The following is a 144,179-nucleotide window of genomic DNA, read 5'->3' on the forward strand; positions in this document are numbered from 1 at the left end:
TCTCAAGAGTGCCAAGAAGTATAACCCAGAAGGGAGATACTGTCCTTTCCATGAATGACTCACGGAGGAGAAAAATGTTGAGAGGCAATTGAGGGATATAAATATACCAGCAGTCCTTATCGGTCCTATTTTATCCTTATTGCAAGAGAAATAGCAGGTCCCTCACACAAAAATGGGGGAGACAGTCCTAATTCAGTGATTCAATGCAGCAGTTACAGACCCCCAGTTTGTCTTCCAAGTCCTTCAATCCTTTCTCAAAGGTAGATGTCTTGTTTCCAAGTCATGAAAGAGGAGGAGGAGGAGGAGAAAGTCCTTCTTCCGTGTCTCCAGCAGTAGAGAAGAGCCAGGGGAGGCTCTGTGATAGGACTGGAGGCTTCATATTATGCATTCTCTTCTCTGCTTAATATAACAGCAGCCATGCAAGCCATAGCCTCACTAAAATGACCATAACTCAAACCTTAGCAATGCACAGTGTTCTCACAAATGATCTCATTTAAGATGTTATAAGTGGTATTATGAAAGCTATGATTTCACATACTATAAGTGATGTAATATAAACAGGTAGAAAAGATGATCCGTGTGGACTTTACAAGGATGCACTCATGTAATAGCACTCCATGATGCGAATAAACACCTTCAATAATCACAAGTTTAAGTACTCAGTTCATTATGGTTTATTGACGACATAATCCATAATTATAATGTTATTCCAATTGCATTGGTTCCAATGTTTCATTTTCGTTAAGTCATAAGGTTTCAAAATCCATTTGAGTCAACACAGTAGAGATATGAAATATCCCGATGCATTTCGGGTCAAGCCCTTCCTCAGGGGGTTCTCCCTGTAATAGATCAAAAAAGTATATCTGCTTTTGGTCCAAGGACTAGAATGCCGTTCTAAATATTCCTAAATATACAATGTAAATTAATATTTCCATCAAAAGAGTTATCGTTAGTGAACCTGTGGAACAGACAATCACCTGTATGTTGTAAATAAAGTTACGAGGTTGTTGAAGGAAAAAAGAAAGCATGCGTAGTGCAACCAAAAGCAAATATACTTTTTTGATTTATTACAGGGAGAAACCCCCTGAGGAAGGGCTTGACCAATACAATTGGAATAACATTAGAATTGTGGATTATGTCGTCAATAAACCATAATGAACTGAGTACTTAAACTTGTGATTATTGAAGGCGTTTATTCGCATCAAGGAGTGCTATTACATGAGTGCATCATTGTAAAGTCCACACGGATCATCTTTTCTTACGTTCCAACACCCCAAGTATTGGAACGTATAAACACGAATACACTTTGGAGTAACTATTTATTTTAACGGAGTGCGACCGTTCATCAAACTTCCTTCATCGGATATAAACAGGTAGAAGCATTGCATTGTAAAGGTGTGGATTATAGTTATTGTAGTTTGGCTAGTGAGTTAATAACACTGTGTTTGGAGGCGCACAAGTTATACTAATTTGAAGGTAGCGCATAAATGATACATTTAAGCTACAACTATAAGTGCGCTTTTTCGTTTGTAATGATGTTCAGCAATGAGGGCGCACATATAGCTATCTCAAGAAAGTGAGAGGGGCCCTTTCAAACCAAAGGAGTAGGGCACCAAGTAGACTAAAGTCATAAATAGATCCCCTTTGGGTAACTACATACACACTCCATACAAGCTCAAAGGAGAATTTTCTATCACCAAAGCATAAACAACTTGTAGCCTGCAAATTATCAAAGAAACTAAAAGAATGGACATAACAAATTTATTATTCATAGATTAAAAAACACATAAATGTTATATAAAATAATGAATTCAGCAGTTACTAAAAACAGTTATCAATATGGCTGTCTCCAAAAACATTTTGTTTCACAAGCCTCAACAATTCATAAATACACTTCTTAAAAACATTTATTGCACAAAGACCTAAAAACATATACTATGGGAGAACAAGCAAAAACATTACTTCTAATCATTAAAGCACAACACCAGTCTAGCACAGATCACTTTTTACACATAGAAACAACTCATTCTCTTATCCTTTGTTTTAGTGTAACTGTTGTCCTCAAGGATCTAGAGTGGGATTTATCATCAGTGCATCAACGCTTTTTGGTGGGTACTATAATTCGACCACCAACTTCATCAGGACAAAACAATATCGCCCCAAGTGCAAATCCTAGTCAGTTTTACATTAAAAAACAGAAAACATCACAATTAGCAGATCAGTACTGGAGGAAGGAGCTGAGAGCGATTTTGCCCTTCATTCTCCAGTAGGGGCCTTAAGGTAATGAAAGGCGATCACAATTGGTTTTTGAATATAGGATGAATAATGACCAAAACTTTGGCACCATTGAAAAATAGTAAGGGTTGTTCTTTTTCCTTTCTTTACACATATATTGTACCGTTTTCTATACTCCAATTGTGAGGGGTTCATTTGTGAGGTCATAGAAGGTATGTCTCGAAGCACTGTCTCGAATAAAATCAAGAAGAGTATTAAAAAACACTGGCGGATCCTTAACAGTTGTGATGACAAAATTGCCCTGCCTCTGTTCGCCTTTAAAAGATCAGGCAACCTGAGAGACAGATTGGTACATACACGCCCTCAGGCAGGCCTTGCAAGGCCAGTGGGGACACTTTGGGATTTACCGCCAGTTACTGGACATCACCCTTGCGGGGCGTGCTCTGTTTTCCCACAAACTACTCACACTACAACTATTGACATAGGTTCCAACAGGCCTTGGATTCAAACGCAGTTCACCAATTGCAACAGCAGCAACCTCATTTATCTGCGCACATGCCCATGCCAAACTCGATACGTAGGGATGACAACTCGAAAAGTGAGGGCACGCATGCTTGAACATAAGAGCACGTTTAGGTGCAAAAAACTTACAACTAGACTCACTAGACATTTCGCAGAGGCCAATCATGCTGCAGAAGACTTTTACTGGACAGTACTAGAGAAACCTACTATACCTCTGCACTCGAGTGATATCTCCAGATACTTGTTCATTAAAGAACAAAAATGGGCACACAAGCTCCAGAGTGACAGTCATGGTCTAAATGATGACATACCCTGGACCAATTTGTAGACATTCGGCTCACAATAAGAATAAGGGGACCTATGAACATCACCATATAGGGTTCCACATAGATCGAACTAGCAGTGGCCTGGAGATATGATAATACAATCCAGCTGACTGTTTGTATATTAGAGTGTCATGATATAATATAATGAACATGATTTATAGACCACTCTATTGATATACTACTAATTAAGTCTCCTACTACTAGCACAATGACCTTTTTACAGTAGATATGGACTATTAAAACATCTATATTAGTGTATGGGTAGACGCTCCCCCTCAGAGATTCATCCTGTCCCTTCTACATTTATATCTTACAGGGTCACTGGTCTCAGAGGCACAACTTACATCAGATGCATGCACAGCTGAACAATTCAGCTTTCTGACATTTGGATTTATGACTCTACGAATTGAACCACGATCTACTTTGCAACCACAACTTTAAATAAAACACCGTTGTGTCTGACACACTGTGATGCCTATGGAACTACATTTCCTGCGTAGTTTCTTAAAGACAAATTTGGCAGGAACCGTTGAGAGTTCTAAGTGGCCATAGTCTGGCCCTATCCTAGTGGCTGTACCATAATTTAGTACACAGTACACTTTAAAATGAATACCTAACATCGCTCTGGTTGTTTCACGTCTTTCTGCATACTTCGACATCGACGGAACTACATTTCCCATGTTCAATGACATCATTCTGTAGTTCTAAGTAGATAACGACGTGATGGGTGCCCGAATGACTCGAGGGTTTTAGGTTGACAATAGGGCACAGTATATCATAGATATGATTTTGCATTTGCCCACTTAATGCCACAGTGTCATGTATGTAGTGATTCACATATATATATAGACTTTCTACACATTAGACACATGCTGACATCGATGCAACTACATTTCCCATAGAGGATGACATCACTTTGTAGTTACTTACAGACGCTACGTGAACGTAGCGGCGAGTGACCTTCATGGGCGTGCCGTAGCTTGTTGATGGGCTTCAGCTGAGCTAGATGATACTTTTTAAGCGCCCGCACCGCTTCCGTCGCTGCCTCACATCCAGCTCGTTTAGCCTTGGGGCAACGACGGACTGGTAAGCGCTCCAGCTCTGGCCTAAATTAACTTCTAAATGCATGCGGATTTCGGGGTATGCCGACACGTGTCAGGTCGAGTGTAGATCTTACAAAAACGTGCTCCATGGGCTCGTTATAGTATTGCAGCCAGAGTTAGACTATTGAGACTTGAGCTTGGCCGCTATCTCTGACACCTAGTTTTTTTTTTTTTTTGGGTAAAGTTGGGCGAATTGAATTGTTTGAAGGGGAGGAGTCTCGAATGACAGAGAACAGTGATGCAAATTTACTCTGGATTCTTAGCCAGTACCACATCACGTTACACGAGAAGACCTCTCTCGAACTAAAAATACTTCAAAGTATTTTTAATAATGTCTCTTAAAATAACAAAAAAATTATAAAATATCCAAAATCATAACAAACAGTATAAAAGTGAAAAAAGAAGTATAAATGTTGTTTTCGTTGTGATTTTTGTTACCCTCGATATAGAGCGGGGCCTCCTACACACGAGCACGGCGCCTGGGTAGGTGAGGTACAATCCCAGATTACGTGGGGTAAGCAATATTTACATGCTTTATCATTAATGCAAAGTATGACTCTTGCCTTAATTAACAGCACGTTTTTGATTGATGTGGATGGTTGTACATGGTGCATTTTGCTTTCTTTTCTAGGTGATGACTACACCCTGTGATCTAGAGGATTTAGATTACTGAAGGTTGTATTTATCTTAACTTTTTTCAACCTTACATATGGTAGTCATGTTTCACACTTAGTAATGTGCCTTTTGCAGTAGCATGTGTCTGTGCAACATAGGTCCTGACGAAAGCCGTAGGTAGGAAAACCCTGCTGGCTGAAACATGTTGACCTTTACATAAGCAGTTACTTGCCAGCACTGCTTTAACCTTGTTACACCCCTTTTAATAAAGGTGTGTAGATTGCCTGGAATATTGAGAATTATCCCTTCTACATAACCTTTTTTTAGCTTTCACTAATTCTTCTTTTTCTTGCACTGCATTGCACTCCATAGGATTTTTTTCCTTGTTTCTTATTTTTCACACCTGGTGTGTTGCTGGTTATAATTTACTAGCCAGCTTGAGCAATAGAGCTTCAATCTTGCGAGACAATCCCCATGATCAAGGGATATATCTCTGTCAAAAGTTGGATCACCAAATGATATTAATGATCATGAGAGCTACCTTTCTCTCACTATTTGCTCTTTCCACCGAGTACGATTGATGGTAATCCATGCTCTGCTCGTGGTTAGTTTTGTTTAAGTGCACCTGGGCTCCTTTCCGCTCTTCACTTTTGTGCTGTTTTGTCACTAGACCCCCAGTTTCCGTTTTTGTGTTCAGGTCATAGAAGGTAACCCGCTCTTCTACGTTGTGTGGGTGTGGAACTAGAGTATATTGATATAAGTTCACGCTTGGGCTATTTAGCCTTATATTTTGGGTTGGAGGGTGGAAGAAAAGATATATCCCTGGCCTTTAATTAAGGTATAACCCCTTTTTGAATTTCTTTTGGAAGATCTTTAAAAGACTTCTAGTTTGATGCCACAGTGGTTACTGGGTACTACAAGTTTGAGTGGATGCAAGAATGATTGGGTTCATTGCCGTATGTTTAATTATTTTACCCCCAGGGCATTAATAATGTTTCTAGCCATACGAACATTGTGTCTATTGTTTTTTTAATTGTAATGTTTTCTGTTTTTTAATGTAGTACAGACCAGGATTGGCACTTGGGGATATGTTGTTTTGTCGTGATGAAGGTGGTGGTCGAATTATAGTACCCACCGAAACGCGTTGTTGCACTGATGATAAAGCCCCCCTAGATCCTTGAGGACAACTGTTACACTAAAACAAAGGATCAGAGAATTATTTGTTTCAATGTGTAAAAAGTGATCTGTGCTAGACTGGTGTGCTACTTTAATGATTAGAAATAATGTTCTTGCTTGTTCTCCCATAGTATATGTTTTTAGGTCTTTGTGCAATCAATGTTTTTAAGAAGTGCATTTATGAATTGTTGAGGCATGTGAAACAAATTCTTTTTGGAACAACCATATTGATAACTGTTTTTTGTAACTGCTGAATTCGTTATTTTATATAACATTTATGTTTTTTTTTTAATCTATGAATAATACATTTGTTAGGTCCAATTGACCCATTCTTTTAGTTTCTTTGATAATTTGTAGGCTACACGTTGTTTATGCTTTGGTGATAGAAAATTATCTTTTGAGCATTATGGAGTGTGCATGTAGTTACACAAAGGGGATCTGTTTATGACTTTAGTCTACTTGGTGCCCTACTCCTTTGGTTTGAAAGGGCCCCTCTCTCATTCTTGAGATAACTATAAGTGCGCCCTCAATGCTGATCATCATTACAAACGAGAAAAAAAATTCAGGCTGCTCTGGAAACTATTCCAAAGCAGCCCGAGCTTGGGATTAAAAAACAGGAAACCCAGACGACAGACGCACTGGAAGGGGATGCGGGTATCAGCCATTTGCACCAAAAGGGCCATGCAACTATCACTATATAATATGTGAGAAACATGCAAAGTACAACATGGCCACTAAGCAGCAAAGAAAATATTTTTTATGTGTTTCTAACTCCGTTGATATGGCTATCAGCCTGGTGATTATTTAATGGACTGCATAGTGTTATGACATGCAGTTTTTCCTATGAAACTATGGGTATTATAGTTTGGTTCTACTTCAATCTCAACTAATGGTTTAAGATGGATTACATGACTGCTCTTGTATAAAATCAGAGAAGAGAATACAAAATATTTGCCTTAGTGACCTCACTAGAGTTGAAAATTTTTGTTCACAGCTGTTGTATAATTTTTTACTACAGTTCATTGCCAGTTTTACGGAAAAACATGGACACTCCCATAAACAGTGGGGTGGACAAGACAGTCCTTCTACTGTGACTCCAGGGAGCAGGGGATGCTTCTGCAGTCCTGCTTCTATTTTTTACCCATAAAATGGCTGACCCCATCACAGAGAAGGGTCTGGAGTAACGAAGGGGGCTTGGTCAGTATAATCAGTTGTCTTCTAACCGGATGAGGCTTCCCCTGCAATAGAGAAGGACCACAGTGAGCCCATAGGTGAGAGACAGGCGTGCTGCAGGCCAGCAGGACCGAAGGATAATGTCATAGAGGTACTGAAATACACCTTTTCTCAATGGTAGTCCTGAATAGATTCTGCCAGACCACACAGTGAGATCGTTGTCAGCTGAGGGGGCATGCCAGAAAGAAGCTGGGGGAACCTTTGTTGATGGTTGAAGAACTTCACCTCAAGAACCCAGCACTGTCCGAGGCCTAACACACTGATAAACCTACAGGTGAAACCTGGCAACAACACAGGTATCTTTACATCTATAGATGACTCTGATAGCTTTTTTCATGCTTCCCATTGATGGTAGGGATGTTTCTGGATGGATGAGCAACATCAAGTGCGACATTTTTATGGATTATAATTTCTTGTCACAGAGCTCATTGTGGAGCATCCAATTTGGCACCTATCTTTTAATTGCATATATGCTTTGCAGTACCAGTTTCTGAGCGTTAAATAAAGATATAGGAGAAATACATTTTCAGATGATTCATGGTTGTCACTTGGATTTTGAAAATTGAAAAAATTTGACAAGTTGCAAAGTTTTCCATGGCACATCTCAACGGGTTGAAAAAAAAACTTTGATACTTTGCACACCCTTAGTATCAATTCCTGTAACAGGAGAAGCAAAGTCACACGTGTCAGTTGAAGCATATAAACATCACTTTTAAATGGCAGCCCTTTCAGCTCAAATAATACACAGTCCTGAATTCAAAATGCAAATTTGAGTATTGCCACTTCTGGTGTTTTCCTGTGCTATTGTGCCAAATCCCTGATTTACTGAGAAAATTTGAAGCAACAGTCTGTGTATGTTTGTGGTGTCTGCGTTATGGGTCTTTTAGGTCAGTCGTACTGATATCAGTCTCCGCCACTGAATAAAAGGGCTCCTTGCATAGCCTCAGGGCTAGCAGGACAACTATGTGCTATAATGCTAGCACTTTCAGACACACAAATCACCAAAGCCGAAAAAATCATCCTATACAGAAGCAATTGAAGATATGATACTGGAAGACCTGAGCTATCACAACTTGAAAGAATTGGGAATTATATAACAAATGGTAAAATATTGTGTGCCAAAGACGAGTTTCAACAAAGAGACCAGATATTTGACCAACTCTGTGATGCAATATCTTTTGGGAGAAGAGTTTGTGACTATTACATCAACTAACAGCTGCATCCGTCTAACCATAATCAATTTGCTTGGGTTGGCTCTTCATCTAACCTGTCTACGGCCGTAGATAGAATATTCATTCCAGCACTTAATTTGTTCTGGTGGTGGCAAGTGCTGGGCTCCTGGACTCACTTTTGGGGACCAGGACTTATTTTTCATCATTAGACTTAGACCCAAGACAAGAGAAAGATGAGCAGAAAAGCGAGAAAGAAGGAGGACAAAGTGTGAAAGCAGTGATGAAAAAGAACATGCAAGAATGAGATAAAGGTTTAGGAAGTGTAGCTGGAAGAAAGAGACATGAAGTGGGATCAAGATTAGGCAGTTTCGCAGTTCCACAACCTAGGTATTCGGCAGCACCGTCAGTTGCGATGGGTTCTACTCCTCAGAAAACTTTGGAGCCTGACTCTTATTTATTTTACAAATTAAGCATGTACTGATATTTAAATAGTACCAATCAAGTTTTCAAAAAAGGGTGCATTGCACATTAAATTGGCTAGGTTTCAGGAGCCTATTGAATATTTTGAACAGGAAGTTGAGATTGACAAAATGTTGAATTGCACTTCACATATTAGAATTGCATTACATTTCACAGATATTTTTAGGAACAAGGTGATTAACTGATTTGTCCATATTCGCACAAGTTTATGTCAAGTATCTAAAGGCCTGATTTAGCACAAACGTGATGGATATCCCGCACTTCTTTTTTTAAGATAAAGCAGCTTCATTGAGAAAAATATTAACATGACAGAAACAATACACAGGAACTTGTAAAGACTGTGGGAATAAAATCAAGATAAAATTCATAAAGAATTGAAGCCGTTAAATAGTTTTGAAATATAATAGGGAAAAGGAGGGAAGGTAAGGAGGGGGAATGCATAAATGAAGACCAAGTTAACAGCAGCTAAGAGAATTAGTTGAAAAGAAAAAAATAGCAATATAAGATAATATAATAAACTGAACAAGGAATAGCAAACTTAGTACCCAGAGCAAAGAAATAGAAAAATCATGGTGGTTTAAAATTTTCAGACAAAGTACAAAGACGAAGAAAAAGGAAGTCAAAGGTAACCAATATAAAACTCTATCAGAAGACGGAGAATAAAAAGAGGAAAAGGCAGTATCTAGTCTATGGTAATGACAAACATTATTCCACCAGGCTTTATAAGAAATATGTAATGAACATTTCCAATTGAAAGCGATTTAGTGAAAGGCAACAGCTAGCATGCGATCTAACAGCCTTAAGTTACTATGTGACGAGTGAATATCCTCAGAAAGACTACCCAAAAAGAGTATTAGGGGAGTTAGTGGGCAACTTAAATGAAACATTAAAGATAACTGAGACCAGATCGTTTTCCAAAAAGAGGCTGTAGGGGAATAGTGACACAGCATATGCATAAGATCACCAAATTAGTGGTCACTGGACCAACATTTAGGAGAGGGGTAAGGGGTAAGATATAGTCTATGATAGAGAAAGAATAAAGACTAGGAAATAGAAGCTGTTCTGGAGGTTTTGGTAAGTTTATCCCAAATCTTATTCCAAAATGGAAGAATCTAGGTACATCCCAAATCCAATTCCCACTGCATTTTCAGCCTAGTTTTGGATCTGACATACGATAAAGAGTGAAGATTTCTATATAAAGGTGAAGCATTAGGAACAGAGTAAGAATTGAACAAAGAGGGGACTGTGAAGAGGAAGAAGGGGAAGCACTTGGTAATGAATGAAGAACAACAACAAGAATATTTATGAGACGGAAATATTTAGTTAAAAAGGAACGAGGGCACTTAAATAAGTGTTGAAATTATGAAAAGGAAAGAGGATCATTATCAGAGAATACATCTTTGACCCAAATAATACCTCTTTCTCTCCAGGCGTTCTATTTGTTGTACCATTCAGAGTTATTTTTTGGAATGTTAACCCCTTCAGTGCCCGCCCCTTTCCCCGCCCAGTGCCGGCCGTTGCATTAGCGGGCGGGGTCTATGACGAGCTGGACTCGTCATGGGCACAGCGCCACCGCGGCCCATGACGAGTCCAGCTCGTCATGGGCACTGAAGGGGTTAAAGGAGTAATTAACCCTTCAATGAGGCAGAGAATTGTGTCTCATTAAATACACTCCTCAGTAAATAATCTCCTGACCTCGTTCTGCTCCATTTATGAGGTTGGGTGGGTTCTGTTTTTGTCTCTCCTGCCTTAAATAAAAAAAATGGTGGTGTTCTTCTTTGCCACAAGAATATAAAATTGTTAACTGTTTCTGAAGAATTTCATTCTGAAGGCAAATGGCTTTTTCTTAAGTTCATTTTTAATGATACCCCCTTAATTATATGTAATATTTATGGTCCTACCAAGGTTGATAATTCCTTTTGGCCTAACATTTCTCAAAAATGTGTGGAACATGCTGATGCCTTTCTTATTTTGGCAGTGACTGTAATGAAGTAATGGACCCCTTAGTGATCGTCAATCCCCAGTTAAGTATATTCCCCAAAAATACACAAACAATTCCATTCCTTTGTATCTCAACGTCTTTTGGTGGACTCATGGAGAATCTGCAATGATTCTATTAAAGAATGTTCTTTTTATCCCCTCCTCATGGCTCCCTATCCAGATTGGATCATATTTTTGTCTCTATATTGCTCTCCCAAAATCTCATCGGTTCTTCTATTGAACCAATTATGATTTCTGATCATGCCCCTGTCATTATAGATTTTGATTTACTCCCGATGCATTCCAAGTCTAATAGATAGAGGTTCAATAACTCCCCTTATGTGACCCTACAAATATTTGGGAATTCATGCAGACCCTATCATTTCTCCACAATTACTTTGGGATACTTTAAAAGCTTCTGCTCCAGGAAGTATTATTGATTTCATATCTTGGAAAAAGAAATCTCTTCTTAGACAAAATCAATTCCTTTTACTTGATATTAAACATTGAACATCAATATTACTCTTCATCTACTCCACCTAATTTGCAAGAGCTTATTCGTGCAAAACTACAGTTTAATAAGATATCCACAGAGAAAGCCTCCTCAATTTTACTTCGTAGAAGTGCTCGTTATTACGGTGGCCTTAATAAAATTGGTAACATTTTGGCTAATTATTTGCAGATCCGTAAGCAGGGTCACATGTTAGAATAAATAATGATATAGGGCTTCCTATCTTCAAAGATTCTGATATTCTTGCGGCATTTGCTAAATATTATCAATCTCTTTACACGCCTGAATCTCCACCCTTGCCTTCTCAGATAGAGACTTATTTACAAAATTCCAGGAATTCCCTTAGCAAACAAAGTTTTGGCAAATTACAAGCTTTACGCATTGAACCATTCCTTCCTTCAAAGATTAGTATGGAGCAGTCAGGTTTTATTAAAGGTAGATTTACCTCTGATAATTCTAGATTCTTTTTTTATGTTTTAAACAAGGCATCTTCTCTTTCATATCCTCTGGCATCAATCTCTATTGATGCAGAGAAAGCATTTAATCGTATTGACTCGTCCTTCTTGCTCAAATCCCTAGCCTGGCATGGGTTAGGTCCCGATTTTATGTCATTCGTTTCCTTACTTTATCAATCCCCCCTGGCATCAGCAGTGTCAATGAGAAGATTTCTAGTTACTTTCTGTTAGGTTGTGGTGTTCGTCAGGGTTGTCCTTTATCCCCTCTTCTATTTATACTTGCTTTGGAACCTTTCCTGTCCCATATCAGAAATAACACTTAAATCAATGGATTTTAATATGGAGCTGATCATTTGTAAATTTCAGCTTATGCTGACGACATACTTCTTTTCATTTCCACTCCTGAGCAGTCTGTTCCGGCTCTTCTTCAGGAAATCGCTACCCTTTCCTCGGTTTCCGAATACAGGATTAATTCTGGCAAAACTGAATTCATGTCTCTTACTACGTTTACTTTTAGTCATTCTTTCATTGCCATAGGGTTCCATTGGAATACCTCCAAAATTAAGTATTTGGTCATCTGGTTCGCCCCTTCCATTAATGATTCAGTTTCGGCGAATGTCAATGATTGTCAATATTCCTGCTACATTCGTTAACCCCTTTGCTGCGGCGCGAATTCCGCCGCAGCGCTGGGGGGGGTTTGGGGGGGTTGACGACGCCGCTGTGCTCATGACGGAACCACGCATGCGAAGAACACAATAATCATAAAAGAATAAGCATGAGACTGTAAATTAAACACAGACATCTCAACAAGGAAGCAGAAGTCTCTATGGAGCCTGAAGAATGAAGACTAAGAAATTCTTGCAGGTCTGCTGGAGCATTGAAGGAGGACGTTTTATTCTGAAATGTCACTTTGAATAGACAATAATGGAATAGACCACAGTAGGCACCGAAAGAGCATAATTGAGGACGAAGATAGAGGAACTCCTTCCCCCTGGCAGCTGTAGCTCTTGAGACATTCTGTGAGATGAAAATGTTACTTCCCTAAAGTTGCCTTTTAGATTTTGCTGCACTAAGGACTTTCAGTAGATCAGTAAATTCCAGAAAAAAAGATGACACCTTTGGGCTTGGATGACGACAAAAATGAAAGAGAGCGTGGACCTAGGCCATGAGCTCTCTGAATATCTGAATATTCAAGCACATGGAGGAAGGTAGGCCCATCCGCTGAGGTAAAAAAAGTAAAAAAGAAATAGGATCCATTCACTCCAATCCTTCCTGAAGGCCATAGAGGCACAGGTTATTTCTACTTTTTCTGTTTTCTAAATCTACAGAGTGAGCTTTCTATGGCACCACATCTTTGTCCAAAGCTGCAGTTTCTCAAAGAATCATCTTGCACATCACTGACACGTTGTTCACGGTCGTGACTCTGGTTTCCATTTGAGACCATTTGTTATCAAAGTTCTGAATGCGCATATTGGTATCTTCCATGAATGGACGGAGCGCACGGAGGGTCCATATTTTGCTGTTAATCAAGGAGGGGGTAACAGGTAACATAGAAGAGCAGGGATATCAAACAGGTCTGTATCGTGCAGTGGTATATAGGATTAATTGGCCAGGTAACAGGACTGGGCATAATAGGGATTAAGCGTTATCGAAGAAAGTCAAAGGCGCAGCATCTGCAACGTCAGGTCGGTGTGCTGCTGTGTACGTCCGAGCTTGGCAGTATAATTCAAGGGGTTCCCCAAATATCTTTAGGCCCAGAGTGCAGCGGCATTAGCTCCCAAAAGGCAGCAAGTTGTTCCTGACAGTACGCTGCATCTTTGAACCCCATCTCACTGCAGCCCTGCACTTGACAAGTAGTAGAAGGAGCACTGTTAATTTACACACTTCAGGAGGCACGTCTTTAACATAGTCCAACAGCACAACTATGGGAGTGCGCTCGAGGGCATGTCGAGTAAGATCCTTAATTATAGCAAATACCATGGCCCAGTTATCCGATACACCCAGGCAATCCCAGGCAAGATGTAGAAATCCGGTGCTGGGTTTGAAGCAGCATCTACAGCTGGCATGTGCAATCAAGCCCATTCTGAATAGCCATTCGGGAGTGCGGTAAAGACGGTGGATGTATTTGAAATTGACAAGGCGAAGTCTATAGTTGGGGGAGTGCACACAGGCTTGGGCGCAGGCTTGAGCGCAGCAATAGCGCCACTGTTCCTCTGTGAGGGGGGGTCGATAAGTCTGTATCCCATGTGCACCTGCTAAGCGAAATTCTTCTTGGCGCGGAGTTCTGCATCCTTGCATATAGGCGCGTTATTAACTCTGGGGAAGATGGAGTAGTGAGAGTTGCTTCAACCACTTGAAACGTAGTCCTGGCGCCTGGAAATATAGCATGTATCAAGCGGGTCGCAGTATGTAATTTGTGAATATGTCTAGTAGGTCAACATCATCACCTTGTACCCCCTGTTGTAGCGAAATGAAAGTGCCATTAGGGTAGAGTGAGTGAACCCATGTTTGTCAGGTGTAGTTTGCGCTTTCTAGAGCGGGTTGCAGGGTCCTGGGTGTTTTGGATGGATGGATGTCCTATAAGTGGCACAGTGGAGGAGAAGAGATGCCCAGCGCAGGCCCTGCATCTGAGCTTGTTTCATTCCCACACCGTGCATGCCACAGTGTTGACACATTTCCATCAGAAGAGGAGAAGGCACAGCATGATCGAACTCCGGGGCCGTGTGGGCAATGAATTGCATAGGAAAAAGCCAGCGGTGGGCCAACTGTACCTGGGCACTCAAATAATATAATATTGCTACGAATAGATGCTAGTCTGGAGGCATTGCAATCTGTAAAAAACAGGAGTTTAAGTTTTCCGATCTCCTCCTCCAGGCAGGCAAGGTTGCAGCAAAGTGCACGGAGTACGCCCGTCTGCTTTGCAATGCACGCACCTCTAATGATAACTTTGAATGCCTCTCACATAGAACACTGCAATGTCTCAGAGTTGTCATTATGTTCAAAATATTCCACTACTGATGTCCTGATATCTTCCTGGAGTACCTGATCCCACAGTGCACTGGCGGGAACACTCCAAGTCCATGCACCTGGGGGACTTTTGAAACCCCCCTGTTCAGGATAGAACGTCCTGAAATGCCAACCAGTAGTCTGTGCGAGACCACAATGCATGGGCTGTCGTTAACCATGTGCCATTGTCGCCCGTGTGACAACAGCGCCAGAGATCTGTTTGATCAAAGTCTTCCATGATCAGATGGAGCTGGGCATCTGGAATTGCTAAATCTGTCCATCTAGGGGCTAAGTAGCACATTATAGTCCCCTCCCCAGAGTCTCACCAGGCCTTCATGTTTTGGTCAATTGGCAGAAAACTGGGGATCATAGGTACTGGGCTGTATATGGAAAGAAGTTTGACTGGGTGGTCATGTAGGATATGGGAAAGGAGAACAAATCTACCTTGCGTATCATCATGGAAGTCCCTTTCTGATAGGCATCACAACTTTATGAACGTAGCTAGAATAATAAGCTACATGTCATTCCCCAACCCATCCCGCCTGAAGTCATGCTTGTATTCCCTCTGTGACATGCAGCTCCTGCAGGAAGCAGATTAGCCCACAGATGTTACACGTTACAGCTTTAGTTGCCTGCATGAGTGGTTCGGATGAGGGCAGTTGAGCAACTATCTCCTCCATATTGCTGTGCGCAGTGTCTACAAAAAGTCCTGTCTCAGTGACACTAGGAAAGGATAGTGTGAAAACATATAGCAGCCAAGTGGTTGCAATCAACAACATGAGTAAACAAAACCTCCCACCACCCACTTTTGTTCCCCAAATGAATCAATACCCCAGTCCCTCCTTCCCACAAATCCCCTACAGCATTGTAATAATACGTCACTGGGACTCATCTTATGAGGGAGAGCTAGGGGTCCGGCTCATTACCCAACCAGAAAATAGCTGAGTGACCGGACACAGTGTAGGAACGAGCATGGGCCCACTAAAGTATTATAGGCTAGATCAATATGTTGCCTGTGCTATCAGCAAGCAGTGGGCAACAGCCACAGCAAGGTAAGCAAAAGGAGTTTAGTTTGCAGCAGGTATCTACCATACGGCCGATTGAAGCCCTACAAAAGGCTACCCCTGGGTGTCACATGGCTCAATGTTTAATCATATGGATCATGTGAGTGCAGGTTAGTGCAGAGAGTGTGATGGTCTTAAATATCTCAAAGTGTCATAATTACTATGATCGTAGGGTGGAGTTAGCTAGTTTCACTGAGATCTGCAGCATCATGTTTTGTATCTCTCGAAGGTGATCCTCCTGTTCTAATTAGAATGTTTTTGACATATTTGGCAGCCTTATTCAGATCAGTGTATAGGAGAATTTTCCCTTAGAGTGTCATCCCAGCTAGGCAGCATACAGGAGCGAGTATTTGGCATCAGTGCATTGGAGGGTGCGCTTGATCGGTACAAAGTCTCTACTTGCAGCCTGCACTGACACAGTGCAGCCCAGGAACTTGGAAATCTCGATCCCTTTGTAGTGGAGTGGTCTTCGTTCCCTCGCCAGCCGTATAGCCCTGTCTCGATCGCGATAATTCAATAATCGAGTGATGATGGGGTGAGCTGATGTTCCAGTTGGCGGTGTGGGACCGAGCGATCAGAGGGCCCTCTGGACCGCGGGCAAATCAGAGAGGTCAGGTCCAAACAGCATGCGTAGCATGCCCTCCACGTAGTCTTTCATTTTGCCCATATCTATTGACTCCTCAACTCCAATAATGTGCAGATTATTGCACCTGGATCAGGCTTCCAAATCCTTATTTTTATTTCAAATTACTTCCAGTAATTTTTCCATGATCAGGAGCTTCTCCATTGCTGCGGAAGGCTCATCTTTGATGTCAGCTGTGCGACATTCCAGTTAATCGATGCAGTTGTCGTGCTCGTCAATCCTTTCCTTGAGCCAATCAAACCTATCTGCAAGCAGGTCAGTTTTGATGTCGATGGCAGTTGTCGGAAAAAAATCCTTTAAGCAGTGCAAATCATTTAATCACCACATCTGCAACAAAAGGGAGTACAAAAAGGTTTATTGTACATGCCGGACTAATTCAGCTGGGAGAGTGATGTGCTATGAGCGAAGCACAAGTCAGTCTCAACTAACATACACTTCAAGTCTACTTCTTATAATACTAATTTTGGCCTAGATCCATATTTAATACAATCTTCACAATAGAAAAAGCTTCCTGCTTTTCCATTATGTCCCACCCAGATTATATACATTTATTTAAAGAACAGCTCTTTCCTGTGGTTTGAGACTTCTCATGCTAAACTAACAGACTACAATGGAAAACATTCTTGCTGCTCTGAATTTCCTGTTAAATATCCTAGGCAGGAAACCAAACCGCATTGAGACCTTTTTTTGAAAGCAGGCTGTAGGTTGTTTTCAGATACAATTGTGCAACTTTAACATGCACGTTTAAACAGCATTATACCCTTTTTCTGTCTTTACATAATATTTCACAGTGTGTGGGCACGTGACAGATAAAACTGAATAATTAGGTCCTAAATCTAAATTAGGGGTTTGATTCCTTTCATTCCCCTCTCTAGTCGATTCTTCGACTACTTCTTCACTAACCCTGTGCATTTCTTCCAATTCTATATTTTACATCTCTTTATTTCTCCTTATAGGGAACATACCTGCCACTTTAGCTGTAACCCTCTTGCAACATGCTAAGATAACCTGAAATACTAGGCACATCAATAGCAACAGAACTATTATAGGCAACAAGGCCTTAGACAACCCTGACATCCAGGACGGCACCCAATCAAACCAGCCAGTGAACCACTCATCTGGAGCACCCCCCTCTTTCTTCATCTGTGCATGCAAATTATGCAAAGTCAGTATGCCCTGAGTTAGATTTCCTTCATCTTCATCATTCGTCGGTATGAAAGTACAGCATATTTTTTTTTTACATACTCCTCATTCGATGCTGTCATTAAGTCCAAAACATATCTGTTTTCCATCACCAGAAATCTGATTGAACGCAGCTCTTCTTTAATTGCATTAAAGCCATCTTCAGTAGCATTTATGGCTTTCATCAGCTCCCAGCGGGTGATCTGAACCCAGCGAGCAGTTGCTTTTGCTTGAAACATAGGTATCAGACTTCCAAAAAATGTTTGAGCGTCATTGAACAACCTAGACTCTTTGGGCACATCCTGTCACACTGAAGTTCCAAAGTACTCAGCCATCTTTTTTCTACTGTGATGATGCAGCAAAGTTGATGCTTTACTCATGGAATGCAACTGCAAATTTTGTATTTCTTTTGCTGGTATTACCATAGATGGAGTATGCAAAGTCACCAGAGAGCAGATTCCGCTCCAGTCGGGAGGTAATTGAGTGTATATTCGAGCTCCACACTGCCAGTAAAAATCCATAAGGCTGGAGGTACCGCCCTGCATATCGGCATTGTAAATAGTTGAAATGCAATTGAGATTCCATCCCACTTTAACAATCCCATTTCCCTGAAAGAAAAGAGAAAATCTCATTAGTTTCACAGCCAGTTTAGGATGACGTTTAGTTACAGTCCATGTATATCTCTGTATGTTTTCATCCCATACTTGCTGACATGATGCTTTTATATCATCAAATCTCAAATGATTTTTTGTTTCTGTGCCATTCCATAAAGATATGGCCCTACATGAAAACCTAGCTTCAGTAAACCATTTATTATTGGCAAATACTGGTGCTTCAATACTTAACACTGGCCTGGCTGCGCAATCTGGGGGCAGTGGTTTGGCAGAATAATTATTACAGGTGGATGGTGGATTAGATCTCCCTAGAATACCTCGTTCCAATACGGCTTCTTTCCAATTTGCATAACTATATTTCTGCCCTGCTCCTTTCATTCTGGATATCTCTTTCATTATCTCTGTTTTATCTGTAAAAATTTGCAAAATTTCAGGGGTTGTATCAAATCTGGTTGTATTAACTAACTCTGGCTGTCATAGGACTAACATGCATTGGCTGTAACTGTGCTTTTATCTTACACAAGAAAAGATGCAATAAACACTTTGTCATATTAACAGGCACTTCTTTAGGATACACTAACAGTGGTGTTTCTATGGCATGGGGAATAAGAGAACATACATAACAACTATCATTTTGTGTATTGGTACCTATATCATATATGCTATTTTACCACAAATTATTAAGTAGAGAATCATGAGGAGGATGTAGATCTGTTTCATTAAAAACAGCTCTACGAAAGCGTAATACTTCTTCCCTATGGGTGGGATCTTTTGCATCTACATCAGTGGTTCCCAAACTTTTCACTCCTGAGGACCCCCATTGAGTCACTACTAGATTCCGGGGACCCCCAACCAATTTGTATGATTTAAATCTCAAACATTAAAACTGTAATTCGAAGAAAAAAGAAACCACACGTGTGCACATCAAACAAAGACTGACTTGAATTACTAAAGATTTTAGATTTTTATATTAAAAATATTTGCAAAAATTGAAAAATCCTAATGGGAAGGTTGGTGCTGTGTCTTGCGACTAACTTTTCATTGTTTGGTTTTATTTCGCCGCCCGAGGCTCCTGCTACTGCCAAGGCTGGACTGGAAACCTAAAGCTGCTCTGGCAAATGTTGTCCGACCAGTCCCCGTACAGTGCACAAGTGCAGCGTGTGAGCCTGACCACTACAAAGGGGGCTTTGGGGAGCTCTCCCCCAAGAAAATTTGGGGGAAAACTGTGCATTTTACAACACATTTGTCATTATATATTAAATTGTATTAGCTTTTAAAGCATAGTAAACAATGACCTTACTATGCACCAGGATACAATAATCTTTTGTCAATCTTCAATGATTAACAATCTTCAATGATTTCCTCACTACTACCCTCCAACAGTGCCTCTCATCTCTCCATAGCTCCACTGTCACATGTATTTAAATTTATTTTATAGCACCTGTCATACCACTGTAGGGTGTAATAGCACTTTATATCACACACAAAGAGAGACCATGAATCATATGTGTGTAAATCAGTGAAAAGAAAATGTTACATAAGGCAAAGGGGACCACAAGGTGTAGGATTCACATGTCATCCATACTGGTAGGTATTTTTTAAGAGTGCTTGGTCTGGAGAAGCAGAAACGCAGGATTCAGAATATAACACAGGGATTAGCATTGACTTTAATAATAAGGATTTATTTCTACCCAAACAAACCTTTTTAGCAGCATCAGGATAATGAAAACTGGGAAAAAGAATAACTTACTAACTTGTACTGTGCAGTTTGCATGCAGCTCTTTGATGGCAGTTCATAGCTCACTGTGCTAGACTATGATTGGAACTTGTGAACTGCACAATAACAAAAGAATCTCTGTGGCAAAAGCAGTAACCCACTCAGCTATGCACAAAACAAAATGCTGTTTTAAAAAAAATGCATGGTAGACATTCTTTGTAGCAGGCATATTAACCACCAACACTTCCTAAGATGAGTCAAGGCTGCCACTGGACAAAACCTCCATCTCTCTACAGCAGGTCCATTAATCACCGGAGTTATCTTGACACTTTTATTGCTACCCAAAAACTGCTGATTATTCAAGGAACTTTGCAGTGCTTTTAAAACTGCTGCCTGGGGACCCCCTAGGAATGTGTCACGGACCCCTGGGGGTCTGCAGACCCCAGTTTGGGAACCACTGATCTACATAACACATAATACAATCGCAAATTATCAGAGTAATTATCATAACCACTGAACTCATCATTATACTATGAAAAATATCATTTAGCTGTCTATTCATTGTGTAATTTGTTCTTGGACCATTGCCTCCTCCGCTCCTTGTGGGAGTGAGGCCAAAAATAGAATAATGTCCGTTACGTGCACCCAATTTCCCTTCCCCTTACACTTTTACTGCTGTTGGCGTGCTCTGTGTTACTTGGTAGGGGCCTAGAAACTTGGGATCCTTCCATGTTCTCACAAAGTTGCGCATGAAGACCCAGGAAACGATGCTGATGGCTGTAGACAAGGGCAGGGGTGGTGCAGTACTGTTGGCCTGTTGCAGCTGAACCTGTTTAGAATAAATCTGTACAGCTTTTGTTAAGGCAGACATGTATGCATAAATTTCTTGCCAAACACTTTCTGATGCAGACTTGGTATCAGAACGAATCATTTGATTTTGTTTGAAAGAAAAATTAGAATGCCTACCTCTTACGACTTGGTGAGAGGTCAAATGATGATCTTTTGAAGGGGCATTTCTCAATGCATACAGAGCAAGGGGAAAGCAGTAAAGCCAATTCTTTTTCAGTGTCTCATACATTTTTGACAATTTGCTTTTCAATAAGCCATTCATCCTCTCAACAATTCCATTACTCTCTGGGTGGTAAACTGAGGTAAACCGGTGTTCCACTCCTAATAGTGTAGTAATTTCCTGAAATACTGTGTTAGCAAAGTGTTTTCCATTATCGCTGCGTATCACCGACGGAACCCCCCACCTAGGTATGACCTCTCTCACCAGGAATTTGGCTGCCTGGTCAGCATCACACCTGGAGCAGGGTCCTGCTTCAATCCATCGCGAAAATGGACACACCTCTACTAACAAATACCTATATCCATTAAATTTTTTTATCATATCTACAAAATCTATGTGTAACTATATGAAAGGACCTATTAGTCTTGGAATGGAGGATGAAGGCATTTTTGGTGACCTCTTATTAGAGTACTGATATACTTATGAACACATATGACATGAAGCTAGAAATACATCAACTAATGGTCCTAGATTAGGGATAAACCAGCTTTTATTTAATTCATCCATCATTACTCTTTTAGAATTGTGTGTTGGTAAATGAAGTTGTCGAAGGGCTGTTATAAGTAATGACTGAGGCATTATAACTTTACCTGAAGTTGCTGATCTCTAAAGAAGATCTGGAAATCCAGTCACTCCCCCCTTGATTTCCCGAGATCTTTCTCATGTTGTGGCGCTGCATTTTGAATGTCTAATAATGCCTCTGTAAAAATATTCTCATAGTGTTGTATCTCAACCTCATCATCTGCATCTAACGTGTGCATACTGCATGTTTTCATTGCATATAAACTAGCTTCCTTTGCTGCTGTATCAGCAGCTTCATTTCCCTTAGACACCAAATCAGTTCCCTTTGTATGTGCCTGGCACTTAACCACTGCTACTTGACATGGTATTTGTAATGCAGCAATAAGGTCAGCTAAAAGATGTTGGTGCGATTCTGGTGTCCCATCAGATTTAATAAATCCTCGCCTTTCCCATCTCTTCAGCCCTGAGTGAAATGTAGAAGCTACATATGCTGAATCAGTGTATATTGTTACTGGCCGACCCTGACAAGCCTGTAGGGCCGTTATCAATGCTTTTAATTCAGCCACTTGGGATGAGTCTAGGGATGGCAAGGGTAAGAGGTGCAATGTGTGTATAATAAGTAGGTGTACCAATAGCCTCAACAACAGCTGCACCTGTATGTCTTTTACTTGTCTCCTGGTCTATCCATGAGGAACCATCAATAAACAATTGTCGGCCATCAGACAAGGGGTCCTTATGTGCCAGGTGATCGTCCTCCTCCAATGTTGCACTACAGTCATGATCAGTGGGCTCTAGTGGGTGCACTAAAAAAGTTGCAGGATTGACTGAGTGTACTCGCTCAAAGAAGATAGAAGGGTTTGACAGTATTACTTCATAACTTGTTGCTCTTTGAGCGGTCAGTGTACTTTTACTTTTCTGCAGCACAGCAAATGGAGAGTGCTCAGCATACAATGTTACCGGGCATCCTGCTGTAATAGTACTACTCTTGCATTAAGGGGGCGAAAATCCTGAACCATCCTCCAAGTATTACCTGTAGATTTTTTCACAGGATAAATTGCTGTATTACAAGGCGATGGACAGGAATACAGGACTCCCTGATCCTTCAGTCTTTGTATTGTCCCTCTAATACCTTCTTTTGCTTCTTTAGACAGTGGATACTGTTTTACACATGGCAATTGTGCACCTGGCTTCAACTTTATCTTAAATGGTTCTGCAGATAGTATCAGTCCTACCTTATCTGGAGCTGATGTCCAGAGACAAGGTGGGACTGCTGCAAGTGCTTCAATATCATTGGAGGGGGATGGCACAGCTGGTAACGTGGTCTGTGCACGGTAAACGCATACTAACAAGGGTGCAGTGTGTGTATAAACTATCTCAGTCCTGGTGGGATCGTCTGAAAAGAGTTCTGAATCAGAAATGTCCTGCGGTCTTAGACCAGGAATAAGAAAAATCAGGACCTTCCAAACTCCTCCATCATTATCTGATACCACCAGAGCACCCCACCTTCTGGATATTTCCATGCACTCAAGATAAAGGGTATTCACCTGTCCTAGTTCATCACCACCAGCTTGTCTCTTGAAAATTAATCTTGTTGGTAATTCCATCCATCTCCCTAAAAGTATTTCCTCTGTCTTCAGAACCGTAAGTATTGCATCTGCTAGCAGTTTATAATGCACTGGCTCTGCCCTTCCAACCACATTTTCCTCTGGTATTCTTAGTAAATGTATCCCACATTTCGCTTGCCCTGGTATTTCACATTATAGAGAAACTGGTCCCAGCACACAAACAAATCATTCAAAATAAAGCATTGGAAAACATTTGACCAAATAACTGAAAGAAGTTCAAATGTCATTTAATCACATTGAACTAACGTCAATATTTTGCTTAATTTCATAGTTCAGGCAAGAATTTTTAACGAATAATAAAAGTGCCCAGAAAAAGAAGAGGGGGGGGAGAGGGGGTGGTGATTGAGTGTGGGATTTGAAGGGAAGTGAAAACAATGATAAATCCACTAGAACACAATCAAATTGATCGGCATAATTAGATCACTGCCGCGTATTATATACAGATCAAATCGTAAATTACAATATCAACAGTTCTGAGGAATGCCATATATACAAAAGATCACAGTGCATCATGTACTAGTGATAATATTGGCAATGTTGTTATGTCGACGTTTCGACCCCTGGTTTGTTGTAGGTGCTCAGTATGACCTTACGGGGCGGGGTCTTCATCAGGACTGGGGTGCGTGTGGAGAGGGGGTGGGCACCTAAAGAAAACAAAATAGAACGAGTATAAGGCTAATCAGTCTCTAGACGCGGGGGGGAGAACAAATAAATTATGATCGTCCAAGAAATTACCATGTCTGTCAAAAGACAGGACTCTAAGACGCCACAGGTTCGTCAAAGGAAGAGGGGTGTTGCTGCCTGCTCAATGGTACGGGCGGAGAGAGTGATGGCCACCTTAAAGAAAATTGGGGTAAATTAGTGGACAAAAAGGAATAATTTCCAAAAAGGTCGCTCCAAAGGTAAGCGAGTAACTTACTCTACCGCAGAGAAAGCTTCTCTGTCATGTTAGGTCCTAAAGCTGTCGAAGATCAGCACTAAAGGAGCCGTAATCAATGTTACTCATGACGGGATGAAGGTTCGGGGTAGAATCACCGCTACTTCACCTTCGGGGAATGAATCTGGAAAGGAGAGAGGAGAATAGGGAATCGGTAATGAGGACCCTGCAAAAGTGTTGTTAAAAGACGCATAGGTGAGTCAGGTAAAAACTCACATAATTCTCGATTGCGTTACAACTAAGGGAAACTGAATCTTAAAAATTTGCCAAAAGACAAGTAACGCCTCGGTGCCGGTATCAGGCTGGCTCTTCCAAGGGCCGAACCTGCAGGGAATCACAGTCATAGTGCATAGGGGAGCACTTGCTGCGAGACAAGACTGACCAATTGAACGGGATGCGGACAATAGTCTCATGGACATAGTTGTTTGGGGGCCCTGTGGGCATAACATGTAGAGCTTCAAAGAAACGCTTACCCAAGGTCTCTACTCCCGCTTCTCAAGTGGAGAAAGAAGCGCGTGGACTACCCGTAATTTAATACCGGGAGACGCGAGGTCAACACGTGATCTCCGTTACCGTGCTGGCGCTAGATGCCGGTTGAGTGGAGTGATAGAAGAAAGACTATGGTAATATGGTTTGGGAGAGGATTCAGTATGGAAGCAACAATAGTATCCATACCTGGTATTTATAATTGGCAATACATGTTGATAAATGAACTGTCAAATGTGGGGAGGCAATGACCAGCCTGTACATGTAAAAAACAATGAGAGCGAATATCATTGGATGTTCACACTATGATGCTAACCAAACGTGTCAATACCTAGTGTTTCTATTTGACTATGTATGTTAACGGGTGGACTGTCACATGTTGACGGCCAAAGTCCAGCGTATACATATAGAAAAAGAAATTATTTTTGAAGGCGAGTAATCAAATGTTACAAAATATTATTGGGTGATCACATTTTGACACTAAACATATCAAATCGATTCATTGAGAAGACGAATCATGATGCTACATTGTCCAGCGTATACATATAGAAAACATTGAAAGCGAGTAATTAAATGCTACAAAATAACATTGGATAGTCACATTTTAACGCTAAACATATCAAATCAAATCATTAGGAAAACGAATTATGATGCTACATTAATGGGACTACGTAAGTTGCTGTCATTACATATAGTCAGATTGCATGGTTCCACAATAGAACACAGTTATACAATTATATTGGACCAAGAATACAATACCGTTCCACACATATGTTAGAAGAAAAAAACATAATTGAGCAAAATGGCATGAAATCAAGACATATATGTGTAGACCATTAGAATGTAACAAAACTCGACATTGAAAGTCAGTGGACATTGGTGTATATCAATGATTACAGAAAGATTAAGGGCTCCAACAATAAGGTTGCAAAAGATTGGATCAAGAAGGAAAATAAAGGGGGGGGAATGCATCCTACATCAGAGGAAGTGCGTGCAGGTTAGGTTCGAAGGACCGCTAAATTGTGCGTTGCTACCATCGAATTCGTTGAGTCCATTAGCTACAGTGTCCATACGTATATCATCCATTTGGATTCTCTCACATTTAGAATGGCCGACAGATTACCACCTCTGGGTCCCACCTTGACCTTTTCCAGTACCAGCCATTTAAGGTCGTCAGGCTTATGATTTTTTAGAACGCAATGTTCAACCAGGGGGGCCCCAACTACAATGCACCGGATTCTGCTGTGGTGTTGCAGAATTCTGGACTTGACTTTCTGTTGTGTTTGTCCGATGTAGAGTAACCCACAGGGGCAGACAATACCGTAGATCACATTCATTGAGTTACAGTTGGTAAATGAATTGAGAGTAATCGAGTGTTCTTTATAGGAGAACATTTTTGTCGTATCAGTTGTTTCGCAGGCCTTACAATGTCCACACTTGAAATGTCCAATCACTGGTGGAAGATTCCAAAGTTCTTGGATAGTGGGTGTTGTTGCCATTTCCAAGAAGGAGTGGACTACATAATCCTTCACGCTCCTGGCTTTCCTGAAGGAGTGCGTTGGTGGATTGGGTTGGTCGATATCATCAGCTACCAAGTTCCAATGCTGATTTATCACTTTCTTGATTGCATTGCTTCTTGTAGAGAAGGTGGTAACACAGATCATCCTCTGTAATGCCACGTCTTGTTTGACCTTGGGTGTTAAAAGGGTTTCTCGGGGGGTTGAACCATGCCCTCTTACGTGCTTTCTTGACCAATCTCCTCGGGTATCCCCTTGTTAGCACTCTGTTGCTGAGATCCTCAGATTCGGCCACGTAGTCATCTCTTTTTGTGCAGTTTCTGCGGATCCTCAAAAATTGGCCAAAAGGTAAATTGTCCTTTAGGCCACGTGGATGATGGCTGTTGTATCTAAGTAAAGAGTTGCGCCCAGCCAGTTTGCGATACAAAGTTGTGTGTAATTTGTTGTCCTCGCTGTAGATCTTGATGTCGAGGAAAGCAAGTTCTTTATCATCAGAGTGTATGGTAAACTGGATGTTATGATTGCATTGGTTGAGCCATTCCTGGAAAACTGCCAAATCCGTGGAGTCGCCATTCCAAATCAGAAGTATATCATCGATATACCGTTTCCATAGGTTGATCTTGCCAGGAAATGGATTGTTGTTAAAAATAAACAACCGTTCAAAATGGTCCATATAGATGATTGCTAGATCCGGAGCGAAGGCTGCTCCCATGGCTACACCTTTGGTTTGAACGTAGTAATCTCCTTGGAAGAAAAAGAAATTCTTCTTCATAGCAATCGTCAAAAGTGAAATGATAAATTCTGTTGGTACTCTCATTGGTGATGGTCGTGGATTGAGGACTTCACTCATGACTATCAAGGCAGGCTCCTGGGGAATGCTGGTATATAAGGACACGATGTCACAGGTCACAAGTAGCTGCCCACTGGGGTCAAAGGGTAATTGGTCAACCAGATTGATCGTTTGCATTGTATCCCTTAGATAAGCTTCAGTATTTTCCGCCAGTGGTTTCAGAAAGAAATCCACATACTTGCATAATGGTTCCAGTAGGGAGGCGCACCCTGAAACAATGGGACGTCCAGGTGGTTTCTGGACGTCCCATTGTTTTAGGGTGCGGCTCCCTACTGGAACCATTATGCAAGTATGTGGATTACTTTCTGAAACCACTGACGGAAAATACTGAAGCTTATCTAAGGGATACGATGCAAACGATCAATCTGGTTGACCAATTACCCTTTGACCCCAGTGGGCAGCTACTTGTGACCTGTGACATCGTGTCCCTATATACCAGCATTCCCCAGGAGCCTGCCTTGATAGTCATGAGTGAAGTCCTCAATGCACGACCATCACCAATGAGAGTACCAACAGAATTTATCATTTCACTTTTGACGATTGCTATGAAGAAGAATTTCTTTTTCTTCCAAGGAGATTACTACGTTCAAACCAAAGGTGTAGCCATGGGAGCAGCCTTCGCTCCGGATCTAGCAATCATCTACATGGACCATTTTGAACGGTTGTTTATTTTTAACAACAATCCATTTCCTGGCAAGATCAACCTATGGAAACGGTATATCGATGATATACTTCTGATTTGGAATGGCGACTCCACGGATTTGGCAGTTTTCCATGAATGGCTCAACCAATGCAATCATAACATCCAGTTTACCATACACTCTGATGATAAAGAACTTGCTTTCCTCGACATCAAGATCTACAGCGAGGACAACAAATTACACACAACTTTGTATCGCAAACCGGCTGAGCGCAACTCTTTACTTAGATACAACAGCCATCATCCACGTGGCCTAAGGGACAATTTACCTTTTGGCCAATTTTTGAGGATCCGCAGAAACTGCACAAAAAGAGATGACTACGTGGCCGAATCTGAGGATCTCAGCAACAGATTGCTAACAAGGGGATACCCGAGGAGATTGGTCAAGAAAGCACGTAAGAGGGCATGGTTCAACCCCCGAGAAACCCTTTTAACACCCAAGGTCAAACAAGACGTGGCATTACAGAGGATGATCTGTGTTACCACCTTCTCTACAAGAAGCAATGCAATCAAGAAAGTGATAAATCAGCATTGGAACTTGGTAGCTGATGATATCGACCAACCCAATTCACCAATGCACTCCTTCAGGAAAGCCAGGAGTGTGAAGGATTATGTAGTCCACTCCTTCTTGGAAATGGCAACAACACCCACTATCCAAGAACTTTGGAATCTTCCACCAGTGATTGGACATTTCAAGTGTGGACATTGTAAGGCCTGCGAAACAACTGATACGACAAAAATTTTCTCCTATAAAGAACACTCGATTACTCTCAATTCATTTACCAACTGCAACTCAATGAATGTGATCTACGGTATTGTCTGCCCCTGTGGGTTACTCTACATCGGACAAACACAACAGAAAGTCAAGTCCAGAATTCTGCAACACCACAGCAGAATCCGGTGCATTGTAGTTGGGGCCCCCCTGGTTGAACATTGCGTTCTAAAAAATCATAAGCCTGACGACCTTAAATGGCTGGTACTGGAAAAGGTCAAGGTGGGACCCAGAGGTGGTAATCTGTCGGCCATTCTAAATGTGAGAGAATCCAAATGGATGATACGTATGGACACTGTAGCTAATGGACTCAACGAATTTGATGGTAGCAACGCACAATTAGCGGTCCTTCGAACCTAACCTGCACGCACTTCCTCTGATGTAGGATGCATTCCCCCCCCCCCTTTATTTTGCTTCTTGATCCAATCTTTTGCAACCTTATTGTTGGAGCCCTTAATCTTTCTGTAATCATTGATATACACCAATGTCCACTGACTTTCAATGTCGAGTTTTAATACATTCTAATGGTCTACACATATATGTCTTGATTTCATGCCATTTTGCTCAATTATGTTTTTTTCTTCTAACATATGTGTGGAACGGTATTGTATTCTTGGTCCAATATAATTGTATAATTGTGTTCTATTGTGGACCCATGCAATCTGACTATATGTAATGACAGCAACTTACGTAGTCCCATTAATGTAGCATCATAATTCGTTTTCCTAATGATTTGAGTTGATATGTTTAGCGTTAAAATGTGACTATCCAATGTTATTTTGTAGCATTTAATTACTCGCTTTCAATGTTTTCTATATGTATACGCTGGACAATGTAGCATCATGATTCGTCTTCTCAATGAATCGATTTGATATGTTTAGTGTCAAAATGTGATCACCCAATGATATTTTGTAACATTTGATTACTCGCCTTCAAAAAAAAATTCTTTTTCTATATGTATACGCTGGACTTTGGCCGTCAACATGTGACAGTCCACCCGTTAACATACATAGTCAAATAGAAAAACTAGGTATTGACACGTTTGGTTAGCATCATAGTGTGAACATCCAATGATATTCGCTCTCATTGTTTTTTTACATGTACAGGCTGGTCATTGCCTCCCCACATTTGACAGTTCATTTATCAACATGTATTGCCAATTATAAATACCAGGTATGGATACTATTGTTGCTTCCATACTGAATCCTCTCCCAAACCATATTACCATAGTCTTTCTTCTATCACTTCACTCAACCGGCATCTAGCGCCAGCACGGTAACGGAGATCACGTGTTGACCTCGCGTCTCCCGGTATTAAATTACGGGTAGTCCGCGCGCTTCTTTCTCCACTTGAGAAGCGGGAGTAGAGACCTTGGGTAAGCGATTCTTTGAAGCTCTACATGTTATGCCCACAGGGCCCCCAAACATCTATGTCCATGAGACTATTGTCCGCATCCCGTTCAATTGGTCAGTCTTGTCTCGCAGCAAGTGCTCCCCTATGCACTATGACTGTGATTCCCTGCAGGTTCCGCCCTTGGAAGAGCCAGCCTGATACCGGCACCGCGGCGTTACTTGTCTTTTGGCACATTTTTAAGATTCAGTTTCCCTTAGTTGTAACGCAATCGAGTATTATGTGAGTTTTTACCTGACTCACCTATGCGTCTTTTAACAACACTTTTGCAGGGTCCTCATTACCGATTCCATATTCTCCTCTCACCATTTCCAGATTCATTCCCCGAAGGTGAAGTAGCGGTGATTCTACCCCGAGCCTTCATCCCGTCATGAGTAACATTGATTACGGCTCCTTTAGTGCTGATCTTCGACAGCTTTAGGACCTAACACGACAGAGAAGCTTTCTCTGCGGTAGAGTAAGTTACTCGCTTACCTTTGGAGCGACCTTTTTGGAAAATATTCCTTTTTGTCCACTAATTTACCCCAATTTTCTTTAAGGTGGCCATCACTCTCTCCGCCCGTACCATTGAGGAGGCACCAACACCCCTCTTCCTTTGACGAACCTGTGGCGTCTTAGAGTCCTATCTTTTGACAGACATGGTAATTTCTTGGACGATCATAATTTATTTGTTCTCCCCCCACGTCTAGAGACTGATTAGCCTTATACTCGTTCTATTTTGTTTTCTTTAGGTGCCCACCCCCTCTCCACACGCACCCCAGTCCTGATGAAGACCCCGCCCCGTAAGGTCATACTGAGCACCTACAACAAACCAGGGGTCGAAACGTCGACATAACAACATTGCCAATATTATCACTAGTACATGATGCACTGTGATCTTTTGTATATATGGCATTCCTCAGAACTGTTGATACTGTAATTTACGATTTGATCTGTATATAATACGCGGCAGTGATCTAATTATGCCGATCAATTTGATTGTGTTCTAGTGGATTTATCATTGTTTTCACTTCCCTTCAAATCCCACACTCAATCACCACCCCCTCTCCCCCCCCTCTTCTTTTTCTGGGCACTTTTATTATTTGTTAAAAATTGTTGCCTGAACTATGAAATTAAGCAAAATATTGACGTTAGTTCAATGTGATTAAATGACATTTGAACTTCTTTCAGTTATTTGGTCAAATGTTTTCCAATGCTTTATTTTGAATGATTTGTTTGTGTGCTGGGACCAGTTTCTCTATACTGTTCTATACCCAGGTCCCAGTGATTTTGGGTTTTCCCTTTCTTTAACTACTGGTATTTCACATGTCATGGACCCATCAGAGGAAAATCTTATTGTCATGTTTAATTTAGACATGATATCCCTTCCTAATAAATTTGCTGGTGAATTTGAAGAATAAAGGAAACGCTCTTGGGTTCGCACTCCTGCCACCTCTATGGGCACATGTGTTGTGTATGGAATGCGCTGTACTTCACCAGAGAAGCCCAGCGTATCCATGGTGGCATAGGACAATGGAACATTTCCTTCCGAGAGGCAAGATTTTGTTGTCCCTGTATCAACCAAAAAAGCATACCTCCTTCCCATTATAATAATTTCTACCATTGGTTCTTCCTCTGGGTCTATAGTCCTAGTTACCACAGTACTATTGGGATTCCCTGGTTCGTCCCATCAGGCTGTATAATAAAAGGGGTTTCCGCCTTGAACAATCACTCTCCCTTGTCCTTTACTCCCTGTGCTCACCAGTGCAGTAGTCTGCACCTGATTCTGGCCTCCTGATTGCACAACAGGTGCTGGTGCCCCTTGAATAGGTATGTTTGCAGATTGCTGTTGTGGCATATAAACCGGTGGTAGTGGAGTTATTTGTTGTTGAGGATAGGGGGCATACTGATATGGACCATATTGAGGCATGAGCCCTGACGTGTTCACATTTTGTCTTCCCCTTCCTCTCCCTTTTCCTATCACTCCCTGCGCTTCATCACTCTTCTTAAAGCGACATTCATCAATAAAATGTCCAATATTACCACAGTAATGGCATTTAAAATGTCTTCTTCCTTGCATCTGTCTCCCCTCTCTTTGACCCCTTCCTTGCTCTCTGTTTGCAACAGGAACCTGCACAGTCATTTCTTTTCCTGTCTTTTCCTTCTCATTTTTTTGTATTTTTGTGTCACCATTTTAGCTTGGGCTCTGTCACTTTGGTCTTTATTCCTCCTTTCCTTTTCTTCCTTTTTTCTACAAAAATGTATAATATGTGCTTGTATTTCTGCCCAGGGTTTTATATCTAAAGCAACAACCTGATCTAAATCGTCTTGTATATCTCCTGGTAGCCCCTGTTTTAAAACATTGTAGAAAAATCTACAACTACCTCCCATGTCTACAGGTCCTACATCTGCTTCCCACTTTTTCTTCATCATTGTTATGTAGTATGCACAGGACTGTCCTGGAGACATAGTTTGTGTCATCAATGCCCCACAATCTGGTTGGTCTGGGTACCTATTCCTTAATTCAGTCCACACTCTAGAGCGCACAACTCCAAAAGCAGACCCATCATGTTTTCCTTTAGTAATAGTTACTCCTTGTATCCCTGCACTTCCCATTATACTATCCACCTCATCCCCTACTATGGAGCTCAAAAGGCTCTTTACATCCCCAAGAGCTAAAGGTATCCCAGCTGTTGCATTTTCAAATGCTTTTATCCATTTCCCTGCTCCTTCATGTAATGGAGGCAGGCCTGTTTTTAGATTTTCTTTATCCATGTGTTGCCTAGGAACATAGACAGGCTGTGCTCCCTGTGTCTTATACACCAGTGGCATCTGCATTACAGCGGTATTCCTGTCACCATGTCCCTCATAAGGTGTGTCAGACCTTAAAGCATATTTCTTCCACACACACAGACTTTGTTGCATGTAATCATAATCCCACTCTGGATCCCCATAACCTTGAAAAATACTTAAATCAGCCATATTTATCAATTCAGGGTCAAAGGATCCTGCTCTTGGCCAAACTTTCATCTGTGGCACCATGCCTGCTGTCCATCCTGCAAGGTTATTAGTAAATGGGACAACATTATACCAACTATTTTTTCCCTTTGCTACTATTTCATTGGGTGTCAAGTCACTGTTTTCTTTCCTTTCTTTTCTCTGTATAAAACTTGTCATTCCCTGCATATTTCCTACATGAAGGGATCTTACTTCAGCTGGAGGGGAACTTTGTCCTAACTCTATCATACCCTCTGCGCGAAATGGCCGTTCAGACCTTGTTGTACTACTGGGAAACACCTGCTCTCCTTTTAATTGTTCTCTAAAAGCACTTTGTTCCTCTAATCTTCTTCTATTTATTTCAGCATTTCTGTTCTCAGCCTCTAGCCACAATTCCATGCGTTCCCGGTCAAGAACCCTTCTAGTTTCACTCTCCACTGAGTTTATTTCTTCCTCATCTTTCTCATCCTCTCCTGTCCCATTCTTGATTTCTAGATCATATCCTTTGTCCCTTACAACTGGCTTTGCATCTGGTTTAAATGATATGGAATTACATATATTTGAACAGTCATCCGCAATAAGGCTTAATCTCTTAATTGTTTTCTGTATTCCCTTTACAGTGATGGTCATGGCACGATAACCCTTATCCTCTTCCTGATATATTTTTGATCGTACCCCTAAATTAAACTTCACCTGTGGGGTGCTAGTATAATATCCATTTCCCCACTTGAGTTTTGAGGAATCTTGCTAGCCCATTCTAATATATCTTTTGACTTTTGTTCCAGCAATTTTCCATTGTTGTCTTGTCTTAATTTTACTGAAATGTCTCCTATTAAGGACACTATTCCCTCATATACCTTTTCAGGTTTAAGACGGTCTTTATTAATTGTTGCATTTTTTAAAAATGTTTTTAAACTTCGGAAATCTATAATATCCTGATTTGTGATGACATTATTGTGATTACTGTGTTTTACTGGATAAATTTATTTTCTTAAACATGTGGTTCTATTTGTACTTTTATGGTTGTTTTGTTTTAATAACCGAATAAAGTTACAATTGAATTGAATTGTTTGAGCAAAATCAACCTCCCCCATTTTTAATAAGTCATCAACCTTTGGTGTAATTTATATTTATAGCCTAAAGCTGGAATATCAGTGTCCACTGAGTCTATTGAGGTAGTGGATTCCTTATCTTCCGCTGACAGTGATGGATACATACCCTGACGGCATAAGGGTCCTTTAATTATCTCAGAATATGTTGGGGGTGGTGCTGTGGCTTCTACATGGGAATCCTGACTGAATATCTTCCACATGTCCAATGATGCTAATCTTTTTGCTCTCTTAGCTCCTTTATATGCTCCTAAGAAATATGATATTACATGGGCTATCACTGTATTATCAAAAGAGCCATCTGGTGGCCATGGAACCAGGGAAGTCTTTGTGCCTTCTGCCCATTCCTGATAATGTCTTTTTATTCTGTCAGAGTCTCCTGGAAATGTGGGAATCATATGGCCGAAAGGAGTGCCTTTGTCTCCCTGCCTCCCCTTGGAAGATTTCTTAAAGAAAGGCATGACCTCATAATTGTCCTTTAATCTACTAAAAAACTTTTACTATTCTTAAAGGCTCCTGTCCTAATGTACTTCACACTAAAAAACAGTTGGTACCTCTGATAATGCAAGAGAACTTGTAACCTATTACACATGATATAACAATCACAAATCTACATTATATTTATATATACATATATATTTAAAAAAACAACTCACATCACATATAAATACAAAATGTCAACTTTTCCTCTTTCTCTGACTTTTTCCTAATTCAAACTGTCAGGATAAACCGCTTAGACAATTCCGATTTCTCTAATAATTTCCAAAGGGAAAGAAAAACAGTCTGCCAAGTTTAACTAAATAAACCTCTATTTCTCTGACAATTCCTAAACAAAAAGTCTGTCAGGATCAACAAAACACATTTAATTCTCTCTCGGACGATTCCTAAACAAAGGTCTGCCAGGATTAACTAAATACACATCTCCGTTTGTTACAGTTGTGGCTCAATACACAAGGATTCGACGATCGCCCTTTTTTCCTACCTTATCTGGCCGCTGCAGACGTCCCCCAGACCGGTACCCCTGTCGTCCAAAAAACAGATCTTTCGTATCAACGGGCATCTGTCATCCTCCTCAAATTGTGCATGACTAAATTAGTTGTCCAAAGGGGCCCCGAAGGGGAACCTCCCCAGCGGCAGGCAGGAGCAAAGGGGATCTCCTGGCTGGCTCGCCACAATGTCGGGAAAAAATCCTTTAAGCAGTGCAAATCATTTAATCACCACATCTGCAACAAAAGGGAGTACAAAAAGGTTTATTGTACATACCAGGCTAATTCAGCTGGGAGAGTGATGTGCTATGAGCGAAGCACAAGTCAGTCTCAACTAACATACACTTCAAGTCTACTTCTTATAATACTAATTTTGGCCTAGATCCATATTTAATACAATGTTCACAATAGAAAAGCTTCCTGCTTTTCCGTTATGTCCCACCCAGATTACATACAGTTATTTAAAGAACAGCTCTTTCCTGTGGTTTGTGAATTCTCATGCCAAACTAAGAGACTACAATGGAAAACATTCTTGCAGCTCTGAATTTCCTGTTAAATATCCTAATAAACGTAATGGGGCAACCCAGAGTCCCTCAGAACCTGGGTATACGTATTCAAGAAAGAGAGAAATGGTTCTGTCGGGGGGTCAATTACTTGTAGTACATAGCCAATGCTTATGGGTATCAAAATCAATGATTTTTCAAAGAACAAAGTATAACACACAATAGAGAAATTGAGTCAATCAAAGATTTTAAAAATAAATAAATTGATGAACAAAAATTAGTCGAAGGCTGTCGCAATTTACACTTTCAATTGTAAAAGTGAACTGGGTGACTGTGGTGAACAGTGGCATGGGATAAGTGGTGATAGAATACTGTATACAACATCAATTGTAAACAATGTGACGAGAAGGGGAAAAAACAATTTCATAAAAAGTCCTTATTGTTTTACACATATGCTTAATAATCCAATGATGAATGGGACTGTATTCTTAAGCTTTGTGTGGACATAGGTAGTACGCCGATGTTTCGACCCTGTGTATCGCGCAAAAGTGTATGCGTCAAAGCGGGTCTTCCTCGAGGAAGGAGGGGGAGAGAAGTGGCAGCCTAGAAATGAATTTAGGGAGCGCAGTCAGGTGTGTGTTATAAAGCAAAGGAAAGAGTCACTAAACGACCAAAAGATAATGAATCTTACCCAGAAGAGGATTTAAACTTAACACTGCAATATGGGATTCTTGGTCAGGTAAGTGTGGGAGAATAGATCACAGTGGGACTCCACCAGCCGGATTGGAGTCTGTTGGGACGAAGATTTAAATCAGTCTATGGCAAATTAGTGTCCAAAAGTGAAACAAAGCTAATATACAAGGGCTAAAAATTACCTTGTGTGGTTAAAGAATTGAACATCCAATAATCAGTTTGGAAATTAATTTTAACATCAGTCCGTTTGTTTTGAAACGAAAATGAGGACTGTATCAATTTAAAGTCTAACCAAAAGACTAGAATCAGTCAATGGCAGCTTTGTTTACTAAAGTGAAACAAAGCGAGTATGCGAGGGCTAAAACATACCTTGTGTGGTTAATGATTTAAATATCCAACAATCAGTTTGGGAATTCATTTAACATCAGTCCGATTTTTCTGAAACGAAAATGAGGACTGTATAAGTCTAAAGTCATAACTTGGCAAGGAAGCGCGAAGCGCGCTCCGCTATGGTGTTCTGATTAATGCTCACCGTGATCTGAAGATTAACACGACGTTCCGTCCGTCAGTTTAGGCAGAAATGAGAGTCGGGTCGCGAAGACGCTGTAAATAGTCTAAACAGTGCGTGGTTAACGTGAACTTATGCTCGTGTTACCTTGGCAACCGCATGAAGCGTCATGCGGGGGAAGACGTGTATGCGCTCGGGCTGGAGCCCAGCTGCTGATCAGAGAATTGAGATCAATTGAGACGCCTTTCAGGGGATCATGCATGGGGCGCGTAAGAGCGTGTGACTGTAATTAATACAATTGCTGTAAAACGCTAATGTGCAGTAGGCTGGATTAACTTGCATCAACGTGTAAATAACACGCGTTGGTGCATGAACCTATTGACAATTAAGATTTAGAATAATGTTTCAAGGAAACACACAATTTGGGCCAAGTATTAAACGAGAGCCGTGCGTAGGGCGCGTGAAAGCGTGTGTATGTAAAGGTGTCGTTAATACAAATGCTTTGGGACGAATTGTCAGCGTGTGTATGTAAAGGTGTCGTTAATACAAATGCTTTGGGACGAATTGTCTTGCATAAACATATAAATAACACACATCGGTGCATGAAACATTTCAAGTGATTTGGGCTAAGTATTACATGAGGAATAGCCAAACATTTCAAGGTTACTGATACTTAAAACAGTTTAACACAGCGAAAATTAATCTGTTCATTTCTAGATATTTGTAGTAATGCATTTCCTCAGTAGGCTGAAATGTCTTCCAAGGCCATATTGAAGTGGTGTGTAAGGGCATGTAAAGAACACACAATAGTGCATAAATCAAGAAATAATGTTCACAGATAACACACGAAATGTGTAACAGCTATACATTTCAATAATCTATATTGATGACGTCTTGATGGTATGGACAGGTACTGAAGAAAGATTAGTAGAATTCAAATCATGGTTGAATACGCGGACCACTGACATCCAATTCACCATGACCTACAACAACGAAAGCATCAATTTCCTAGCTATTACTCTATTAAATGAAGATGGTAAGCTGATAACTACACTACACTACACTATACAGGAATCCGACAGAGCGTAATACTACTCTTAAATATGACTCACACCATCCCAGATGCCTCAGGGACAATTTACCTTATGGCCAATTTCTTAGACTCAGACCTAATTGCACCAGGAGATTTCACTTCTACAGAGAAACGGATGCTTTGATCAAAAAACTCTGTGATCGGGGTTACCCCAAAGGTCTCCTTAACAGATCAAGAAAGAGGGCCTGGTACCGCCCAAGAGAAACCTTGTTAGAGAGTCAGCCGCCCATGAAAGATACAGAGAAATTAGTATGTGTGACCATGTTCAACACACGCAGCCATGAAATTAAAAAGGTACTTCTAAAATACTGGAACCTGGTTGACACTGAAATTGGAATCCATGAAAAACCGCTCTTTGCCTTTAAAAGAGCTAAAAACATTAAAGACTTTGTTGTTAACTCGTACTTGGAGACTGAGAAAGTACCAGACATCAGGCAGCAACTCAATCTACCACCATTGATTGGTCATTTCAAATGTTCTAATTGTAAGGCTTGCGCGACTGCTATGATTGGCTCATCTTTCCAGCACATGGGGAAAACTTTCAATCTTAGGCAACATAGCAATTGCAATAGCAATAACGTCATCTACGCCATACGATGCCCGTGTAATGAGATATACGTTGGCCAAACCATCCAAAAGGTCAAAACAAGGATTCTACAGCATCAGAGCAGGATCTGCTGCAGGGTCCAAGATGCCCCCTTGGTTGAGCTCTTTTCCTTAAAAAACCACACAGCAGATGACCCAAAGTGGTGGGTTCTGGATAAAATAATTCTACACCCAAGAGGAGGCAGCATGGCCGCACTACTTAATCTAAGTGAATGCAGATGGATACACACTCTAGACTCTGTAAACACAGGGCTTAACGAACTAGAGGAGACACACAGGCAAATGGTTAAACTGTAGAATGCACTGTACCTCATACACCAGTACTCGTGGGTCCCACTACTGTGCCCTCCCGCCCCCCCCCCCCCTTTTTCTAGATAACCTTTAGTATGGAGCCTCACTGAGTTTTTAATTTTACACCACGTAACTACTTGGCCACTCAAGAGTTCCTCTGCCATACACTATCAATTCAAGTATTAAAACATTTGAACAGATTAATGTTCGCTGTTTTAAACTGGCCTATCCATCAAGATTATTGACATGTATAGCTGTTACACATTTCGTGTGTTTTCTGTGTAACCAACAAAGTGAGATAGTTCTTCCCTCGCACTGCGACAAGTAATGGCGTTCAGGCACCAGCAGGGCACTTCTCTAGTTGTTCCAGCTTGGTGTGAAATTCAAGTACAAAATCCAGACCTCCCCACTCCCTGAGGTGCTGCAGTGGGCACGAGCAGGTCAGCAGGAGAGCACCAGCAGTGTGAGCAGGAACAGAGCAGCCCAGATGCCGGATGCAGTGCGAACATTGTCAATCAGAGTTGTGTGTGAGCTTGTGGAATTTTGGTCTGGGGGGTCTGACCAGGCTCACAGGTGTCATGCAGTATCACGGATTCCACTCCAAAACTTGGCAGGCACAATGCTCAGAACTGCGGGCAAGTTACAGTGGGAGGCAGCCCATTGTATCATTCCATTGCCATGCAATATGTGCTCCTGTCTGCAAGAAGGGGCTGGGCCAGCGCATTTGCTGTAGTTATATGGCACTCTGGCAGCGCACACACGTCATTGTTGCATTACATAATGAAGGCCTGCCTTCCAGCTCTAGCATTCCTCTCATACAGAAACCCCGGCCATTCAGTGCATTATTCATCCCCACCACTAACCTCCCCAGGCAGCCAGATGATGAAGTGCTTCCGGGCTGGGGCAGTAGCCACCCCACTGCGGGCCTCCCCCATTTGCAGCACGGTCTCTGCGCAATCACCAGGCAGTCACAAGCAGCCATTTGCCATGTAGATCCTGGCAGGAAAGACAGTGTCGCCGCGATGTCCCAGGTGGTGTACCGCAGGTCACGGCATCCCAGCACACCCACGCAGGAGACAGCATCCGCCGTTCCCAAGTAGTCTTCCAGCAGAATTTTGGTCCCCGCCGTCATCCCCACAGGTGTTGGCAGTCCGGCTCTCCAGTTAGAGATCTAGCCCTACAGCAATCATTTTTTGCTCACTACGCTATTCCAGTTTGGACCCAGGCATATGCATGTCAGTCTTGGCCCTGTTCCCCATGGGAACAGTCCAGTCAAACTGCCAGGCCAGGTCCTCCCTGGACCGCAAACAAGCATCCTAGGAGCAGTTTCGGGGTATCACCTCTCATCATCCAGGGCAGTGTGAATCCAGTGACATGAAGAGGACGGGACACACGTCTGGGCATTCCCTTCCCATTTGGGATGGCAAATGCAGAAAGAGCAATTGATGGACAGAATGCTGAACAATGTCAAATGCCACCAGTCAGAGATCTAGGCCTATATCCATATATATTTTGCTCAGCACACCATTCCAGTTTTGACCCAGCCATATGCAACTCAGTCTAGGCCCTGCTTCCTATGGGAACAGTCTAGCGCGAACTGCCAGGCCAGGTCCTCCCTGGGCTGGAAACAAGCAACCTAGGAAAGATTTCGGCACATCACCCCTCATCAGCCAGGATAGCTTGAATCTAGTGGCATGGCAAGCATTGGTCCACATCTGGGTATACCCGTACCACTTGGGGTGACAAATGTAACAAGCATTTGCAAAGCAATAGGTCTTGCATTTGTGCGAGTTACAGATGGATTGGCTGGGGCAGCTCCTCCACTAGGGAAGAGGAGCACCGCAGTGCGAGAAGCAGGAGGATAAAATGGTAAAACTACCATATCATTTTTCTGCTTCTCGCACTGCGAGAAAGCAGAAGGATTTGGTTAGGGGCGGTTGGGCGGGTTTGGCCTATGGCAGGGGAGGAGTGGTTTGCCTAATGCAGAGGACGCTGACTGTTTGGTCGGCCCTCTGGAGCCGCTCAAACCAGTTATGCAATGCAGCCTACATGGAGAACATGGCCTCCCTGTAAGCCCCATCCTGGGCTGCGTCCCGACCAATCACGCTCCACTGGAGCGTTGTGATTGGCTTAGGGGAGGGGAGGGAAGCTGTCTGTGGCTGCTTCCTGAAGACAAGACGCGGGACCATGACTACGCAGGACCCAGCCGGCAAAAAGGTAGGTTTACATTTTTTAAAATTATTAATTAAATTAACACCCCTTCCCCCGCCCCCGCTAGAGACATGCCAGCCGCGACTGGTGGGTTAACCCCTGTCATACAGGAATTGCCCATTAAGTCTCTGTCAGGGCCTGCCCAGCAATTCACAGACAGTGACACTTCCTCCCACCTCTATGGCCTGTTGCAGCCCTGCAGGACAGTAGGTCACTGATCGTCCGTCTAAGGGGGCGCCAGGGAATCCTCAGATCTCAGTCCAATGGGACGGTGGTGGCCCCCGTCCTACTCACCCCAGAAGCATGGTGAACGCTCTAAATGTCCCTGACACTCTCCCGGCCCCACCAACTCTGCTGGGAGACAGTGTACTTACGCAGAGAGGAGTAAAATGGGGGAGAAGGTGCGGTTGATCAGCTGCTCCCATGGCACAGCTGGACCTGGCGGGCTCGATAGCTAGGCTGCAGGCAGGACCCTCCGGAAGGTTGGAATTTGCTCCAGGCTTCAATAAAAGACCAGGAAGAGTTAATTCATGAAAACCAGGGTGACCAAGGCCAGAGGGGACTAATATCAAACAGACAAGGAGGAACAGGATGAAGTGATACAGCATAAGATATACCAGGACTAGAGTGAAGCAGCCAGGTGAATGCGGAACAGGGAGATCAGGACCGAGAGGACCAGTGTCACAAGGAACATAATAAGCAGTAGCAGGAGGGCCAGGAGGCCCTGGACCAGCAAGACAAGGGTTAATAGAGTCTGAGAGCACCAATCAGGATCAGGGGACGAGGAGGACTAGGGCAAGAAGTAAGAGACCTAGGTGGACAGACCCATTAGGACCACTGCCAGAACAAGGGGAAACAAGACCCGGCATATGCAGACTGTGACCACAGAAAATAGCTGAAGGAGGACTAGGGGACTAGGAGCAGGAGGACCAGGGCAGGGAAGATCGCGACCAGGAAGGAACAGTGCGAGAAGGACCTAACTCAGAACAATCAGAAAGAAAACAAAGGACCAGGAAGTGCAGGCCCAGTGGGACTAGGATTAGAAGGACCATGAAGATCAGAATCAGGGTGACCCAACACCAGAATGACAAGGATAATATTGACCAGTGTGACCCATACCAACTAGGAACTGGGAGGATAAGGCTCATGGGGTAAGCACATTAAAAAAACTAGGCCCAGGAGAGCCACTATTGGGGGGAACAGAACAGATGGGACCAGGGTCAGAGGGCCATGAACAAGGTCGAATAATAAAACTCTTGTGCCAGGAGGAATGGATGTGACCGGAGGACAAGAGGTCTTGGAAGGGCTAGGGAAACAAAATAAAGTCCAAGGGCACCTGTAGACCAATTCCAGGATGATCAAACAAAGGAGTACTAGAACTAAGAAGACCGCAAATACATGGGCTAGGGGGACTAGGAACAGAGGAATTGGAAACTGGCAAACCAGGGAGACTAGGTGAACCATGAAAGCAAGAACAGGAGGGTGAAGGAAACAGAAATAGGGTGTAAGAGGATCAAAATGGTCAGTACTGGAAAGTTGTGAAACGGGAGGACCAAGACAAGGAGCAGTAGGGCTAGAGTATCTGGGAAGGATGATAAGAAGACCAGGACTAAGACTGGCATGAAGTAGATCCTGGAACATTAAAACTAGGAACGGCTTGGATGATAATTGGTGGGCCAGGACATATTATTTCAGAAACATGAGGACATGAAGCAGGAGGACGAGAACCAGGATTAAGAGTATTGGAGCCAGGTTCAGGAGGACTAGGAAGTTCAGGACCAGGAAGACAGTAGCCTGTGGAACAAGGATAAGCAGGAAATGGACTAGGGTACTAGTGTAAAGAAGACTAAGTAAACTAAAAAGATTAGGATCTGAAGGACCACAAACACGGCAAGGAGGGCCATGAAGTTCAGAACCTAAGGCTCCAGGGTCGGATTACCACGTGGAACAAAATATCAGGACCAGAGTGAGAAGTATCAAATGTAGCAAGGCCAGCCAGACACCGGAGCACAAGACTGGACAAGAGTGGGAAAGAGGACCAGGACCAAAACAACCAGGCTCAGTGGGATCTGGACAAGGAAAGGAAAAACAGGATCAAGAGGGCCAGGATCAGTGGGAGTAGCACCCAGAGGACCTCATGGTCAACGAACAGAGCCAGGAGGACCAGAACAACCCAAACCACAAGGACAATGACTAAGAGAGGCAGGTCTAGGAAGAGACCATGACAGAGGAGACCAGATGGGGCAAGAGGACCAGCAGGACCAGGACCTGCAGACCCAGAAGGTAAAGGGTGAAGAGCACTAGGACAAGGTCAGCAGGGCTAAAAGCCCAGAAGGGAACAGGGCCAGGACTGGGGAAACCAGGAAAAGACAGCATGGCCAGAAGACAAGGTTTATTTTAACCAGCATGACAAAATAGGAACAAGAAATATCAGAAGGACCAGAACCATGGAGGTTAGGACTAGAATGACTTAGAAAACCAGGCTCAGGAGAAATGAGCTGAAGCGAACACAAACTAGAAGGACCAGGATCAAGAGGTTTATGTCCACAGTGTACAGTATCACAAAAAGGATAAGGACTATGACAACGAAGGATGGGAGGATCAGATCTTAGAGGCCCAGGAGGATCAGACCAGGGATCTAAGCAACCAAAACCAGAGAAATAAGCTCCAAGATGACTAGCACACAGAGGGCCAAAGGGACATGGACAAAGGAGACCTGCAAGATCAGGGTAATGAGGACCAGTGCTTTGTGTATGAGGATCAGGAAGACCAAGGTAAGGAGGAAAAGGAGGCTCAGAACCAGGATGACCACAGAGAGAAAAACCAGGCCATAGGGTTTGGAGCTGAATGGCCAGGAGGATGGGGAACAGAATTTCCTGGTCCAGGAGGAGCAGATAAAAGAAGGCCATGACAAATAGGTGTAACATCTAGAGAACAAGAAACAGGAGGACCAGACTGCTCCAGAGAGGACTAGGAAGATCAGGAAAATGAGGACTCTGACCAGTAGGACCAGGAGATCAGAATACACATGGAAGATGAGGAGGGCCTGGATCAGAATTACTGAGAGGACCTGGAGCACAGCAAGGAGGACTAGACCAAGAGGACCAAGAACACAGCTACATGAGTTATGAGGGGCAAGACCTTAGGATCAAGGCCCAGAGTACCACATGAAGCAAAAAGACCAAACCCTGGGGTAGCAGGACAAGGGTGAGGAGGTCAGGGGGACCAGGACAGCCAGAGCCAGGAAGATCAAGGGAACAGGACCAAAATGACCGGCTTAGGAGAACCTAAACTTAGTACAAACTTTGGGTCCTTCAACTTTGAAGCACTTACCTGTTTTATTTGTGTTCTCGTACGAGAAGGAGAACTCCACAAGGACCAGGCAAATAGGACCAGTGAGACCACAACCAAGGGGACTAGGAAGATCAATGCATAGACCCCCATAAGAATCAAGACCTGTCCTATGAGAACGAGAAAGATCAGAGTGAGGAGGAAAAGGAGGACAAGAGCAAGGTGGACCCAGATTGTAGGAGCTAGGAGGACCAAGCAGGTGGCTAGGGCTAGGTGGAGGAACAGGATGACCAGAATGAAGGAGATCAGGACTAACAGAATATGTTAGTGCTGAATCAGGATGAAAAGGAGCAGTAGGAAATGAAGTTCTAGGTGCAGGAGTATCAAGACCAGATGGAGGAGGGCCAGGAAGACTGCGGTGATCAGGATCAGTTACACTAAGGCTATTTGGACTATGGACATGAGTGGGGAGGATATAGTGGAGAATTAGGGTCATTCTAAGTGGCACCAGGAACAAGGCTAGGCAGACCAGGAGTACTAGAACGAAAAAAACTAGGACCTGGAGTACCAAGTGCAGTATTAGTACCAGGACCTGTTGTAGGATGTGCAGGTTGATGATAAACAGGAAGACCAGGACAACCAGAGCAAGGAGGAACAAAAGCAAACTTAACAGAACCAAAATGACCAAGCCCAAAAGGACCTAATAATGAGTACATGGTATAATGTGGAAAATCAGGATAGGGATAAGGGCCTGGAGTATCAGGACAACCCAAACCAGACTCAGAAAGATGAGGACAAGAAGAGTCCATAAATAGCAGACCAGCAGCACTAGGACCAGGACAGCAGAGGGCACCAAGGCCAGGGAGACAAGAAAAGACCAATAACAAGCAAGGGTCAGGATCTGGAAGTGTGAGGAAGGAATAGAACTAGTAGTAGCAACTTCAGGAAACCAGTAAAAGAGCGACAAGAGCTAGGGGGAGCAGTGCCAGGGGAGGACCAGACCAACCTAGATAAGGAGGGCTTGGAACAGGACCAGGAGGAGAACCAAGACCGGCCTTTAAGGGCCAGGAGGAGGATGCCTGTGTGATTCTAGGAGGCCTTGTATTAAGAAAAATTACAGCATACAACTTTGTGATGTCAGTGACAGCAACTGGTGTCTGATGCTGGTACAGTGGCCTAAGGTTGAATCAAAAGGAGCGGGGCTGAAAACTTGGCAGAAGGGTCTATAGGTGGATGGGTAAAAAGGCAGTGGACTGTGAAGGATAGCAGATAGGGTTGGAGAAGCTCTGAGGGCTGAAGTCAGCAAAAATGGGCAATGGCTTATAAAGGGGAGGTCAATGGGCTGTCGAAACCAGCAAAGTGGAACTCATGATCAGAAGAAGGCACTGGTGAGCAGAGAATAGGGTCGGGATGCTGCATACCGACGGGATCAGATGGCCGGCAGAATGGGACTCTGAGTAACAAAGGGCTCATATAGCCAGCTGCATTAGCATAGAAAACCCAGGCCAGCTGTGGTTGCTCCAACACCAGATAAGTGGTCCGTGAAGCACTAAGGGCAAGTTGAAGCGTGGCGGAGGTGTGAATGCAGCGGAAGAGTTTGGAAGAACAGCAAAGAAGCCCTAAGTAAAAAGACTGGTAGTCTGCAAAAACTCTAGGCTGTCAGAAGAATGTATGGTGGGGTTTTAAGGCTAAATCAAGGATTAGAAGGGCAGTAAGAACAGCAGTCATCACACAAAAGTGGTCTGGTAGTGTCAGGTGGGCTATAGGGGCAATAGAAAAAAAATCCAAAAGCTAAACGGGACTGTGGGAGCCATAAAACGGGTGCTGTGATTATCGAGGGGCAACCAGTAAGCTCAGTGGTCTTTGATGCCTACCAAAGTGGTGAACTGACTCTTTAGAATCTGCTAAGGATGGTCGAAGGAGAAAGGGGAAAGTGAAAGAGGGCAATGTGAAGGCTGACAGAGTGCTGGAGGAAGGTCTGAGTGCCAAATGCAGCAAGGGGGATGATGGACTGTCTAACTGGTTGTGAGGGTTAGCCAAGGATGGTCTAAAATAGGTTCAGCGAATCAGTTGTGGGCTTTAGAAGGTTGTAATAGATGGCTTTGAAATGTAACAATGTAGGTAGAGGTCTTAGAATTGGTATGGAGGCTGTGCATACCTGACAAAAAGAAGATGCCTGAGGTTTTGAGAGCCAGCTGAAAGGCTGTTGTGCTGATAGAGTAGCTTATTGAAACACTTACATTGACAGAACTTATCATTAACACTGGGTGGAGTTCGCGGAGTGCCGCTACACGGAACTCAGCGGAGTGACCCAGAAACTCTGCTACTCTACGCAGAGTTCTGCGAGCGGGCGGAGTAACAGTAGCTTCAGGTGTGGTTGGGACAGAAAATAGAAAAGCTCCTAGCTTGTTAATTTAAAAGTGCACATACTGTGGAGGTGTTCATCCCACAGTGGAGGACTGACCCTGGGCGCTGCCGGTGGTGGCAGTGCTGGTTGTGCAGGTTCTGCTTCTGGTTGCCTGCCAATAGCATTTGCTGTCCGAGAGCAGTTGCAGCTCCTCTGCATAGAGCTGCAGCATTGTTTGATGCTACCAGCTAAGACACAGCGAGTTGATCTGTGCCGCTTGTGGCTGTGTGTGTTTGATTCACCCTGAACAGAAGCACTTCTGGTGTCTGTCTTGTTGTGAAGGGTGATAGTGGCCTGCATGGCACCGGTAAACTCCACTATCCTGCGGAGGCGCAGTTTTTGCCAAACTTTGCACTCCAAGCGGAGGGTGGAGTGACAAAAACTCTGTGAACTCTACCAGCGAAGCGGAGTTTATGCCAGCCTTACTTATCAGCTTTTGTAAATAGTAGCCTATGGGTTCTTATGGATGAAACATTGAACTGAACTGAGTTCTTGCAGAATAATCTGACAATCTCTGAAGGTCAGAATAGGGCTCTAAAATCTATTTTAGAGAGAAATGGATGAGCCAGATAAGCTTTTAGTACTGGCAAAAGGGGAGGGGCTGAAGGATCCTGAAAGCCAGTGTGGATCGGCAAGCGGATTCCAAGAGTTAGGGGCACTGGCTTACTGGCTGTAGACCCAGCAAGGGGTGGTGCCATTTGTGTTTTGTGACTTATTAGTCTTGACTAGATCTTTTTATGTGTTAAGGGAGAGTGCAGTCTACTGGCCTCTCTCACATAAAGTTCTACCTTTGTGTGACTCTAAGACCATTGCGTTGACATTCAATGTATGTGTTGCGTGTGTGGATGTGTGGTGGTGGCTGTGTAGCCCTTGGTTAGTTGTATGACTGTAAATGTGATGAGAGTCTGAGTGCTGAGACCTGTGGATTACATTTTGGTTGGCCCTTGTTTTAGCCGGGCACAAGATGGAGGATGGATATAACTTTCTCAGACAGTGGATGTGTACTGACTGTATTACTATGGCTGGAGGATGGAGTCCCAGACACTGAAGTTAGTGAAGTTGGAGATACATCTACTTTGATATCAAATGAGTTCCTTGTTAGTACAGGACTGCTGATTAGTTCTTACTGAGCATTGCTATTTGGCAGATGGTATTGGTGTGAAATGAGCCATCTGTTTATGTTACTAAAGGCAAGGATGTTTCTAAGAAGGCTCTCTCTTTTCGTATGCCCTGATTACTGCTTTGGGAAAGATGATGGCAGTCAGGTGCAGAGATCTTATGCTTTGTTGTATCCATGTTTTTGATACTCCTGTATGGAGCCAACACTACTTCTACCTGCTGTGAAAGCCACCAGCCAGAAAATTAAATTTCAAAGACAACCACCCCAAGCTGGTTGTGTAACATAAGACATTGGATCCACATCCCTTTTGTGGAAAATCAGTGTCAATGTGAGACGGTAAAATGATTGAATCAAAGGACACAAGAATGGAGGTAACAAAAAGTCTCTGGTTATTCTCATTGTCTTATTCCCCACAATATTTGTAATAAAGTCAACAAATAAAATATCTCTATCCGTCTCTTTTGTTCTGTGCTTTTCTCGCCACAGTCAAACAGGTGAAACGTCTTGTGCCCATGCACTATATTAATCTCCTGCTACTAGGACAAGTTACCGGGTAGCCTGGGTTGAAGGGCCAGTAGCCAATCACACCCAGAATGGGTACAATTTGGGGTGCTACAGTCCTGAGATAACCCCCAGTCAGAAAAGGAAAACAGTTTCGCACTTCCAGAGGACACCTTCGCTTGTCTAGTTCACCCAGGGGAAATATAGGAATAGCTGTAATAACTAATTGGGTAGGATGATATAGTATTTGCAAGCTATGCACAGGACTGTCATCACAATAAATGTTTTCTGATCTTGAGAGGACAATGAAATAATCAATTAAATAGCATAATTCCTATACCACCTCAACCTTACCCTCTCATGATGATTATTCTGAGAACAAATGTTCCTGTACGTTTCCCCACTAGGTTGTTTGGGAATACCACAACAACCACAGCACCAGAATTGAGATGGAAGAATCGTTTCACTGTTGGTCTAAGGGACATCTTAAGTGGCTTACTGAAACACAATATTTATCTTATTGACATGCACAAAACATACAAGATACCAAGGCTAAAACTAAACACACCTACATGTTTATATATGTTGACTCTGTGGTCTGAAACCGACTGCATGAAATCAGCTCTACAGTATTTATTAAAGAACAATAACGTGTTTAATGAGAGGATAATTAATACTCACAAGTCTGGAACATCAACTGTGTCAACAGGCCTATAATGGCAATGTATAGAGGCTGCCTTTTGAGAATCACATATTTGGAAATCAGATTACGCAGGATATATTCTTAAGTAGTAAATAATCTTTATTTCGATTTACTCAATAATCATAAAAGATAAAAGTCGTGTGTTAAAAAAAGAAAAAGAAAAAAAGGGAACACAATGGTACTTATTACAAAAGACATTTAAAACCTTTTTTAGGCACATACTGGTTCAATTCATCCAATTTAAAATATACATAGACTCATAAAATACTATTAAAACCAGGACCCCGGCTTAGCATGTGTATTATTATTACTAAGCACACAGTATTTTATTCAAAAACAGGGCACCTTTTATATAGCCTATGACTGCCGTCATCACCACCTGATCCTGTAAAAGTTGTAAAAATAAAAAGGCAGGGGGATGTTGGATGAAGCCCTTCGCTTTTAAAGGTGGTAATAAATATCTTCTAGGGAACAACTCATAGTATGTACAAAATAAGACCAGATGTATTGGGGTCTCGGGGAACGGTTGTTACAAGGGCAAATTAAAAGAGCGTGAGGATCAAGTTGGCCGGCGGGAAGCAAATCATTGTATGGATAGTACCCAAGCGAAATTTGGTAAGTAATGATCTATCCGTGGGGTGCTTAACTGTCGCGAGATAATTTTCAGGGCCACTAACAGTTTCAACAACAGGAAAGATCTAGTGGAGTCTTTCGTCACCACCCGAGCTTCCCTTTCCTCATTGGCTTTATTAAGAAATGTTTCTATTAAAGCTCTGATGAGATGTGGCTTATCAAAGATGTTCGTGCAATCGAGGGAGTGGGCAACCGATTTTATATAATTAATCCACGGTATCTTAAGCCCTTTGGTGCAATCCATGCAGTCCTCAATCACAGCCCTGTTAAACCACAAGCTCTCATTAGCCCAAACAGAGATCCATAATAATAACAGTGGAGCCAGTTTAACCCCTTTGCCACGGCAGGAATTCCGCCGCGGTGCTGGGGGGGGGGTTTGGGGGCAGCGCGGTGGCGCTGTGCTCGTGACGGAACCGCTCCGTCACGAGCCACGGTTGAGCTGTGCTCATGACGGAGTGGTTCCGTCACGTCTCCGCCTACTGCACTAATCGCCCGCACAGGCGGGGAATTAGCGCCGCGTGGGCGGAGCGGTGGCCAGCGGCCGCAGCATGACGGAACCACTCCGTCATGAGCACAGCGCAACCGTGGCTCATGACGGAGTGGTTCCGTCATGAGCGGGGAAGGGGTTAACCTCGTCCTCCATGTAGTTTAGGCCCAATTCCTCGTGATTGACAAATGAGGAGCTGTTTGGGCTCACCCCCAAGAGCTTCCTACAAAATCGTTCCTCGTCCAGCTGGATTCCTTTACACTTACGGTACCCCCAAATAGCAGCTCCATAGTCAGGACTGGGAGACACTTCATAAAAAAAATTGTACCAGGGGCAGCACAGGCTTGTTGCCTACTGACATTGAAAATCTAAATATGGCACAGTAGGCTTGGGTGAATTTAGAACAGCGGCTAGATATGCAGGGGAGCCAGTCATTCTGGTAGTCAAAAGAGATCCCCAGATAGGGGAACATGAAAACCCTAATAAGGTGTTGCCCTTTGATGACAATGGGCCTCGTATTAGCTGTCCTCCTCCCACAAGCTATATAGTACATCTTGGAAATGTTAGTGTCTAGGTCCAGGTCGTCCATGAACTTCACAAACAGATCCACCAGGAGTTTTAGCCCGTTAGCCATTTGGGCAATCAGTACGACATCATCGGCGTATAACAAGGACGGGACCCTACTTGTCTTTACCCTTGGCAGATCAACTCCAGTTGCACTCAGACATGCATATAGGCTGTTAATATATAATAAGAACAGTAGTGGGGCCAGCACGCATCCCTGCCTGACCCCTCGTGGTAGGCCTAAAGGTTCAGTGGTTTCCCCCTCAATGCCATATCTAACACAAGCATTTACGTCTGTGTGCAGGGCTCTGAGTAAAATAACCAGGTCGACAGGCAGCCCCAGCGCCCCAAGGATATCCCAGAGCTTGGACCTATTCACCCAATCGAAGGCGCTGCTAAGATCCATAAATGCAAGGAAAAGAGATCCCTGCTTTGCTACAACATACTTCCCTATGATAAGGTTGAGGTTCAAGCATTGTTCAATGGTGCCCATCCCTTCCCTGAATCCATATTAGACGGGGAAAAAGATGCCTTTAGCCCAAACTTCCACACGCTGGAGAACAATAGGCCCTTCTACCTTTACCACTGAACATAATAGGGAAATTGGTCTGTTGCAGGTAGGGTCCGACCGATTCCCCTTCTTTAAATTCAGGGATTATAGTAGCTGTTTTCCAGATAAGCAGAAAGCCAAGTTGTGTTTCAGCGTTGAGTACATTAACCAACACTGATGCCCAAACATGAGGTTCATTCTTGTAAAGGTCCATGAGGATTCCGTCTGGCCCAAGTACTTTATTGGACGGACTGCCCATGATAGCCTTGTAAACCTCGTCAAACTTAAACCTGATCTCCAAAGGGTACAAATTATCCACATCCCCCCTATTAAAAAGAAGGTCTTTATCCAACGCATAGACCTTTTGATAGTGTGTAACCCAAGTGGCTGGAGGGATGGAGGAGCCTATATCATCTTGTACAGCCACATTGAGCTGCCTACCATTAACCACCACGGAAAAAACCCTAGAGTCTCTAGAGGCACAATTTGTAACTACCTGATCCCATGAAGGTTCTGTAAGCTCCACCTTCCTCTTCGCTAGGACAAATTTATAAGCCCCCCTAGCCTCCTTAATATTGTCTTGGTTGTGAGGTAAGGTGTTTAGAACGTCTCGCAAATAGTTGCTCGCCAACCGGTATGACTTGTTGAACCAGCCCGGATTGGTGCCGTGAAACCACATGCTTGTTCACTTTGGCCTTTGAGCGCTTACGGCACTTAACCCTCAGACCCCTGTCCTTTGTGGTTAAACCAGTCAGGCCTGGGTCAGAAGTTACATCAGTACAGGAGTTACATCTGGATCTACGTCAATTCCTAGCCCAATCTCTGGGATTATGGTCGCTAAAAGTGGTTTCATGGACCACTCCTGAGCCCAGGAGAGGTCCATGATATATTCTTTATCCACTGTCCTTGAAGCTTGTTTCTCCATTAATTGGGCTTAAATGATAATGTAATTACCAACTGCGCAGTCATTTTGTTCAAACAATATTTACTCCCCAAACGTTGCTAGAAAAACATATGACAAAAATTGACTGACATTTGGCCAGATACCTAGATGCTTTTTTTTTTTTATATGTATGGTTTTTATTCATGCTGCCTTCAGATTGGAATTCAGCCAATCTATGATACTGAGTGAAGGGGTCATATGCAACTGGTTCTAATTTAAAAAGATCACTGTGGATCCAATATTGCTAGGGTTATCAGATGGCATCATGTCACTGGAATACAACTTTTCCAGTACTAGACTTTGCTTTTACAATTCCTTGTGTTCAGGTGTTTTAGCCTTATTTGTTTAATTGAACTAAACCAGAATTTGCAAATTACATAATGCACAGATTTGTTGAATGAAAACTCGGAACAGAAAAATAGGTGTTCATAACAGGGAGCCTTTTGGTAATGCTACATCTGTCCCTGGTGCATTCATGGCTTTGTGAGTAAAAGTGAGTACATAGCTCTACAAAAGGAAACAGCTTCACCTATCCCTGAAAAGGATCTAATGATTATTTGCAACCTCATCAGATACATGTAAAAGAGCAGAAGCATTGGTGGAGTAAGTGACAGCTCCATAATGGGGCTTCCTAGTCGCTTTGTCTTATTCCTTGGTACATTTGAGTGGCATTCTGTACCATGGCTGCCAAGGTAACTTGCAAAAAGTCAAATGTTCGCTTCAATGGCTATTGGGACCTTTAGACAGTGCTGTTTGGATACAAATTGCATTTGGGAGAGTTTTAGCACTAACTTGCATACGGAGACAGATGCTAATTGTGTTCACTCTTTGCATTTCTAGTGGCAAGTGTCTGTTGAAGTATGTTTTAGGATTATTCATTTCAGCTGATTAGACAGCAGCTTGGTAAATAGTAATGTTTCTCTGCTATTTGCCTAATCAGGGTTCAAATAGTAGATAGTGTCTGCTGCTTTTTAATTTTAATTAAATTTCAGTGCAATTTGTACGGCTGCTGGCCAAACAGGACATCATTTCTGCTATTTAGTCAGCAGTGGGGTAAAGTTAATTTGCTATTTACATGGCTGCTGGGGAAATTGTACATAATTGTCTGCCATTTTGCCGGTAGCCGGGTAAATAGTGAAGATTCTTGTCAATTTTCATGCCAGCTGGACACATAATAGATAATGTCTACTATTTAGCCACAAGCTGGGTCATTAGTAGTGTTTGTTTGCTATTTACATTTCAACCACAGCTGGGAAATAATGACTTTTTCTTGCTATTCGCATGGCCGCCAGCAAAATAGGACATAATGTACTCTAGTATTTATCATACCCTCTGGGTAAATAGTGCTGTTGCTCTGATATCTGCAAGGAGGCCTGCCAAATAGTAAACAATCTCTACTATTTAGCCAGATGGGCTGGTAAATAGCAGGGGCAATTCACTATGCATCTGGTGGTTGGCTAAATAGCTTCCAAACAATGTACTATTTGGTTGGCGGCCAGATAAATAGCCACTTCCCTATCATCAAGTGTTGGCTCAACAGAAGTTTAATGCAACAACTTTCAATAGGGAGTGTGGCTGTCATTTGTCGTTGTACTTTGTTATTGATTGACACACAGCAGGTACTGACACAACACTGAATTCACTTTTCTGTGCCAATAAAAAGAACTAAGAATAGAATTTAACTCCCATAATTAAATTGGGCTGTGCTATTTTATAACCGGTTTTACCATGCCTATTATTTTTTTGGTTGTCTTTACGCAGTATATAGAATATGCAGGCAAAGCCCAATTTGGAATCCGCCTCAGTCTCACAATATCTCGGGAGTCCCGCCCACTTGAGGTCACCGAGTTGAACATATTTATTCCATGCCAAAAGCCGATTAACTTCCTGTGATAACTGGCAGCTGAACTCCAGTAGCATGCACATTTTCCTCGCCTTACATAGTTTGCTTCATTTTCTGACTTGAATTTTGAATTTGCTTTCCTCCAATCTTTGACTATTGGAAGTGTGTTTTTAATTTTCCCTAAGTTGATCACCAACTCTCTCTTGAGGCCAAGAACAAGACATAACTGGCACTAGTTCGATGGAATCATTATCCCTGGCTTTGGAGATAGACTGCCAATTGTGAGATTTCCAAAACAGTCCAGTGCCTTTGAAAAGTAGGTAGGCCTATGGCAAGACTGAAGTATTACTGACTTTTACTCCACCCCTCAGGCAGATAAGCTTTTCATCCCTCTACATATTATTTTTTTACGAGTGCCCACCATTCACCTGACCCAAGGGCCCCAACTATTCAGTGCTATTGCTGATTGCTTACACTGCATTATGCACAACATTATTTGACCTATATTTAAGGTCTTGCTTAAGCAGCACGCATGCACTGTTTGCAAGGTCTGGTGTCTTGATTAAAAGGACTTTGTCCCACCTGCTGCTTACCATAGGTTGACTCCAGCATTGTTTTCTTTGCTGCCTCCTAATTGGTTCACGCATCCGAGACCTCACTTCCATTGGAGGCAGAGGAGCACTGTCCAAGTACAGTTTCCTTCCTCTTTCATTCTTTATCTGGTGTTTTTCGAGTCCTTCTTTTTTTTTTTTAGTTGTTGCTTGGCCGTCACAGTTAGTGCCTCTGCATTAATAGAGCGGAAACATGCACTGTTAACGCACAGTACGAGACACAGGGCCCGATTCACAGAACTAACTTAAGACAAAATCCTAAACTTACTACCATTTTGGTATTCACAGAAGGCACTTACTCATTTTGGTATTCACAGAAGGCACTTACTCATTTCGGTATTCACAGAAGTTAGGAGTCCTAACTTTAGGACTCCTAAATGCCTTCTGTGAATACCGAAAGTCTTAAAATTTGGATTTTTCTCAGTTTAGTAGTAGTATAGTTAGGACTCCTAACGTTAGGACTCCTAAATGCCTTCTGTGAATACCGAAAGTCTTAAAATTAGGATTTTTCTCAATTTAGTAGTAGTAAAGTGAGGACTCCTAACTTTAGGACTCCTAAATGGCTTCTGTGAATACCAAAAGCCTTAAAATTAGGATTTTTCTCAGTTTAGTAGTAGTAAAGTTGGGAGTCCTAACTTTAGGACTCCTAAACTGAGAAAAATCCTAACTTTAAGACTTTCGGTATTCACAGAAGGTATTTAGGAGTCCTAAAGTTAGGACTTCTAACTTCTGTGAATACCGAAGTGAGTAAGTGTCTTCTGTGAATACCAAAATGAGTAAGTGCCTTCTGTGAATACCAAAATGGTAGTAAGTTTGGATTTTGTCTTAAGTTAGTTCTGTGAATCGGGCCCACAGTGTTTTATTTTCGATGTGCACTTCATTTAAATTCATTGGCGATTTGTTTCTCCTCTTTCATGGACAGTATCACTTTTGCAAGATGAAAGTGGCCATAGAAGGGGGGGAGAGGAGCTGGGAAATGTGCTTTGTTTAATGTGTGGTGTTTGCGAGCAGAGGAAGGATGTTAACTCTTGAAATGAGACTCTTTTTGATGGTTTCACTGACCCCAGCACCTGTACTTCATTTCTATTACCAATGAAACTGCAGAGCAGGGGTTCAGAAGCTGACGCAAGTATAGCAAAGGGGAACGAGAAACAAGCGCTGGAAGTGCGTCATAGATTTCCAAAGGCAACACATCTGCCCTTGCTGCAATGTAGGAAAAAACGAATCTGTTACAAAGAAACATGAGTGCTTTTTATGCCTCAGCATCATGAACAGAGACAGTGGAATATGTACCTGCTTGGAGAGGGAGTGACTAATATTTTCTTTCATTTTGGTAGAGAGGTGTAACTTACTCCGACACTTTCTCTGTTACCTGCTCTGTAATGTCTTTATTTATCTGAACAGCTAATCGCCAGAAAACAAGTCCTAACCATCCTGTTTGTCCACTCATTTCTTTCTGGACGTCCAACCATGCTCTTGTAGAATGAAACACTGAGCTTACAGCCTACAAAGACATTAAAGGCATAACATTGCACAATAAACATACCACAAAAGAGATCTAAACTCTACAAGAAAGGAAACACTAAGGGGTATATTCACAAGAACGTGTGCTAAACATCACCAAAAGTGCTAACGCAACTTTACACATAGAGCCCATTGTGGGAAGATAACCCTGTGTTAACGTGGAATTCACAACACGGCGGTAGAATGCGATAGTCCACCGAAAACGCCGCTAATGTCCGCGATACAACCACTCCGACGGAGATAAAAACACACGGCAGGTGGTAATAAGCACAACAAAAGCCTGAAAAAGCAAGACAGACCAAACAGAAAACAACAGCCAACCACAATGGAGGCAACCCGAGCAGACAACCTCACCAAACACATTGGCAACAAAACATTGTACATGGCAAGCCAACTTGGACAAGATGAATGCAGCCTGAGAGTGAAGGAGGGCAATGTCAGAAAACCAGAACTCCTACAATGATGCGAAAGGCACAAACAAGCAGAAACAGGCCAACAACAAGAAGGCAGCACTGCACACCGGAGGTGGGAGTCCCGCGCCACACCAGGAGCTGGATGACATGGAGGAGATGGTCTCCACTACTTCAGTCAGGGGATGGTGGCAGGACTTTGGCACCGACAACTGCACCAAACAACAGACATAACAGCAACAGGGAGAGGAACCAGCAGGGACTGGGGGACAGGGGGAGATGGGCATAATGGCACATATGCACAACTAAGCACAGCACAACTGCAGACAAACCATGCCCAAGAGTAACAACACCAACCAGGAGCACAAGTCACAAAGCCCGGCAATGTCACACCACTGAACAAGCACAGTAGTGAAGACAACACTGCCTGAAAGGGAGAAGAGTGAGCCAAATCAGAGCTGAAGGGACATCTCACACACAATGCAACACACACACATAGGAAGCAGAGCACCACAACATCCAACACAATGTGGTACAAGCACCAACTTGTGCACAACCAAACACAGGAAACAAGTGCACCCGCCTGTGGCCGGTAAAAGGCCACATGCATCTGGCAAAGCACGAAACAGTGACATGACAATGCACACGTACAAACACACAGTCCTGATGGGGTAGCAATGCACTGATGGCAGGGAGCCAGAGAGTCCATGACACACACATTGGCTTACAAATCAAGACACAAAACAGTTGGAGACAAGTGAAAGTGCGGAAACTTTCACAACAAGTGCGAGTAAGTACAGCCAAGAGAAGTGTCACGATATGCAGACAAATGCAGCAGCATGCCTGAATGAGGAATGTAGGAAAGCGCCCATGTCCACCTCGGGGGAGTCCCTCACCAACACAAGTCAGTGCCAACCCACCTTTGATGTCCGCGCCTGGAACATGAATCCTGGCCATGTCCACTGTCGTCTCAGGACATGTGACCATATCCACAACATGCAACCATGTGTCATGACAAATGCAATGGCTCACATCCAGTTGTGGCTGCAAGATACCCTGTCACTCGTCCATGAACACGACTGCAGCTGCGTAGGCCAACATCTCCAGTGAGCGAACGTCGTCCACCACATCTGACATGTCGTCAACATAATCCATCAGCTGACCCAGACAGATGTGCTGACTCCAACGACTGGACCCAATGTGCACCAAAGCCCAATCGGGTAGTGGCTCAATGTGCTCACTGCACACGACGACTCCTGAAATCTCCCAGGTCCAGTTTCCAGCCTGAATACCAAACATCCATGCATGCCATAAGCGGTCATCCTGGTGACACTCCTGGTCATGGACCAACAGGGGGCGCACACACACGTCGAAATCCGGGTCAGCTACTGTTACGTTGGAGAGACAGACATCCATGGACCACTCAAATATGCACGAGCGACAATGCAACACAGGCTGCACGCAGGTGATGTGCGCAAGGCGGAAGCTCAGCCGGTAACTGAACGGCAGTGCCCCCAGTACATGCAGCAGACGTGCACGGTACAGCTCCATGTGACTGGAGTAGACCATGTGTCTGGGATGGTCTGCTATTGCGTCAGTGGCTCTGCTTGAAGCGGCACTGACTTGCCCTGAGACAGTCCGTGGATGAAATGGCACAGCTCGGTGCAAAGAGCAGTGTCTGTGTGCAACGGGTGCAGGCCTTGGGTGGGGTGGGAGTACGTGTGAAGGCCATATCACGCATGCCAACTACGACCAAGGACCACTGCATATGGGATGTGTACACGTTTGTCTCACGCCTAGCAGTGCGTAGTGTTGGAGTATGCAGACAAATGCAGCAGCATGTCTGAATGAGGAATGTAGGAAAGTGCCCATGTCCACCTCGGGGGCGTCCCTCACCAACACAAGTCAGTGCCAACCCACGTTGGATGTCCGCGCCTGGAACATGAATCCTGGCCAATGCAGCCACGTCCACTGTCGTCTCAGGAAATGTGACCATATCCACAACATGCAACCATGTGTCGTGACAAGTGCAATGGCTCACATCCAGTTGTGGCTGCAAGATACCCTGTCACTTGTCCATGAACACGAGTGCAGTTGCATAGGTCAACATCTCCAATGAGCGAACGTCGTCCACCACATCTGACATGTCGTCGACATAATCCATCAGCTGACCCATTCTTAGGACACCCCCGCGCCGCACGGCCACCAGCTGTAGCGTGTGCTCCCTGCCTGCCGCTGCCCTCAGCCTCGCTGAGCCTGCCTGCTGACCACGCCCCCCGCCGTCGCTCGGTGTGGGCTCCTGCGCTAACTGTGTTTACATTACTTACTTGTTGTCTTGTAGCCTCTTTAAGGCATTGTACCCCCTTTTTCTTTCAGTACCTGTGTGCCCCCCAGGACTGTGACCCCGTAGTCGCCCCTGTGCCCACCCGCCCAGCTCCCCGCCTCCCGCGAGCACGGACACGCCCCCTTTTCCTTCTGTGCCCTCCCCGCTCCCGCCTCCCAGCTGCTCCTCCCTCCCTCGCACTTGGCCATAAATGGCGACCGTGCGGCACAGGTGAGTGTGACCTATTCTTAGGACACCCCCGCGCCGCACGGCCACCAGCTGTAGCGTGTGCCCCCCGCCTGCCGCTGCCCTCAGCCTCGCTGAGCCTGCCTGCTGACCACGCCCCCCGCCGTCGCTCGATGTGGGCTCCTGCGCTAACTGTGTTTACATTACTTACTTGTTGTCTTGTAGCCTCTTTTAGGCATTGTACCCCCTTTTTCTTTCTGTACCTGTGTGCCCCCCAGGGCTGTGACCCCGTAGTCGCCCCTGTGCCCACCCGCCCCGCTCCCCGCCTCCCGCCGCCGTGAGCACGGACACGCCCCCTTTTCCTTCTGTGCCCTCCCCGCTCCCGCCTCCCAGCTGCTCCTCCCTCCCTCGCACTTCGCCATAAATGGCGACCGTGCGCACGCGCAGCGTTGACGCGCAGCGGGCGCGCCGATTGCGCGCCGAAGGTGCGCCAAAGGTAAGCCCGTCTGCACCCGTCCGCGCCTGGCCGCCGCCCAGCGCCAGGACCCCCGGCACCCGCAGACCCCAGCCCACCCGCCGGACGTACGACGCCGCCACCCTCAACGCACTCAACGCCGGCCAAATCCCAGGATGCTACCAAGCCACCCCGAGATGCACCCACGGACCCTTCTGCTGCAACGCCTGCAAGTTCACCTGCATCCGGACCAGCACTACTCCAGCACCAACCAAGACCAAGACAAGCAACAGCAGCAGCCACCTGAAATGCATCCTACTCAACACCCGCTCCGTCCACAGACACGCCATCGAGCTCTGGAACCTGCTCGACACAACCTCACCAGACGTCGCCTTCCTCACGGAAACCTGGATGAACGCCTCTTCAGCGCCCGCCATCGCCATCCCAGACGGCTACAAGATCATCCGAAGGGACCGCATCAACCAGACCGGAGGAGGCATCGCCATCATCCACAGGAACACCATCCGCATCACGACCGACACCAACGACACCCTCGCACCCGCCGAACACATGCACTTCCAGGTCCACATCAACCCCAAGACCACCCTCAGAGGCACCCTCATCTACAGACCCCCGGGACCACGCACACAATTCAGCGAAGACATAGCCGACTTCATCAGCCCGCACGCCCTCCCCTCTGCTGACTACATCTTCCTCGGGGACCTCAACTTCCACCTGGAGAACAACAACGACCGCAACACCACCACCCTGCTGGACAACCTCGCAAACCTCGGTCTCAAGCAGCTGTGACCACCCCCACCCACTACGCCGGACACACACTCGACCCAGTCTTCTCATCCAGCAAGGACATCGCCTTCAGCCACGCCACCGGACTCCACTGGACGGACCACAGCTGCGTCCACTTCAGCTTCAGAAGGACCACGATCCACCACCACCAGCAACAGGTTGCACGCAGAAGCTGGAACAAGATCCCAGCCGACCAGCTCGCGACCTCCCTGAGCACGAACCCTCCCGCCAGCACAACGAACCCAAGCCAGGCGGCCACCAACCTCGCGAAGTGGATCAGCAACTGCGCAGACGACCTCGCCCCTCTGAAGACCCCGCCTAGCAGACCCGGCAGCAAGAAAGCCCCATGGTTTACCGACGAACTCAAGAGCTCCAAGAAGAACTGCCGAGCCCTCGAGAGAACATGGCGCAGAGACCCAACACCGGACAACATGACTGCCCTCAAGCTCGCCACCCGAAAACACCACCAACTCATCCACGCCACCAAGAAAACTGCATTCAAGGAACGACTGGACAACAACGCACACAACAGCAAGGAACTCTTCAACATCGTTAAAGAGCTCTCCAACCCCAACGCCGGAAACAACGGCATCACCCCTTCGCAAGACCTCTGCAACTCCCTCGCCTCCTACTTCCACAACAAGATCGCGGACATACACAACAGCTTCGGCACTCAACCGACGCACGCCACGACCGAACCACCGCCCCCACCACCACCCTCCGCACCTGGACCCCGATCAGCACCGAAGACACCGTCCGCATGATGAACTCCATCCACTCCGGATCTCCTACCGACCCCTGCCCTCACCACGTCTTCAACAAGGCCGACGCTGTCATCACACCCCACCTGCGGGACATCATCAACACCTCCTTCGACACCGCTACCTTCCCGGAGAGCTGGAAGCACGCCGAACTCAGCGCTCTACTAAAGAAGCCATCAGCCGACCCCACCGACCTCAAGAACTACCGCCCCATCTCGCTGCTCCCGTTTCCTGCAAAAGTCATCGAGAAGACCGTCAACAAGCAGCTGGCCGCCTTCCTCGAGACGAACGGTTCCCTCGACCTCTCGCAGTCTGGCTTCCGGGCCAACCACAGCACCGAGACCGCCCTGATCGCAGCCACCGATGACATCTGAGCACTGCTTGACAACGGAGAAACAGCAGCCCTCATCCTCCTAGACCTCTCCGCGGCCTTCAACACTGTCTGCCACCGTACACTAGTGCAGCGACTCAGCAACGTCGGAATCCGGGAGAAGGCACTGGAGTGGATCAGCTCCTTCCTCACCGGAAGGACACAGAGAGTCCGCCTCCCCCCGTTCAGATCTGAAGCCACCGAAGTCATCTGCGGTGTTCCTCAAGGCTCCTCGCTCAGTCCAACCCTCTTCAACGTCTACATGAGCCCCCTCGCAGCCATCGCACGCCAACACAACCTCAACATCATCTCCTACGCCGACGACACCCAGCTGATCCTCTCCCTCACCAACGACCCGGCCACCGCCAGAGCCAACCTTCACGAAGGGATTGAAGAAGTAGCCGAATGGATGAAGAACAGCCGCCTGAAACTGAACTCGGACAAGACGGAAGTCCTCATCCTGGGATCCTCACCCTCCGCCTGGGACGACTCCTGGTGGCCCCCCGCCCTAGGCAGCGCACCCAAACCAACAGACCACGCACGCAACCTGGGCTTCATCCTGGACTCCTCCCTCTCCATGACCAGACAAGTCAACGCCGTCTCCTCGTCATGCTTCAACATCCTGCGCATGCTACGTAAGATCTTCCGGTGGATCCCCACCGAGACCAGGAAGACGGTCACCCAGGCCCTCGTCACCAGCCGTCTGGACTACGGCAACTCCCTCTACGCCGGAACCACCGCCAAACTCCAGAAAAGACTCCAGCGAATCCAGAACGCCTCAGCACGACTCATCCTGGACATCCCCCGTCGCAGCCACATCTCCGGACACCTGAGAGACCTGCACTGGCTCCCGGTCAACAAGAGAATCACCTTCTGACTCCTCACCCACGCACACAAAGCCCTACACAACCAAGGCCCAGGATACCTCAACAGCCGCCTCAACTTCTACGCTCCCAAACGCCAGCTTCGATCGACTGGCCACGCCCTCGTCCCCCGCATCCGAAGAGCCACCACAGGAGGACGGTCCTTCTCCTACCTCGCCGCCAAGACGTGGAACTCCCTCCCGACCCACCTCCGCCTGACCCAGGACCACCTCGCCTTCAGGAAGCAACTCAAGACCTGGCTGTTCGAGCAGTAGCGGACCCCCCTCCCCCAGCGCCTTGAGACCCTCTGGGTGAGTAGTGCGCTATATAAATGCATTGATTGATTGATTGATTGATTGACAGATGTGCTGACTCCAACCACTGGACCCAATGTGCACCAAAGCCCAATCGGGTAGTGGCTCAATGTGCTCACTGCACACCACGACTCCTGAAATCTCCCAGGTCCAGTTTCCAGCCTGAATACCAAACATCCATGCATGCCATAAGCAGTCATCCTGGTGACACTCCTGGTCGTGGACCAACAGGGGGCACACACACGTGTCGAAATCCTGGTCAGCTACTGTTACGTTGGAGAGGCAGACATCCATGGACCACTCGAATATGCATGAGCGACAATACAACACAGGCTGCACGTAGGTGACGTGCGCAAGGCGGAGGCTCAGCCGGTAACTGATCCGCAGCACTGCTAATGGCAGTTCCCCCAGTACATGCAGCAGACGTGCACGGTACAGCTCCATGTGACTGGAGTAGACCATGTGTCCGGGATGGTCTGCCATTGCGTCAGTGGCTCTGCTTGAAGCGGCACTGGCTTGTCCTGAGATAGTCCATGGATGAAATGGCACAGCTCGGTGCAAAGAGCAGTGTCTGCGTGCAACGGGTGCAGGCCTTGGGTGGGGTGGGAGTACGTGTGAAGGCCATATCACGCATGCCAACTACGACCAAGGACCACTGCGTATGGGATGTGTACACGTTGGTCTCACGCCTAGCAGTGCGTAGTGTGGGAGTCGCAAGCAAATGCTATCGTATCTGTCAGGGGGTGCTGGGCACATGCAAGTTCCTGCTCGGAGCTGCAGATGTGCTACCACCTGACAGTACAGACAAAGGACCTTTCATCCCTACAGTAACTTCGCCAGCTGCATGCATACAGGAGATGTACAGAGGCCGGTCGTGGGTGTGGTGGGACGTTTCGACCCTGGGAATCATGGATGACATGCCCAGCACGATGAACATGAGCGAACTCACTGTGTGTCACATTGCCACACAGCTGCTCCTCCCTGCCACGGGTACCCACACGTGTGCGCTGCACGATTGCATCATGCGCACTCCTACGGGATATCATTCTAATGCCTGTCCGCGCATGTCCTGCACCATGCCAACAACACTGCGACGCTGGCCTTCGAAGGTGCGCGCCCACTTGGGTGTAGGCCAATGGTCCGGACCGGGTGGACACAGGTGTCCAGCCCATGGCCGGCTGGGATCGCGCTGATTTTGTGACATGTGCATTGCCAGAGTTGTGAGTTGCATGGTTGTGAGGTTGAGGTGAGTGGGTGTTCATTTGGAACTTGCCAAGGGGCTGTGCATTTCCCTTGGTGCCATCCTGGGGATGCTGGTTGCAGATGGACTGTCGGAGGATGGGGGAATCGTGCACAGTGGCTGGGTATTTAGGCGAGATTGGTGGAGGTTCCACGGTGTTCAGTTGTTGCCTGCACATTGATGTGAGACGTGTGCTTTCTGTTGCGGTGATTGTGTGCTGTATCGGCAGGGGGCACAGGTATGACATGTGTGCTGTGGATTGCCCCCGACACGTGCACACATCCAGCTATGGCATATGGGCCTTACTTGGTGTCCAGCGGATCCTGCGCATTGTGTTGGACGTATAGGGACTAGGGTAACAGGCTGATGGTGCTGTCCAGGTCAGGTGTGAGGGACTTGGATGTGGCTGGCTGTGTGGTATTGGTTGGGGGGTACCAGCCAACAGACTCATGCATCCGCAAGACTGATACACATCACACCTGGCATGCATGTGCCAAGACCCCGAGCGTCCTTGCGCCCCTACATGTCCCCATACCTGTGGACCCGCCCTCCTGGTACATGCCACATTGCAACATCATGTACTGTGGCCCCGGTACGACAACACCCCAAAACAGAGACACACTTTCCGCACTTCCTGCACCGGATCAGGTCCGGGCCATGGCCTGCCCCCCCTGCAGAACCATCACACGCAGCACGTGCATGCAGCGGGGCAGGAGAAGGGCTACATGTCCAGAGTCACTGCCAACGCTGAGGTGACATGGCAACGTCTGCAGAAGACAGCACACTGTGATGTAGCAGGACTCGTGCCCATCAAGCTGACACAATGAACACACGGACACACTTGCTCAGATGGTGTGAATGGCTATGGGCATGTGCGCACAGCCACATTTATTATCAGGCACACCTGTGTTGGATGTGTGTGCACACCAGCCGGCAAGGTCTGCCTGGTGTAGTCAGAAATCGACAACAGTGTACATCGTAAAGTACATAACCATTCAACTATAAAGGCCCCATGATTTGTGCTGCACAGAGTCAGTAGCCCCTGATGACCAGCGTCCTGCACGGGCCTGCCGCCACATGCCACTGACTTGCGGTGCACTGGGGCAGGGTCACGGGTGCAGAGCAGGTTCACGGGATGACTAGGGGCCTTGTCGTGGAGTGTCTCGATGGACAGTGGAAGGTGTACCCCAGGTCAGGATGCAGGGGGCAGGCCCACACTGATACCGTCACTATGGTGGAGATGAATGGAACAGGCACATGTCGGACACCAAGTCAGGTCTAGCCAGAAGAAGAAGCAGAAAACAACCAGGCCATGGGCTCTGACGCCACCAAGGTCCAACCAGATGGTGCCCATGACTCATTGCGCACAAAGTTAGTGGCACCAGTGCAGTTCGGGGATGCTGCCTTCGATGAGGTGTGTCCAATGGTGTGGATTCCTACACATCTTACCCAAAATACAGTTCCACATGTGTGACCTACTGGACCGCAGTGTAGGCCTGAGGCAGCGGTCAGCATGGGCCATTCACCGAGTGTCTCTGGCATAGGTTGGATGGCCCCACCGGCCTGCGTAGTTCAGATTCAGTGGCACCATGGGATGAGGACGTGCGATGAACAGGGTTGATGGCACCAGGTTAGTTGTTGATAGTGTTCGGTCACGTTCGTGACTGTGACCCGGCTTTCGTCCGGACTGAGCCGCATCTTCCTCTTAATCCTCTCCGTGTGACCACTGATGTGAACTCTGCCATTCGTGATTCGCGACTAGGTGCTGGATGTGGGACCTACTGGTTTGCAGGGTAGTCCTGGTCCCTCATCCACGTGTCGCCGGCTAGCGTTGAACAGGGTTAGTGGCACCACGAGTCGCCGGCTGGCGTTGAACAGGGTTAGTGGCACCACATGTTGTCGGCTGGCATTGAACAGGGTTAGTGGCACCACGTGTCCCCGGCTGGTATTGAACAGGGTTTGTGGCACCACGTGTCACTGGCTGGCATTTTACAGGGTTAGTGGCACCACGTGTCGCAAGATGCCCACATGGAACTATGCCTCACTCATCGAAGGGAGTCTGGTGCTGTGGCCGGAGCCCCGACTTTGGGGTCACTGCCATTCAGGACTCAAGACACAGTTTCACACATGGGGACCTACTGGACAGAAGAGGATGCTGGTATAGTATGTCAATGAGGAAGGATTGATGTGGGTCAGTGTCGGGGGGCCAGCGATGGTCTGCGGAGGCTGCAGAGGTCACGGAACTGGTGCTTGTAGCTTGCACTGGCACATGGTGGACCCTCCTTGACACACGCCGGTGTCGGAAGGTGATCAGTGTGGCCGGGCTGCGCAGGGGCGGGCCTGATGGATTCGGGGTCCAGCGTGCCGGGGTATGGCAGGCGCACATGATCGCAGGCAAGTCCACTCACGAAGATAGCGTAGGCCTCGTGGCGTAATGAGAGGTGCCGTCCTGGCAGAGACATTGGGCTTTCCCAAAGAGGACCACGCCCAGGGCTACGTGCTTTTAATTCACACCCCTACGCTGGCCTGGCGTAACGCCAGGCCATCCCACTCCGTTCACGCTTACGGGGGGATGTAACAGGCAACATTTCCGTGAACTCCCCCACTGGCCGAGGTGACATGGTTGCGTCCACTGTACACTAAACTCCATACACCAGAGGTGTATGTCGCCATGGATATGGGTGTGTTCTGCATACTGTGGTCTGTCCAGCACATCTCCACCACTCTTGGCATTGTGTGCATTTCCAGTCAAGGTTCTCCTGACTCCTTCACACATTTCTGATTGCCACCTCTCCCCACATTGGTCTAGTGTGTGGCTGAGGTGCCATGACATTGATGGCTCAAGTTCACGGCTTGCCCAGTTTACCATTGTGAGTTGTTCTGTCGTGTCTGGTGGGTGGGCATGTTGTTTAGCATGTTGGTTTTGATTTTGTGACATGTGCATTGCCAGAGTTGTGAGTTGCATGGTTGGGAAGTTGAGGTGAGTGGGTGTTCATTTGGAACTTGCCAAGGGGCGGTGCATTTCCCTTGGTGCCATCCTGGGGACGCTGGTTGTAGATGGACTGTCGGAGGATGGGGGAATCGTGCACAGTGGCTGGGTATTTAGGCGAGATTGGTGGAGGTTCCACAGTGTTCGGTTGTTGCCTGCACATTGAAGTGAGACGTGTGCTTTCTGTTGCAGTGATTGTGTGCTGTATGGGCAGGGGGCACAGGTATTACATGTGTGCTGTGGATTGCCACCGACACGTGCGCTCATCCAGCTATGGCATATGGGCCTTGCTTGGTGTCCAGAGGATCCTGCGCATTGTGTTGGACGTATAGGGACTAGGGTAACAGGCTGATGGTGATGTCCAGGTCAGGTGTGAGGGACTTGGATGTGGCTGGCTGTGTGTCTCCTCCGACTGTGGCTGGTGTTGGTTGGGGGGTACCAGGGTCCAACAGGTGCAGCACAGCCAGCAGCTTTGTGTGCGGTGGCAGGTTGGTTGCCCGCTGTGTTAGTGCCGTCGGCCTGTTGAGCGTTGTTGGTCAGGATGCGTACAATGGTTGTCCTTTTGAGTCTGTTGTGGGCAATGACTTTGTCAGGTGTTGGGTCTGTGTGGCTGGTGTGTTTCCTTGGGGTCTGTTGTCTTTGTCTGCGCTACCTGTGTGGTGGACCAGCAGGGGTGTTCCGGGTGGGTGTTGGGGTCCTGGGGTGGTGGCGGTGGGTGTTGTGGCCCTCTTGGGTGTCCGGCCCGCATGACCGGTGGCTCCATGACATCTGTTGCCCTTCCGATGTGGCTGTGGGCTGTGCTCCCTTTTGTGGTGCAGGCTTTGGTCTGACTTTGCACCAGGTCAGGGAAGGTGTTATTTTCCTGCTGCTAACGCGCCTTATCGCCTGTTTTGTGTTCTTATCGCAGTTCTGGCTGGTCTTTGTGAATGTTGTGGATTGGTGTTGTTGCAGCTTTTGGCACGGGAATGCCTACTCTACATCTCATTAGCGATAGTTGCGGGGTCTGCTGTGGCGATGTTTTTTTAGGCTGCTATCGCAGGAAAACTGGTGCTGTGGGCTGTTAACACCAGCTTGTGAATTGGGCGACCGATTTATCGCAACTTTGGCTGCGATAAAGAGCCATTAACTCGGCGTTAGCTCCTTGTGAATATCCCCCTAAGTTTAAATTAGAACATTTCTTGGACTCATTAAACGTGCAACGTGGCTGCTCCTCAGGGCAAATGCTTATGCCGACGTTGGCGCTTGGGCCTTGGTTTTGGGATCACCATTCACTGATGAAATGAAATGGTATGTCGAGGAAATTAATAATAATTGGAAATGTGTCCTCTCTGTTGTTTGCGAGGGCGAAATGTCCGCACTCTATATCCGCAGACCTGAGATTACATGTTCTATTCTCATGTCCACCGTACATACTCTCGGCTCGATTACATCTTTATTAGTCAGCCCTAACAGGGGGCCCCACAGGGCGCCAAGATTTTCCCCCTATCAGTTTCAGATCACAGCCTCTTTACTATCAATCTAACTTGGAGTGGAAACGCTCCGACTACCCCCAGGTGGTATTTCCCATTGTCATTGAGATAGGGAGTCCTGTACCAAACTAAGAGAAGCTATTACTGAATTCTTCGCTACCAATGGCCTGGAGGACACATCGGAATACACCAATTGGGACACACTTAAGGCTGTTGTTAGGGGGAAATGTATCGCCCTTAATGCGGCACTGAACAGGCAACGCGCTAGTGAAAAAGAGCAATTGGAAACTGAGTTATCTACCCTTGAACGCGCCCATAAATTAAACCCTACGAGGCAAACCCTGCGCAACGTAACGGCACTCCGAGGTAAACTTCGGGCTATTTACAACAATAGGGCTGAGTTCACGCTTCTTAAACTACGACATCTATCCTATACTCAAGGTAACAAAATAGGTAAACATCTTGCTAGGCAACTAAAAGACAAGCGGGAAAGGGAATACATAGGAGGCATTAGGGGACCCGCAGGGGCAGTCACACATAGAGACGAGGAAAAAGCTGAGATCTTTGGCTCCTTCTATGCAAACCTGTATGCTGGGGAGACCCTGGACTCGGAGGCCCAACGGGACTACCTCCAGTCATTGAACATACCACAGGTATCTGCAGAATGGAATGACCTACTAACTGCCCCTATCACCGTAGACAACGTTACCACCGCCATTAAAGCCTTAAAGCCTCACGAAGCTCCAGGGCAGGATGGCTATACTGCCCTCTTTTATAAGACATTTGCCCCTGACGTTAGCCCCCATCTTGCACGTCTCTTTAACCCGATGGCGGAAGACGGCACGACCTCTGGCACTATGGCCGAAGCCGTAATCTCGGTGATACCTAAACCAGGAAAAGACCCCCAGCGATGCGCCTCATATAGACCAATTGCCCTACTTAATCTGGATGCAAAACTCTACTCCTCCATTATAGCCAGACGACTAAATGATCTTATGCCCGACCTCATCCACCCCGATCAGTCGGGGTTTATCAAAGGCCGCCAGACACATGACAATACGCGTCGAATCATACACCTGGTAGAAAAGGCCAACAGACGCCAGATCCCTGCGGTTTTAGTTGGATTGAATGCTGAGAAAGCCTTTGACAGGGTTGACTGGATGTTCTTATTCCACACACTTACAGCATTCGGATTTTCACCCAAATTTCTTAACATGATTAGGGCTAATTATCTCCTCCCCTGCTCTAAAGTGGTGGTTAACGGGGTACAATCCTCTTCCTGTGCCCACTCACGGGGCACCCGTCAGGGATGCCCCCTTGCACCTTTACTTTTTGCTTGTATAGAACCATTGGCGTTACCGATCAGGGCCAACCCAGGGATCCGGAGACTACCATTCACAGGGGAGCAACATAAAATCTCCTTGTTTGCGGACGATATGCTTATGTCGCTCTCAGAGCCTGCTACATCCCTCCCATATCTACAAACTGAACTGGAACGCTTTGAAGCGGTGGCAGGGTTTAAAATAAACTCAGACAAATCATATATACTCAATCTGACTCTCCCATCATCGGAGGTCATTAAACTTCAAGCCCTTACCCCTCTAACCTTGGGCCACTTCTTCCATTCAATATCTGGGGGTTCAACAAACGCCAAAAATAGAGGGGCTTTACGCCGCCAACTTCCCCCGATCCTTACACGCATGCAAGCAGAACTCTCGAAATGGAAACCTCTGTTTCTATCCTGGTTAGGTCGCATACATGCCATAAAAATGACACTTCTTCCTAAGCTCCTCTATCTATTTCAGGCCCTACCCATAGAGATTGAGGGAGACTTCTTTCGAAGAATAAAGACTATGATAGTACGCCTCATATGGCAAGGGGGGTGCACCCGCTTCTCCTATTCCCTACTGTGCCGCTCCCATAAGGATGGGGGGGGTTGGACTTGCTGACATTCACTTATATTACAAAGCGGCTCAGCTGAGAGCCTTGGCGGAATGGTCTAAACAGGAATCCAATAAACACTGGTTACATATGGACCGCAGCGTGACAGGGAGGACTGTTTGGGATTTGGTTTGGCGCCCCAAAAAGGACAGACCTAAGAATACGTACATTAGCACCCCCACACGCACCACCTTAAGAGCCTGGGACTCAGTTGCAGGAGACGATAGGTGGACTTCGTTCCCCTCGCCATTTACACCGCTCCATTTCAACCCAGCATACCCCCGGCCTTATATGAGGGACCCTTTGACGCCTGGAGGAGAGGAGGTTGACTAGCATTGACACATTTATTCCATAATTTTGACCCACTCACTTTTGACACCTGCAAACGGGACTATGAAGTAGGAAATACAGAAAGGTACCACTATACCCAATTGATGCATTGGGCCCTCATGCCTCAGGTAAGGGAGGCCGCCACCCGACCCCTCACAAAATTTGAAGCCTTCCTTACCAAGACCACTGCTATGAAAGGAATGATTTCCTTTACATATAGCTTCCTACTCAAAACTACGCTATCCCCGTGACCACGCTGTATGTCCATGTGGGAAAGTTTGATACAACGCCCTATCTCAGATGAGGAAATGCCGCATCTCTGGTCTGATACTACATGATTCAACCACTCCTCGGAGCTCAGGGAGGCACACTTGAAGACTATGATGGATTGGTACCTGCACCCGTCCAAGCTTAGACAGATCTTCCCCACCGCCTCTGATAGATGCTGGAGAGGGTGCGGACTACTTGGGGACTTTCAACACATATGACTGCCCAACTATCCGTCCCTTCTGGGAAGAAATCTTGGCACATATAAAAGACATGCTGGGCTATCCCATCCCCACCACCAAGGCAGGTGTCCTTTTGGGGCTCCGTGATGCCTCCCTGGAACATCAAACTTGGGCTGACAAAATGATCATGTGGCTTTGTATTGGAGCAGCTAAGATTACTCTGGCAGCCGCTTGGAAGAGGATGGAGGCGCTGGCTATCTCTCTCTGGCACTCTCGCCTCTGGCGACTGCTTAGTCTAGAGCGCATGTCTGATATTTTCAGGGATGATTACAAGAACTTTGAATTTAAATGGGGCCCCCTGGTTGCATTTCTGTCACAAGGCCTTCCTTCGGCTGTTTGCCCTTACACCATTAGAACCCTGCATCTATTCCAATTTTGATCAAATCTCTAGTGGCATAAGGCCCCTTATTTAGCAAATGCTGCTGTCACCACGGGGAGGGTGGTGGGTGGGTATAGGGTAGGGATAATTTAATTTTTTCTTTGTTTTTAAGTTGTCTATGGTTGGGGACACGCTTGTATGTAAAGTATATTCATCCTATGCAACACCTTCCAGTTGGAAGGTTCAAGGAAATCGCCACCACAGAAAGCAGAAACACCACCTATAGACTTGCCTGCTCATATTTTCGCTTAATGAACTTTGCTCCAGACTCCAATACTATCAGAAAATGTCATTTTCATTCGCGCTACCCACTGAGGAAGGAGTTTGTTTCACATTGAGCACTGCACTCTAAACAGCATTTATTCCTTGTTGAACTGTACTGATCCCCTGCGTGGGATGCTATGGGGGTACTCTCAGGATGTATGTTTAAAAACTTCAATAAAAATACCTTTGAAGAAAAATTATACAAGAACCAAGTCTTTTGGACAAGTAATACAGAGACAAGGTTCACTGTATAACAGAGTGACAAGGTGTACGACCCAAGTTGGAATGGATATCCAAATCTTAGGTTCTGGCAGGATATCAAACTAGGTATGTGTCAGTGTAGTGTAGCCCTACCCTGCCTGCAAGGGATAGAGGTTCCTAAGGGCAAAGCCAGCGTTGGCCCTTGTCGGTACGGAAACATCAGGTTATCGCGATCCTGTTTTAAATTCACCCCAGGGGATGTCTCCGTTTAAGCCATATATAAATATCCAATTCTTTTCCCTTCTAAAAAGATCGGCATTGGTCAAATTCGGGAGTGATTCAATGACAGACCAGCATAGATCATCTGCAGAGTGTTTGAAGTTTACAAAGTGGGTGCTCATCTTTGTGCTGATTTTCTGGCATCTCACATTGCTGCGATGTTCTGTGATGCTGGTTTTTACTGGGCGTGTTGTCATACCGATATATCGCTATTGACATGGGCATGCCACTCCATAGATGCAATTCTTTGTGTTACAATCGGTACAAGACTGATGTCTCCAAGTGAAGGTTCCTGAGAGTTTAATTTCCTTAGTGGCAGTGGTAAGATTGCACACTGCACAAGGGCCACAAGGGAATTGACCTTTCACAGGAGGTAAGGACCATAAGGTGCTTTGGTTACTGGCAACAGCTCTCTGAGGTCTTGTATGGACTAACATATCTTTGTTTTTCAATGTGTGTTTGAAGGCAAATCTAGGAGGAGGTAAGGAGAGGTTTTCTGAGCTCAAAATGTTCTAGTCTTTGCATAGGACTTCACGTATTCTGTTAGACTCTGTGGTGTATGTGGTGGCGCACATAAGTATATCAGTGGGTGCTTTTTCAATATGTTCTAGGAGGGCCTCTCTATTGTTGTTCTTGGTGTTTCTTACTATCTTGACAGCATATGAGGGATTGTCTCTGGTCTCTAAGTTTGTTGCCAGTTCTAGTGCTTGGTTGTTGTAATCAGTGATGGAACTGCAGTTGGAGGAACTAGCCATAAAGGAGATTCTGAGATTCTCTTGCAGTGTGCATGAGTGGTGGCTCCGAAAGAGTAAGAGACTATTACAGTCTGAGGCTGAGCTTTTTTTTTTTTTTACAGAGTTTTATATAGCACGAACTTGACCCTAATCGGGTATCAGAGCGCTTTACACAGCACCAGCTATGTTACATGAGGACACATTCATTTTTGTTAGGCACTGTGGTGATTAGCCTAAGAGCGACCGTATTGCTCTAAAATTGGAACTGAAGAAGAGCATTCTACTCCATTGCAAGATGGTGCTCAATTTTGCGCCAGTCGGTTATGCCTGTCTCTACGCAACAGTGACTGCTGACGATGCACCGAAGGATGATTAGCTGCCCTCCTAGAACAAAAGCAGTTGACCGCCTGCAGCTCTCATTACAGAAGCGTCGGAGATGGGGTATGCAGGCATTTTAATTTTGCATAAATGATGTAAGTAAAATTCTCATTTTCTAACTAATCCTGTATGGGATGAGGATGCCTTCCACTTTGTCCTCTTGCAAAGGAGGACCCCCGTTGTAATTGATCCTTTTCTGCCTTAGCTTGCTGCATTTCAGCCTGCCTCTCCAGACACAATCCAGCAAAAGCACACACAACAGGACCTGGGTAAATGATGCCACCAACTTCCCTATTTTACTGACAGTGAACTCCATTTTAAATCCCCATGATTTACTTCAAAGTATGGTAGGTGTGCCATGTTACTATTGTGTACGCACCCACCATTTTAAATGATTTGCACATTGATCAGCTTGCTAAGGAAATCTTCTGGGTGTGCCCACGATTGGGCTGGCAACACAGACGACTTTCATAGCTCAGTACTGGTCTTTCGAGAAGATACTGGATTGCCCAATAGGCAAACCTGCCTCTGTCCCATCTATAACTAAATAGCAGGAGGTTAGAAATGTAAATTAAACTGATGGTGTGAGAATCCTTTGAGGACACAGCACTTAAAGAAGTTTAGAGTAGATAGTTTTGTTTCATAATAATCATTATTACATTTGGTTCAACAGAAAAATTGAAATTTCAAGCTCCTGCATAGTTCCAGTAAAATAATATCTTTAGAAAGCCGTGCCCTGAAGTAGGTATTTTTGGTCATCGTCACTGGAGTATTATGTCAAGTTTAATACCAATTATCAATAATACCACAGTCATTATCTAAATCATGGGTACTCACAAACATTTTCCCAGTGGCCAATATGTGTGGTCTGTGATGTTACTGAGGGCCGCGTTGATGCCAGCCGGGTCATGGTCTGGCGGAGGGAATTGCGGTAAGGTGGGTGTACAGGAAGCAAAGCATGCACTTCTAGTGGCTGAGTTGCACAATGTGAAACCAGCAAACCTGGAATTAATCCTGCTTCTAACATTATCAAATTGTGTGATCCTATGCAATTGTTTTATTTCACTTTTTCTTCACTATCACAAATCAGAGGAAATATTACGATTGCCCCGAGCTCTGGAAAACGCCACCTTGCTACAAGGGCATACTAGAGCCCTCGCTGAGTTACAAGACATATATATTTAAGGTGACACGAATATGCCTTTTACGAATATCCCACATGACTAATGTCATCTTTCTACAAATGAATTATGAGCACTTAAGGGGCAAACGGATTCTTAATTGTTGCAGGATTACCTTGACAAACTTGTCACCTTTTCCGGTATTTGAGAAGAGTACTCTTAAAGTGATTAAAAATACCACAAAACAAATGAGCCTTGAGAAAGTTACGCAGAGTAACGAAACACGTGTCGGCTGATCTGGCTGCTTCCACACTGCCACTATTTTGAAGGCGTTAGGATCAGGACTTTCACTTAGGCAGTTTCACTTATTTATAGTGTGGACAATAAGGAATATCACAAATGAAGAATAATTAAATGCATCTTTTGTTACCTTATTATGCACCATCTTCATAAAAATATGTTGCATTGTTTTATAAACTATGGATTAAACAACAAAGTTGCATAGAAAATATATTTATTTGGATGTTCTCTTTTTTCCTATTTCACACAATGTTGCTACACGTGATGATGTTTTATCCGTGAGTTAATTATATGAAAAAAGTTAACAAACTGGATCTTTATAATTGGCCATTTTCTGTTGCAAGATCATTATACTATATTTGTGCACAATTACGGTTAGAGTGCCGAGGTAAAATTGTTTCATGACAAATCAGAGGACCTTGAAATAAGTTACTTAAGGATGTGAGCTTTACAAAACCTTCTACTGTGTTTGATGTAATAAACTATAATATTGTTCATTTACAACACAAACCCAGGTCACCCAAAGAGTGCACATAACAACTGACTTGCCTCTTTAGTTTACCATTGGCGTTATTGATAGGGTGGAGGGAAGAATTAATGTTTCTAATTTCATGTTCGAAAACTATCACTTTTAAAATAATACTTCTCAATACACTGATATAATCTGATATAAAAAGGTGAAAAGGTTCTGCATGTTAATCAAATACAATTTTAGAATTTTGAAGAGACTATTATATTTATTCACTTTTTCTGCAAGATTTCTTTGAAAATAAAGGTGTTCCTAAAGTTGAGCCCAGAGCTGTTGTTGACCAGAGGGCTGCATAAAGAGTTCAGGAAAGCAACATGTGGCCCTCGGACTGCACTTTGAGTACCATTGATCTAAACAGACCACCCACTAGCCCCCATTTAATTTAAAACATTCAGCGTTCCTATTTGTGGCACCTAAAGAGTTATGAGTGGGCCAACACTTTATAAAACATTTGTAACCTACTCACTGACAGATAAGAAATGGACTTTCTGTCTTGGTCAAATCCAGAAACTCTCACCTAACCATAGGCACAAGCTCTTCCATTTTAAATCTATGTTACCCCGCATCAATTGGGCAAGTTTGCCCCCTCCAAGTCGTCCAACTGCCCCAAATGCGGAACACAGGATGCCGACTTTGCTCATATGACCTGGACTTTCCCCCAGGTCTTGCCCTGCTGGGTGAAGGTATTTCTAATGATAGCAAAAATAATTGGTGCTTCTCTCATCCCCTCTCCCTGGCTCGGCCTGTGAGGCTTGGTCACCCACATTAAACTTTGTTACCGAAGATTCGTAGCAATCGGCTTGATGTTAGCTAAAAAAGAAATAGCAATACATTGGGGGGCGAGACTAGACCCACAACAGTGGCATGGACTCGCAGCTTAGCCTATTGTAGCCTGCAAACTGATATCTATGCCACACTTCAGCCCCCAACATCAAGACCTAAAGATTTATGGTGTGTCTATCGCACGTACCTGCAACAGATTCCTGATATTTCCACAGCCTCTTCTCCGCCTCCTCATGCAGCCCTCGGAAGTGTGAAGACTGGACCCACCCCTGGCAATGTTTGACACCCGACTGTAGTACCACGAGCACCCCCATTAGATCCACTGCCATGGTATTTTATCCCAGAAGACATTTACACATGCTCTCCTGCCGCAATATTTCAGGATATTCAATAGAAGCTTCAAAGTAGTGGAACTCTCCTCCCCTCTCCCCCCCATGTCCTTTTGTTTCAGAATGTATATCGATTAAGGTTTTTGCTCGCAGTTCTTATTGATTTACATTTTATCTCAAAATGTCCTATTATTGTAACAATCTGTATGTTATATTTTTTTTGTTTTGTCAATAAAGCTTTAAAAACCAAAACAGTTGTAACCTAACCTAAGCCCTTTTCTTGGTTAGTATGATTGTCCCAGTCTGCGATAGTCGAACTAAAATACGTGTTAGAACCTAAGAAGACTGCACAGACATCAGATAGTGGTTTGGTATCAACACTTTTTGGGGTAATGTCTCCTCCATTGAAGCCCCTTTTTTCATCTCAATAAATCACTCATTTTTTGTTACTTTGTTCCTTCACATTTGCCACTTGGCAGTAATCCCTTCAGTAGGAAAATAAGCAGTGTTATACATCTACAAATTCTTTTTAATATCTTTGCTTAATGGGAAAAATCTAGATTACTAATTTTTTCTAGATTTCAAATTTTGTGAATGTACACTCCCTGTGTATTTCAGTATGTGTGTTATGCTCAGTTAACTTTAACCAATTATCTGGTATGTCTAAGGCATGTCCAAACCTTATATAAAAAATATTCTCTGTATATACGGTATCAATGACAATTGGATGGTCTATCTAGTTTAAAAGTGTATATTCTTCTAGGAATCAATTCAATTCAATTTAATTTTGGTTCAGCAACTAATCCATGGAAAATATAAGTTTGGTTTCTATTTAAAAGTAGAGTAACTAAAAATGTTGGTTAAATTCAATAGATAAGTTACAAGATTATCTTGTTAATTTTCCTGCAGATAGGATATAAACTGCTACAGCTTGGTATACAGATTGTTTGTTACTTCTCAGACAGAAGTTTAAGGTCTTTTACATAGCCTTGTAGTATGTGCCCAGCATATAGATCCCAAAAGTTTCTTCGTGGATCCAGTTGTTTTACAACAAAAGTGCAATAATGTCTCTTCACCGCCACATTCGCAGTTACAATGGTCTGAAAGTGTTTCTGATGTTGGCCATGTTTTTTGCAAAGGTTAGAGCCAGGAGAATCCCTAATCTGATTTTAATATAGAGACCTCTCTTAGATCCAGGTGTCAATTGATCCCTTTAACTTTCAAAGTTGGCGAAAGATTTTAATGCCAGATATAATATGGCTGTTTTCCCTTCGGGGATTATATTGAGTTGGTTCTCGCAGGCGTTGTTTCGGTACCTACTTTGCTAATTGAGCCATGAGTATTCAAAAAATCAGACCAGCTTAAATTAACTAGTGTATTATGAACGTGACACAACCATTCAATTTTCACTGTGTTCCTATGGTTCAATATGTTTAGGCCAGTGCCTAAGTACATTTCTGTAGGAGGATTAGTCTATATTTTGGCCTTGTAAAGGACAGGCTTAAGCCGTATTAGTGTATCAACACTAAATATACCAAGTTTCAGTCCTAAAGTTTCCATTAGGGTGCCGGGACCAATCCTAGGATTTGACACAGTAAAGGATTCTCTGTTTTTGTAGGCACAATACTTGTTTATGGCCCCAAAGGTCAGCTTTATAGATAGTAACAGCTGTCACTTTCATATTATAAACTTGTAGAATGGATTTTATGGATTCACCTTCAAAATTGTTTTTGCACAGCAGAACAGTTCCTGTGTTTTGACACATTTGGATAACATTCTTCTCCAGTTGCTTTGTCCAAAACAGTGGATTCCTAGGTAATCAGCGGTACAAACATACTCTAAGGATCGCCCTTTGGCCTAGAACATTTTTTTTGTGGAGCTTTAGCTTTCAAGTCTTTTATACATTGTTTTTTCCACATTGTTCCAAGCCCTGCTATAATAATAATTTGCATTTAAAGAGGCACTCGGGTTGGTCATGAAGGGGTTAAAAAAATAGGTGTATCCGGACAGTTAAAAAAATAGGACCCTCTGATTGGTCGAGAGAGCTTTTTCTCCCTTTTTGATGCTGCAGGAACAGTCTCAGCAATACTGTGCAACCTAATTGGCTAGTGCAACTTGCAAGAAAAGTTTGTGGCAGCCATTACAAGACTCAGGGACTTGGTCTCTGAGTACTGAAAAACAATTTTGAAAATAGCATAAGGGATTAGGGTTGGGATACCCTGACAAGAAGGCACCTGTGGGTTAGCCCCTAGGGAGCCCCCAAGGTCCAAAAGCAATTCAGCTGTGACCATAGTACTTCCCTAGGAGCCAGTGTGGCCTTCTCATGAGTTCCCGCGGTGGTCCAGCTGTACCGGTGCTCAAGCTTCTACCCCATGGTACTGCACTCCCATGTAGGCTTCACCGGGAGAACACTGGATGATACAACCGTAACATGGGGTGGAAGCTTGAGTTGAGCTTGAGCGAGAGTACAGCAGCACTAAAAATACGGGGGCAGGCTGCTCGCGGGATGGGGTTAGGCGCAGGGTCTAGCTGGTGACAGACCTTGTGGCAAGCCCCCACTGCACACGCTGTAGGCTGTGGCGATTGGCTACCCATGGGGTGTTGGGTACAGGCCCAGCCTGAGGCTACATTTTGGCCATGCACAGTGGGGGTTTGGCCCCTCATGGGCATAGTAGCCAGGCCCTGTGGCCAACCCTACCACTGCAAACGGTAATAAGCCTTGTGCAGTGGGTGATTGGCCCTCCATAGGACGGGGTTGGTGCAGCAGGGGAGATGGCTGAATATGATGAAAAAATAAACACATTTGCTGAAAAAAGCGGGACATTGAAGCTAGGCATGGTAATAAGATCTTTCCTTGCGTTAACAAAACACCAGCAATAGGCCATGCACAGAGTGCACAGCGTGTGTTTTGCTGCGTGTTGAGGGTTGGGAGCAGGCCTCCAGCGAATTACTCACTGCACACTGTCATTAGCCATGCACAGCGGGGGTTGGCCGCCAGCAGGGGCGGAGAGCAGGTTCTGGCCTGATCAGGTCTCATTTGAGATGTCATCAGTGATGTCGGAAATGATGTCATTTAATATGTCATGAATTATGTAATATAGGAGGTCATAAGCCTTTCGACCTTACCTGAGCACCTCTTTAAAGGATTTTTTTTTTTAAACAGCTGAATGGATATACTTCAAATCATGAAAAGCATGCTTTATGGGTAAAGTCCTAATGTTCTGCCACACTGGGTGTAATTCAATTCCGCTATTCTTTCTGTATCATTTCCAAAAGGTTCCTATGGGAATTAACGTGGTAAGACAACATTTTGGAACCCCTACTTTTCCTCTGTTTCCGCTTGACAAATCACCCTGAAATCACCCTTTCAAGCAAGGAGCTGAGGTGGATAAACAATTTTGTTTAAAGTTTCTTAAAGATTCGTTAAATGATGCCTAGCTTAGTTGGCAAACAAAAAATGCTCTTTCTTTGGAAACTCTTACTTATCTATATCTACAAAGTGATGACTGCCACTGGGAGATCTCTCCATCTCTCCATCTATCGATCTATGTATCTATCCATCTCTCCATCTCGCCATCTCTCCATCTATCCATCTATCTATCTATCCATCTCTCCATCTCTCCATCTATCTGTCTGTCTGTCTGTCTATATGATGAGTTTATTCAAATCATGCACAATTGATTAAAATCATTGCATTTACAAAACATATTCACAAAAACAGGGAGTAAGTGTAAAATGCTTAGTCTCTGGATAAGTACAAAAAAGTGTCCGATAGCACTTTATAAAATAGTGTAATACAAGGAAGAAAAACAAGCCATAAAAATAATGTCCTTCCTGGACAAGTACATTATCATTTGAACTTTTTATATAAAAAATCCTATAAAAGGAACTTAAGAGGATGCAAGCAAGATTAAAACAACTGTTTGTATTAACAGCTTGATGCATACAATTTTCAAGGGATCAACGCCGATGCCGTGGTCAGAGAGGTTTATTTTCCTGTGCCAACCTTCAGCCTTTTGGGCTGAGCTTTTTTTTTTGCTGCTATGGCAAGGAATTTAACAAGTCATATGTTCAATACTATACGCAGGGCCAGACTGGGAACGCAAACCAGCCCTAGCAATTCCTCTGGACCGCCCCAAGGGGAAGGGTGGGGGTGCTAGTGAGAAGCAGTGCTGTTTGGGCACCACTGCTGCCGCTTTTGTTACAGGGGGCCGATATTGCAGCACTGCTGCAAAACCAACCCCTACTGCTCGAAAACCTGCCCCCACATTTCCAGCCCTCCGGGAATTCACCTGGTGTCCGCTACTGCCAATCCAGCCCTGTCTGTACGTCCAGATCTGCAGGTTATTGAAAGGATTACACAGTAATGCTTTTCTGTCCTCAAGGAGAGCAGGAATATACAAACGAAGTGTGCTATTGTTTCAACTTCTCCCCAACAGAGCCTGCACAAATTGCCTGAACCATTTCTTAACCATTTGGACGGATGTTGTTATTTAACTTTGTGGATAGATATTATTATACTTTTATTCCTCAACTTCAAGTGTTATTATAGTTGGTACCTTCCTTTGTAGAACCCCCTCTGTTTTACCACAATAGGGTGTTCCATGGATCTCTTGGTTCTCTGTGAGTGCAGGTTAGAATGTTGGTGACAGTCAGCTGAGGCATTTGACACACTGGATGTGTTTCTGTTGGAGACACCTTTTCTTTTGCAATAACACCTGTTTCACTTTGTTGATTCTTGGATTCTTTTTGGATCACTTTACATCAACAGAAAAACCAATGTAGGTAACTCTCCAAATGGCAGTGCTATAAACTTACGTTTTATGGATTTTGAAAAGCCCATATTCAGATACCATCCAGGCGTGAGAGTGGGTCTGGTTGGATTCCTGATGCACTTGTTGACGGCTTTGTTAAATGATGACTGAACAGTAGGAAGATTCCAAGTATCTCTTCCATGCAGTTATTGTATTGATTCCTCCAGTGCTCAAGAGGTGCTTTTTCACCTGAGTTCTCTATATCACACAAGGATAGCCAGTCCAGGGGGCCGCCCTTGGAAACTCTCATTTTGTGGCAGATGTTCAGGAAGGCTCCCTTCTTGCCCATGTTTGTTTTGAAAGACCAAACCTTACCTGGTCCAGAGAGGCCACCCTGGGACTGCAAAATGTAGGTTTGTAAGCTCTGGCCAACAAGGGCGTAGCAGATGTTCCTAGCAGAATTTCACTGCCATATGTGATGGTTGAAAGCAGTTGAACCCCCATGTCTTGCAGAATTTGATCTAAACTGGGATCCCAAAGGGATTTAGACAAAGATTGTGCATGCTTTAATAGATTCCTTTTGTGAGTACAAAGAACACTGAAGTGTAAACTATCAGGATTCTTATGTTGTCCTCCCCCGCTGTTCGTGAGACCAACACATCATTGCTGGTGCTAAGGAGGGTATCCCCAGTAGTTGTCATTGTAAAGCTTGTTGGCTGCCCACACTTCTTTTTTGAGTTTTTCTAGTACAGTTTATGAGCTTTGATCAGATATTTGTAATGAAGATATTTCCATAATGATCTTATTTTAGGGTTCTTGGGTGGTTCATTTATTTTGGTAGTCATCCATGGTTTGGGCTTTTGTATGATTTCTGATAGGATATTTTAATAGCTGGTTCACTGAACATCTCCCAGGTCATTTTTGCATTGAGGTCACTTTCCTTAATGCATCCTTAATGCATTTGAAAGAGAAATACAATGATCTTCTATTTCTGGTGCTAGTACTTTGTTCCACTCAGCCTCTTTCGATTTTCAGTAGGAGCTCTGATATTTAGGATTTTATTGAGATTATGCATAGGAACCATGGTTGCAGGCTTGAGGAGCTGTAGGAGTTGATCACTTTCAGAACGTTGATCAATTCTGAATTGAATACATTTGAACGACGCAAGACCGGGGTGTAGTCGGTGAAAGAAGTGGAATGTTGAGAGATGCGGGTCCCTGAAGGAGGCTTTTCATCTTGAAATTGGCCATTTAATACCCTCAGTATGGCTGCGGCACACTGGCGTATGAGACATTCCCCTAGTTTTCTCCCTGCCTTCTCAATGGGAGAATCTGCTCTAGGATATATATCTATATCTGATTATATCTCTATATGTATGTTATTTGGAGCAGCTGTAGTAATAAACACACATTCACACATTTATTATACTGGAAAGATCAAAATGGAGTTTATTACCACAGTAAAGCAAAATTGACTTTAAAAAAAACAACACCTTTTACTGTTGCCAGTAACAGGTACTTCACACAGGGAAACAACTCTTCTAATTGTCACAATATCTCTTCAGTATGATTTTACCTTGCTGTTCAAATGTAATCCCATTGCATCTTCGTTAAATCAAATACACTTTCACATCTTGTGGGTCATGACTTCTCCCCTCACTCAAGAGTGGTAATAAATAGCATATTACACCCTACACATATTCTTTACATGGGGCCCAATGGCGCATTTTATTTAGAGCAACTGTACTAATAGATGACCATTCATACATTTATCACTGCAGTGCAAAGGTTAATCCAGTTTATTTCCACAGTTATAATTACTTTACTCACCTTATAGTCACAAGGCCTTGTCAATGTGGTTTTACTTTACTGCACACATGTAACTCCCTGGACCCTAGTTTTGTTTAAATAATTTTTTAAAAATCAAACACAAATGAAAAAATGCCATTTCATAAACTGTATATGTTGATAGTACATTAAGTTATTTATTACCATTGTTGGGATTAGGAAGGGCATCATTATTACTTGAAGATTTGTCTCGTGTGAATTATAGCACCTCCCACTCTTAACATTGGTAACAAATACCATATTCGCACTTAGCATAACAATATACTCAAGACTCAAGAGGTAGTTTTAGTAGATTACTTTACATTTGTTTCCCCATCTGTCTTTATCATATCAACACCCACGCTGTCTCCGATTAGATATCGTCCATTCCTGTGATAGCACCTCAAAAACGTTTCCCTCTGGGGGACGTGTCCAGGCAAGATGGCTGGGTGGACGTGATCCGCTCCAGCTCCAGCGACCCGTGCCGAGCCGCACATGCAATCAGAGGACTAATGTTCCAAAACTTACGAAACTAGATCCAGGATGACTTTGAGAGGTGGCGGAGGGTCCATAGGCACAAGGACTCAGATGCGACAGTGAGTTTTCAAAGCTGTCTGGAGCCCGGGCCGGAGTAACCCGCAAACCCAAGACGGCAGTGGAGACGGCAAATGTGAGAGGCCAGCGGAGAAAGTGAACCCCGGAGCCCGCTGCGATGCCGAGAGGGAACGTGGAACACCAGCAAACACCCGACAGACTTGCTGTAGCAGAGAAAGTGTGCCTGACAGGAGTTACTTTACCGGCGGCAGAGTGCTTGATCTACTTCAGAGACTCTGGGTCGTGAAGCGGGGCCTCGAGTCTGGGAGAGTGCCCAGCTGGCTTTTTGCAGTAGCAGAGGTAGGAGGAGCTCATAAGACTAGTGGCACAGAGGGTGGGGGCAACATAGGTGAGTGCCCCCCGTACACTATCAAACACCGAGGCATAAGCTACGGGAGACCTCGATGGAGCAGAGAGGATCTGCCTGACCCTAAGATGGTGCCCGAGAAGTGTAGGGCTGGCAGCAGTAGGGGCAGTGAGCTACCAGAAAGAGTCCCAGCCACTTGACCAGGGGACTTGTGGAGGAGCACCGTTTCTCTACCCCCACCAACTCAAATGATGATCAAAGGGCGGTAACTACAATGCTACTTCAATTGCCTGGCTCTAAGATGGCACCTACAAAGTAACGCTTGGAAACAATGGGGCCCTTGCTATTCTGGTAAGATGTATAGAACCATGCTGGAGAACTTAGAGGAGGCGCCCTGACTACCTGCATTGCCTCGCCGGGGTGCGGTTGGTGGGAGGACGGACGTAGTGTCTCCTTACATGTCAGACGCTAAGAGAACTGCCGCAACCTACAGCTAACATAAGATCCTACTGAACTGGCTCCACACGTGAAAAGGTCAACTCTGTAGATTTCCTCCCTACCCAGTTGCAGTATCCTGAAGGGAAACTACACAATCGAGCGAGGAGAGCTCTCTGAGTGGCCCATATGCCACCAAAAAAAGCCGCAAACAAGGTCTCCACATATTTCGCTGTGACGGATAAGAGGCAAGTACACGACTAAAGTAGACAGCCTAACACAATGGCTCTCACTAGAGAAGACCTTCTGGCCTCCCTCAAAGATTTCAAGTCTGAATTATGCACCAAAATCAATCCGTATTTGCGGGCCTCAATGGAACAGCTGAAGTCAGACATCTCTTTGAACGCATGTCTACCCTTCAGCAAGATATGGATGCTGTGGGGGCCCATGTCCTTGAAACTAAGGAACACACACAAGAACTGGATGCCCGCATCAGCAGGATACAGGAATAATAACAAGAACTCCAGATGCATCTTCAACAGACCACCCTGAAGGCGGAAGACCTAGAAAACAAGTCTCGAAGGGAAAACATTTGTATAAGAAACCTGGATAAGGGCGCAGAGGGACCAGACCTGGAGGCCTTTGTGGAGGGGCTCTTTGCAGAAATTGTAAGCCTGCGCCACATGAAGATTAAAATTGACAGGGTTCACCGCGTTGGAAATCAGCAGACAGGCGACATTTGCCGCACAAGGGATGTGCAGGTCAAGTTGCATTTGTTTAAAACAAAAGAAACGATTATGCAAGCTGCGAGTAAAAAAGAAGAGACCTCATTCCAGGGGTTTAATGCCTTCTCTTCCAAGACCTGGCACCCGTCACCCTGTCGCTTAGGCAACAGCTACGACTGATCACAACCAAACTCAGAGAGGACAATATACGCTCCAGATGGACATTTCCATTCAGCCTCGTCTTTGAATTTAACTACAAACCTCAACATGTCTCGGGACCAGAAGAGGGCCTGTGCATTTTGGGATTCCCTGTCCTCAAAGATGAAAATAGCCTATGTGCTTCAAAGGGCTCGGCTCTGACAACACGGCCAAGGCAACAATGGTGCACCATCACAAAAGGGAAATCCAAGGTCAAATGAGAGACTGGAAATCGTGCTCAACAGATAGAAGACACATCGCGTTCTGTTCTAGTGGAGGGAGTTCTGAAGACAGGAGAGATGGAAACAGGGGTAATGCTGCCGACTAGCACTTGCGCTTCTTTGTCATGAATGACTGAGTGTGCTGGACCTTGACAACAAAGACTTTTGTACATTTGGAACTTTATGCTGAAACCATCTAACGGTCGGGGCTCGGGTCGTTGCTCGTAGTCCCCGGTACCATACCATTTTCTACCAATACTGAACTGGCTGGGAGCCCTTTGGCTTTCCGGCTAAGGGTTTATGGAGGGTTTCTTTATTTTCTTCTTTTTCTAAATAGGGGGAGGGGGGTTAACTGGTAGTGTGATCAGAAGAAGGTTGATCAATCGCAAAAAGTGGGGATTGCTTGCTCACTTTTCACTGTTGGAGGAGGTGAAGGTACACAACTATCAGGGAAGGACAATGGAGGCACATGGTATGCATGGGAGGACATGGGAGGGACAGGGTTTGGAGGTTGGTAAAATGATATCAATAGCCTCCTGGAATATAAAAGGCATGAATTCGCCCCTTAAAAGGCAAAATGTTTGAAAATACCTTTCAGACTACCAATTCGAAGTGGTCGCGTTGCAGGAAACACATCTTAAAAAAACCAGCAGAGATGTGTCTCCGCCATAGAAGCTATCCACAAGTCTATAGATCGTCTACTAATTCCAAACAAAAGGGTGTCGCCCTTTTGTTTCACAGCTCGGCGAAGTTCCAAACTGAGGCTATTAAATTGGACCTGGAGGGCAGACTAATCATGGTAAAGGGGAAACTGAGAGGCAGACTTTGCACGTTTGTCTCTGTATATGTCCCCAATACAGGGCAAAATATGTTCTTGACCTCACTCCTAGATCAGATAGGCGAGTTTGCGGAAGGTCCAACTATACTCATGGGCGACTTTAATTTGATGTGGCAAGCTCAAATGGATATCACACACCCTCAGAGGGCAACCACATGCCTCTTTTTTTAAGCGGAACAAGCAGAAAATACAAGTGTTGGAGCCTACGGGACACATGGCGATCACTCTATCCAACTACTAAAGATTATACCTTCTTCTCACATGTACAAGCGACATACTCTAGACTAGACCATATTTTTATAAGCCAATCCCTTCTAGGTTCTTTATAAACTGCAAAGATACTCCCAATTACGATCTCAGATCACAGCTTGGTAACTATTAGTCTGTCATGGGGGCATGACGAGGCGCCCACCCGTAGATGGTACTTCCCAGTTCCAGTGACCAGGGACAGACTTATGAGAGACGAGCTGAGGAAATTCATTTCGGAATTCTTTGAGCGTAATCTTCCTCAGGCTACTTCAGCTCCGAATAATTAGGATGCATTCAAGGCAGTCCTCAGGGGTAAATGTTTAGAACTAAACTCCACCCTCAACAAGCGGAGGGCTAAGGAAAGACTAGCACTGGAGGAGGAACTGGAGAAAGTGGAAAGGGACCATAAGAAAACATCTTCACAAACTCTGAAGCAGCAACTCACAGCATTGAAGGGGAAAATCAAAGCTATTTACACAAACAGGGCAGAATACCCGCTGTTAAGACTGTGGCAAGCATCCTATGCGCAGGGAGGCAATGTAGGGACTCATCTAGCAAAACAGTTACACAATAAAAGGGAATGTGAATACATAGGGGGCATGCGGGATAGGGATGGCAATGTAGCTCATGAAGATGGTGGGTTTTATAAGGACTTATACACAGGCACCCAGCCAGATGTTAGTCGGCAACAGCAATACTTGAATTCACTAAAGCTCACCCATGTCCCACCAGCAGAGAATGATAGGTTAAATGGACCTATCACTGAAGAGGAGGTGGGGAAAGCAATTTCTAAACTCAAATTACACAAATCACCATGGCCTGACGGGCTCACAGCTCAATTTTATAAAATATTCGCATCGGAAATTACACCATACCTCACCCTGTTATTTAATGCAATAGGGGAAGAAGTAACAGTCTCAAACTCCATGGCTGAGGCTGTGATCACAGTGATTCCCAAACCAGGGAAGGATCCACATAACTGTGCGTCGTATCGACCTATTGCATTGTTAAACCTTGATGCTAAACTCTACTCTGCCATACTAGCTGCCAGACTGGACACTTTAATGCCCTTACTAATCCACCTTGATCAGTCAGGCTTTGATCAAAGAAACTATCAAATTCAAAATTCCGGCACTATTGGTGGACCTAGACGCTGAGAAGGCCTTGGACAGGGTGGATTGGTCTTTCCTATTTCTTACCATGTAGGGATTTGGATTTGGGCAGCGCTTCATTAACATGGTATGGGCGAACTATAGGCTTCCACAATCGAGAGTACAGGTCAATGGGTTGCAGTCGCCCTCATTCACTTTGAGCAAGGGTACACAACAGGAATGCCCGCTGTCCGCTTTATTGTTCGCTTTGAGCATTGAGCCTCTGGCAGTGCAGTTCAGAGCAAACCCTGACTTTAGAGGAATACAATTTGGGAGTACAAAACACAAGGCCTAACTCTTTGCTGATGATATTTTGATGACGCTTACATCCCCAGGTCCATCCTTACAGGCTCTGCAGAGTTTGATAGATTTGAAGAGGTAGCGAGCTTCAAGGTAAATACGTCCAAATCCTTCATACTAAACCCTGCGGTTTCAGACAGGGAAGTCCTGCAACTTCAAGGTCAGTCCACCTATCAATGGGCCAAATGCTCTATTCAGTGCTTAGGGATTCAACTTACCCTGAGGGTAGAGGACCTCTACAAGCCCAACTATCCCCCAATGCTGACCCAACTACAACAAGACCTCAAACACTGGAAGCCTCTCTTCATCTCTTGGTTCGGAGGGATAAACGCTGTTAAAATTACGTTACTCTACTTGTTCCAGGCCCTCCCAATAGAGATCTGCTACCTAAGTTGAGGTCCCTTATCACCAAATTCATATGGCAAGGGAAGAGAGCATGTTTGCCGTTCTATGTTTTAAGACGCTCAAAGAAAGAGGGAGGAGTGGCGCTACCAGACTTTTCACTGTATTTCAAGGTGGCCCAATTGCGGGTGTTAGTGGAATGGCCCATGAGAGAATCTGATACGCATTGGTTAAACATTGACAGGGCAATAATGGGCAGGACAATTTGGGATATCCCCTCGAGACCCAAAAAGGAGAGACCGGCCAATGCATACATTAGAACGTGCACCACGCTCATGGTTTGGGATGACGTCACAAGGGAGGGAGGGCTGACATCCTTTCCTTCACCATATACTCCCATCCATTTCAACCCTGACTTACCACCAGCTATGCAAGAGGGTCCATTCGACGCCTGGCGTGAGGGGGGGATAACTTGATGGTTTTAGACATGTTCCACAACTTTGATGTACTTACTTTTGAAATTTGCCAAAGAGACTTCCAGGTCCCAAGAGGCGAGCACTTTCATTATCTCCAACTCAAACATTGGGTCTCCCAACCCCTGGTAAGTGAAGCTGCCACTAGAAAACGGAACTGACAGAGCGATGGGTTCAGAAGGCGGGCACCATGAAGGGAGCGATCTTTTCTCTATGGCTTACTTTTGTCGACAGTACATGCCCCACGAGTCCACTACATGTCCTTCTGGAAACGAATAATTGGGAGAGACATCTGAGAAGAGGAGTGGAAGCATCTAAGGTTGGATATAACCAAGAGCAATCATTCAGTGAGTCTCAGAGAGGCCCATTACAAGACCCTGTACGATTGGTACCTTTACCCCACTAAACTTAAAGATATTCCCTAACCCTTCTGATCTCTGTTGGCACGGGTGTAATCTTCTTGGAGACTTCCGCCATACATGGTGGGATTGCCCATCTATTTGCCCTTTCTGGGAAGAGATTCTCACTCACATCAAGGCGATCCTCAATTACCCCATTGACCTCTATCGAGGAAGTCCTTCTAGGTATCAGAGATCCGGGGTTAGAACATCAGTCAAGAGCAGATAAAGCAATCCTGTGGGCTTGTCTAGGGGCGGCCAAGTCAACAATAGCGGCAGCTTGGAAAAAGAGGGAGGCGCCAGCAGTGTCACTATGGCACTCTTGGCTTTGGAGAATCCTCACGATGGAAAGATTAGCAGACATTTTTAGGAATGATTATAAACATTTTGAGTATCAATGGGGTCCGTTGGTTTCCTTTCTCTCGAGTGGCCTCCCATAAGCGGTTTACCCTCCTTCCATTAGTGCACTACATCTTTTTCCAGCTCTAAGAGGATGGCTCACCCTTGTCCGAACACTTCCAGATACAAGGCTAGTCCCACTACACCCTGTAAATCTAACAGGGGGCAAGATGCGCTGCTGTGCGGTAAATCTGACTACCCAATGGCAGTCAGAGAGATAATCCACCACCAAGGAAGTGGAGGGGGGAAGGTAGTGGGTTTCTTTCTTTATTTGTTTCGGGTTGTTATGTTAAAAGGGTCATGACTCGAAGCGAGAGAGGGAGACGAGATGGCATCACTTGCAGAGACAATGAACACGAATTAGAAGTAAGCGATTAACCGATGGCCTATACTTGTTTCATGCTCTCATTATTCTGTAAACTGTTGATTTCAAGTCATGCTGAATAAATAAAGCTTTAAAAACAAAAAGATTTCCCGCTCAAGAGGCTTGCAGTCCACACTGAGGTAACCTTGATCAGTATGAGAAGGAGCTCTATTTTGAAGTATGCTATCTAGAGGTGGGTGTGGGCTTTTGTCCCTAGAAAACAAATTAACAAATTAGATGACTTATTATTTATTTTTTTACGGAGTTTTATATAGCACAAACTTGACCCGAATCAGGTATCAGAGCGCTTTACATAGCACTAGTTGCGTTACATGAGGACACATTCATTTTTGCTAGGCATAGGGAGATTAAGTGATTTGCCCAGAATCACAGGATATTCAGTGTCATTTCCAAGACTCAAACCCAGTTCCCCAGCCTCGAGGTCGACCGCCCTGGCTGTTAGGCCAACTCCTCTCCGGCACAGAGATACTTTTTCTGACTTTCCTAGAGTATTCTTTTTTTCATTTTTACTGTAGAAAGGTGTACTCCAGGAATATGTGCCTCCGTTTTCTCTTGAGTTTAGTATAGAAACATAATCTTCACCTGAGCCTTATCCTTGTGTCTATTATAGTGTTGCTGGTGGATAGATCCACCTAAGGTCACCTGGATGGGACAGAGCATGGAGAGGGAGTTCCCACAGGGAAATTGTGATCGGGATACCGCCCTGTAAAGTGGATTGAATTGTGTAGTATTGAGTACTGCTGTGTAATTAAAAAGTAATTTATTTTCCCAAAAGACAATAACTGGGTTGGACATTAAAGTTGTTGTGTGTGTTGACTGATTGTTGAATTCTGAGCTTGTGCCTCCCAAACTTGCTTCCTAAGAATCCTGTGAATACTTGCTCAAGCTACCCTGAGAGTCATGTGTGGAAAGGGTTGTACTTGGCCTAGTTTGCAGAGCCACAGCAGAACAGGCCCCAGTACACCAGAGGCAATTTACCTCAACCACTACTGTTGGAGCCCTGTAGCCCCCATCTGCCCTGTGGCTCTCCTGAACCGGGTCTGCTAGCAAGCAAGGGTGGAAACATGTAATTACATAGATAGAGTTGAAGGAGCAGATAATTTCACAATAGGAAGATGACATTCAGGTATTGTGAAATAAGGCCAAAGGTTCTTTCAACTAATTAGATAGCAATCACATTTTCACTGCACAATAATTATAACTCATCCTAGGAAATATATTCACTTTTTCATTTAGGTGTCATATTGGATTTTGTCTTGATTGTAGTCGGCTTTACTACCAATAGATAAAGTTTAAATTAATTTACAGGATATAAAGTCACATCTCAGCTGTATAGCCAGCACCCACTGTTAAATTCATTATTTGAAAGGAATTTCAAATAATGAAAAAAGCTTCAATTTGCCTATGGAGTGTAAGTTTTGGTTCTTTCATTGAGAGGTATCTCAACTTTTAGGTTTCCTTCGATGGCTACTACAGATTGTCAGTGTTTTGGTGAGATAGTTTAGTTCTTTGAGTTATTTGCTGTGTATACAGTACAATTAGTTTAGAATAAGAAGATTACTGGTAGCAAGAGCCAGTACAGTCACCTCATTGTGGAAGGAATATGGTTGCCTTAATTTTTCCATTTCAACAAATTTTCAGGTGCACAGAAAATAGCGCAAAGATAATTTTGAATAGTGTGTTGATGTCATCAATGTGGATCACCGGAGGAACAGCACATGTTTTGTGCAACAAGTGCTTAGAACAGGAAGGTGTGACTAAATTTATATTGTTCAAATTAATCTAGACGTAGAGTAATCTAAAATGTGACTTTGTCAGACCAAACATTTCCTAAAGATGTTTAATGATTACATACATGTTTTGGGTCACCCGGGGTGTGGGGGGAGGTGGGGGCAGAGCCTGCCTCCATATCATAGGCAGCAGAGGGGAAGAGCTATCCAGCCGCCTTGTGACTCCTTGGGTCCAGATGGTGGAGCCTCTCTTCCTCTTTTGAAGGATGCGGAGGCGGAAAGAAGATGGGCAAAGTGATGGTCTACCCGACGTGGAAGGGCGTGACAACCTTTGGCAAGAAAGAAGGACGAGTCCTTAAAACCACCTTATCCGGATGAACAGAAAGACTTCAGTGGAGGTGGCGGCCTCACAGGGATCTGAGGAGGGATCGTCACTCCCTGGGTTGCAATCATGCAGGGTGTCCTCTTTGAGCTCTAGTACATCAGTGTTCCTGGGACTGGAGAACACCCAAGCAGGACTCACCGCAGCTACTGCTTATGACCTCATCTGACCATTGCCAGTTGAGCTGGACTGCTTTTCTATGGCGGACTGGACTTTACCTGTGCTTGTATTCATAGGGCTGTTGTTTCCTCCTTGCATACCATACTTTATTCATTATGCGGCCGGGGAGGAGTTGATTGACGTAGGGGGGCAGCCTTCTTTGATTAATCTCCCCTTTATCCTGTTTTGACTACAACCTGGGTGGACATTGTTGGACATTGTTAGACTAGCAAGTCTCTTTACCCCACAGAACCTACTGTAACAGAACCTGTTGGCCCTTATATTAGGGCTTTAGTTTGTGGTCTTTGCCAAAATCTGTTTGGACAGGATTTGCTCATGTCACAGTTCAGGGAATGGGTTAGTGGTATTCAGTTGGTTAGTTTTGTTTGGTGTTGTGTTATTGCTGTGGGTGTGGACTCGGTGTATGTGGGTGTGATGAGTGACTGGAGGGTGACACTGCATTTGTATACCTGGCAGGGAAGGCTCTGACATGCAATCAAATGCATTTCACTGCAGCAGTGGCCAGCAATGCAAGAGGGAACACCTGGAATATGAGGGGGTTGAACACACCGTCAAAACTTAAAAATATTCTAGCATACCAGATGGCATTTCTGCAAGTTATCACTCGATGGAAAATGAGGGAAGAGCACTCTGAAAGAGGTGGATGAGACAGCTTTATTACACTGCCTATTCTGCGTTTGCATGAAGCACCCTGATTTGGATATGACCTGGAGAGTCATTCCAATTACACAAGGTGGTGGCTAACCCCGAGGGACGTTATGTCTTAGTAATGAGCCAAATGGATGGAAAAGATATTGCATTGCTAAATATTTATACTCCAAACACTGACCAACACACCTTTCTGACCAGCCTTGAGCCCCTGATGACTACCATACTGCATTACCTGAAGGTTATAGGTGAGGATTTTTAATTTTGTAGTGGACCCCCAGTTGGACAGGTCAGCTGTCGTCATCCTCGCCACATAAACTAGTGGGGGCATTTTGGGAGTGGATTGGGCATTGGGGGATGACAGGCTGTTGGCAGCCGTGCAATTCTGGGACACAAGCATACTCCTATCACTCTGGTTTACATGGATTAAATATGTTCCTGGATGCGGTTTTGTATTGCAAAGCGCTAGCGGACTTAGTGATGGATGTGGAGTACTTAACGAGGACATACTCCAATCATAACCCCCTGTTTTGCATTTACCAATAGTCACCCAGCAGGACTAGTGTCCCGACCTGGTGCCCTCTTGGGGGATCTGGCATTTCAAGCATCATTTGGGGAGGTGATACATAACTACTTGTTGGAAAATGCAGGCATGGTATCTTCGCTGGCAGTGGAATGGAAGGTGCTCTAAGTAGTGGTACGAGGGAAATGCATTTCCAATAAATCAGGTGTGCGCACCCAACTTCATGCTGATATTTGATGGCAGGAGAGGGTACTTGTTGTTCTACCCCAGGACCTGGGAGTGACAACTGAGGGTAAGGCCCAGCTCCTGGAGGAAAGAGAGAAGTTAATCACACTGGTGGAACACTTCAAGCAGTATGATTATAGGGCCTATGCAGGGTTGATGTATTTTTAAACTAAAAATACCAACGTTTGCACTTCGCTGGCTCCCTAGCTGTCTCCTGAGCACACCCCTTGACATCAGCCTATCACGCAGTGCGGGGGCAGGGCAATAGGCGGGGAACTTGTACTCATGTCCATCGCAGCGCGGGAGCAAAGGGGACGCGTGCAGTGGGCGCGCCGGCATTACCGCCAAAGGCAAACCTCTCTGCGCCTGTCCACGCACTTACGGGCCCAGGGGCCAGAAACCATGCCCAAACCATCACTTACACCTCTGAGGAACTTAGAAAACTCCATCTGGCATCGTTCACACTCAATCCTGTCATTTGTGCGCACTTGAGCCACAATGAAATCCTACGGACACAGAGTTCCTTTCCTGAAATATCAGGAACCTATTTCCCATACCCCCGGTTACCAGGAACTACCAGACTTAGGCACTCACCATTACGAATTTATTATTTAAACACCCGTTCCCTAGTTAAATACCAGCTAGACGTTTTCCTTCTCTTAGTGTCTGAAAAACTAGACATTTTCCTCGTAACGGAAACATGGCTGACTCTTGACTCCACCCCTGATATCTTGGCTGCATTGCCTAACGACTATTACATCCTACACGATAATCGCCCGCCAGGAAAGATGGGTGGCGGAGTAGCAGCGATCATTCATCGAGACCATAAATTCCCTGCCCTTACCTCCTTAAGTCTCCCCGCAGTAGATAACATCTTCATCAAATTAGAGTCTGACTCTGCTCCGCTTATCTGTGCTCTGGTTTACAGGCCCCCGCAGCACATGCCCCTGTTCCCTATTTCGCTGAGCGAGCAAATCGTAACGAATTACACAAAAAATACTGTTAATAGGCGACTTCAACTATTGGTCTAATGACCCACTCGGCGGGCCTCACTCTGCTGAACTAACTGTTCTCCTTACCAACCTAAACTTTGTCCAGCAGATATCTTCAGCCGTACACATCAAAGGGCACATATTGGTCCAAGTTTGGACCACTAATCTAACAGTGTCTGCGCCCATGATCTTACCATGTATATGGTCGGATCACCACTTAATTAAATTCACGACAACATTTCCTATCAGCAGTAAAACCCCCACGGCCGAGGGGGGAATGATTAGGAAATGGAATGCCTTTAACAAAAAGGAATTTCAGGACACACTGGCCAACCTAACTCCAACATCCTGATGTCGATCTCCTGGAAGCAAATATCTCAATTTGGCTACTTGCGGCTAGTGATATGCATGCCCCACTCAAAAAACTAAAACGAGCACGCGCTCTGATGCACAGAGATGGTTCTCTGATGAACCAAGAGAACAGAAACTGGCCCTTCGTCAATAAGAAAGGAGATGGAGACTGAATTATTCCCTAGAAGAAAAATACCACTATTTGGAAGCACAGAAAGAATATATAAAAGCTATCACGGCAGCCAAAGCTGCCCATTTTTCCTCAACAATTTTAAATTCTAACAATAGATCGAAGGAAATCTTCTCTATTGTCAATGAACTATCTAACACAGACAGAGTCCTACCCAAACCCACACCTACCCAAGCACTCTGCGACTCCTTGAACAACTATTTTGTTGAAAAGATCTCTATTATTAAAGCTAGCATTCCAATGCACATCTCCAATGAGACACCCCTCGCTACGCAGAGGAATCCTTTCACTATGGATCACTTGCCGGCTTTCAGTATCCAGACATTCCTGGATTTGCTGTCCAGAGTAAAATCCGGATCCCCCACGCACTGCTGCCCACCTCATGTTTTAAAAGATACCCTCTCTGCCCTTCCAAGCTCCATCATTACGCTCCTAAATGAGTCCCTCTCGCAGGGCCGCGTCCCTAAAGTGTTCAAAGAAGCAATTGTGGTTCCTCTCTTAAAAAAACAAGCATTGGCATAGCCAATAGGTCTCGCTTTTGGGACCATATAAGTATTTAGGTATGCAGCACAATATCCTTGGTGCAACAACATCAACTGTTGCATGGCTAAACACTTATAAGGTCCCAAAGGCGAGACCTATTGGCTATGCCAATGCTTGTTAGATTTTCTGCCAAGATAGGGAGCTAGCCAATAAGAGAGATACTGACCCTTTATAAGAGAAAATATATCTCAGGAACTTGCTATGTTGCTGCACTATGCGTAATGGCTAATTGTGCCCCACTCCAAACATACAAGAACATCTTCCTAAGGAGACTATTAGCTGTCCCTAACTCATCTCCTTTTTATATAGTACATAAGGAGCTAGCAGCTCCCTATATTGGTGATCATATTTGTGTAGCCTACTAATTTCTTGGCATGGGATCTGGAGTAAAAGTGAAACCAGATTCACCCAGGATATTATGACTGATTGCCTGGGCCTTGATTGCAGAAATAAAATCCCATGGTTGGCATATGTTAACAATCTCTTAAAAGAGTTTGTTAAGAACATTGATATTAATGCTTCTGCGGAAATTCTATGCTACAGTAAGAAGGAATTGAAAATGGGGCTCATAGGGGCTAGGGAATTCTTAAGGGAAACCAGCAAGAGTTCAAAATCAAGGCAAGAGTGAGGGGTTATCTGAGATAGGTACGCAACAATATCTGTTTTGGGTACCAAATTTGCACAGGGATTTTATCTCACTAGATTAAGACTGGGTACTCATTTCCTAATAGCTTTCCCCGATAAAGGTAAATGGAAACGAAATTACCAAGTTGCCCTTGCAATGGAAAGTCAAAACAGCCATTCCTACATTTTTTTAATTTTTTGAATTTTTATAAGGACATTAGGAAAACTATTTTACGCCCCTTTTTTCATAGTGGAAATCTATACTCCTACAAAGCTGCTTTTAATTTTATTCACAGTCTGGAAAACAAGGGAGTATGATACACTGTGGTTTCTTATGTACAATTAGCAATTAAAAGAAGGAAGGCTTATTCACATCTTCAGGACTTACTCTATGAAACTACATAGGATATATACTCATAGGGTGATCTTTATGTTGCTATATCCTATACTGCTCTTGAACAGGTCTAAAAATATGATATGCTGCCATTTATATGCACTCTATTGTTCTTTATTGTATTTTGCTGAAATTGTTTTATGAAATCCTGCATAAATGTTATTCTGATTTTCAATTTTAAAACATGATGTTGATAAACTGACTGATGCATCATGCTTGATTTATTTTTAGATTTCTTTTATGGTTGTGTTTTAACCGAATAAAGCAAAATCGAATGAATGGACACATCAACTGTAAAATATCTGTCTTTAGGTCCCCTTCACAATGGTTGAGTACACATGAGTGACACATGACCACTAGAGTATGTGTCCTAAAGATTTCTTGAACAAAATATCTGCTTTCATGCATCTCGTATGGTATGTAAAATCCTCGTTCAAGGGTTGCCTTAAAGCTAAATTACCTTAAAATTGGCTGAGCACATATGCTTGATACATGATGACGTGTAAATTATGTGATCATCAGATCTCGCAGGGACACAGACATGTCCAGAGCAGCTGAACACACTTGTGTGTAGGCCTGGGCGGCAAATTCCGTTCCGCTCGGGGAATTTGCGGAATTTCGGTAATTTCGCGTTCCGCGGAGAACGCGAAATTGCCCAAAATTCTGCTTTCCGCGACTTCGCAAAATATTTTCTTGTTCGCGTTTTCAAAATGCGTGTTCGCGAGATATTTCTCCCCGAGCACGCAAACAGCAACTGTGAACAGGAAAAAAGCATCGCGAACAAGCAATTCCGCGTGTTTGCGGAATTTCTGCATGTTCGCGGAGATTTTTTACCGTTTCGCGGAGATTTGCGTAACGCGATTACGCAAATTCCGCCCACCCCTACTTGTGTGACACTTCCCATGTGTAGCATGTGTCTCTAGGATCACTTGAAAGCATGAAACCTTCCACAATGGTTGAACACACTTGCATGGCACATGACCGGTAAAATATAGATGCCCTGAAATCATTCAAAGCTACCTAATGTCACAATGCCTTGTTCTAAATGCCCCCCCAAGAACAGCATCTAAGCCTCTGTTAGAAGAACTCCATTGGCTTCCTATCCGTCAAAGGATAAAATTTAAAACTTGCTGTTTAATACACAAGAGCCTAAATAGACAAGGTCCACTTTATTTGGAAAAGAAATTTATCCCATACATTCCATCTAGAACGCTCAGATCTAGTAATGGGCACTCACTGGTAGTGCCGCGTGCTAAGAAAGCCAGGCACGGAAGTAAGGCACTCTCAGTGTTGGGACCTAAATTGTGGAACTGTCTTCCTGTAGCTATTCGTTCCTGTTCTGAACATTTGGTGTTTAGGAAACAACTAAAAACCCTGCTGTTCACAAATGCAATCTAGATGCCTTCCGCATGCTCCACTCTTGATATAGGAATCTTATGCCGGAAGCGCAGAGATACTCCAGTTGGAGTCGATTCCAGCGCTATATAAACCTGCAAATAAATAAATAAATAAATGCACTTGTGCATGAAAGATGAGCTATAAAACGTGTGATAGGATTTGATAAAAACACCAGGGCCTTTAAAATGACTGAACATATAGATTGTTCCCGACTTGTAAATCAAGAGGCTGAGGGGCAGATTTACAAACCCCTTGCGAGACATTTACGCCGCCGTTGCGTCACTTCTGTGACGCAGCGGCAGCGTAAACCATGCGCCATGTTGCGCCTTATTTACAACGTGACGCATCTAGGGAGATGCGTCACGTTGTAAAGCCATGCGCTACATTAAACCTGCGTCAGGTTTAATGTATGCAGGGTGGGCGTTCAGTCGGAAAAAGCCTCGGAAAAGTGACGCAGTGAAATCTACAAGATTTCACTGAGTCACTTTTCCGACGCTGCTGTGTCAAAACCCTGCGCCTGCTTGAAGCAGGCGTAAGGCATGACGCAGCATGTTCGGTATGGGCAGCCCCTGAGCATTGCTGGAGTTGCGTCGTGCTTGCGACATGACTCCAGCAATGCGCCGCCCTTATGCCATCAGATGCGTCACGCATCTGTTTATCCTTGCGCCATGATGCGCTGCATTGTAAATGCAGCGCATCTGTGGTGGCGCAAGGGTAAACTTGATTGACGCATCTTTCCTGGCGCATCCCTGCTGATTTGCAGGGATGCGCCAGGAAACATAAATCTGCCCCTGAGTCTTTAATACTCAGATCCCCACAGGTTACCTGAGCACACGCGGCACATTACCCCCATCACGTTTCCCGAAGATACCATGATACATTTATACCTTCACAATTGCTGTACACTCATCCATTACACATCTGGTAAAGCATTGCACCCAAATTGCATCCAGCACTTAATTCCGTATGTGCAGTGCAGCTGAATTCACTTATATCCCTGGTGCCTTCACAGGGGCTGAACCCACTTCCTGTGTTGCTGTCTAGTAAAAAAACATTCTTTTAAACCCCAAATGTCATCAAAATGTACACATACTAAATACACATGCAGTGCGTGTCTGAATGGTAGCAAACACGGAGATAACATAAGACTGTAAATCGCATGTTTAAGGGCCATTTAAACTGTGTAAAGCCTCAAAATGTCTTAACACTCATGCTCTTCTACTGGCTTGTAATGCATGTGTGAGATTATTGGCATTACAAAGTTATCACAGTGGGTATGCACAGCCACAGTAAACGTCAGGTATTGTGAGAGTGTGTGGCAAATGGTTGCACAGGCAGACACACACACGAACTCACACATACATGTGGAGGCACACTCATACGCACACAGAAAGCACGCACACACACCATTACCCCTGACTTGCAAAGCATGTGTACTGAAACCTTAAACCCTCATGTCTTTGGAAGGATTGGACACTCAGGCATTGCCTAATACTTTCAACGTGTGCGTCTCAGGCCTTCATTCAATCCCTTTTGTCTTACGAATGCAGAACGAGCACACGGCAGTCTTTTCTTGTAAACCAGAGTTTAGTGTCACAACACAATGCCACCTTAATTTTAACACCCTGCTCTTGGTCGTAATGCATGGTTACAGGGAAGTCATTTGACATTTAACGCCTTAAGAATCTCTGAAAACAGTGTACCACAGCTGTCCCCTGGTCTCAGTCAGTCCGTCCACCCTCACCACCAATGCTCTCAACTTATGTCTAAAGATGCACGCAGAGTACCTTTGTGGTAATACCTCGCCCCTTCCTGTGTGATAGCATATCAAATCTGTGGTCTCAACAAACCAGTGAATACCCTCAATATATTGCAGAAGTCTCATGCATCATCTCTGTGTGGTAAGACATGAGCTCTTCCTTTGTGATAATATAAAAAACAAGCGGTCGTGCGGCCGCGAAAGTGATCACGATCGCGATCAAACATCAAAGCGGCCGCGAAAGTGAAAGTAATCGCGGTCAAGCGCGGCGCGTGCGCCCGCGCACATGCACTGTAGCTCTAGGCTGGCCTGGTAGCACTTTTTGGAGCCCTCTCAAAAAGTCTTGCCAGACCAGCGCATGCGCTGGGTCAGGCGAGACCTAAAAACAGGAGCAGACCCTCAAAATCTGTCAAACTATCGCCCCATCTCTCTGCTCCCTTACCTGGCCAAGGTACTGGAGGCACACGTAGCGAAGTGTCTGTCCAACTTCATGGAACATTCTAACTATCTAGACCCACACCAAGCAGGATTTTGCCCCGCTCACTCTACGGAGACGGTGATATTGGCAGTCTTGAACACCTTACGAGATAAAGCTGACAGAGGTATCCCACAGGCCCTGGTGCTATTAGATCTCTTGGCCGCCTTTGACACGGTTGATCACAGCATCTTGAAGGACCGTGTCAGGCAGGCTTGCATCCAGGGCTCAGCCTTGAGCTTGATCAGCTCATTTCTTGAAGACTGCTCGCAAGCAGTCCGCATAGCTTCATTCACTGCACCCAAGCTAAAAACAACACGTGAGGTCCCACACGGATCCTCACTATCCCCCCATCTGTTTAATCTTTATCTTCTACCTCTGATTCAGTCCCTGAAGGAAAGGAATGTGACAACTTTCAATTATGCCGATGACCTACAGCTAATGTTTACCATCGACAACTCACCTAATTCAGCTCTTGATTATCAGGCCACCATGCTGCACATTCGCCACTGGCTAGACCATAATCATTTAAAAGTCAACACAGGGAAGACTGAATTAGTTCTGACAGGGAGCAGTCAGACCTTCTGGGGCCCACACTCCTGGCCTAAGGAGCTTGGACCCCACCCCCCCGAACCCTCTACCTCTGTCAAGAGCCTCTGGTCACTATAAATAATGACCTCTCATTAAGATTGCAAGTCGGTGCGGTGATCTTGACCTATTTCTTTCAGCTACGAAAGATCAGAAACATCAGCTTTAGACTATGCAAATTCAGTCTACCTGGGCATGCCACTTTTTCTAATTAAGCAGCTTCAGATGGATCAGAACCAAGCAGGAGACTGATTTACCAGCAACCCCGATGGCAATCTGCCACTCCTCTTTAAGAAAACTACACTGGCTCCCTATTTCCCAACGCTCTGCCTTTAAGACTGGATGTCTGATGTTTCAAGTCTCTACACGGTGGTAGCCCAAAATTCATTAACAGCCTTGAATCAAGGTACACTCCGTCTCGCAACCTACGCTCAGTACATCTCCAGTTACTGACTACCCCTGCCTTTAAGTTAAAACGTCAGGGAGGATATAGGTTTGCTTCCTTGGCCCCAAGACTGTGGAACTCCTTCCCTCTGGAGATTCGGTCATGTACTGATCTTCTGAGCTTTAGGAAACTGCTCAAGACATGGCTGTTTGTGCAGGCCCACGAATAATTCCCTCCACTGGTCTCGGCAAATTCTAGAGTTAGCACCATGAAACCTATTGGTGTACGTGCGCTGTATACATTTTTATAACATAACATATCACACAGGCCCATGCGGAAAGAGATAAGTCAGGACGTTTGCTAGCATGAATCAGCTGGGAGAAGAACAGGGGACACACTATACTTTAGATTCAGGACCCTTCCAACCAGTACATGTTCTGGCAGGTAGAGATCAATAGGGCATTTGCTCAGCATGATCGCAAACTATACTTGCTGGGGGGTTCACTGCAGAGGCAGATATTTTGCAGTATACAATGAATGCATCACCCTCAGTTCTGAACCCCCGCTATTGCGGTGCAAATAGGTGCAGCTATTACTACCGAGGAGGTCATGGGGCGATCAAGGGGCTCACCTGGGGTAAGGTTCCTAGGTCAGATGGGCTCCCCAACAAGTTTCATGCCCCCGATGAGGAAGCCATGCCCCCCAGGTTAACAGATGTTTATAATGGGGATTTGAAGCGGAGTCTGCTCCCACCCTCCTTGCCTGGTGCAGTGATAGTTTCCTTACCCAAGAAGGACAAAGATCCGGCACTGGTGGATTCCTATTGCACCCTTTCTATGCTCAACGTAGATTACAACATCCTGAGTAAGATCCTGGTGAACTGGATATTGCCTCATGTGGGTTCACTGATATATCTGGACTAGACCGGGTTTGTACCCACTCGCAGTACCGTGCCAAATATACGCCAACTGATCCAGGTCTTAGATAAGCATGAACACTTTCTACAGGACTCCTTAGTGGACATTTAAAAGGCGTTTGACTCCCTTTGCTGGGAATTCCTTTACAGCACCGTGATTGGAATGGGTTCAGGGCACCAATTCGTCAGATGGACATGGCTATTGTACACAGAGTTGCGGCAAAAGTTCGGACGGGGCCGGTGATATCGGAAGCCTATCCGGTTGAATGGGGCCCCAGGCGGAGGTGCCCGCTCTTCCCGCTATTGTTCGCTCTGGCCATGGAGCCTTTTGCACTGAGGGTACAGCAGGGGAGCCATTATAAGGCACTACAGGTCATGGCAGTTACACTGTATATCTTGCTCTGTGTAGATGATATGCTGCTCTACATGTGCTGGGAGGGACCTGACCTGGAGGGGACACTAGCAGTTCTATCCATGTTCAGCGAGCTGTCAGGCATTTTAGTAATTTGGCATAAATCTTGTGCTTACTCACTGCACTCAAACTTTGGAGAACCTCGGGAGGCTCAGATCGCTCCGGCACTGTGCTGCACTGGAAGCAAACCACAATTAAGTACTTGGGGGCATATTATCAAGGACGGCGATTTAGCAGCATAAAACTGCCGCTAAAGCGGTGATAATAGGCTTGATAATATGCCCTGGAGAATTCCAATATAAGCTCATGTTCACACCAGAACATGGGCTTCTATTGGAATTCTCCAGGGCATATTATCAAGCCCATTATCGCCGCTTTAGCTGCAGTTTTCTGCCGCTAAACCGACGATAATTTTTAACGCCGTCCTTGATAATATGCCCCTTGGTTGTGGCAATTTATAAAACAGCGGAAAAGCACTTTGAAGGAAACTATGACAAGGCACTAACCACACTGCAAAGTTGGGTTGCCTTTTGGGCTACACTCCCCCTCTTGGTGTGCAGCCAGATATCGATTTCAAAGTTAGTTGTATTGCCGCGCTTTCTTTACTTATTTGCGGCTCTACCAGGCGGAACTCCTTGGGAGGTTCTTTCAAGATCTAGATGGTGTATAACATGTCTGGGCTAGGGCACTACAAAGGACACATAATAAAACCCCCTGTACTTCAGAGCTCACCCTATTAACTGCGGCGTATTGGCAGTCACCAGGGAAATGAGTGGCTCTACTCACATGGGGCTAACCATAATGGGTGACCTATGTACATTAGGTAAACTCACCCACTTCCCGTAACTGCCAGACTCTTACAACCTCCTAGCTGGGCACTTCCTCCTGTTTGGAAGATTGCCTGATAGGGTATGGGCTTGGTGGGGCCTGGAATCCATGGAACCATCAGAACATGAATGCCTCTGTTACATGTTTCTCATTTTGGGGGAAACGAGTGCAATCACCCTCTTTTATAGGGCCACTCTAACTGGGAGCTCGGGCAAATTTGACTCCGTTACACCAGCACTGGATTACAGACCTCTGAATCTCTTTAGTTGATGCGGCCTGCAGAAACTGCTCCGTACTGGTATATTGAGACAAAATATCGATTTGGAAATGTTGACTTACATCGAGTTCGAAATATCGTGACACAGAAATATCGACAGCAAGAATATCGTGGTCAAGAATATCGATTTCAAGGTAAGAAATAATGTTTTTAAAAATACAGAAGTCATTAATATTGTTTGGAAAAATATAGTTGTTTAAAAAATCGATTTTTTTAACCCCTTCGCCGCGGCAGGAATTCCGCTGCGGTGCTGGGGGGGTTTGGGGGCAGTTGCGGTGCCGCTGTGCTCGTGACGGAACCACTCCGTCACGAGTCACGGGTGAGCTGTGCTCATGACGGAGTGGTTCCGTCACGTCTCCGCCCACTGCGCTAATCGCCCGCACAGGCGGGTGTTAGCGCCGCGTGGGCGGAGCGGCCGTCAACGGCCGCAGCATGACGGAACCACTCCGTCATGAGCACAGCGCACCCGTGGCTCATGACGGAGTGGTTCCGTCATGAGCACGGAAAGGGTTAAATTAGTGTTATGTATTTTAGTATATATTTTAAATGTATGTGATGTATTTGTTTGATTGTTTTTTAATACATGTGTTAAATTTTTAGTAGTTATCAATTTTATTTTAACCCCTTCGCTGCCAGGCCTTTTCCCCCTCCTGTGCCACGCCCTTTTTTGGCTATTTGGGGTAGTGCGCGGTGAGGCCCCTGTAACTTTTTGACCACATAAGGTATCCACGCCAAATTTGCGTCCTTTTCTTCCAACATGATGGGGATTCTGAAGGTACTCAGGGTTTGTGGATTCCCCTGGAGGGGTCACAGAAATGAGCCAAAATACAGAAAAATTTAGTTTTTTGGGGGGGAATGGGAAAAACGGGCTGCAAATGAAGGCATCTGAGTTTTTCCCTGCAAATGTTATCAAAAAAGGGTTTGTGGGGCTGTAATCACCATTTTCCCAGCTTTTAGGGGATACCAGACTTTTGTCAGAAACCCAATATTTTTTACACAGTTTTGGCATTTTTCTGGGACATAGCCTATTTTTGCTATTTTTTGTGCTTTCAACCTCCTTCCAGTTAATGGTCAAAATGGGCACAAAAGCAATAATGGATCCTGGAAAGCTATACATTTTGGAGAAGTAGACAAAATTCTGAATTCAGCAAGGGGTCATTTGTGTAGATCCATCAAGGTTTCTTTATAGAAACTAACAGTTAAATATAGGATAAATTGAAAATTTGTTGAAAAAAGAGCCTTTTGCGTCAACGTTTTCACCTGTAACTTCTTCTAATTTTGACAGCTCTTTGAAAGAAATATACCGTTACATCCGCTGGACATTACAGGTTGTGGGGATATATAGGACTTGTAGGTTCACCAAGAACCCGACGAACCCAGAGACAAAAACTGAGCAGCAACTTGCAATGGTTTTTTATTATGTACCGGGTATATAGTAAATATTCTGTAAAATGTGTACATGGAAAAATCGGTATGAAAGACACCTATGTATTTCTGAAATGGGAACAAAATATAGAGTTTAGAAACAGTAGATATTTGCACATTTCCGAAATTGGGAATACTCATACTAGCATGAGAATTATCAGTCATTTTTTAGAATGACTTCTTTTTTACACAATGTCTTTCATTTGGAAGGCAGAAATGCATCAAAAGTCAATAGATAATAACAGTTCCTTTACAAATCTGAATTACCCTAAGTCTCCTGATAAAAATGGTACCTCACTTGTAGGGGTAGGCATAGTGCCCACGACAGGAAATGGCTCAAAACCCAACGTGAACACACCACATTTTCACAATGCAAAATTACCCTTTTTTAGCAAAGTGCCTAGCTGTAGTTTTTTAACCCTAGCTCAGCCGGCACCTAGGGAAACCTAGCAAACCTATACATTTTTGAAAACTAGACACCCAGGGGAATCCAGGATGGGGTGACTTGACTGCCTCCCACCAGGTTCTGTTACCCAGTATCCCTTGTAAACCTAAACAATTGTCAAAAAAACCCACATTTTCTCCACATTTCTCTGGTGGAAAGTTCTGGAATCTGCGTGGATCCACACATTTCCACCCACCCCGCGTTCCCCAAAGTCTTCCGATAAGAATGGTACCTCACTTGTGTGGGTCAGCCTAGTGCCCGTGACAGGAAACGGCGCAAAACGTAATGTGGACACACCTCAATTTTGTAGCGAAAAATGACCCTTTTTTGGCAAAGTGCCTAGCTGTAGTTTTTGAACCATATCTCTGCCGGCACCTAGGGAAACCTAGCAAACCTATACATTTTTTAAAACTAGACACCCAGGGGAATCCAGGATGGGGTGACTTGACTGCCTCCCACCAGGTTCTGTTACCCAGTATCCCTTGTAAACCTAAAAAATTGCCAAAAAAAACCCACATTTTCTCCACATTTTTCTGGTGGAAAGTTCTGGAATCTGCGTGGATCCACAAATTTCCAGCCACCCCGCATTCCCCAAAGTCTTCAGAGAAAAATGGTACCTCACTTGTGTGGGTCGGCCTAGTGCACGCAACAGGAAACGGCGCAAAACGCAACGTGGACACACCTCAATTTCGCTGTGAAAAATGACCCTTTTTTGGCAAAGTGCCTAGCTGTAGTTTTTGAACCCTAGCTCTGCCGGCACCAAGGAAACCTACCAAACCCACACATCTCTGAAAACTAGACACCCTGGGGATTCCAGGGAGGTATGGCTTGCGTGGATCCCTCAATGTTTCCTTACCCAGAATGCCCTGCAAACCTCAAATTTAGCAGAAAAAATCACCTTTTTCACACATTTTTGTGTGGGAAAGATATGGCATCACCAGGCTGACACAAATTTCCTACCACCCAGCGTTCCCCCGGGTCTCCCGATAAAAACGGTGCCTCGCTCGTGTGGGAGGCCCAAGTACCCGCGACAGGCAAGGGTCCAAAACGTATTGAGGCGACATGTAAATTGCCTACCTCAAAACGACCTGGTATTGCAAAGGGGGTCACTTGGGTTTTTGGCCCGGTGCTCGGCGGCCACCTAGGGAAACCTACAAAACCCACACATTTCTGAAAACTAGACAGCCGGGGGATTCCAGGAGGGAGGTATGGCTTGCGTGGATCCCCCAACGTTTCCTTATCCAGAATGCCCTGCAAACCTCAAATTTAGCTGAAAAAATCACCTTTTTCACACATTTTTGCGTGGGAAAGTTGTGGCATCACGGGGCTGACACAAATTTCCTACCACGCCAATGCCCCCACCTTAAAAAAAACTGAAAACAAATCCCTGGTGTATAGTGGGCTTTCTGCCTTCCCGAAGGGGCAGATTAGGGGCCAATGCCCCATCTGCCCCCCAGGGGGGGCAAAAAGACTAAATTATGCCAAAAATATTTGGGGGAGCAAAGGCCCTTGCCCAAGGGGCCGCTCCCCCCTCCCTGGTGTCTAGTGGGTGGATCCCTGCTTGGGGATCGCCCTCCTGTGGCGATCCCCAAGCAGGGATCCACTGGGGAGGGGTACCATTGGAAAGGGGAGATTCACCCCTTTCCAACGATACCTCTTCTGTCTTTGTACGAGATCAGGTGGCTGAGATAGCCCCCTGAGCACGTACAAAGTGAAACTGAAATGAGCCTCTTGGCTCATTTCAGTTTCAGTTTCAGTGTAATGACGTCGGCGCGACGTTCGCGCCGATCGTCATTACACTGAAAGCAGGGGGGGAGGGCCTCGGGAGCTGGGGAAGCTAGTGCCCGCACCAGAGGGATTCCCCAGGGAATGCCTCATGACGAGCTGGACTCGTCATGGGCACAGCGCGACTGTGCTCCATGACGAGTCCAGCTCGTCATGGGCACAGAAGGGGTTAATTTATTTTGTGTTTTTAGTTCCTTGGTGGGTTGTGGGCTTACAGGTGAATAGGGTGGAAGTAATTTATTTATACTAAATTGATGATTATTTTTTATTTATTAATATTTATTTAATTGGGATTTTATAGTGTTAATAGTGAGAAGTAATTAATTTGTAATTATTAATTGGTTGTTAATTAATAATTAATTGATTGGTAATTAATTATGGTAATTGTGTACATTTCTTTCGGTACGGGTCATGGGGTTTATAGGGGTAAAGGGTGGGAAGTAATTTATTTGTAATTAAGTATTGATTAGTTGTTAATTAATATTAATTAATTGGTAATTAATTATGGGAATTGTATACCACTTTTCAGTGCGGGTTGTGGGGTTTTATGGGGGAAAGGGTGGGAAGTAGTTTATTTTTGAATAATTAATAATTAGTAGTTAATTTATATTATTAATTGAAAGTTAATTATGGAAATTGTGTAATTAATTCTAGTTGCAGCTTGTAGGATTTGTAGGGGTAAAGGGTGGGAAGTCGTTTATGTTTAATTAATTCTTAATTTGTTGTTAATATATATTAATTAATGTATTGTAGATTAATTATGGAAATCGTGTAATAAATTTTAGGTGGGGGTTGTGGGGTTTATAGGAGTAAAGAGTGGGAATTAATTTCTGTTTAATTAATAATTAGTAGTTAATATTAATTTATTGAAAATTAAATACGGAAATTCTGTAATTAATTTTAGGTGTGGGTTGTGGGGTTTATGGGGTAAAGGGTGGGAAGTAATTTATGTTTGATTAATTAATAATTAGTTGATCATTCATATTAATTAATTGATATATAATTATGGTAATTGTTTATTTTTTGTGTGTGGGTTTTCCTTTTATAGGGAAAAGGGTGGGGAGTAAATTAATTTTAATTACTTTATAATTAGTTGTTAAATACTATTCGTTTTTAATTGTAAATAAGTTTTAATTGTGCAGTACATTTTTTCACAGTTTAATTTTAACTGTGGGTTGAGGGGATTATAGGGGTAAAGTGTGGGAAGTTAATACATTTTTATGAGCTTTAATTTGTTTTTTTAATTAATATTTCTTTAATTGGTAATTATGTTAATAATGGAAGCACATTTTTTAAAATTTAGATGTGAACTGTGAATAGTTTGGTGTTATAGGATAGGAAATAAAAAAAGGAAACTTATGTAATAATTAATTAATGTTTTTGTATCTATATAATTTCTAATTAAAGTAGCTATTTGTTTGAAAATTATTTTTTATTTCATTTAATATATTTGTAGGTACTTGTCATATGTGTTTAACATTATAGTATTTTTCATTACATTTTTTAATACTAAATATATTGGTATTTTCATTTTTAACATATTTATGTTTTTTATTTATTTTGTCATCTCTTCTGTACGGTGTGTTATGATTAGTATTAGCCCCTAGGACTGTTTGGTGCTTTACATGTGGTAGTCGGTGCTGTCGTCTCCTCTCTTCCAAGCCTGTCCCACTGAACTATTCGTTTAGAATTCTCATCTATTCAGTAGAGCACGATGGATAGTTTATGCTTTGATAACCTAGACCAAGGCAGCTTGAGCAGGTCTGCCTATGGTCTGAAAGCGGCAATATTTGAACAAAGACTGAGGCCAAAGGCATGGACAAAACTCTACACCTTGCACTGCCTTCCCATCTCCTGCACGCAGTGCTCTGTTCTGCTGAACCAGCAAAAACCCCAGCAACAGCATATGATTGGGTAGAGTTTGATAGTGGCAGTTCCCCTACAGCTGGCTATCACCAAACAATGATCCACCTGAAAGGAGACTGCACTTTGACATGATTGATTTCTGCAGAGCCTTTATGTCCATCTTGGAAGTGTAGTGGTAAGTTGGGTGGAGGGAGATTCTCACCGTGCTCGGTGAAAGCTGACTCCTTACTTGGAGGAGCTGAGACTCCTGTGTGGGGAATGGCTCAGACTAGAGGTGGCCGCTTTGGGTATCTTCCATGGTGAGGTTGTGACTACATGCTAGGATTACCAAAGGAGACCAGCTCCTGCTGCCACCTGAGCAGAGGAGGGAGAATGATGGTCATGTTGAGGTCCTGCCTCAACACAGCCCAGAGCTCCACATTTCAGTGACACTCTGCAGCCACGAGAATCTTCAGTCCATGGAGACCACCAAGAACAGAGATGAGCCCCAGTTGCCAAGTCCAACCTGAAGATTCCACTGAGTATGGAGGTCCTCTCCATACAGCAAAGACGAAGGCAACTGCAAACACAATAAGCGCAATGCGACACAAGTGCAGCTGCAGCCATCTATTCCTTACTTCTATCCCCAATCTGCATTGCAGAACAGCGTTGTATGCTGAAGCCTGTCCTGCTATTCTATGCTCGGCAGTATCTGAGGTCCATACACAATACCATATCCATCCGAATGCCGTGCCCTTCTGCCACCAGCCACAGTATATTTATCTGATGTGCGTGAGCCAGAGGTCTGGCTGCTGCACTGATTACAGAGAGCCATCTGCACTCTACTGTGACATCACTCCACCACAGTGGACAACTGTCTTACCAACTCCAAGGGGTGTTGCAACCACTCCTGAGCCGCTTTCCGCTTCCATGGATGCACAACTGTACCAGGACTCGGCAGGATATCTCATGAGGTGACGGGGAAGCCATTCCACCAACTTCCCTCCTCGAAACAAGACAACTGTCTGCACCCAACAAACTGAGAAAAAGCTGCTCCACGGGCCTGGCTCCCTTGTGAGATACCAGATGCTGCACGTTGGCCCAAACCAACATTCGCTCACATTCCATTCCTGCCACGTGTATTTTACATTTTCTTGTATCATTTTATGATTCAGAGTGCCAGCCATGCCTCAATCGGGGAAATGATTGTCCCATGAGACTTCCAGAAGTTACTAAACTTCTTTCCTTAATTGTAAATAAAGCCGTATTACTTTTGTAACTTGAATACCATGGTGTGGACATGATCTGTGCTGGTTGGACCGGGAGCTCTACCTTACTTCAACCTTGTAACCCGTGGCTGTTTGTTCACTCCAGCTCCGGAAAGTAATACAAGCATTGGCATAGCCAATAGGTCTCGCCTTTGGGACCTTATAAGTGTTTAGCCATGCAACAGTTGATGTTGTTGAACCAAGGATATTGTGCTGCATAACTAAATACTTATAAGGTCCCAAAAGCGAGACCTATTGGCTATGCCAATGCTCGTTTTGCTAAGGGGCAAACCAACAGTTCTGCAAAAAAAAAAAGCTGATTGCCACAGACTGGATTTTCTTGTCAAATAGCAGGAAGTCAGTCAAAGGCTTTTTTGATGTAAGACTTCCAGTAATTTGCAGACTTCGGCATTGTTTCTTGTTACTGCGTTAAACTTGGCTGAGTTTTTTCAATTTGTTCGCAGGGATTTTGTAGCGCTTGTCTGTGAAATGTGGCGAGCGGCCTCTGAGATACTCTGAGAACACTTAAAGGTATGAGCACTTTAAGAAGGGCAGCATTGACACAATTATAATATGCACATATTAAAATATGTGACACAAAAACAGCCAAACACTGAAAGTTATGAGCACTTTAAGAAGGACAGCATTGACACAAAGTGCCAAACTCTAAAAGGTATGAGCACTTTAAAAAGGACAGCAGTGACACAAAGTGCCAAACTTTCACGTTTTGTTATGCCACTGTCACAACGCAGCACAAAATCCGAGGTTGCTGCGCTGCATTGATGAAAGAAACACAGCAGGACCGCGCGATATCTACTCAGATGTGTCGATGCTGCCGTACGCTCTCTGCCCTGGGATACTTCGGGCTGTAAGCTCCACGTTCACACCCTGGCACCACAGTACAAGGGTGTTTATGTGACATATAGCATATGTTTTATACTGGAATGGTGCCCTTCCAGTAAACAATGGTATTATTGACACAGTTTAAAATGTTTCTACATTTGTATGTGATGTGCACAGTACAGCACCCACTCACAATTGGAAGCGTTTGGAGGAAAGACACTTTTCTACCACGTTACGCCTACCTCCAGGAGGTATACAGTTTTGACACACAATACTGTTGAACTTTTTCAGTAGATGCAGCTTTGCCTCAAACTATAAGTGGTTGAAAAGGAATGCCCATGCACCACCCTTGGTATAACCCCTCGTTTCAAAGTTGCACTACTTTGAGTTACTTTATGGCTGCTATTCAGCACCAAAGATGGTTTGCGCTCACAAGTAAAATCCCAATTAAACACTTTACTCGGTTTGTGTCACTTTTCTGATGCAAACTTGGTGCCAAGTGTTATTAATTCTGGACCTCTGGGTCTGCGCCAAGGTGATATGTCTAACCTGACGAACAGACCCACTCCCAGCTGACTGAGATTATGGGATCTGTGTAATGTTTTGTATTCGTATTTGGAAGGTGCAAACTGAGGAAATGAAAGGAAGTGGCGGGCGGAGTTACGACACCTCTGGGAACACGTTGAAGAACTGAAAGGTTATGGGAGCCTCACTTCGGAAGAGTTTGCAAAACCGATGACTGTATAATGGGTTAATTTATTTGAAAATGATGTTTTAAAATGCACTTCTCCGTGAACAAACACAGGGAAACAACACACCGCGCCTCAAGGGAAAAGAAAATCCTCACTAAATCCACACCTCTCACTCAACGAGGCCCGCGCTGTACTACACAAGCCATTCACTCATTTTCATGTCTGGAGTTTGTCAAACAGGTTAATGTCACATAACCCTGAAGACAAGAACGTAGCACTCTACTGGTGGGCGCTGCAAAAAGCACAAGATGGCAGAACATGGCAAGTGCACTGCTGATGACATTTGACCTCTGTTTGTCCGGCGTCGGGGTGTAATGTGGTGAGGTGAGTGAGTACTCTGTTAGTAGTGTCTTGGATGATTGATGAAGGTGTTGTGGAAATGAGCACCGCTGTACACTGTGCTGTAAGTAAGAGCCGTGCAGAAATGAAACATCAACCTCCAGGCAGCCTACAGCGCTATGAAGCCCCGCTGCAGCCGAGCGTTATACAAATACTTGAAAATTAACTAACACCACTAAAAACAACTGTGCACAACTCTCTGTCACCACTTCTGCTCGTCATAACGTGTGCGGGTTTCTCTCTTGCACACTGAGTGAGGGTGAATTTCATCTGCAGAACACAAACATTAATCAACCTTTTAAATATCAGTTGAATCCTTCCTAAAAAAATAGTAGCAAATTACATCAGATCTCCATAACAGATTGGCACTCCTGCTGGCGGGTCGTTCTCTGAAGCAAACATCTGAGAACTCTCGACCTACGCCCTGTCTGGAATCCGCTCAATTCGTGTTCCCAGTAGCCGGAAGGGTTCATTGCGCGTTGGCAATCATTAGACATTTAACGGCCATTAATGGAAATATTTAACCTTACATTATGGCGCAGCAAATTCACCGCAACACCTTCTGTGTTCAAACTGCAAAGCCTCGAATTAATGGTGCGCTGAAAACACGGCGTGATGGCTGGTACCAGCTAGTAATGTGTGTACCCACATGGCACTAGAAGGGTTAGAGCAGGGAAACGACGAGCGTCTATGAATAAGTTAAAAGAGGGGATACAGAAAAAACGAAAGCAGGGAAAAACAAGGATTGGCCGCGCGGCCGTAAAAGTAATGGCCGCGCGGCCGTAAAAGCGAAAGTAATAGCGATCGCGATCAAAGCGAAAGTGATCGCGATCGCTAGGAAGGGACATGCTGTGTGGCAAGCATGCGAGTGGTGCATGCGCAGCAGTGATTGGCGGCTGCGCGCGTGCACGCTCGCGTGCACTCAAGCTTTAGGCCACAGGCAGCACTTTAAAATCCCAACTACAGAATGTCTCTCCGAGCCAGCGCATGCGCTGGGGCTCAGCGAGACCTAACGAGCCAGCGCATGCGCTGGGGCTCAGCGAGACCTAAAAAAGGACGGATTTGGAAATTCACTGAGCTTGCAGTAGCACCTGTGTTTCCAGGGAAAAAGGGCAGTGTTTGTTACAGGATTACCTAATCGCCCTTGAGTCACACAGGCCCGAGAGAGCTCGTCTCACGGTGATGGCTCGCGGTAATGCATTACGGCCATAGATCCCAGAAACCACCGTGTGCCACACAATGAATGGAAGTCAGTCAGCGTTAAGGCTTAGTCACAGATGGCAGGGAGCAGTGCTTCAAGGATGCTGAGTGGGCTCGAAGTCTGATTTGAGAGCAGCCAGCAGAGTCAGGCAGGCCCAAGACTGACTGAGGCAGAGTTAGAGGCTGATATAAAGAGGCCCAGCCTGAGACCACCAGAGAGGCCGCTGGGAGCGCAGGCCCATCCGATGTAGACCCCCAGTGCTACATTTCTCGTTTCTCCTGTTTGTCTCCCAAGAAAGAACGCAAATCCCAAGCTGTTAGCTTTTCTGAATATCCTTTTTGTCTTGCTAGCCACATCCCAAATCCTGCTCTGAGCCCTGTGCTCTCTGAGAGCGCTGTGGGAGCGGGTGGAAGGCTGGAGTTACACGTGGAGCTACGGAAAGCGAGGAAGGAGAGGGGGTTTCAGAGGGAGAAGCTCCGGAGAAGGCAGAAAAAGACTGCCACGTGAGAGGCAAGCCAATAAGAAATACATGCAACAGAGAGAGAAAGATAGAATGTTGAAGGAGAAGAAGCTGCCGCTGATGCTGTGGTGCACGCGGGGAACTTGAGTGGAAAACTGCTGATGCAGCACCTGCACCAGAGGCAAGTGCTACGCCTCAGAAACGTAATTCCCAGAACATCCCATACATAAGGACGTAATTGCCAGCTCCACCCTATGGCTAACATGATCACATGAATGGATTGCTTCGAATTAGCCTAAGAGATCAAGATCTTAGGAGTGCCGCAGAAAGGTTGCTCTGTTGAGCAGACTGCTGCCAGCAGGAAATGAAAACAATGGAACTGAATGAGAGTGACGGAGACGCATACATGACGGATGCTGTGGTTAGAAGATTTGGGCAGCCCCTAGCGCCGTACTACAGTTGCTCTAAAAGTGCTAAGAAGATGCGCCGTGTGAAGTGGAGGGAAGTGGAGATGTGTGTGCACAGCACTCCCGAGGGATTCTGTGAGCATAGAAGGGGAGGATGCTACAGACCTTTGAGGAGTTGTTCAATCTGCTTTTAGTCAAACATCTTTAGGATAGATTTTTGGGTGGAGAAAAGTAAAATGCCCTAAGCTTAAACTTTTAAGAGCAACCACAGTAATTCCCACAAGGGCAAAGCCTATAGAATGGATCCTTTCAAAAAGGATTCACAACTGGAGATGGAAGTAGATGAGAGGTGCCTCAGACACAGTCTAGCAATGTTTGACTGAGTTCTGGGACTCAGTGCTTGCTACCCACAGCAAGATTACAAAGCTGAGAAGGTTTTAAGAAACCGGTGACAAATGTATGGCTGAATATAGAGGGAAAGGCAACTGAAGTCTTCATTTGGCAAAGGAAAGGCCTCAGGATGGATTGCTTTTTAGGGAATAACTTTAAAGTTTAGGGTCCAGTAGAGACTCTGGTCATGAAAGCTCAGCCGCCATCCAATCAGACTCGAAGGAAGATGAGAGCCTTCAGAGGAGGTGTTAAGTGGAACAGTGTGAACTGCTTTTTCCACTTGTGTGAATCTTCTCCGATTCATGGTGTTTTGTGTTAGTTCGCATGGGGATGGAAAGGGAAGAAAGCCACCAAAACTCCACTACAAGTGAGAAATATCAGGACAGTCTGAAAAATACGCAATATCAGACCAATGAAAAACAAATTTCACTTACTAAAAAGATGACAAATCTTTTATGTGTGCAAGTTTTCTCTCATGGGCAGATTCTTTGTGCCTTCTGGATTGTTTCAGCCATCGCCAGTCATACCTTTTAGTTCAGGTAGTGTCATGAGGCTGTATGACAAAGCCTACTATAAACCTCTTTCTCCTTATTGTATTATGTAATGTGCATGCATTTGACCAGTGTGTAATATACAAAAGTTATGCATTTCACAAGGCCTGTATTATGTTCTTTTTTCTTTAATTCAAGAGCCAAACAGCCTGAATCAGGTAAGAGACCTGGGAAACCTGCGAGGATTTCAGGGGCTGCTTGAAGTTGGAGGTCCTGTCAAAGATTAATTTGCCAAATCTCTGTCAGAATATAATGCTCTGGCAGACTTGCATCATAATGCCCTGGCACAAGCATCCTGGTTTAGGAAGATGGGCCACCCAACAGTGAGCTCTCGCACGCAAAATCAGGAACCCAGAGCAGGCCATTGAGTCCCCAGGATCACAGGAACGTCTTGATGCAAATGATTCACAAGGTCCCTGGTCTGGGAATCTCAGTGTAAACAAGCATTTGCAATGCAATCGGTCTCGCCTTTGGGACCTTATAAGTATTTGGTGATGCAGCACATTAACGCACATTACTGCAACGTAGCTTAGTTCACATGTATTTTTAGCACAATGATATCCCCCAATGACTGCAATCACTACATCACATTAAATACTTTGGAACTTGTCAATGACTCCTGTGAATTCTGTTTCTGATTAACAAACAGCGCCGCATTATTACTGCCAGAGAAGGAAGACATGCGAGCGAGTTTGGTTACAGTCACATGGCGTGATTTGAGTGGGAAAGGCAATGTTTTATGTATTGTGAAAAAAAAAAACATGGCTACATTACGTAACATCGCATTTCTGTCCCATACTTTGCAACGTTAAATGTGGAACTACAGATTGCAAGTTGCAACCTGTTCTAGGCACGAAAAAAAAAACATTCCCGAAAGCTTCCTACGTCAGCAAACGAGACTGAAGACCCAACTGCCACAGCCAACAAGTGTCTTGAGGGGGTGAGGTGGAACCCCGCATCCAACCTACACCGTGCCACGGAGACAGCAGTAAAGAAATTTGGAGGCCATGACAGACCGTCCTGAGGTCTTACCATGCGCCTTTGATGACGGCCCCACCAAAATCTTCTTGGAGTTGTAGAGCCCCATGGCAGCTTGTCTCTGTCTGCAGCAGGCAACGCATGGAAGACCCAGTGTAAAGCTGGAATAAAGTCTACATAATGACGGCAATTGAAAGGAAAGATGGATCAGTTTGCCTGAACAGGCTGAGTGCTGTGACGAATGGTTTAGTCCCTGCTAACCTTTAAAACCCTGACCCACTTAAAAAACAGACCGAGTCTAATACTTAATTCTAATGGAAACAAACAGTCGACTAATAATGAAAATACAAATATACTTAAGATAATGAGTTGTAGCACTTAAATTGAATTGTAAGTTATCTCCTCAAACAAGCATTCGGCCGAAAACGAAAGTAATAGCGATCGCGATCAAAGCGAAAGTGATCGCGATCGCTTGGACGGGAGCGCTGTGTGGCAAGCACGCGAGTGGTGCGCGCGCAGCAGTGATTGGCGGCTGCGCGCGTGCACGTTCACGTGCACTGTAGCTTTAGGCCACGGCAGCACTTTGAAAAACCCAGTTATAAAATGTCTCTTTCGAGCCTTTGGCTCGCGAGACCTAAAAAGGCCAAAACCCTCCTTACAAGTGGGCATCATTCTAGATGAGACTGGTAACTCCTGCTACCAGCTGAATTGGGAATTACAACTAAGTGCAATAAAACCACATTTCACATATTTTCTGCGTCAGAAATTTCAGCATCAAAAAGCTGCTGAAATGTAACGGCAGGCAACCAGCTGACAATGGGGCATAACACCAGAGGTGGGATAGTGTGCTGAAAAATGAATTCCCCAATTTGGAGGGCGTGAAATTTAGACTGCCACAGTATTCCCAGATTGTGTAACTGCTGATCCCTGCAAAATGAGTAATTCTGAGTGCCTTCCATAATGAGGACATAGCATAGGAAGGGCCCCGTCTCTAATTTCTACTGGCCTAGAATGAGTGCAGAAATTGAGCGTATTTGCATTTCTATGCTACTTGTCAAGCTAGTGGTAAGTTTAGAGAATAGTCAAAGGCACTGCCAGGGGTAGGACTGTCATTTGAAAGGGCGTGTGTGAAATGCTGAGTGGCCTAGATCCCCCTAGTACTTCTGGACGTAAGTACATCTTAGTGGTATGGACAAGGGGGCAAGATGTCCTGAAGCAGTTCCACTGAGGAGCACAGCTGTTCTTGTGGAGGCCAAGGCTCACTATTCTCACAAACTGTATTTCTGAACCTGGAATGAACTCCATGCCTACCTGCATGAAGACTATGTGGGATAACTTACTGCAAGATATAGGTATGTCACTTCATACCATCCACGAACAAATATATTATTTTGGAAGTTCTAGAAGACTTGGAGCAACCATTGAGGTGGAAATGGGATATCTTACTTACTTTACTAGTATCGGAAAGTGCAACAAAAGGGTGTCGGCTTAAGTCAATTTGAGCTTCTGCACATGCAACTGTGCCATGGCCTGCAGCCTTTAGTGAAGAAGGGTTAGGAAACAGAGCCCACGTCACCCATGCATGGCATGGTGGACTACGTTCTAAGCTTTAGGTGCAAGATGGCACAAAAGGCAAGCCAAGGCTACTGAAAGAATGGAGTGGCCAGAAAACTATGCTGATGCCATACCAAGAAGGACTTTAGATTCTCATTATGACGACAGTTTCTCCTGTTTTTATGAATGAGGTGAGCGAAGTTTACTGCCTGGAAACAGGCAGTAAAATGCACAGGATGTATAGCGTTATGTGGTGATGGTTACAAATCTAGTAGCTGGGAAAAAGATAAGAAGGGCAGTGAGCCCCTCCCAGACCTTACGGTCCAAAGGATGGCTCAGTAAATGGAGTTAATTTCGCTCCAAATTTAACACAAATGAAACAACATGAGAGTAGGGTTGAAGATTGAGGCAATTCTCAAACGAGTGTTGCAGGGATTCTGCTCATACACAGAACTATGCGCAGGAAACCAGGACCTCAGTGAATTGTGGTGTACCAAAAAACTCACCTCAGTACCCAGAACCCCTATCCGACTAGCATCAGTGTCTCATTCGTTCTCCGTATCATCTTGAACCTACCAATGATTAGACAACCCAGAACAAGCAACTTAGAATACTCTAAGGAATGGTGGGAATTAGAAACACCTTTTCATTATTATTCTCATATCAGTCCACAACAAGAGTAATCAGAGACACAATATAGTTAAAAATGTTTATTTTTAACTACGTGCCCTAAGGTGCAGTACTTTGGCTAACATAAGCAGACAAATGATTAAAAATAAAACCATCAGCATTGTTACAATACCATATAAAATGAAGGGAGAAATCACGTTATAAATCATAGTGTATTATAGTCACCCTCCCTTCATAAGAAAGCTAGTATTATTAAACTATTAGAAGATCTCTAGGTTTGAATGGGGAACCTCATACCGTAAAGATCAGCTTAGGTGAATCACATCACAGGATCAGCTTTGCTCTGTGTCTGGAAAAATCTTCTCCAAAGTGTCTGAATCATGCATGCAAAATGCAATATTAAAGGCACTCGAGTTTCAGATATCTGCAGCTGTGTGCGTGTTATGGCTAGAGAGTGGGCCGATCAACATGAATTCAAAAGCATACATTGTTTTTTAGCCCTGACTGCTTCTGCACACAGTGTACAGATCAAGGTCGCGGTGCACGTCTAGGGCTGTGAACAACAGACCGTTCTTATGTGAAAAAGAAAGCAAGCAGTTTTCTTATAATAACATCTACCTGCAGTGTCGTGTGCAAAGGCAGCAAAAGTGGCAAGATGGCGTTTTAAGTCTAAGACGCTTATGCTAATATAGCAATGTATGTACCTGTAGCTCCGCCTCCACTACACGAGTTCTCACTGACCCCAAGTCTGACACTGGTCTGCATACACAGCGTTTCGACTGGGCAATAGTCTTGCGGTGAAGAGCCCCAGTTATAGGGCATGAGAGGAGAATCTTTACTGCATCAAAGCAGTGGTGGCAAAATGCTGGTCCTTAAAAGACTTTTAGAACCCCCAAAGTTTATTACCAGTGTTTTAATTTCTAATTACAATGAGTTTTTGCATGAACTACCATAATCCCAACTAAGGTCACCTAACCTGATGCCTATTGGATTTCCTGGGTTTATAAGCTTGTTGACAAACTAGGGCTAGATGTACAAAGCATTGTTATGGTTGCAAATGCTCTGATTCTGAATTTGCCACGGTAAAAATACTTCTTTCAGCATACTAAACCCATTGTAGCTGTCAGTATCATTATTCGACTTCTAAAATAGGTGTAGAAATGGATAAGGAAGTGCTATTTGAAAAGAACGTATTGTAATAGCCCTTCCAAATAGCCCTGCCTAATTCATTTATGTCTCTGGTTTAGTACTGAAATAATGGTCGTGAACCAATGAACAATTACTGACCTACAAGTTGTATTGATAATCCATTCTCAAAAGGGAAGGGGTCTGGTGGAACTAATTCCCCTTTGTAAATGTTAAAAGAAAGTTAAATAAACTTTTTTTTTACAAGAAACTTTTCTTTTAAAACACAGTGCCGGACTTCAGTAGAAAAAAAAGTTTTGTTTATTGACATGCAATCACAGACATGGTGGTCTGTTGACCCCAGCAGGTCACCATCCCTTTGATGACCTCCAATTGGAGTGAGTCACAGTTTGTGACCTACATCATGAATTTATAGCCCAGATGTACCAAAATTAGAAATTGTGTTTTCTAAATCGCGAGTCTTCCAGCGATGGCCTCCCCCATTAGGTCAGAGTAGCTTCACCCTCCTGCTGCAAGTGCAGCAAAAGTGAAAAATAAAATGGTAATAAAATCAATTACAATTTTATTATTTCAGCCCGATCAGTGTTCAGGGGCAAGCTGCTTCTGACTGGCAGCAGGGGAGTGGAGCTCACTCCACCAGCTTACACTGCACAGGTCTCTTTGTCCCGCTGTGTTGCAATGGCCACCCTGACATGCACAATGTAAACATCTCCACCTAGCTGTCTCAGACAGCTGGTTGGAGGGCCGGCGTAGGCCCCCTGTTCCTGCTGGAGCATCAAGGCAACCTGATCTAGCCAATCCTGGTGCTGCTCTCATGCTGCTCATATGAAGCATGTGAGGAGTGTAGAGATTTGGAGAGGGCTGTCTGAGGCTCCAGGAGGATTTGAGCTCACTGCTAAGGAAGCGTAGGTAAGTTTGTTTTACTTTATATTGTTACATTTTTGGCCCAGTGACAGGCACTGAGAGAAACTCGCATTGCCTTCAACCTTAATTCCAGAGCACTCAGTCACGGCCCGTTTTAAAATCTGTTAATGAGCCATGCTTGAGAGCTTTGGAATGTGAGCCTAAAGGCATCGTGATGCACCACAGTGCCTGGCACTGGCACGATGACCCTCCACTTTTGAGGGTCTCCGACTACCACTGGAGTCTTACCGAATCGCAATTAGGAAATCCATTCCTAAAGTAAAAAACTTAGAATTCTTAGTTAGCGTTTCCTAGTGGGTTGCAAGTTGATCTACCCCATGAATATTAATGTGGTAGGTCGCTGTTTGCGACCCATTAGAAATTATAGATCCGGACCGTATAACACCTGTTATCACTCCCTCTCAGGCTTTATGCGATGACTAGAATGATTTTTTCGTGAACAAAATTAAGATAATACAAGACTCCATTACCCCTAGCTTACAGGACTGGAAATTACACCAGCAACACACCAATCCAGTAATACTCTCTACCTTCCAGAAATAAATTTAGATCGTCTCACAGAATTAACTAATAAAGTAAAGTCTGGCTCACCTAAAGACCCTTGCCCGCCCTGTAATACAAAAACGACATTCTCACCAGCTTCTCGGATACCACCCTTTCTCTGCACAATCTGTCACTTGAGCAAGGTGTGGTTCTGGGGGCTTTCAAAGACGCAGTCCTAATCTCGCTTCAAAAGAAAGCCAGTGTGGATCCCCTACAATTGAGCAATTACAGACCCATCTCGCTTCTCCTGTTTCCAGCAAAAATCCTTGAGGCACATGTAGCTAAACTTCTAAGTGCCTTCATTGACAAGACAACATTTTTAGACTCCCATCAAGCAGGCTTTCAACCATCTCATTTGACTGAATCAATCATCCTAAGCATGGTGGACGACCTGAATGAGGGGGCAGATAGGAGGTGCACGCAGGCACTGGTCCTGCTCGACCGGTCAGCGGCATTCGATACCGTGGATTATACAATATTAAAGGATAGAATGGCAGCTGCAGGTCAGAGAGGAACAGCCTTTGTCTGGATAAAATCCTTTCTGAGGGATGGCACCCAGTCAGTCAGGCTAGCACCCTATAACTCAACCAGTGTCACTACCACCTGCGGGGTACCACAGGACTCTTCCCTGTCCCCCATCTGTTCAACCTCTATATTTGCCCCTTGATCCACTCCCTCCAACATAGGAAGGTTAAGATCTACAACTATGCAGATGATATGCAATTGATTTTTCCAATTGACAAGACGGAGGACTCCAAGGCAATTTTTCAAAACACTATGTTATTTATCAAAGACTGGATGAATCACAACCACCTCAAATTGAATTCTGATAAAACAGAGATAGTCATTTACAACAACAGACTACACCATTGGACTCCAGCACACTGGCCGGATACATTAGGAACTCCACCTATCCCCAAGAATTCTGTAAAGAGCCCTGGCATTCAAATTGACGCTAACCTATCTATGCAATTGCAGATTAACATGTTCACGTCATCTGCTTTTATCAGCTGAGGAACTTCAAAAAGATTAGGAGATTTTTTACTAGGGAAGCAAGCATGGGAATTATGATGGCTATGATTTTGTCTAGGTTAGACTATGCCAATGCTATCTACCTAGGCCTCCCCGCTAATCTAATCTACAAGCTTCAGCTCATACAGAATCAAGCTGCCAGAGTTGTTTACCAACAACCGAGACCTTGCCATGCTAAGCCATTGATGAAGCAGCTTCATTGGCTTCCTGTGGCCCAGCGGTCCATGTTTAAGAGAGGCTGCATGATCTTCAAAGCAATTCATGACAGGGGCCCCAAATTTATCTCTATGAAGATCCATTCGTACCTCCCTAAACGGAACCTCAGATCAGCACAAATGAACCTGCTGACGATTCCAAAATGTAAGCGCAAAAGAATGGGTGGCTCACGGTTTTCTATGCTAGGCCCCCAATTCTGGAACTCCTTACTGATTGAGATGAGGCATACGATGGATTACATGTGCTCCAGAAAAAAGCTGAAAACATGGCTTTTCACTCAGGCCTCTTGCTAGAATCTAATTTTGGAGTGGCTTCCAACTCAGCGCTCAACTTGGTGTATGTGCGCTCAACAAATTTCCTACATCACAACATAACATAGATATCACAGGGATGGTGGCTTGCTGCAGTCAATAGACCACCATATCTGTGACTGCTTTTAATAAAACTTATTTATTTAAAGGAAAACTGGATGCTTTTCAAAAGTACGAAATGAAACATTTTGAGTGGGCAGTGGTCCATGGTACCACTGCCTGTTCCTAAAAAATATTTTGTTAAACATTCTCCTTCCCATTTGCGAATGGTTACCAATACCTTTTAGTAGTCAGTAAAAAAATTATTTATTGCAACTGTAATTTGGTTGCAAAACTTTAATACATACCACTGCAATTCAGTATTTTGAAGGGACACCCTAAACATGTCCCTTCCAAATACAAAATCGCAAATCCACATTGTGATTTGGTAACAAGTTATTGTATCACAATTTGGCTTTGGTACATTACAAATGCTTTTTTGCAGTCGGAAACGGTCCGATTCCGTGAATTGGGCTGTTTGCAACCTCCAAAAAACAAGTTTGTAAATATGGACCTTAATTAGGGTAGGTTGGACTGTGACCCACTCAAAATATGAATTTTCTTCACCGACCTATTTGTGCACAGGTCGGATTGAAAAATTATTTAATGGTCACAAACATGCTGGTTGCAAATTGCAGCCGGTATTTTGTGAGCAGGAAGTAGTACACCTGGCCTCTGGTGGTGCAAGATTTTTAAACCAGTTTGCATTAACAGTTCTCGCATAGCCTTGTTGTGAAGAGAAAACGAACAACGCAGGTAAATCCTACCTGAGTGTAGATATAGAACACCGTAATTAAGGGAATATCAGCTCCCTGATCTGGGAGGTTACGATGTCTATAGTCACACTTTCATCAAGAAGGCATGTTGTGGAGGAACCTACATGAAAAACGGACCGAAAAACGCATCCCCTCCCAGGCCAGGGAGCCAGTATTTTCTTAATTAGGATGTAATATATCTATGCTCAGGAAGGAGCCACCTGCGTCTCCTGGTTTTTACGTACTTTATATCTGGCGATTAGGCCTCTTTCATTAGGGATCCTTAGCCATGAAGAATGCCCAAGACCTATATAGGCTAAACATTAGGGCAGAAACATGTTGGCTTAGGGAGATGGTTTGAGCCTTTGTCCTAAAAGTACCAACCTATTCTTGTTATTAGACTAACCTGAGTACCACTATTAAATGTGAAGACCAGGGAACTTCAAGGTATTTGTAGTTTATTTGGATTCCGCCATCTGTCTAATAGATCTTTATCTAAGAGTTCCCTTCTCCGTTTGTGTCCACCAGGAGATAGAGTCCACCGGGGGGGGGGGGAGTTTGCCAATGATGAAGCATGCTACCAACTGTGTGTGAGGCTTCTTCTTCCATAAGATTGATCTTCCCATGCTTTCCCGACAGTATTCTTGTGGTGTTCAAACTGGGCAAAAACCAAAGGAAATGATGGACGGAGTGTTGAACATTGCAAGCACTCACCCCCAGTCAACTGATCTGGGTTTAATCCATCACCGTTCTTTAGCCCACTCTGCCACCCCAGTTCAGACATGGCCATATGCAAATCAGTCTGACCCTGTGCCTCATGGGAACAGTCCAGCCCGAACTGCCAAGCCATGTCTTCCCTGGACCGGAAACAAGCTTCCTAGGACCGGTTTCTGGCATTTCAGCCGTCTTCAGCCAGGCTTGCTTGAATCCAGTGGCAAAGTGAGCAAGGGACTCACGTCTGAGCATACCCTGCTAACTTATGGCGAACAAAGCAAAAACCAAAGGAAATGATGGACGGAGTGTTGAACATTGCAAGCACTCACCCCCAGTCAACTGATCTGGGTTTAATCCATCACCGTTCTTTAGCCCACTCTGCCACCCCAGTTCAGACATGGCCAAATCAGTCTGACCCTGTTCCTTTGGTTTTTGCTTTGTTCGCCATAAGTTGGCATTTCAGCCGTCTTCAGCCAGGCTTGCTTGAATCCAGTGGCAAAGTGAGCAAGGGACTCACGTCTGAGCATAACCTGCCAACTTATGGCGAACAAAGCAAAAACCAAAGGAAATGATGGACGGAGTGTTGAACATTGCAAGCACTCACCCCCAGTCAACTGATCTGGGTTTAATCCATCACCGTTCTTTAGCCCACTCTGCCACCCCAGTTCAGACATGGCCATATGCAAATCAGTCTGACCCTGTTCCTTTGGTTTTTGCTTTGTTCGCCATAAGTTGGCAGGGTATGCTCAGACGTGAGTCCCTTGCTCACTTTGCCACTGGATTCAAGCAAGCCTGGCTGAAGACGGCTGAAATGCCAGAAACCGGTCCTAGGAAGCTTGTTTCCGGTCCAGGGAAGACTTGGCTTGGCAGTTCGGGCTGGACTGTTCCCATGAGGCACAGGGTCAGACTGATTTGCACATGGCCATTGTAGGAGAGTAGGGTCTGCAATCCTATGATCACCCAGATTTTTTGCTTTTACTTCATTGGTTTACGACTTTCCTGGCTGTGGGCCTGCCAATCAGACCCACAGCCTAGCTGTTCTCTCTCGAAATTAACACACATGTACATTAGGTGCATCCACTAATTGGAACTGGGCCGCCTTGTCAGTCCCTGTCTCAGCATACCACAGGTATCCAGGGCATCGGTGTACCCAGGGCATACCAGGGGCTGCAGCATGTATTATGCCACCCCTGGATGGCCGCCCAAATCTGACACAACTGGCTGCACGACAGCTGGGGCAACGTGGTGTAATCACCCGTTGCTGTAGGTGTAGTATTCCTACACCTAACCCTAAAATGGACACATGGATTCCTATCAGTCACTCCTATGGCAGGCCTTATCAATCCTGAAGGCAGAGTGCAGGGAATCATGTGGGACGGTGCTCTGGCGCGAGCTGAGCCCGTCGACGGCTTGCGGAACCAAGTCCTAATAGCCGTTCCATGGTGACGCGGGCCAACTACCTTTAAATGCATTATAATCCTTGCGGTTATTTGCTAACTTTGGCATCGCATCACCTACACATGTCGAGTAAGGTGTCATACGAATTGGAATACGAACCCCTCGCCAGTTCTGGCGACGGGGTTAGCATTCCCCCCTTTTAGAGGGGCACGACATGGAAGTAACCTTGAACCCCGGTTAAAGTTGACTCAAGCCTCAGCATCACAAAATGGATGCTGCCACCAGACACAAGTCTGACCTCCTGCTGCTGGGAGACCTTCCAGCTAGGGGAGCTTGGACAAAGGGTTTCCTGTCGAGGGCGGTGTTAGCACCATCCCAGACAGGGTTTGTGTATCCCAGGTAGGCAGGGCTGAAAGGAAGGTGATTGCAAGTGGCACCCCGGTGCTCACTGTGCATAGCCCGGCTCAAACCAGTTTTGGGGGCAACCCTGCCCCTGAGCCGGGGCGAAGCCGGACAAAGGATAGGGGTGTCACCACCCCCCTCCTGGCCCCACCCATAGGTAGGACCTAGTCACGGGCCAGCCCCTTTTCTTAGAATAAAGGTAGGAGCGAGTCCCCTTCCCAAATTGGATAATTCGGATAATTCGGATAATTCTGAATCTTGAACTACTTTCCACGAAAGGAACTCTTGACTATTTCTGAAGACTCTCCCTTGTGGCTAAGGAGTAGCCACCCTGCACCAGCAGGCACCACCTAAGCGCTTGCGGTTTGCTGTAAGTCTCTCCTACGGATCAAGACTACCCAGCTCGACGAGACCCGAGTTCCCTGCCATCTCTGACCTTTTACCTACATCATCAGCCCAGCTGAGAGTCGTAGGTGTGACGAGACCTGCGGGACCGGCCATCTTCAGAACCTGCACGACGCTTATCTAGCACGCCCACCGAGGGACCCTCGAGTGAGTGCACCTAGGGTTTGAGAAGCCCTAACCCTGAGCAGCTCCAGCACTGAAGTCTGCCTCCCTATCATCCACGAGATCTGCGTGGGGGCCCTTCTGCTCCTTGCTGCTCACCGCGTTGTCCGACCACTTGCCGAACCGGCTTGTGGCCCTCTTCACGACGCACCACGATTGTTTCATCACTAGTCTGGTTGCTCCAGACTGGCTCTTGCTCCCCTTCAACAGAGGAGTACCACGGACCCTCCTGGTCCACTCCCGACGCCATCTTGACTCCCCCGCGTGGGTTGCCACTGCCAAGATCCGCTGCCCCATTCCTGGGCCCAGCATCATCGACAGCAGACACCTTCGTGGGACAGCTCGCCCTCCATCCTGGTCGCCGCCGCGCCTCCTGGTCCGAGGAACAGCCGAGTCCGACGTCATCCACTCACCTGGTCGAGGTGACTTCAGCCGGTACCCTTCTGGTGCCCACACGATCGCTGGCTAGCGGTTGAGAACTGAGTCCCCTCTGCTTTCAGGTTTCCTTCATCCCCGATCCAGGCTTGGATCTCGCTGAACATCGTCACTGGTCGCCTGCCAGCAACTCTTCTTTCAGGCTCCTGAGACTACAACGAGGACTCCCGACATCTTGCCGAACCTCCCGCAGCCGCAGCCTCTGGGCTAGGTAACTCGAGCATTTCGGTGCTCCATCGCAGGTTCGCTTGTCCAGTTCCTTTTTCGTTTAGTCCCACTGATCGGATCACTCCGGAATCAGTAACTCCAGACTTTCTAACCTCTCCCCTTCCACTTGCAGTGTAATGGTTTTGTGCCCTCGGGCATTTGTGTAAATTGTGCAACCAGAAGTATTTTCCTAAGAGTTTTGTATTGTGCTTAGCTCCCTGACTCATAAAGAGCCAGGGTAGTCTTGTTATAAATAAATACCCTTTATTTTCATAACAACTTGTGTGGTGTCCTTTCACTTGGTGTTCAAGGGGTATATGTGATGGTAAACAGCTGGCTTAACACGCCCTCTAGAGTATAGCCTAAGACTGCTCGTATCCACACTACTAGGATAGCTGGTCTATAAGGTTGACTTACAACCAATCATCAATAAGGGTCGTTTGGAATGATACACAGTGATCACTAGAATAGTGAGCACTACATATCAGGCCAACTTCTCACATTGGTGAGCAGCGGTGGGGATTTGAGCTTGCTGTTGTTTTACCACACACGTATCCTAAGAATATCGAAGTGAAAGATCACATAAGTACCCAGGTACATATAACTTAACTTAGAATACTCCGAGTTCTACTGAACCGGCTGTTGTAGTGTAACAGGGCTTAGCACACCCTGACTACAACTCTTAGCAAGGGATCAGTAGGTAAACACATAGTGTAGGTAGGTGCATCACTTACACCTCACTAGAAAAGCATGTCGGTCCACGGAGAGTCTGCGGAGACTCCCTTAGTGGTCAGTGACCCTCCACAGGTCGTGTCACGATATGCAGCTCTTAGCTTCAAGGAGATGAGACAACTGTGTGCCTCCAGGAAGCTAAACCAGGGTTCTAACCCTACCATCGCAATTCTGATAGGTCTCTTAGAGGCGTACGATGCAAGGAGGTCCTCTAACACAGGTCCCCCCAGTGCTGATGGGAACATGCCTCCCCTAGAGGGAACCCTCGGTGACCCAGACCTCGACCTCCACACAGAGGAGGAGGACGAGGAGGAGTTATCAGAAGACGAGGCAAACAAAGGTCCAGTGGTAGTCAGCAGGCTTACAAGGACCAACTTAAGCAGGCATGAGAATGGAACTGGGGGAGCCCCGGGCCCACGCTCAAGCAGGCCTAACCTTGGGAACGGACGAGCTAGGTCTCTCTCCAGAGGCTCAGGCAGATCGGTTCATACACATGTCTCTCAGGAATCTTCTCAGAGAGGAATGACGTCCCCTCAGAGAAGGGAGCATGAAGCGAAGATGAGGGAAGTCAATCTGAGGATCGAGCGGGAAGAACTTGCCCTCGCCAAAGAAAGACTTGCCCTGGCCCGAGAGCAGAAGTTAAGTGGGTTAGATCCCACTGGTGGCAGCATTCTCAATAGAGAGAAAGACAGGGGTATAGACACTAGACACCTGAGTAAAATAGTGCCCCCCTTTAAACAAGGGGACGACATCCACAAGTGGATAACTGCTTTGGAGAGGGCCTGCACTGTCCAGTGCGTCCCCCCAAGTCAGTGGGCAGCTATACTGTGGCTCTCCTTTGAAGGTAAAGGGCGAGACAAGCTCCTCACTACTAGAGCTGAGGATGCAAACAACTACCAAGTCCTGAAGACCACACTGATTGATGGGTTTGGCTTAACCACGGAACAGTACAGGTTGCTGTTCCGGGACACCCAGAAAATTCAGTCTCAGGACTGGACTGACTTTGTCGATTGTGCCACTAAGGCTTTGGAAGGCTGGTTGCTGGGTAGCAAGGTTACTGATTACACAGGATTGTACAATCTTATCATGCGAGAACAGATTTTAAACAACTGTCAGAACCAATTGTTGCATCAGCACCTTGTCGACTCGGATCTGACCTCTCCCCAAGAATTGGGAAAGAAGGCAGACAGATGGGTCAGAACAAGGGTCAAGCAGAACCAGAACCAGAACCAGGGTGGTCAGAAGAAAGCAGACCAAAAGGGTAGTAACAAGAACGAACAAAATGACCAGAAGTCTTCGACAGGTCCCCAACAAACCAAAGAGGGTGGTGGTCAGGCTTCACAGAAGAAGAAGACTCAAGAAGGCCAGTCAAAAAGGTGGTGCCAATACTGTAAAAGTAAGACTCACTGGTTTAGTGAGTGCACCAAGAAAGGAGGGCAAACTCCTGCCACTGCAGCCCCTAAGGCACCTGCACCCCCTAGTACAGTCAGCAGTGGTAGTGCGCCTCCCAAGGCATTAGTTGGGTTAACCTTGGGAACCGAGGGGAGTGACGACTTAGTCAGCACGCTCACTCAGGCCGTCCTTGTCTGTACAGGGGATATGGATATGTCCCCTGATGCCAGTCCCAATACTTTGGGCAAATACAGGCAGACACCTTTGATCAATGGAAAAATGGCTCAGGCCTACAGGGACACTTGTGCCAGTGTCACTATGGTGACGCCTAACTTTGTGGACCCTGGACAGATCATGCTAGGTACCGATTACCTAGTGACCAATGCCAGCAACGTCACTACCAATCACAGTATGGCAGTTGTTGATTTCTCCTGGGGAGGGGTAAGTGGCCCGAAAAAGGTTGTGGTTATTTCAGACCTCCCCGTAGAATGTCTGTTGGGCAATGATTTGGAAACGTCACAATGGTCAGAAGTGGAGCTGAGGACTCACATGGAAATGTTAGGCTTGCCAGCACATGTCCTTGCTGTGACCAGGTCACAGGCCAAAAGATGCCCCACTGAACAGATGCTGGATCCTGGAAGAACGGACCAGACACCTTCCAAGAAGAGGAGCAGTAAGGGTAAGGCTTCGCCTTCCCCCTTGCCCCAGGTCGTGGATCAAGTCTCTGAGGAGGCTGACCTTAAAGAACTGAGGGAAACTGAGCCGAAAGAGCTTGAACCTGGTCAGGTTGAGTTCCTGGGCTCACGGGGACCCTCCAGGGAAGACCTGGGGAAGGCACAGTTAGACTGCCCCTCACTTGAACCCATCAGACAGCAGGCTGCTGCTGAGGCTGCAGGGAACGCCACAGGTACCCACAAAGTGTACTGGGACGATGGACTCCTGTACTCCAAGGCAAGAGACCCCAAACCTGGCGCGACCAGGAGGCTGGTCATCCCCTTGTCTCTGAGAGGTTTCCTTCTTACCTTGGCCCACGAGATTCCCCTTGCAGGTCACTTAGGCCAGAATAAGACTTGGGACAGAATTGTTCCACACTTTCACTGGCCCCACATGTCCGAAGATACGAAGGAGTTTTTCCGCTCCTGTGTCACTTGCCAAGCCAGTGGTAAGTCAGGTGGCACGACAAAGGCCCCCCTCATACCACTACCGGTGGTGGGGGTACCCTTTGAACGAGTGGGGATCGACATTGTCGGACCAATGGAACCCCAGACAGCATCAGGGCACAAGTTTATACTGGTGGTGGTGGACCACGCCACCAGGTATCCTGAAGCTATTCCCCTTAGGACCACTACAGCACCTGTGGTGGCACGGGCCCTACTTGGAGTGTTCTCCAGAGTGGGCTTCCCTAAGGAGGTCGTCTCAGACAGAGGTGCAAACTTCATGTCGGGATATCTGACTGCTATGTGGAAGGAGTGTGGTGTCAACTACAAGTTCACCACACCCTATCACCCACAATGCAATGGGCTTGTTGAGAGATTCAACAGGACCCTAAAAGGGATGATTCACGGACTACCTGAAAAGCTTCGGCGGAGATGGGATGTCCTGATACCCTGCCTCTTGTTCGCCTACAGAGAGGTCCCGCAGAAGGGGGTTGGCTACAGCCCTTTTGAGCTTCTGTTCGGACATCCTGTAAGGGGACCCCTTTGTTTGGTAAAGGAAGGATGGGAGAGACCTCTCAGAAAGCCGGCATCAAACATTGTGGACTATGTGCTCGGTCTCCGCTCGCGGATGGCCGAGTACATGGAAAAGGCATCTAAAAACCTTGAGGCGAGCCAAGAACTACAAAAAGCTTGGCACGACCAAAAGGCTGTCCTGACTGTGTACCAGCCTGGACAGAAGGTGTGGGTGCTGGAGCCAGTGGCCCCAGCAGCACTCAAAGACAAATGGTCTGGGCCCCACACGATCATTGAGCAAAAGGGAGAGGTCACCTACCTGGTAGACCTGGGAACTCCCCGGAGCCCCCACAGGGTGCTCCATGTAAACAGGCTCAAGGCATATGTCGACAGGGAGGGCATGGGCTTGCTCATGGCCACAGATGAGGGACAGGAGGAGGAGAGTGACCCTCTCCCGGACCTGCTCTCTCAGAACCCTGACGATGGGTCAGTAGATGGTGTTGTCTTTTGTGGCAGCCTCTCTGGACATCAACAAAAGGATTGTAAACAGGTTCTTCAATCCTTCCGACATATGTTCTCTCTGACGCCCAGTCAGACCAATTGGTGTACCCATGAGGTCGACACTGGGGACAGTCTGCCCGTAAAGAGTAAAATCTATCGGCAACCTGATCATGTCAGAGACTGCATCAAGACAGAGGTGCAGAAAATGTTGGAGCTGGGAGTCATTGAACCCTCGGACAGCCCCTGGGCTAGTCCCGTAGTTCTCGTGCCGAAACCTCACACCCAGGGCGGTAAGAAAGAGATGAGGTTTTGCGTGGACTACAGAGGTCTCAATGCAGTCACGAAGACTGACGCCCACCCGATACCAAGAGCAGACGAACTTATCGACCGGTTGGCTTCGGCCAGCTACTTAAGTACGTTTGACCTGACAGCTGGGTATTGGCAAATCAGGTTAGCTGAGGAGGCCAAGCCCAAAACCGCATTTTCTACCCCGGGTGGGCATTATCAGTTCGTGGTAATGCCCTTTGGTTTGAAAAATGCACCTGCCACCTTCCAAAGGCTGGTGAATCGAGTTCTCACTGGGTTGGACGACTTCTGTGAGGCGTATCTGGACGATATCGCTGTCTTTAGCTCCACCTGGGAGGATCACCTGGTCCACCTGAGGAAAGTGTTAGAGGCCCTGCAAAAGGCAGGCCTCACTATCAAGGCCACTAAGTGCCAGATAGAGCAGACACAGGTTGTATACCTGGGCCACCTTGTAGGTGGAGGCCAGGTTCAGCCGTTGGAGAGCAAAATACAGGCCATCCAGGACTGGGCTCCTCCAACCACCCAGACTCAGGTTCGAGCTTTCTTGGGCCTGACTGGTTATTACCGGAAATTTGTCAGAAATTATGGATCCATTGTGACCCCGCTAAACGACCTGACAAGTAAAAAAATGCCAAAAAAAGTTCAGTGGACAGCAAGCTGTCAGAAGGCATTCGATGACCTAAAGCAGGCCATGTGCACAGCACCTATCCTAAAGAGTCCAGACTACTCCAAACCATTCATTGTCCAAACAGACGCTTCGGAGCTGGGTGTGGGAGCTGTTCTATCTCAACTGAATTTTGATCGTCATGACCAGCCCATAGCTTTTATTAGCAGGAGGCTGAACCCCAGAGAGAAGAATTGGTCAGCTATTGAGAGGGAGGCCTTTGCTGTGGTTTGGGCCCTGAAGAAGTTGAGGCCATACTTGTTTGGCACTCACTTCAAGATTCAGACCGACCATAAGCCCCTCTTGTGGCTAAATCAAATGAAGGGTGAAAACCCCAAACTACTTAGGTGGTCCATTTCCCTACAGGGGATGGACTTCACAGTGGAGCATAGACCTGGCACTGATCATGGCAATGCAGATGGGCTCTCCAGGTATTTCCACTTAGAGCAAGAAGACTCACCTGGTCAAGGTTAGCTTATTGTCCCAAAGTTTGGGGGGGGGGTCATGTAGGAGAGTAGGGTCTGCAATCCTATGATCACCCAGATTTTTTGCTTTTACTTCATTGGTTTACGACTTTCCTGGCTGTGGGCCTGCCAATCAGACCCACAGCCTAGCTGTTCTCTCTCGAAATTAACACACATGTACATTAGGTGCATCCACTGATTGGAACTGGGCCGCCTTGTCAGTCCCTGTCTCAGCATACCACAGGTATCCAGGGCATCGGTGTACCCAGGGCCTACCAGGGGCTGCAGCATGTATTATGCCACCTCTGGATGGCCGCCCAAATCTGACACAACTGGCTGCACGACAGCTGGGGCAACGTGGTGTAATCACCCGTTGCTGTAGGTGTAGTATTCCTACACCTAACCCTAAAATGGACACATGGATTCCTATCAGTCACTCCTATGGCAGGCCTTATCAATCCTGAAGGCAGAGTGCAGGGAATCATGTGGGACGGTGCTCTGGCGCGAGCTGAGCCCGTCGACGGCTTGCGGAATCAAGTCCTAATAGCCGTTCCATGGTGACGCGAGCCAACTACCTTTAAATGCAATATAATCCTTGCGGTTATTTGCTAACTTTGGCATCGCATCACCTACACATGTTGAGTAAGGTGTCATACGAATTGGAATACGAACCCCTCGCCAGTTCTGGCGACGGGGTTAGCATTCCCCCCTTTTAGAGGGGCACGACATGGAAGTAACCTTGAACCCCGGTTAAAGTTTACTCAAGCCTCAGCATCACAAAATGGATGCTGCCACCAGACACAAGTCTGACCTCCTGCTGCTGGGAGACCTTCCAGCGAGGGGAGCTTGGACAAAGGGTTTCCTGTCGAGGGCGGTGTTAGCACCATCCCAGACAGGGTTTGTGTATCCCAGGTAGGCAGGGCTGAAAGGAAGGTGATTGCAAGTGGCACCCCGGTGCTCACTGTGCATAGCCCGGCTCGAACCAGTTTCGGGGGCAACCCTGCCCCTGAGCCGGGGCGAAGCCGGACAAAGGATAGGGGTGTCACCACCCCCCTCCTGGCCCCACCCATAGGTAGGACCTAGTCACGGGCCAGCCCCTTTTCTTAGAATAAAGGTAGGAGCGAGTCTCCTTCCCAAATTGGATAATTCGGATAATTCGGATAATTCTGAATCTTGAACTACTTTCCACGAAAGGAACTCCTGACTATTTCTGAAGACTCTCCCTTGTGGCTAAGGAGTAGCCACCCTGCACCAGCAGGCACCACCTAAGCGCTTGCGGTTTGCTGTAAGTCTCTCCTACGGATCAAGACTACCCAGCTCGACGAGACCCGAGTTCCCTGCCATCTCTGACCTTTTACCTACATCATCAGCCCAGCTGAGAGTCGTAGGTGTGACGAGACCTGCGGGACCGGCCATCTTCAGAACCTGCACGACGCTTATCTAGCACGCCCACCGAGGGACCCTCGAGTGAGTGCACCTAGGGTTTGAGAAGCCCTAACCCTGAGCAGCTCCAGCACTGAAGTCTGCCTCCCCAGCATCCACGAGATCTGCGTGGGGGCCCTTCTGCTCCTTGCAGCTCACCGCGTTGTCCGACCACTTGCCGAACCGGCTTGTGGCCCTCTTCACGACGCACCACGATTGTTTCATCACTTGTCTGGTTGCTCCAGACTGGCTCTTGCTCCCCTTCAACAGAGGAGTACCACGGACCCTCCTGGTCCACTCCCGACGCCATCTTGACTCCCCCGCGTGGGTTGCCACTGCCAAGATCCGCTGCCCCATTCCTGGGCCCAGCATCATCGACAGCAGACACCTTCGTGGGACAGCTCGCCCTCCATCCTGGTCGACGCCGCCGCGCCTCCTGGTCCGAGGAACAGCCGAGTCCGACATCATCCACTCACCTGGTCGAGGTGACTTCAGCCGGTACCCTTCTGGTGCCCACACGATCGCTGGCTAGCGGTTGAGAACTGAGTCCCCTCTGCTTTCAGGTTTCCTTCATCCCCGATCCAGGCTTGGATCTCGCTGAACATCGTCACTGGTCGCCTGCCAGCAACTCTTCTTTCAGGCTCCTGAGACTACAACGAGGACTCCCGACATCTTGCCGAACCTCCCGCAGCCGCAGCCTCTGGGCTAGGTAACTCGAGCATTTCGGTGCTTCATCGCAGGTTCGCTTTACAAGTGTCCAGTTCCTTTTTCGTTTAGTCCCACTGATCGGATCACTCCGGAATCAGAAACTCCAGACTTTCTAACCTCTCCCCTTCCACTTGCAGTGTAATGGTTTCGTGCCCTCGGGCATTTGTGTAAATTGTGCAACCAGAAGTATTTTCCTAAGAGTTTTGTATTGTGCTTAGCTCCCTGACTCATAAAGAGCCAGGGTAGTCTTGTTATAAATAAATACCCTTTATTTTCATAACAACTTGTGTGGTGTCCTTTCACTTGGTGTTCAAGGGGTATATGTGATGGTAAACAGCTGGCTTAACACGCCCTCTAGAGTTTAGCCTAAGACTGCTCGTATCCACGCTACTAGGATAGCTGGTCTATAAGGTTGACTTACAACCAATCATCAATAAGGGTCGTTTGGAATGATACACAGTGATCACTAGAATAGTGAGCACTACATATCAGGCCAACTTCTCACAGCCATGTCTGAACTGGGGTGGCAGAGTGGGCTAAAGAATGGTGATGGATTAAACCCAGATCAGTTGACTGGGGGTGAGTGCTTGCAATGTTCAACACTCCGTCCATCATTTCCTTTGGTTTTTGCTTTGTTCGCCATAAGTTGGCAGGGTATGCTCAGACGTGAGTCCCTTGCTCACTTTGCCACTGGATTCAAGCAAGCCTGGCTGAAGACGGCTGAAATGCCAGAAACCGGTCCTAGGAAGCTTGTTTCCGGTCCAGGGAAGACTTGGCTTGGCAGTTCGGGCTGGACTGTTCCCATGAGGCACAGGGTCAGACTGATTTGCATATGGCCATGTCTGAACTGGGGTGGCAGAGTGGGCTAAAGAATGGTGATGGATTAAACCCAGATCAGTTGACTGGGGGTGAGTGCTTGCAATGTTCAACACTCCGTCCATCATTTCCTTTGGTTTTTGCTGTGTTCAAACTGGGCCAGGACTTATATTCCTAAATAGGTAAATAGTCTGTCTTCTTCCTGTGTGAGCTCCCGTACTTTGTTGTGGTACATTGTTTTGATAATGAAGGGTGTACGGTGGCTTAACCTACCCCTCTCTACTAATCTGGTAAAAGAAAAACCGAGCCACCCTTCAATCGCAGGTGAGTAGCGATTTTGATGATCTGTAGGTTTTTTGGGGTTCCTTGTGTCAAGGGGACCACGAGAACTTGCTTGATGCAACATTCCTTACTGTTCTTTATTCGTATATTGGAACCAATCTTTTTTGTCTTTCAGTGTAGATCATTAAAATCAAATATTTTGAATCTGTAAAAAAAGGTTTGAAGCCATCGCTAATCTGCAATCATAAAGCCAAATAAATCCCACAAGCGACATGTGTATAGTATGTTAACTGGGCCGTGTAAATCAACAGGCCATGCCTGCTTTCTTTCCTTATGTCACATTTTTTATACACATGGAATGGACGGTGTGATGGTGAGTCTACTATTAGATAGGCCCGATCTTTGACTAGACAACATAGAGAGGTTTATAATCAGTAATCTTTGTGTATTATTTAATTTTTTTCAGTTTAGAAATTGAATAGAGGACACTAAAGAATTTATCGAGTTTAGTTGGAAATGGGACAATGGTGAGTGGAGGATTATATACGGTAAGACCTATAAAATATATGCATTAAATATAACAGTATAGATAATAATGGGTGTTGTTTTTGGCTTTCTCAGAATATATCTTTTTGAAGATAACTAATTAAACGAACAGAACACAGCATAAGCAAAAATGAATACAAATTTTGGTGAGTGATACTATATTATGTATACCAGTATAACGATAGGGGAAGAGTTAAAAATAGAGGCTTTCTTCACTTACCTAAAATTGGGTTTATAATACATCAGGGACTTATACCACCTGTATACAAGAGGGAGGGAATCTACTTTTAAAATTTACGCATGAAAGTAGGTTAATTATAAAGCTAGAGGGCACATGCAATTGACTTTCTAATATTAAGGCTTGACCAATGGGGGTAATACCTTTGTTTTGAAAATGGACCTGGGCGCTCAGGGTGGATGAGGCCAATGTAGCGTGGACTATAATATTTGTTCTAGTAAAATCCCCTTGAAGAGCTTCCAACATATCGACAAATTATCATGAATTGAGTGTTTATAATATCAAAAAAATAGTTTGTTTAAAAAAAAAACTTTTGTTGAAAGTTGTTTTAGTATGATTATTTGAAAATGTTAATTAACAGCTTAGATATATATCTTTTTTCCCCATCTTGATTACAGAGTATTTAGAATGGATATAGGCAGGAGATGTTGTTTTATTATCAATACGTATAAAATAGATTTGATTGGACTCTCTTTGGTAACTATAAAGCAGCAATGATAGTAGTTTCTGATATACTTTTTGTTTGTTCTGTTATTTCAGCCCTGATGATGTCCGGATAGGACGAAACGCGTTGGCTGATATTACAAGTAAAGTGTTGATCCAAATATTGGAATACAATTCGGCCATTGGAACATGCTTGTGATGAAATGTTTGTTGAATTATCAAAATAAATAAGAATTTTCAATTTAATCTACTGCCTGAGGACTCATCATTAGAAGGATTACAATAATTGATTGTGTTACGAACTGACATTGGCGCTCCTCCTCTCTCAAGTTTATTTTTCCATAATGGTGGTTGTTGTGCGGTGGACCACGAGGAGTGAGCACTAACATACTTTGAACATATTCTCTTCAAATTGATTAATCAACAGGTGCGCTGTGGTACTAAGCCCTCACCGCAGGAGCTGGACAAAGTAGCATGCTACAAACTGTGTGTGAGGCTTCTTCTTCCATAAGATTGGTCTTCCCATGCTTTCCCGATAGTATTCCTCTGGCATCCAAACTGGGCCAGGACTTATATTCCTTAATAGGCAAACAGTCTGTCTTCTTCCCGTGTGAGCTTCCGTACTTTGTTGTGGTACATTGTTTTGATAATGGAGGGTGTACGGTGGCCTTACCTATCCCTCTCTACTAATCTGGTAAAAGAAAAACCGAGGCCATCGATAATCTACAACCATATGGCCAAATAAATTCCACCAGCGACATGTGTATAGTATGTTAACTGGGCTGTGGAAATCAACAGGCCATGCCTGCTTTCTTTCCTTTTGTCACATTTTTTTAAAATCATTGGTGAAGTCTTCCCCTAGATAATCTTTAAAGTAAACTGTATCAATTGCAGGTTAATATACACCACATCTGTGTATGCAATTATTATGACATAAATTATTGACAAATCATCGCAAAAGGAATGCTTTTAAATATACCTATATCGATTATTCATGTTTAAGTCAATCTATGTAATAACCCTGTTTTTTTTTGTTTACGACTTAGTCAATTAAGGAACTAACTGACTGTTCATTCCAACCAATTAGCTATCAACTGTCTATTCACATCCTAAACAGTATTCGATTTCTTTCCCTGTCTTCCAATTACAGGTAGGCGTGGTCGCATAACCAAGCAGCCAAAAATAGCAACATCAATGAGTAAAGGAAGTGTCCTCTTTTAGATGCACTGTCATGGTAGCAAGTGTTTCAAGGTAGTTAGTAAACTGTCTCAGCCAGTATGAGAAGTAGGACTGTCAGATGATTGCCTGGTTATTGACGTTCTTGTTCTGTGTTGCAGTGCTCTGGACACTACAAGAAGGCACTGCATTGTAACCAGACTGCAGTTAGCATTGGAGACACCCGGTGCGACAATCTTCGTTCCCATACCCACCTCTTTCTTCACGGATTCTCTCACTACACTCTCCAAACCTGTCCCTCGTCTCTCCTTAGCCCCTCTCTCACATTTATTTACTTTAAAGCGTTACTCATCCCAATGTAGAGTGGTAGAGCGCTTTACACAAGCTTGTTATAGAGAGACAATGAGCCATTCAAGTGTGTAAATGAATGTATACGAAATGTCACTTACAAGGTGTAGGAGTAACATCATCCATTCTGGTAGGGATTATATGTTAAGGGAGCTTGTTCTAGTGAAATGAAGGGCCAGACTTACTAAGTTTTTACACAGAGCAGTATTCAAAATTGTTATGCTGGCTTGTGTGAAAAGGAGAAAACACTTATCTGCTAAGAAATGTGCTCTCTCTTCTGGAGCTTGCACACTTGAGGCTACCTTGTGCCACAGCACACACCCTTGTACCATAATTCCAGTGTGTGAGTGGAGTTGAGTGTACAGTTAAATAAAACCTTTACAATCATGCATTTCATTTTTGATGTTTGTGGCAACATAAAATAGATCGTTGTTAAAACACAATAAAATTTAGATAAAATATGACGCAAGAATAGATTTGAGCAGCTTGTAATGTAGAAAGTAGTGCAAAATGCAAAGGCAACAGTTGTTACATCTACAGGATTCTAATAAAGGTCATAAGTGTTCTGGTTATCTTACGACAAAAAGAGATACTAAATACAGAACGTCTGTTTGCGGAGGTTTTCCCTTAGAGTAAATCGGTACACTCATAGAGCCGTGGGGTGCTTGGGGGAGCGGAGAGCTGGGCAGCTATAGCTAAACTTGCTGTAGAGTAAAACAGTGCATACATTAAAAAGCAACGTTGGATGCCTGGCTGCATTGGTCTAATACCTAGCAACAAGTTGAAGTGGAGGGGCGGAGCTGGAGAGGATGCTTCATGTAGATAAAAGGTGCAAAGTGCTAGAGCAGTGGGTGTTACATCTCCAAGATATTAATGAGCGGCGTGGGTGTTCAACCTAACTTGCAACAGAGTAAAGTGGTAAGTGCAGAAAGTGCTGATTTCCAAACATCTTACTTTAGGGTAAAAAACAATGTATTCATTCGAGATCGTTGAATACTTAATGCAAAACTATATACTATGGGCCCGATTCACAGAACTAACTTAAGACAAAATCCTAAACTTACTACTTTTGGTATTCACAGAAGTTAGGATTTTGTCTTAAGTTTGTCTTAAGACAAACTTAAGACAAACTTAAGACAAACTTAAGACAGACTTAAGACAGACTTAAGACAGACTTAAGACAGACTTAAGACAAACTTAAGACAGACTTAAGACAGACTTAAGTTAGGATTTTGTCTTAAGTTTGTCTTAAGTTTGTCTTAAGTCTGTCTTAAGTCTGTCTTAAGTCTGTCTTAAGTTTGTCTTAAGTTTGCCTTAAGTTTGTCTTAAGTCTGTCTTAAGTTTGTCTTAAGTCAAACTTAGGACAAAATCCTAACTTCTGTGAATACCAAAAGTAGTAAGTTTAGGATTTTGTCTTAAGTTAGTTCTGTGAATCGGGCCCAGAGTCTTGCTATAGAGTTGCATTATAAGACATTGGGTATTTGGGAAGGACAGATTGGCCAGCATTAAAGGGAATTAGAGAGGGCAGTCTGCCTAGTGCAGGTCCTTTAAAGTGCATGGTGTACCAATCTTTGACATTACTAAAGTTCACATTTAAGGCAACAGCACAGGCAGCGTCCTATGAGGATTGAATCAAAGTACCATAGTCCGTTCAGCTGTGATGCAGTCTGCAAACTGGTTGGCATGCCTTTTTTTGTTTTTTTCAGTGGCGGATAGGTATTTTACCAGGTTACAGCTTAGTTGGACATCCTCGCCAGAGAAGGATGCTAACACTGCTTCTCTGCATGTTCGAATGTGTTTCTTGTTGAAGAGAGGTCTTAGCAAGATCCGTCGTTCCCGTTTTAAGGCCTTGCATATTGTTAGCAGATGCTCTATATCCTCCTCCCCCTCCCCACATAGTCGGAAGATTGCTGGCTGCGGGGGGCGTAGCCAGGGCGGCATGTGGTATGCGGATGGTAGTATGCCTAGGCAGAATTTCAGGAATTTCTCTTTTATTGCTCTGGGAAAGCTCGTGAGAAGAGAAGCTTGAGGTGATGCCTTGCTGTAGGACTGCAAGGTGAACCAGCTATGAGCGTGCTCTGTCAGGGCAGCTTTGTCATATATGAATGATTCCTTTTTGACCACGTTATTTACCATATTTTTTAAAGCTAACAAAGGTCCCTGGTAGCTCCCAAAGTTCCTGCAGTCCCAGTTGGTTAAGTGAGTTGTCCAAATAACATCGGGCTGGGCATTCCGCCTTAATATTCAATTCTTTCCACAGATAAGTGTTTAGTGAGTCAGGCGGACCCCTTTTAATTTTAAATCAACTTTTGATGAATGCCCCTTTGCGGTTGAGCTCTTGCCTTTGTATCCCAAACTCCAGCCTTAATTGTGCGGGTGATGTATATCCTGGTAGCCCAAAAATCATTCAACTTGCTCTTGCTATTATACGATCCAGAGTTTCGGCATCTCTCCCTCTCATAGCTTCACTTCCGTAACTGATTGATGGTATGAGTTTCACCTGGATCACTCTGGTTAAGGGGAGAAGATTTGGTCCAGAGACATTATTCTTGAGGTTTCTTAGTGCCACAGCGGTCATTATTCCCCTTTTTTTATGGCCTCAAGTTGAGCTGTGTACTTTCCTTTGTCATCAATGATGATTCCCAGGTACCTGTAGTTGTGTACAGCTTCCAGGCATGACGCCATGTGCCAGTGAGGTTTTGACTTTTTTTTGTGCAAATTCACACAAATAACTTTGTTTTATTTCTCTATTAATGCTGAGTTTATTCTCCTCCGAGTACCGAGATGTAATGTCAAGCAGACGCTGTAAACCCACTGATGTCCGGCTTATGAGCACCAAGTCATCCGCATAAAATAGGTTAGACAGCTGAAGGCCACCTATTTTGGGAGCGTGCAAATTGATTCCATAGAGGGAAATCGAAAGCTCTGCCATAAAAAGATTAAAAAGTAACGAGGCGAGCACGCAGGCTTGCTTTAATTTGGTGGTGGTTGGGATCTTCTTTGTTAGGTGGTCTCCTGTGCCCAATTTTACCTGCACCTTGCTGTGCAAGAGGACTCGCTGTTTTAGAAGTGGCGGTGAAATGTTCAGCCTTTTTATTTTTTGCTACAGTTATTTCCTATTTATGTGGTTGAACGGTGAGCTATAGTCAATGAAGCACAAGTACAAAGGCTGTTTTGTAATGTCTATCAATAGTGAAAGAGTCAGGATGTTGGTGGTAGTGCCCATGTTCTTACAAAAGCCTGTTTGGTTTAACTGCTTGCTGAAATTTCCGTGGCCCAGGATGTTAATTCTTGTAGGAGAAATCCTGCGTAATATTTGGTTTTATTATCAAGTAGAGCTAACAACCGGTAGTTTTTTGGGCTGCTCCTATTGCCTTTTTTATAAATGCGGGAGATGATCGAATCCCCTCCATGAAGATGGTATCGTCGATGTACGCAGGATTGATTCAAAGGTCGGTTTTAATACGGGTGCCCAGTATTCCTGGTCTTGTTTGAATAGTATGAGCGGGATCCTGTTTGGTCCTGGAGCTCCCTCGCGCCTACCTTTTGATATTCTTTTCAAATTTGTTTAATCATAATTATAAGAGGCTGTTCTAAAAGTTATATTAGAAGACAATTGAGATGTTGATGCTTTGCTTTCGGGACAAAGGACTGTCAATATGAGATTGAGTTTCTTGATCTTTGTTGAAGTGAGTTTGTAGAAAGGTTGTCCAGGCCTCTTCTGTTACGTGTGAGTTAATGCCTAGATTTAACGTGTTGGCGAGAGTATTGATCTTTAGCCAAAATTGCGCACTGTTATTGTTTTTAATATCATGCAAACGTTTAGCCCAAAGTGCTTCCACAGCATCTTTTTTGAGGCGCCATATTAATTTCCTGTGCTTGACTTTCAGTTGCCTCAGTTCTTGTAAGGTCGTGGAATCGGAGTCACCTTTCTTCAATCTCCAAAGTGCACGGTTTATCAGAATTTTCAGCTTTTTCAGTTGCGCATTATTTAAGGTATTGGGCGGACGAGTCCCGAACTCCTGCTTAGGTGGATTCCCTTTTTTACACCATATTACTTCCTAGGTTTCTTGTGAACATCTCCCAACTTCTCAGGCTGTCTGAGTCTGCGGTTTGTGCTTCTTCCACAAGTTGTCTTGCAAGGATGAGGAAGCCTTCCGGGTCATCCATTTTGCATTCTATTCTCTTTTCATTAGATGTGAATTCTGAATCATGAATATTTGCTGACAGTTTGTGGTGTGAAGAATGAACCTATTGTAATTTCCTGTGTTAAATGGTCCCTGTATTCAGAGGTTCCAATATGATAGTCCGTTACTTTTGGGAACATACAGCGGGAGACAAATGTGTAGTCTATTGTGGTGCTTGCTACTGTGTTGTGAAATGTTGCTGTCTGTGGACGGTCTCCTGGAAATCTTCCGTTTAGTGCTCGGAAGTCCAGCTGCTCCAGGATCGCTAAAAGCCTCTGTGCTGTTTTCGTGTGTCTCCCACCTGAATAGTTATCTTGTATTACCGTGGCCCATACGAAAGGATCCTCCTCCATATCGGTATTTTCAGGTGTGCTCCTGAACATGTTTGCATTGAGCCCTCTTGTGTGCATCTTCTGTTTTTGCAGGGTTCACTCTTTGGGGCTTCTCCCCTGCTTGTGATTATTTTGGGGGAGTTACTTCCGTTTGCTTCTACCCCCTCTTCCTGGGTAAAGCATTCTGGTGGCTCCTGATGACACTCTGTCTCATCTCCCGCCTGGGTTGAAGAGTCTGGGGGATCTTCCTTGAGGTCTTACCCCCGACCATGGCTCTTGCCCCTGCAAGATGATGGTATTTGAATTAGCTTTTGGCGTCGGCCATTCTCTTCAGCTTCCTTCGCTGTTTGGATGTCAGCGAGCTTGCTGGTGAGGGAATCATTCCGGGGAGTCTGCTGTTGGGTGCCGTATTGTACCCTAAGGACATTGGCAAAGATATCAGTAATCCTTGCCTTGTTTGTTTTTTTCCTCTGATCTTGTTGGGACCGAGCCCTCATCGGGCAAGCTAGTCTCCGGTTTCTGGTCCATGATGCCCTGGGACAGGTCCTCAGTTGTCAGATATGCTGGTTGTTGCTCGGCCTTTCACGTTGTTGACTAGTTCTTTTGATGGTGATTTCTGTGTCACAGCGTCTCTTA

At 45.0% G+C, this 144,179-nt stretch overlaps 1 long non-coding RNA gene across 1 annotated transcript; it reads right to left on the bottom strand.

The window, feature by feature from the left end:
• Positions 1-16,859: 16,859 nt before the first annotated feature.
• On the bottom strand, positions 16,860-113,251 carry LOC146810130 (uncharacterized). The gene is made up of 4 exons (XR_014965632.1): positions 112,986-113,251; positions 34,990-35,230; positions 20,700-20,863; positions 16,860-18,311 (listed from the first exon to the last, which is right to left on the bottom strand). It is a non-coding gene; the product is annotated as an uncharacterized LOC146810130 (long non-coding RNA).
• Between the last annotated feature and the right edge of the window lie 30,928 nt (positions 113,252-144,179).

The sequence above is a fragment of the Triturus cristatus genome, chromosome 7 (genome assembly GCF_964204655.1).
Source record: "Triturus cristatus chromosome 7, aTriCri1.1, whole genome shotgun sequence".
Lineage (NCBI taxonomy): Eukaryota > Metazoa > Chordata > Amphibia > Caudata > Salamandridae > Triturus > Triturus cristatus.